Consider the following 121,896-nt stretch of genomic DNA (forward strand, 5'->3'; position numbering starts at 1 on the left):
ACAGATATTTTTCAGCACTGTAAATATGCCAGTCCATTCCTCTGTGGCCTCCATTGTTTCAGAATGGATTCATTTGTATAATTTCTACCTTTTTATTGAGGTTTTTAAAATTCATTGAATCATTGTTGTCGTACTTTCCTTAAATTTTTAAACATAGTTTCTTTTACTTACTTAAACATATTTATAATAGCTGCTGTAAAGATTTTGTCTGATAAACCCAACATCTTAGGGACATGCAGAGACAGTTTCTCCTGATTGCAATTTTTTTTCTGAATATGGTCACACTTTCCTGTTACTTTGCCTGTCTTGTAATTTCTTTGGTGAAAACTGGGTATTTTACATAGTATATTTAGCGACGATGTCTTCTAATTTTCCGCTAATGGTGTTGGTTTTTGGTATGTGTGTGTTTGTTTAATAACTTGCACGCACTAAATCTGCTAAGTTTACCACCTCTGCAGGGTGCGTCCATGAAGGCCTCTGCTGTTTTGTTTTTCTTGTGTTTTATTCTTGAGCCTAGCTTTCTGTAGTCATCCTTTGTCTTCTTAGATCAGTGTTCAACCAAAGATTGGCCACAGGTTGGGCTCAAGTACCGTGAGCCAGTAAGACTTCCACTCTCTGCTGATAAATCTGTGAGTGAGCTGGGCAGCACACTCCAATGTACAGGTTTTTTTTTTTTTTTCAAGTCTGCGCAGGCTTCTGTTTTCCATCAAGCCCTTGCATCTCCACCGTACATGTGGGCAGGTTCCACTGGCCAGCATTGTGTGGGTGACGTGGGCTGTTCCTGTCTGTGCAGTGTTTGCAACCTGGGTCAACCCCTGATACGTGGAGAGTTTATCCATCTCCCCATGGCTGCTTCACCTCCCTCAATTTCCTGTTAAATTTCCAGGTAATCACCAGTCCATTGCTCACCAGTTTCAAGCTAGCAGAGCTGCTGGCCCTCCCTGTCCGCTTGCTTCTGAGGTCACTGTTTAAACTGACACCTCTCCAAATACAAAGAGGCCACTCTGGCAATGAGAAAACGCTGCTCATTTTTCCAGTCTGCCCTGGTTGAACCATCAAACAACAGAGCTTCTGGGGATGCGAACAGCTTCAGTCGTTTTCGTGGACAAACATTTCTCAGTTTGTGGCATGTTTTCGGTCAATTTCTGGAGGGCTGAAATGGTTGTTTGTGACAGTTTTGACCAAGCTTTATAGTTGCTTTTTGGAGAACTGGTTTATCCAACTCTTTACGTACTCATGCTGGAAGTTACCCTCTGAGCAGGAGATTTTTACTGTGTCTTTCCCAAGCCTGGAGAAGTGATGTACAAGGAAGGTAAGAGCTCTGGGCTGAAAGCTTTTCAGTCTGAACTCTGCCTCTTAACCAGCTCTTGCCCTTTGCCATTTCCTTAGCAGGAAAGCATGGGGGTGGATGGGTGATTGCCACCATTTTCCCCATTTTGAAAACGTTAAGTCTCTAATAGAATTCAGCTCATAAATGTGCACAGTGGACCTAAAAATATTACTTGATTTCACCCTTTCCCTGATCCTGATGTCATTTTTATGTCAAACTTTGTCTCCAAGGAAGGTTATGTGTGTGTGTTTCATCTAAGAAGAGGCAAGTCCTTTGACTCCGGTAGAAAAAGGAGGTAATTGATTTCTTTTTCTCCCTTCTCTTTCCTTCCATTCCCTCCTCTCTTCTGTCCCCCCGCCCTGCCTTCCCCCCACCCTGTCTCTCTCCTCGTTTCTTCCATTCTATCACTGTGAGCCCTGACATAGTCCCACGCTCTGGGCTAAGTGCTGCCTACATGAGTTATCCCCTCTGCTCCCCACGACACCCTCATCAGGTCGGTCCTGCATCAACGACATATGATACATGAGGAAACTGAAGATGGGAGAAGCTTCCCGGTTTGCTCAAAGCCAGAGTTAGTTTGTGTCTCCCACTCTATTCCCTTCCCCTCTGGGACGCCAACTCCAGAAGTAAACTGGGTGTGAGGCGGCCGTGCGACGGTGTCTCTGGGAGACATGGTTGGGAGTCGGGGGTGGGGTGTAGGCTGCTCCTCCCGCTGAGGGCGAGGCTTCCTGCGCAGGGGCAGCGTGGGAGCTGGATCTGGCCCTGGACTTTGGATGGAGACAGCCGGGAAGGGCCCTTTGGGCAGGAGAACAAAGTTAGCACAGCACTGATGCTGGAGTGCAAACGAGGGGCTCTTAAAGGCCTGTCGTCAGTGAGTCAGGAGCAAACTCACAGGTGCCGAGGGCTTTGAGGCCAGCCTAAAGATTTTGGATTTCATTCAGAAAACACAGAAAGCGTGTTCATGGAAGGTTTTTTTGTGCAGAGAGGGGACAGGTCTAGACCGTGCTTTGCATTTGTCATCATCTGGCCGTCCTGTGTAGGGAGCATTGGGTGCAGGAGAGAATAAAAGTATACAGTCAAGGGCTTCCCTGGTGGCGCAGTGGTTGAGAGTCCGCCTGCCAATGCAGGGGACACGGGTTCGTGCCCCGGTCCGGGAAGAACCCACATGCCGCGGAGCGGCTGGGCCCGTGAGCCGTGGCCGCTGAGCCTGCACGTCCGGAGCCTGTGCTCCGCAACGGGAGAGGCCACAGCGGTGAGAGGCCCGCTTACCGCAAAAAAAAAAAAAAAAGTATACAGTCCAGGTCATTGTGCAGAAAGAGGCGAGGAAACCTGAGCCCAGGTGACAAACTGCGAAAGGAGACAGGGGCAGGCCAAAGGCGTCACCAAGGAGATTCCATGGGACTTAGGAGGACTTACAACCTCTTGAATCGGTAGCAAAATCCTACTACAAATCTCATCTTTTACTGCCGTCTAGTGAGCTGTTTTATACCCTCTGTATTGTTTTTCCTGAAATAATGTTAAGCAGTTGTAGTCTTGATTCTTTTTTCTTTCTCAATGGGTCAAGAGACAACTGTAGCTTTAAAAAAATAGGTCATTTACATTTTCTCTGGGAGGCAAGACAGATGCGGTCCTTCTGCACGGTGCCCGAGAGAGTCAACATTGAAAGGTCTGTTTGTTTTTTTGGCTTCCACCTGTTGGAAATTCTGTCATCGTAGCCGCTCATAATAAGGAAGAAGGGCCAACAGGAAATTCCTGCACTGGGACAGGGAATGTTTCCACGGTTCCCCTGGGGGACCACACACGAGCAACTGGCCTCCCATTATAGTTGAGAGCAGCACATTAGCAAGAAAACACAGAGACGCGGCGGGGTGGGGGGGGGGGGGGGGGGCGGGGGTGAAGAGGAGAGCGCATCTCCCTGAAGCGTGCCCTGCAAACCCACGGACTGCTCTACGTGCGCCCCCCGCCGGGGCGGGTGGGCAGCAGCTCCCTCACAAAGAATAAGTGGAGTTTGCTGAGAAAAACAGCCCCTTGGAAGCAGCGATTCCTTAGATGAGTCTCAGCCTTTCCAACCCTCAGTTACTCCACCTGTAAAATAATACAACGAACAGTGGCAAAGAATCAGTAAGAGCCAACGCATTTGGCATTTTTTATGTACCAGCTACTATTCTAAACCCTTTAAAGACACACTCTTATTTAGATCCTTAGAGCAACCCTGTGATCCAGGAACTGTCACTGCCTACATGCTAGCAATGGAGGAAAGTTCAGGAACTCGTCAAGGACACAGCAGACAGGTTGGAGCACCGAGGTCCAAACCCAGGTCTCTGGCTCTAGACGTGTACTTCACCGCTAATATCTTAAGACCTCGTGGGACCCAGAGGGGCAAACAAGCATCAGTACGTGGAATGGCTTTAGGACTCGAAAGGCAACCTCAACCCGCAATGTAACAGTATTAATACTACCTTTTAACAACAACGACAGCAGTGGTAGGTACCTCTGCTGCCCCTGATCTCTCTGCCCTCGGGGATGGGTAGGCTTCACATCAGATGAGCTACACGAGGCCTTGCAATCCTCGGATGCTCATAATAAAGGTCCTCCCTTCCCCTCAGGGACGGGGGGAAGGGCAGGCCATCTGTGCAGCTGGCTCTGCTACCTGGAAGGGCAGCCCTCACATGTGTATCACGGGACAGCACAAGACTCAGAGATGGACACAGCCATCTTTGACCTTGGGGCTGACGCAAGCAGGCATACCCCAGAGCAGGGACAGAGAAACCTAGTGCGTGGCGCAGGGGTGCGAGAAGGAGGGCGAGTGAGGCCTGACAGACTTCTGAACCTCTGGTGGGGACGGCTCTGGTGCATCCCTGCCGCTGGGGTATGGGGCGGGGCGGGGCGAGGGGAGGCTGTGAGCCTGTGGTACCCGGGCTTCATGGAGAGGCACGTCCACAGCACATAGCAATTTATAACAGCATATCGCGTGTTTCCATCCCTCCTGGAACGGGGCTTGGTGTGGAGGGGAGGGGAGCAGAACCGGGGAGAGAAAGGAGATGCTAATCTATAAACCAGCAAGGGAACCGTGGGTTCACCAAAAAGGGGCTGAGAGTTCTTTGGGAGCCGGCGTCTGGGGAAGGATTCCCTGAGAAGCGGGCATTTCAGTGGGGCCTGGATGGATGAGTAGGATTTCGTGCGCAGGCAGAGAAGAATGGGAAAGCGCATTCCAGGCAAAGCAAGAGCCCCGGGCAGCTGGTGTGTGGCCGCCAGAGCGTGGCTGCATGTGTGTGTTTGGGGGAGAAGCTGTGAGTCTGGAAAGTTAGCTCGTGTCCAGAGAGTGTGCGTGGAGGGCCCTGTGTGCCAGGCTCAGGGTCATCCTTCAGCCTGACTGCCTCGGGAGGCCTTTGAAGATTTATTTAATGCTTTATTAATTGGATGCTTTTTATCACACAAGACCTCATGGCCGCGGTAGAATGTACAGAAGAGGCAGAAACGTACAAGGGACAAAACCCCAGAGATAGCAGCTGGAGGGGGCCTGGGTGTTGCAGGTGTTCAGGGCGACTCACCTAGTCTGTAACTTTTCCTGGCGGCTAAGGCCGGGGACTGATGTCCACCTTTAGAGAAATGCCTGGAAACATCCTGGAATGGGGGCAAGAGGCCTCAGGGACTCCGGAACAGAGGGGCCCAGGAAGCCCGACCAGTCAGGCAGGCTGTCACCAGCAGCCCCGCCCTCGACACCCAGGCTCCCCCGCAGGGCAGTCAGAGGTCGCCGCCGGCCCGGTCCCCACGCGGCGGGCGCGCGCAGATCCCGGAGGGCGCCCCGGAGGCGGCGGCTCCCGGCGCCGCTTCCGCTGGGGGCCGGTTCATCGGCGCGGGGCCTCGCGGAGCGGCGGGAGGGCGGGCGGTGCCTGACAGCTGTGGGCCGGCGGCGCACGGTGGCTGCGGAGTCGAGGCGGCTGGTGCAAGGTGGGTCCGGAGGAGGGAGGGAGTGGGAGGGAGGGAGTGGGAGGTGCGGGTGGGCGCCCCCGCTTCCCTGCCGGGCAGCCGGCCTGGGTGGCGCTTCCTGCTCTCTGGCCCGCCGCGGGGGCCAGCGAGTGTGTGCAGCACATGGAGTTCCGAGGTGTGCGCCCCAGGGAGCAGCTGGACTCCCCACCCCTGTCCCCAGGCCCCGCCTGGCCCTGGCCCCCCATGACGCTCTGAACCCTGTGCAGACTAGAGGAGGGCCAGAAGCCCCCGGTCTGAGATCGGAAGGGACCTCAGGGACCCTGTCGCCACACCCAGCCTCTTCATTTCACAGAAGAAGAAACCGAGGTTCAGAGTGGTGAAGTGACTTGTCCAGGATGGCAGGTCTGGAAGCCAGAAGTCCTCACCTGGAGGTCAGCGCTGCTGGGAGCCCTTGTGACGGGGCCAGGACAGCAGGCTGTGGCCCTGAGTAGAAACAAAGCGCTGGGAGAGACGGAGTCAGAAAGACAAAGAGACAGAAAGAGAACCTCCCAGAGCAAAGGAGGGTCAGGAAATGGGGCGGCACTTCCTCCCTGGCCCCGCTTGAGCTGTGGTCTGGCTGCGTGACTCAGCCAGCCTTGCTGACTCTGGCCTAGGTGTGTGTGTGCATGTGTGTGTACGTGCATGGGAAAGCCCTCTGACTACATACGTCTGTCCACATACACACAGTGACCTTGCTGGGAGTCTGCCCTGGGTTTGGTATCTGGAGAGGATACCAAGGACCCCAGATGACTTAGTTCTGAGTGGCTGCAGACAGCAGGCAAGGCCTGGAGGGCGGGGGTCCCCGGAAGGGGGAGCCGATCACAGTCCAGGAGAAGAGCCTGACTCCTGAGGCGGTGAGTTCCCTGTGTCTCTGGAAGAAACCAGCATGTACCAAAGAATCCTTTTATCAAGGCCGTGGGCCTAGGAACATGACACTTGCTAGGGCAGCATACTCCGTATAGAATTGGAATTATTTAACTTGAGGGTCCAGGGTTCGTGTCCTTTTTTGGGTGACATTACCATGCACGGGCATGTTGGGTAGTGTTTGCCCATCAGAGCTGCTCTGTGCACAGTTTTGGGGGATAGGTGAGAGGCTGGTGTCTGCCCTCTGAGGTCCCCTCGCCTCTCAGTACTGACTGGAAAGGGTGATGAACAACGTGAGTCTAGGGTGAGTTTGCAGGAGGGGGTGGTCACCTCTGCAAGGAATGGGTCAGTGGCCCTCTGGAGGTGGCGCTTCGGCTGGGCCTTGAGGAGAAGGCTGGGTCAGGGCATTGGGGGGCAGGGACGTCTCAGCAGAGGCGGGGAGGTGGCGGTGTCTGGGGACCAGGGAAAACGCAGTGGACAGTGTGGTGCAGAACGTTGGTTGGGACAAGGTCGGGGAAGGCCTGGTGTGTCAGGCCAGGGAACTTGCACTTCTTATTCGGCCTGGGCATTTTTGGATGGGTTCTGAGAAGGGCAGTGAGGTCACTGGGGTTCAGAAGAACTTATCATTTGGCAGTGATATTTGGGAAGCAAAGGATGCTGTGGGAGGAGAACCCGGGAAGGAGAGGCGGTGAGCAGGGCTGCAGGGCGTGCAGAGAAGGGCTGCTGCTAAAAGGGGCCAGGGTAGGAGGAGAAACCGTCTGTTATAGGCCAGCACCCGTGGTAGGGCCTTTCTACCCAGGATCCCCTTTAGTCCTCCCAACATCCTTACGAAGAGATTGTTACTACTGTCTCCACTCTGTAAAGGAGGAAACTGAGACTCAGAGAGGTCAACAGCTTGTCCAAGGTCACACAGCACTTGAGTGGTGGGGCAGGGACTGAACCAGAGAAAGCTGGAATAGATCCAATCTGGCAGCTAAATAAAGGTTAGAGGCCTGAGCAGAGGAAGAGACCATGGTGATGGAGACTGGGGTTCCAGTGCTGCACAGGGGAGCCCAGGTTTGGAGCAGGGTCGGGTTTGGTGGTGATTGGAGACGTGTGAGCCTGTGATGGTCCCAAGCTCCGGGATCGGGGCTGCAGTAGCTATGGCTCTGCGCCCCTGCCTTGAGGCTCCCTGTCATGGGTTTGCTGAGCCCACAGGCAGCTGGGGGGTGGCCGGGCTGAGGGAGTCTGGTGAGGGATCCCCCAGGGATCTGGTAAGTCAGTCGCTGAGTTCACGCCCACACGGAACATGCGTGCGTGCTGTGCCCGTGCTCAGGGCCCTCAGGCATTTGCCATTACTCCTTGGGCGAGAATTCGTTCAGGTTGTCACACTGTCCCAGGCCTTGGTTCCTTCCTGTGTTTCACCCATGAAAAGGGCTGGACAGACCCTGAAGATGTGTTTGCAGAATATTGTGGAATTCCACAAGTGCCTTTTCAGGATCCTAAGAACAGGGCCAGGCCTCTTACAGTGTCAGAGCATCTGGGTGACCTAGGGCCAAGTGTGCTCAGTTTTACAGATGGGGAAACTGAGGCTTCAGAAATCACGGTCCTTCACCAGTGGTGAGTGAGTGGCAGAGAGGGTGCCGACCCCTGAGCTCCTGGCCCTCTCCACTGCCATGCGGGCGGCAGCCTCCAGCCTCTCCCTTTATAAAATCGCCCCGGGGGGTTGTTTTCACAGACAGACCCCCGCATCGGATGGACCCTTTCCAACTGTTATTCTCTTTTTCCCCATTAAACAATACACACTCATACCCATACACAAAATGGAAAATGATTTCCATTCACCCGCCTGGTGGTCAAGTCATGTTTGACGTCTCAGAGGGTTTCCATTTCTCTAAGGGAAATGTGGTGAGACCTACCTAGTCTAGTCAGTGAGCCAGAAAGCATCCCATCCCCGTGTGCAGAGCCAGGGGAGTCCCCACTAAAGTCGGCCTGTAAATAAGGTGGCACCCATAGGGAAGCAGCGGACAGAACAGGCGGGAGACCGGGAGACAAAGGGAAGAGAAAAGGAGGAAAGGAAAACTGAGCAAGTTTCCGGCACAGGGCAGAGCTACCTTTGGGGACACACCCTCTGGGGACCTGGTTGTCCGATGCTCAGACAGTGTGGAGCAGGGAGGTAACCAGGGGGACCTAAAAAAAGACAAGAGCTACTCAGCCTGACCATCCAACCTGCAACCCGTTCACGTTCACGTTTGAGGGTGAAAGGCAGAGTGTTGGCAGTGATGCCGGGACAACGGGCAGAAGCTAGGCTGTCCTGGACGAATTGTCGTCCCGATGGCAGCCAGCACACATCGAGCGCCAGACGCGGATCTGCTTGTTAAAGCCTCACGAGAACCCGGTGGCGTAGGCGCTGCCATCGTTCCCGCTTTATAGGAAGAGTACATGCGGAACAGAGAGGCAGAGCACCGTGCCCAGGGTCACACAGCCAGTAACCGGCAGAGGCAGGACTTGCAGCAGGCTGCCCCCGAGCCGGGGCCCGCACCTCACTGGCCCTGGAGGCTCGGACGCACCAACAGCTTCGGCACAGACAAGACTCCCTGTCCCTTTCCACGACTCAGCTCGTGACCTTTTGGTTCTTGTCATCCCTTCCCCGCTGTTCTCAAAGGCCGATTTAGCCTGACTTCATCTGTGGTTGAGCCCGAGGTGATGGGGAGGAAGCGCCCTGCAGGTTCTGTCCTCTGTGGCCTCTGCACCTGCTTCAGGCTGGTCTCTCCCTTCCTTCTTGCCTTGTAACCACTCTGCCCGTTCAGACAAGGTCACGGGGACAGATGGACTGGGTCAGACACGGGAAGACCCTCTTTTTTTTTTTTTTTTTTTACATCTTTATTGGAGTATAATTGCTTTGTGATGGTGTGTTAGTTTCTGCTCCATAACAAAGCGAATTAGCCATACATATACACATGTTCCCATATCTGGGAAGACCCTCTTGAAGGCCAGTGTGGGGAGTGGGTTGTCTGCCTGAGGGGACTCTCAGGGGCCACCGTCTGGGGGACTAAGTGACATTCAGGGGCCTCTCCCAGCTTGAGGAATATGAGCTTTTCTTTTGCGACAGATTCTTCCCTTTGTCAGTTTGTTTTGGCTCCCAGCCCTGGTTTCTCAGAACGTCAGCGGGTCAGCGGTACTTTCTCCCCTGCCCGTTTGTTGACACATCCTGGTCGGGCAGCAGAGCCTGACTCTGGTGACACTCCAGCAGTTCTGGAAGACGCAGGGAGGAGGGAGCAGACAGGTGTCCCAGGAGGCTCAGATTCCAAGGGCCTCCGAACCCACTGAGCCTGTGCTGAAGGCCCCTTATCTGCATAGTAGAGCAGCCCTGTGGCTGGCTGGCTTGGCCCGGCCCTCTGCTCCCGGGACCCCTGGGTCTGTGCAGCTCCCTGTCCTGCTGGGCCGAGAGGAAAGGTGAGAAGGGCAAGACATAGTGCACACGCTGTGGGTGTGCCGATACCTGCTGCATCCAGGATCCAGCGGTGTGGACGCCCGCCTACCAGACCTGCATTGGCATCTCTGGCCAGGCAGCTTCCTGAACTCCCTTTTTAACTCAGGGGAATAGGAGGCTGGCTCCAATGGCTGAATTACCAGGGCGGACAAGAGGAAAGTCTCTTATTACGGGCGATTGGCTTATTCTCACTTTATGTACTTTCGAGGTCACTCTGTGTTGAGCTCGGGGATTCGGTGAATGGGTGGAGCTTTGCCACGTTGAAGCTGGGTAAACACAAACCCTTGCCCGCTGGTTTGGAAGGTTACATTGGTGCTGAGGTGGGGGAATGAGACCAGCTTCCTGCAGCGCTACCCTGATCCAACACAGAATGTCAGGAACCCCCTTCCCACCTGTGCCTTGAGGCTGGATGCACAGAAATGCACCAGGCATGGCTAAGAGCTTGGCTCCAGTGGACTCACTGGTCCTTACTACAGCCTTGCAAGATAAGTGACTGTTAGTAGTATTCTCCCCATGTTATGGATGAGAAAACCAAGGCTGTGAGAGCTGGAGTAACTTGCTTGAGGTCATACGGCTCCTAAGAGGCTGAGCTGGGATTTGAACCCAGACAACCTGGCCCCAGGGTCACGGGCTCAACCCAGCCTGCCCCTCGGGATGCTGAGCGCCGGGAACAGTTCTGACTCGAACCAGCCATGTGTCCTCGGGATTCACTTTTGGGCCGGCAGGGGCTGGGTCACCACACCAGCTCTTGTTCTTGATTGTGATCAGTTGTGCTTTTCTGTCCCCTCTTTGTGTCTTGCTGTCGCCTGATCCTGCGTCTGCCCAGGGCAAGATACTTTATTTCTGGGGTGTGGTTGTCCTGCTACAAACGTGGCCGAGTGTGTTTCCTAGTTCTCCAGCAGGCATTCTTTCTAGCATTTTTATCTTCTGCGCTGTGTCTCTGTGGCACATTTCTTTTTTTGTTGGGGGGAGGGGTTCAGCAAGGCATTTAATTAATTAATTAATGAACTTTTAATATTTTAATTTTATTGGAGTAAGTTGATTTACAATGTTGTGTTAGTTTCAGGTGTACAGCAAAGTGATTCAGTTATACATATATATATATATTTATATATGTATATTCATTCTTTTTTAGATTCTTTTCTCATATAGGTTATCACAGAATATTGAGTAGAGTTCCCTGTGCTATGCACTAGGCTCTTATATATAGCAGTGTGTATATGTTAATCCCAAGCTCCTGATTCATCCATCCCACCATGTTTCCCCTTTGGTAACCATAAGTTTGTTTTCGATATCTGTAATTCTGTTTCTGTTTTGTAAATAAGTTCATTTCTATCTCTATTTTTTAACTAGATTCCACATATGAGTGATATCATACGATATCTGTCTCTGTCTGACTTACTTCACGTTGTATGATGATCTCTAGGTCCAGCCATGTTGCTGCAAATGGCGTTATTTCATCCTTTTCTGTGGCTGAGTAGCATTCCACTGTATATATATATCACATCTTCTTTATCCGTTCATCTGTCGGTGGACATTTAGGTTGCTTCTGTATCTTGCCTATTGTGAATAGTGCTGCTATGAATATGGGGGTGCACGTATCTTTTCAGATTATGGTTTTCTCCAGATATACGCCCAGCTGTCTGGCAATTTTCTTGTTGCTTGTCATTACCATCTCCGTGAACTATACTAGCCCCTGCTGTGTTGCCCTGTACTCAGATTTTGGGGGTTCATCTTTGCTCGGGGCTCGGGCTTCTGGCTTCAGTAGATGTGGTGTAATTCTGGGGGTGAAGGCAGCTGGAGAAGCAGCAAGGCCCCCAACAGACTCCCACAGGGACCCCTGCAAATAAGAGAACGTATTGAGTGCCTGCCATGTGCCAGGCACTTTTTCTCATCTAGGACTTAGCATCCCCATTTTACAGATGAGAAAACCGAGGCTCAGAGAGGTAAATAGGTCGTCTGAGTTCACACACCTAGCTCTGGTATAGACATCTCCCTCGGGGACACCCCACCGCTGGCTGCCTGCAGAGAGCTGCCCTGGTGAGTGGAGGGCTCTGTTTGATACCAGAGCTCTGTTAACACACCTGTAAGATCCCCTGACTCCACACCAGCTGAGCTGCCCCAGGCACAGGCCAGTCAGTAATACAGGGGTGGGGAGGACCCGTTAAAAAGTCTGCTCTGGAACTTCTTTTTAAGGAATGCAATTTTAATACATTGAACCACAGCTCAAATCAGAAACAAAGACACAGAAAGGAACTGCTAAGGGAAATGAATGTTAATGAAAAAAAAAAAAAGACTAGGCCTCCATTATGTAATCACACATTGCAAACTAAAAATATTTTTTTAAACGCACAAGCCCTATTTACTGGAATTAGAGATAGAATCAAAAGCTCTAATTTGTACTGAATAGTGATCATGTTACTCCACACACCACATCTGAATCTCCTGACACTGGAGGGACTAAATCAATGCGGTTTTATTGAATGTTAATGCATCCCCCCCCCCAATAAAAACCCTCCAGAACAAAAGCAAAATGGTTGAGCACCTACTGTGTGCAGTGCATTGTACTGGGAGAAAGAACAAAGGCCACAGTACTTCTTCCGACAGCATAGGAGACCCCTGCCGAGGGAGCAGGACAGACTGTACGTTCTCTAGAAGGACACGGGCTTTGGAGAGGCTTAACTAGTTAGACGAGAACAGAGCAGGGCCTGCCAGGATGGTGGAATTCAGCGAATGGGAGTGGTGGGGTCCTGGAAGAATGTTCCATGGGGGCTCTTCAGTCCATCTTAGTAGACAGCGTCTGAGGACCAGTCTGCATGGAAATTAGACCGATGAAGTTCCGCCCAGGCCGTAAGATGTGCCTTGACCCTCCCCGTATTTCTAAGGGTCACCTCCTCCTGGCTGGCCTCCACTGACTCAGTTTACCATCTAAAAGCTGTGAGGACCCAGGATGCGGCCCTGGACCCTCCGAACCTTCCTGTTTCCTGTGTGAGGTTGTCGTATAGAATCAAGCAGAGCTGGCCCTGCCTGGTGCACGAGGGTCTGCTCGGGAGGGGGGAATCTCTAGAACCTGCATGGGTGTGGGTGTGTGTTACATGGACCACGCTCCGTTAGGAAGGAGATGGTGATCGGAACCCCACGGAAGGTGCTGTGGGGCTGAGGGGGAAGCAGGTAGGCCCACCCTCAGAGACTGACTCCCTTCGTACACACTTATCCACCAGGAAAGCCAAACAAAACGGACGGCAAGGAGAAGCCAGGTGATACCCTTCTAACAATAGGCCGCTGTTGATTTCTTTCCTGTCTGCTGCCTTGTCAGCCCTGGTTGGTTATAGGGCCAAAGGCAGCTTCTCACAGTTGGCCCCGTCCGAGGTCTGGTCACAATGGTTGGTGGAGACCTCTCTGCCCCTGCCTGCCCGGGGCTGTGGTGTGCCCCTCACCGGGCAGGGGTGCCACGCTCCGTCTGCGGCTGGCGGAGTCTCTGGGCTGGGCTGTCCAGAGTCACTTTAGAAAGAGATGCTAACTAGCACAGTGGTGGTCCTGGCTGCCCATCCCGCTATCACCCAGGGGACACGTGTGCCCACCCCACTGCCAACGGCACTTAGCTTGACCTCCAGGCCAACCGAGCGTGTGTTTTCTCTCCTGGGACTAAGACACAAGCTGAGTGCCCAGCTCCCGTCCTCTGGCCCTGCCCCATCTGCTCGGGTCCTGATGCGGCCCTCCTAGGATGCAGTTCTAGAACTCGGTGCCGGGGGCCAGAGCCGGCAGGTGGCTGAGCAGCTGTGCTTGGTGGCAGGCTCGGGTCGGGAGGAGCTTTTCCGCGTGCCGCTTGTGGGCCCCGGCTGCCTCGCTGATGAACTAGCTGTCCTTCCCATCTCGTAGGCCGGTCACGACAGTGGGATGAAGCGGTGACGAGGTGAAAGTGCTTTGAAGTGGGGCTGCTCATATTTTTTGCAGCCCAGTGGTTTCCATCCATTCATCAAGTTGGGCTTAATTAACCGTTTGCTTCGTAGGTCATCTAACAGGTCCACGTGGTGTCGGCTCAGGCCTGGGTACCTTTTAACAGGGTGGCCGCACGGTCCAGTTAGGGGACTGAGGCTTCGCCGGCGACCTATGTTCCGGAACTCTCTGGCCCGCCGAAGCAAGACCCTCAGCTGGCAGTGGGAAGAGTCGGGCTGCCTGGGACCTCAGGGAGCCTGGACTCTGCTTCCATCCAGAGCAGCCTGCAGACACCCACAAATCTAGTGAGAACCTGAAGGCTGGTCGTCTTCAGGAAGCCGTCCACAGTGGGTCCTGCTGTTCAGAGCTTCTGCCCTCCCTTTGCAAATGTTTGCCCAGGCGTGGGGGGAGTGGATGTAACCACGGATAGGAAAGGATGGAGGAATTTGCCCAGGCGTGGGGAGAGTGGATGTGTGTGGTCAGACACCCGTGGGCTTCAGTTGGTGTTGATACAGTCAGTTCTCATTCCCAGAGAGCCTCCCATGTACGGAGCCCTGAGCTGAGAGATGGGGCCAATGTCACCATCCTTCACTTAGAAGTGAGGAACTGAGAAGCTAAGCAACTCGCTCAAGGTCACACAGCCGGTCAGCGTAGAATCAATCCAAGCACGGGCGCTGGGACAGCAGAGCCCCCGCTCTTAAGAGGGTCAGCCATGCGGCACTGGTGATGGTCCTTCATGCGGATGGAGCTCTTTGCCGTGTACACAGCCGTCCGCGCTCTGCTTTTCCATCTTTACGGCAGTGAGGTGAGCATTATGCTGGGGACTATATACCTGACGGTGCATAGTAAATGAAATTACGACTGAGGAAACAGTTGGGAAGTTGTACAATGCTCTACAAATATGGAATAATTGTTGACTCCAATTTACAGGTGAGGAAAATAAAGTCAGAGAGGTTCACTGGCTTGCCTGGGGACACATAGGTGACAAAGGGCAGAGTAGGGATGCCAGCCCGGGTCCTAGGACCTCCTAACTGGTGCTATTTGTTTCCTTGACATCATCAGGGAGACTGGTTCTGAGTTTATCTGTCCCTTCTCCGTCCCCGTCTCCCCTTCCTGCCCGCCACCACCAAATTGGCACCATATGAAAACTAGGCAGAGAATCTAAAGGAGACTAAGCTCGCTTTCCTTAGCTGGCTTCCTTGTCCTAAATGAAAAGGGGAGTGAAGTTAGGGGTGGAGCTGGGGAGGGTATCTGTCAGCAGGGGGCGGGGCCGGGGTGCAGGAGCTGCACGGAGGGGCCCTCTGTGTGCTGCTACCTCCTAGTTGGCGGAAGAGCCCTGGGACGGGGTGGGCAGGACAGGCCATTTTGCCCCCTGGATGGGCCAGCACGTATTTTGTGATCTCATGAAACTGTGAACACAAATTTATTTTAAAATTGTGAGTTAAGCTGGAATCCAGGGTCTATCCCTGGGGCTTGTGTGTTCACATGTAGTATTTATAAAATAAAGAAATCATAAATATTTTGTCTGAAAGATCTTAGGCTTGCTACTGAAAAGATGAAAAGAAAACTTCTGAAGCATCAGCTCTGCAGTGCAGCCTTTTACGACGTGGAAAACTGCTAGAGTTCTACCTCACACTTGAAGCAGAGGGAGGGATTCCTTCTTGCCAACAACATCTTATTTACTTGCTTGTTTATTAATTTTTGAAAAGATAAGAAATGAACATTTATTTCACACCTTCTAAATGCAGAATCTATGTTCTGAGCATTTATATGTGGTGGCTCATTTATTCCTCACAAAGACCTTGCTTATGTTTTTTGTTTGTTTGTTTGCGGTACGCAGGCCTCTCAGTGTTGTGCCCTCTCCCGTTGCGGAGCACAGGCTCCGGACGCGCAGGCTCAGCGGCCATGGCTCACAGGCCCAGCCGCTCCGCGGCATGTGGGATCTTCCCGGACCGGGGCACGAACCCGTGTCCCCCGTGTTGGCAGGCGGACTCTCAACCACTGCACCACCAGGGAAGCCCAACTTATGTATTTTTAAAATGAGGCTATCAAGATTCTGAGAGATTAACGTGATTCAAACTTCCCAGATAGTAAGAAATGACAGCAAGATGCGAGATAAATATGTCTGACTCCCAATTGATGTTATTTCCTCAACAACAGACTGAGAAAATCTATTTTCATTTTCTTTGTTTTTCATTCCTTCTTTAATCTCAGATCTTCCATCTAGAATCTTTCCTCCCATCTGAAATACCCCTTTAAAAAATGTCATTTAATGAGGGTCTGTTTGTGACAAACTAGACTTTTATTTACTGGAGAATGTCTTCATTTCTCTTATTCTTAGAGGACATACTCTTTAAGGCTAGAATTCTCAGATGACAGTTATTTTGGCTTAGCGGGTGGAAGGTAATCTACGTTGTAACCATTGAAAGGGAACGCTTTCTCCTTGGCTGCTTTTAAGAATATGTTAGCCTCTATCTTTCATGTCTCTTAAGCTCCCATATTTTTCTGAGTCTTTGTCTTTTTGGGCTGCATTTGGTTAATTTATTTTGACGTAGCTTCTAGTTCACTGCTTCTTTCTCAAGCTGTATCTACTATGCTATTAAGTCTGTCCGCAGTTTGTGATTTCAGTTATTTAATTTTTATTTCTAAAAATTCTCTTGGGTCCATTTTTCTTGAAATCTTCTTGATTATTTCTCATGTTTTTTTTTTTTGTTGTTGTTGTTCCCTGTTCATATTTACTAGCTTGTCTTTAATTACATTGTAGTCATTATTATAGTCAGAACCTGAATATCCCATTATCTGAAGACATGCCTGGCCAGTGAGTTCCTTCCTTTCTTGCCAGCTCATCAGTGCTTTCAGAAATATTGTTTTTTTATCATTTATACAAGATTTTCAGTGGGAGGTTCAGTCTAAGTACTTAGCCTGCCGTAATGCGGGAAATAGAAGTCCAGCATATTTATTTAGTATTGACAAAATTAGGAGAGGGAAAAGCAATCCAATGGAGGTCAGCCCTCTGGACCTAGAAGCCCACCCTGTACCTAGAGGCTTCTGGGAGCGCCCCGAACAGCTCGTGAGATACCTCATTGAGGAGCAGTCATGGCGTGGCTCACCCAGCGGAGACTTGTTCTGTCCAGCACCCACCCACCGAGGACGTGATGCCAGAAGGAGCATTGACCAAACAGGAGGAGGAGATTTTCAGGAGTCATTTTATCTCTGAGAGTTTCCAGGATGGCTGTAGAGAGGACCACTGAGTCCAAGGCAGCCTCACCTCTCCTTCGCCTTTGCCGCATCGAAGCCCTCCACCCTCTTGATCCCGCTTCTGAATAACTTAGCATCCCTTCACCTGTCCCTACTCACCTGCCTCCGCCCTGGTCAGGACACACCAGCGTTCGTCTGGACTGTGATATTCCCCTAACGGGTCTCAGTGTGTCCACGCCCCCTCCTCTCCCTCCTAAATCCATTCCCACAAGGAGCCCAAGTCGCCTTTTAAAAATGCACGTCAGATCCTGTCTCTTGCAGCCTTTGGGTGTAGCTTCAGTGATTTCTCACGGCTGTGTGGGTGGAGTCCCAGGTCAGCATTAAAGTCAGAGATCTCATCCCAGAGAACAAAGCTTAATCCTGCCACTTCCCTGATACCAGAGGAAGGTGGGCCTGCATCTCCCTTAGGGGCCAGGAAAACATTTCCAGGGTCCCTCCCACGAAGCCCGTCTCCTGTCTCAGTGGCCAGCGGGGGATCAGAAACCCACGCCCACCACCCTCTGGCAAGGGCCCGCACTTGCTTTGACTGGAGGGGGCCCTGAGCTGAGCAGGTCGCTTATTGCCCTGAGTGATGACCAAAATTGGAATCTTTTTGGAAAGGAGGAAGGGAAAAATGAGTGATATTAGGCAGGCAACCGGGGTCTGCTGCAAAACCTGACCAGACCACAGCTGGTAGCTGATTTCAGAAGTGCCAGGAGGAGAGTTAAGAGGCTTCCAGGGCGTTCTGTGTCCCGAGATCTATAATGAGTTACTTGAAGCCAAACTGAGGACACCTTCCCTCTGTGTGTTCTGCCGGCAGGTCCCGCCCTGACCACAGCTGCCCTTCAGGAGACTGGCCTGGAGCCACGGTCGGGCCACTGGGCTGCTTGTCAAGGGTGGGGCAGTGGCGACTTGCCGCCTTGCCTCGTCAGCCCGGCCTGGGGCTCCACCTGGCACTCGGTGCGGCCACGGAGAGAGCTCCAGGAGGAGCCCCGGTGCAGCAGGACCCCGGAGACCGGGATCCAGAAGGACCCGCAGGAGAGACCAGTCAAGGTGAGCTGTCCCCACCCCTGCCCACCCCGGGCGTGTCGCTGGACACGAGGCTTCTTATGGTGAGAATCAGAGGTTCCTAGAGGCAGGTATGGTGCGAGCAGCCACCTGCAGGGAGGCTGGGCCGAACGAGCAGAGGTTCTGAACGATGCCACAGGAAACAGTATCTCTCGTCTCCTGTAGCCCCTCTTCAAAACCGTTGGTCAGCTTACGAAAGTGGACTCCCAGACCATGTGGCCCTTGTGTTTGCTGCGCGCCGGGTTTGTGGAGGGCTGCAGAAGAGGCTCACTGTCCCTCCAGGGCCTGCCTCTCTGAACAGAAAAAGGAAGTGCGTGAGCAACCAACGTGAGAGCCTTCGCTCAGGGGTGGCAGATGAATGTCACAGACAACAGTGGGCCTCCGCGGTGGGCTAGAAGTTTGAGTTCCAGGCCAGGAGCAGGGGTGACAGCTTCTAGACGTTGTCTGCTAGCCTGACATTCTAGTTTCCCCAGTTCTTTGGCCAAAAGGAAATACAGTAGAACATGGAGTCCAGATGGCAGCACAGTGGGGTTGAGTTACGGGTGACCTATGTAGCGTCCGCTGGGGGCTGAAGTCATGCTTGTTTGGCCCCTGTGATGTGTGTTGTTACGTTCTATGTGTCTGTCTCAAATCTTCAGATTGTCGACTCCTTGAGGGCAGTCACAGAATACTCTACTTCTCTCATATTCTTCACGGGGTCGGCACTCAGTAATTGCGTACTGTTTGATTGTTCGCCGTATACCTATGCGATAAAACGTGATCGGTCAGGGCGTAGAATTTTCATTCACTGGGCAGAGTCGCCATCAGCATCTCCTGAGCACCTCCTGAGGTGGGAGAACATCAGATGCCTTGGCCACTAGCGCTGGCCTGAGTGTATTCATCCCTTAGGGCTGCCCTAATGAGTGCCGCACACCGGGTGATTTAAAACAGCAGAAATGTGTTGTCTCACGGTTCTGGAGGGTGGAAATCCAAAGCCAAGGTGTCGGCAGGGCCCTGCTCCCTCTCCGACCTGCAGGGGAAGTCCTTCCTGCCTTCCTCCTTGTTCTGGCAGTCGGTCGGCAATCTTGAGCGTTTCTCGCGAGGCTTGCAGCCGCGTAATCCACGCCATGCCAGCGTTGTCAAACGGGTCATCCCCGTGTGTCTCTGTCTTCACGTGACTGTCTTCTTCTGAGGACCCCGGTCATCTCGGGCTACCTTCTGAGGTCCTGGGATTTAGGACTTCACGGTGCCTTTCCCTGGATCGCAATTCAACCTGGAACACTAAGCGAGCGATTTTCAGTGACAAGACTAGGACGTACACGGGGCCGGGGTGAATAGTTACCGTGTCCCTTCATGCAGGTGGTAGGAACAGGGAGATGAATCAGTGGGCCGTGTCCTCTGTTCTCTCGGCGTCCTTCAGGGAACGTGGCTGGGCCCAGTGGAGCACACATGACGCTCTGGCCAGTGGAGGGACACCACGCTCCTATTGCTGCACCTTTTTTATAGGACAAGTCAGGGAGAGGCCTCAACAGAAGGGAGCAAACAGACCGTCTGGGTTCCGGTCAGCCTTAACTTTGGAGGAAGGTGGAGAAACCCAAGCTCAGAAGGGGGTGGAGAGCGGCACAGCCTTCTCCTGGGAGAACAGGAGCTCCTGGGCCCAACCAGCTCATTGCCAGGCAACCCAGAGGGTGTTCCAGATGCCAGATTTGAACAACCTGCTGGTCTTCAAACCCAATACAACTTGGACCCCTTGCTGCCAACTTTCTGCCTCCCGGTCGGGACCCCTTAGTGCAGAGGTTGTAAAGCTGAGGCCAACAGGCCATGTGTAGCCTGTAGATGTGTGGTGTTCACAGTGGCTGGTGTTCACATTGTTTTTATATTATTTTTGGAGTAAGTGCTATATTCACATAGCTCAAAAATCAAATCATTATAGAAAGATATCTAGTGACCTCTTATACCAGCCTCCATATGCCCATCCTGCCCCCTCCCCAGTAACCATTTTTATTTGTTTCTTATACACCCTTCTAGACTTTCTTATTGCAAAGAAGAAGCAGTACAAACATACATTCTCCCTCCATCCCATTCTTTCGTACATAATTATAGTATACGCACTCTACACGCTGTTTCACCTCGCTTTTTTCGCTTCATTGACCTTGGCGATCTTTCCCTATCAGTGAACCAAGAGCTTTCTCCTTCTTCTTCACAGATGTGTAGTATTCCGTTACATGTATCGCTATGAACTTCCCTCTAAGAGCTGCTGCATCCCATAGATGCAGCAGTTTTTTGTATGGTTGTGAGTGTTCTGTTGTAGGGATGCACCGTCATTGATTCAACCAATCCTTGCTGATGGACACAAGCTGTTTATAGCTGTCTGGTGTTTATTACAAGTAACGTTGCAGTGAATAAAACTGTATTTCGTCCTGTACCTGAACATGTACAACATTTTAAAATTCGGAAATATCTTTGAATGATCCAAAGGGCTGGAAACACTGGGTTCTAATGACTGTATGTTGACAGCTGGTTGGAGCGAGTGGCAGCTGTCTCTAAGGGTCCCTAACTGGGGACCAGCCTGCCCACATCCAACGTTTTCTCCACCCCCTCTCTGTCTCTTCCACTGAGGCTAAGTGTTGACTTTCACGGAGCACATGAGGGTGCTGCTTTTCTCATAGTAGATTAAGAAGGAAGGGAAATTGCTCTCGTCCTAATGTCTCTTCAAAATAGAAAATGAAAGCCAGGGAGGCTGTCTTTTTCCAGAAGAAAGGGAAGGGCAGACATCTGCGTGGATGTGATTCTGCTTCATTTGCACCTGATGGGTCGGCCCTGTGTGTTATCGTCTGAGCGCTTGAGCACACCCCTGCCTTGCCAGGCCCCGGCCTTCCTCTCATCTCAGAGTAGGAGGGAAGGAGCTCTGCTCACTGGTTGCTTTTGCTCTGCTTGGAGAACTTTAGCTGCTCAGAGACCAGCAGTAAAAACGAACATGACAGTCAAGAGTACTGTTCGATGACATATATCATCTCACCAGAACCCCACAAGGACACGGTATTCCTACTCCTGTTTTATAGACAAGAAAACAGTAACGGAGTGAAGTCGCTCGGCCAAGGTTCATAACTTGTACACGACAGACCTAGGACCTGACCCAAGAATTTCAGGCTCTAGAACCTGTTGTTTTAGCCGATATATTATGCTGCCTCCAAAGTCTTAAAAAAGAGGTGTGGTTCACGGTTACACCTCTCACCTCTGTGACTGTTGTCAGTGGCGGCATGGTGAGGACGGTCACGACAAAGAGAACATCTCTGAAAATGGGTGAGATGGCGACGTGCCCCAAAGAAGGCACATAAGGAGGACACCATTTCGTTCTCCTGACAAAGGCGGTGGCTCATCCTTTGTGGTCTGTCACATTGTGTAGAGAGGAATTGGCTTCGTTGCCCCCGAGGGTCTTTTATACCTTTTATACGCTCCACAAGGAGCGCCTTGTGCGCAGGCCCTGTGCCTGGCGTGAGAGACGAGACGAAAGAGCCACGTCCTGGTCGGAGGGGCCGAGTGAGGACATGTGGACCGAAAGCTGCAGTGCCACCTGGTACACGGACGTGTCAGGCTGGGTCCTGAATTTCTTGACAAAAGAAACAAATTCAGTGTGGAGCAAGGAGGTGGGTGGTTTCCTGTCTTGGGTCCGCCGTTGCCTGATGAAGAAAGGAAGCAGGGCCCGGAAGTGGAGGCTGTGAGTTCAGGTGTTGAGCCACCCTTCTGCCCGCAGCCTTCGGGGAGGCTGTCGGTCCTCCTCTCCGGAGGCCGTGGGCTCCTTGAGATGGCCTCGGCCGGGGTTGAGAGGCGGCCAGAAGGAAGCCTCCTTTCCCCTCGCTGTCCCCCAGCTCAGCTTTTCTCCTTCCTGGTCATCTGTTGAGCAGCTGAGCTGGGCTTACCTCCCTGTGAGGCACTGACTCTCTTCCCCAGTGAAGGACCGGCCCGGCCAGCCTGGGGGCGGGGATGGGGCCGGGAGGGCACAGTTCGCAGGCCGCCATCTGGGACTTGTGAAATCACACCCCAGCAGAAGGACCTGCAGGCCGGGGCTTCTTGTCGCTGGGACGCGCCTTCCTTGGTTTTTTATTGTAACTGTCTGTCTTTCATCTCCTGCAGGTTTGCAGCATCTGTCATCTCTGTGGTTATCTTAGAACAACGGGCTGGGGGTTGCTTTCTATTTATTCTTTCTCGAGTGTGACGCTAACCACAAGGGCCTACAGGCAGGGGGAGGGGGAGGGATCCAGTGCCTCTTCAAACCCTGTGGTCCTCCATGCAGCTGGGGCTGGTGGTGAAACTGACAAGACCGAGCTGGTAGATGTGCCCCAGTGACCGTGAGGGCGGTGGGGGGGGGATGTGGCCTGTGCTTCTGTGGACGAGCAAAGGGAGTAAGTTGCTTTCTGGGTACAAAGGAGAATTTGGAGTCCAGAGGGAATACAGACAGCAGGCATTTCTAGGGCCACAGTTGTGTGGGCTTCTCCGTGCTGGCAGTCGGGTGGACATTCAAGAGAAGAGTCTTGTGTCCTTCTTGTCCTCAAGGAACTTAGTGACAAGGAGAGGAGATAAATAACAAGGATTTACCGTAGAGCCCAGGGAACTATATTCAATATCTTGGAATGGAAAAGAATCGAAGAAAAAAGAACATAGATATATACATATATACGTGTATATGTATAACTGAATCCCTTTGCTATACACCTGAAACTAACACAATACTGTAAATCAAGTAATACTTCAATTGGAAAAAAACAAAAAGAGGAGCAGGATGTACAGCTGACGTGTGCTCTTGGGCCCGTTTTCTCATTGGAGAAATGAATGAGGTTGACGTTGGTGAGGACCCCTAATGGGGTCGGTGGAGTAGTGCCTCGCTGGGTTCCGTGAGTGGATGAATCACCTGGGGGTCTCCTTATAAAAGGAACATTCTGATGCGGTAGGTCTAGTCCAAGGCTGAAGATCCTGCATGGCCAACAGACTCCCAGGTGCTACTGCTTGTCCCAGGACCACAGTGCTTTGAGTGTTGAAGCCCCGCAGGGCATTCTGGAAGTCTGTGGGGTGGCTTTGAACTGCCATGAGACTAAGAGATGCCCTTGGCATTGACTGGGTGCGGGTTAAGGTTAGGGTTAGGGTTAGGGTACAGGTTAGGGTTTAGGGTTAGGGTACAGGTTAGGGTTTGGGTTAGTGTACGGGTACGGGTTAGGGTACGGGTACGGGTTAGGGTGCAGGTTAGGGTTAGGGTACGGGTTAGGGTTAGATTTAGGGTTAGGGTTAGGGTACGGGTTAGGGTACGAGTTAGGGTTAGGGTACGGTTTAGGGTACAGGTTAGGGTTAGGGTACGGGTTAGGGTTAGGGTTAGGGTATGGGTATGGGTTAGGGTTAGGGTACAGGTTAGGGTTTGGGTTAGGGTACGGGTATGAGTTAGGGTTAGGGTACGGGTTAGGGTGCAGGTTAGGGTTAGGGTACAGGTTAGGATTAGGGTTAGGGTTAGATTTAGCGTTAGGGTACGGGTTAGGGTACGAGTTAGGGTTAGGGTACGGTTTAGGGTACAGGTTAGGGTTAGGGTACGGGTTAGGGTACGGGTACGGGTTAGGGTATGGGTTAGGGTTAGGGTTAGGGTTAGGGGTACTCCTTGTGGTTCCACGTGCAAATCGACCCCATCAGTGAAGAATTGTTACCTGCCCTGCCAAACTCAATCCAACACAAAGAGAAATCAGTTAGTACCTTTGACATAGTACTGTGAAACATTTTCAAAGAAGTTATGCGCAAAGCCCAGTGATTTAGGAGCTGGTTGTTTTGGGACGAGAAGCCTAAATGGAATAACGGCAGAGTCCTGAGGTTATTGTATAATTTCCCCACTCCACGCGTTCTGTCTAGTTTAGAGCATTTCCAAACATACATTTAACTAAAAAGGGTTTCAGTGCAATGTGGAGTTACTGCAAAGGCAAGGAAGCCTTTGTAACAGGAGATTCGAGACTCCGTCTTACAGACACAGACATAGGGCAGCACATTATTAAATTAGCAGGCACCTGAGATGCCACCATCTCAGTGAACTTCTTTATAGAAGCTGTTTTTGAAATAGTTTATAGTCTACTGTATGTATATGTATAATCTAATCTATCTATCTGTATACATATATATAGGGAGTTCAATGATAAGAAACCTCTTGCAAAATTTATACATTACAGTGATTTTCTTTGGGGTTGCCTGTGTGTTTCACTCTGACTCTGATGTTCTCACTAGAGATCTACCAAACAACTTTTTCCAATCCATCTTCCTCTCCCCTCTCCCTAAAGGAAAAGGATAATGTTTCCAAGGCTTTTTTAATGCTAAAGACTGAACAGTGGGATTGACATATATACACTAATATGTATAAGATGGATAACTAATAAGAACCTGCTGTATAAAAAAATAAAAAATAATAATAATAAAAAAAGACTGAATATGTGTGCCTACCCCCCTCCATGGGTGGAGTTTCCAGGTTAGAGACTTGCTCTCCATGATACTTCGTTCCATGTCTCAGCACGCTAAAGTATATTACATCATACTTGTATATAAGGCTTAGCTCAGTCACAAGAATAATTTACTTCTTTGTTTTCTCTATTTCCACACTTGTAATTTAATTTCACAGTGAGGTGATTTCCTTTCCTGTTATCAGATGCAGACAGGTAAACGGGTTTGTTACTTCTCATCCTGACATGTCTTATTCTGTCGTCCTCTGCTCTTTTATTTCCTTGTGGTCCTTATATGGGTGGTTCAGCCTAACCTTGCCCGTCACGAGTAGGTATAAGCCTTGTCTGCCTCATTCTGGGTTCCAGGGCAGTCACGCACGAGTACTTCCTTACTGGAAAAGTTATCATTTTGTTGTAAATGGCATTCCCTCTTCTCCTTCAGATTACAATTAGAGCTCAATGATGCATATGGCTCAACTGATTTATCTAGGAGTTTCATTTCCGGTGGCGAAGGGGGCGTTTCCAAATATTTGTTATAAAAATGGGGTGTAGATTGGAGGGGGCGGGGCACCATGGACGAAATGATCTCAGAGGTCTCTGACCTTCTTTGTGCAACATTGAATAAACAATAGACGACAGGCAGTGTGATTTGTGAGTAAACTGAAAACCATCCTCTCAGTGAAAGCTGGTGTCACCCATGATGTCTGCTTGGATGGGAGGCTGTGAGTCCTCGAGCCTGGGAAACTCTAAGGCCTTGTTCCCCTCCCCGACCCCGCTCATCACACTTTGACCCCACTCGGGACCATGTGAAACTGTCCCCAGATGATTCTAATGTACTGAGAGGTTCTGGCTGTCCCAACTACCAGAACCTATGAATGTGAGCCTATCAGCAAAAGGTTTTTGCAGATGTCATTCAGCTACAGATCTCCGGGTGAGACCATCCCGATGATCCAGATGGGCCCTAAATTCAATGGCAGGTGTCCTTATAAGAGGCACACGGAGAGACCCAGAGAGGACAAGGCCGTGTGAAGACAGAGGCAGAGCCTCTCGTGATGGAACCACAAGCCAAGGGACACCGGGAGGCGCCAGGAGCCAGAAGAAGTAAGGAAAGGACTCTCCCTAGAGCCTTCGGAGGGAGCATGGCCCTGTGGACACCTTGATTTAGGACTTCCGGCTTCTAGAACTATGAGAGAATACATTTCTGTTGTTTTAAGATACCTAGTTGTTTCTTTTTTAACATCTTTATTGGAGTACAATTGCTTTACAATTGTTGGTTTCTGCTTTATAACAAAGTGAATCAGTTATACATATACATATATCCCTATATCTCTTCCCTCTTGCATCTGCCTCCCACCCTCCCTATCCCACCCCTCTAGGTGGTCACAAAGCACCGAGCTGATCTCCCTGTGCCATGCGGCTGCTTCCCACTAGCTATCTATTTTACATTTGGTAGTGTATATATGATACTGAGTTTTTGACCATTTGTTTCGGCAGCCCCAGCAAACGAATGCTCTGCCTATAGGGTGGATAAAATTTGGCGAGATGGGGACTTCCCTGGTGGCACAGTGGTTAAGAATCCTCCTGTCAATGCAGGGGACATGGGTTCAATCCCTGGTCCGGGAAGATCCCATATGCTGAGGAGCAACTAAGCCTATGCGCCACAACTACTGAGCCTGTGCTCTAGAGCCTGCGAGCCACAACTACTCAGCCCGCACGCTACAACTACTGAAGCCCGCATGCCTAGAGCCCATGTTCCACAACAAGAGAAGCCACCGCAATGAGAAGCCCACGCATTGCAACAAAGACCCAACGCAGCCAAAATTAAAGTAAATTAAATAAATAATTTTTTTAAAAAAGGAGCCATTTAAAAAAATTTTGGTGAGATGGAGGGAGTAAAGGAGTTTTCCAGAAATGGAAGCAAAATGAATGAAGTTGAGAAGGCACGGCCAGAGGTAGAATAGAGGCAGAGTGGCTACCACAGAGGGCTGTTCCCAAGACGAGTGGGCACTCCTGTGCAGAGCCCCCCCAGAGCACCCCAGAAGTTGACGCTGCCTTTCCTCTCCATCTCTCCTGGCATATTTCAGGGAATTGGCTTTGCCACACCTCCTTAGAGCACAAAAGGCCCAGGAACCTGGGAAGTGAGTTTGAACTTCCTTCCACAAGCATGGGGGCTACCGAGGGATGCTGAGGAGGGAGCAATGTGGTGATGTTTGAAGGCCTGCCTGCCTGGCCTGAGGTTGCACGTCTCAACACTGGGTCCCTTCTGCTCTCCGCCCCTCCTTGCATTGGGGGTGGGTGGGGGGGGGACCTCTTTCCATGGCGGCTTCGTGAGTTTGAGTGAAGCATTTGTTTCCCAGCCCGGGAGGTCTGGGTGACTTCCCCAACATCAGTGGGTGGATCTGCCGACGTCTTAGAAGTTGATCCCTTCTGCAGACCCCTAGATAAAGCTCCGTCCCTTCTGATGAACCCCAGAGGGACCGTCCTCAGCCCACCGCATTGGAATGAGAGCAGCCGGCTTCCAAGCATGCACAGTGCCAACTGTACTTTGTTAATAACCAGCCAGTTATCTTTTGGAGGCATCTCGTGGGCATTGCGTTGAAACCCAGACCCAAACCCTACTTTCTGCCAACACAAGCAAGGGAAACGTTCTTTACGGAGCCTGGGAAACCAGAGTCCTCCCTGACTCTTTGGCCAGCCCAGCGGGAGCTGACGGGTGAGAGTGTTTGTACTGGAACTCACTAATCACGTGACTGGATCGCGGGTGTGCATTTCCCAGGCATTGTTTTGAATGGCAGACTCAGAAAGGACCAGTAGCACCAGAGCAGAGAGGTCACCCTAAGAATGGTTGCCTTAGGGGTGGAGAAGCGATTAAATGCTGCCTGGCAGGAGCTGTCTAGGGACTACAGTGCCCTGAACTGGGGGTGGGCAAGGGGGCCTGGATGGGATGCAGAGAGAAGCAGAAACAAGGGAGCAGCAACCCATCAGCCGTGTTGGGGATTTAACGTCACCTGGTGTCCCAGATATGAAGGAAGGACACAGGAACACCTTCATTTGATTTTGTGGGGATGAATGTCTTTAAAGAAAGCAGGTCGGGGCTTCCCTGGTGGCACAGTGGTTGAGAGTCCGCCTGCCGATGCAGGGGACGTGGGTTCGTGCCCCGGTCCAGGAGGATCCCACATGCCGCGGAGCGGCTGGGCCCGTGAGCCATGGCCGCTGAGCCTGCGCGTCTGGAGCCTGTGCTCCGCAACGGGAGAGGCCACAACAGTGAGAGGCCCGCGTACCGCAAAAAAAAAAAAAAAAAGAAAGCAGGTCACTTCCTCCATGGACACTCCCCTTTGACACTGTGAGGTCAGTGGCTTCTGTTTTAATGCCAAGGGCAAGGCTGCAGAATGCTGGGTGCCGGTCGGAAGGCAGCTGCTGACCCGAGGTGCAATGTTGGGGTCCCCTGGATAGGATGCTCTGGTAGAGGTCATTCTGGGCATCCTCCCGCTTCCAGGACCCCCTGCCCATTATGGGTTGTGAAAAAGAAGGGCATCTTCAAGTGAGCGTGATGCTGAAGCCAGGGACGGAGGACCACTGCTGCCGCTAAGCCTCCCCGGGCGCTGAGCTGCCCCCTCTCGAGCCTTCCTCTCACTCTGATCCTGAGAGAGGGCACCAGTGAAGATGTTTTCAGTCAAGCAGCAGAGTATTCTGAACGCAGACATACAGGCTGTTTCAAAACCTCCACCTCCGATGTCGTCCTATTGGCAAGAGAACCGGAGGGATTTTCCCGGGGTGGGTGGAGATCACCCACCGATCTGACACTAACTGGCCCCCTGAGCTGTGGGGAGAAACTGGACCCCAGGGAGTCATGCCTCCCGGAGAATCCCTGCTGTGATGGGACGACTAGGCCTGGCTGCCTTCCCACAGGGGGGGACAACCCGGAGAAGGGCGGCCCCAAGACCAGCCACAGGTCCGTTCAGTGGACAGACACGGGGTGCGGCCTCGTGCTCAGCACTCAGGACAGGCTGAGGGTGCTACTGGGAACAGGCCACGCTGCCCTCGGGGAGCTTAGGTCCCGCAGGAGAGAGAGAGGTTAACTGACGCTACACATTGTTACGACGGGCATACACGCTAGAGAGGGGTCGAGGTCCCTGAGAACCTACAACAGTAAACCTAGTCTGAGGGTCTTAAAGGGCATCTGCCCCTTTAAGATCTGCCCTATTTATGGACCCTCCCCATTACAGATGAGGAAACTGGCTCCCAATTCTGTGTCCACCTCGGCCGGGGGAGTTCATGTCTGCCGTGGTCGGGGCCAGTTTGACGGACACTGTCGGGACAGTGTCGAGGTCCAGGAAGTCGTAAAGCCCAGCGGTGGATGGGGGAGTGGCGGGGATGCCTGCAGCCCGGGCTGGCGCGGGGCTCTTCCCACAGGCCCTATTTCTGAGAGGCGGGAGCTCTTCCAAGGGATGGGTGAGTCCCTGTGGAGCTGTTTGTCCCTGAGTTGACATCAGAAATAACGAGCATGCTTGGGAGGCAGCCGAGGCGCGGGTCCGTGCTCAGGTGTCGGCACTGCCTCCAGGCTCCCTCCAGCCTCTCCCTCCCCTCCCCTCCCCTCCCCTCCCCTCCCCTCCCCACGCTGAGCCACTGGGCCAGCGCAGGTCACCACAGCCCCTCGCTGCTCTAGTCTCCTTGTTTCTACGAGGTTTCTGTCTGACTCCGTCCTCCACACTGTCTTCAAACTGTGCTGGTTCTCTTACCCTTGGCTGTATGACCTCAGGCAGGTGACTTGACCTTTCTGAGCCTCGTGTGTAAACGAGGGCGGTCGACATCACACACGGTTGTAAGTGGGATCAGTTAGGACAATGTCCTTGCACCCAGCACAGCGCCTGGCATGTGCGTAAGTTTCTGCAACCCATGGTAAGTCCTTATCACCGACGAAATAAAGAATGACCCCCTTAGCATTCAACTCATCCAAGAAGCTTCTGTGGACTCCTGTTCTGTGCTAGTAGTTGTGCTAGTGCTATGGCTACAGAAAGAGTGAGCCGGGATCCCTGACCTCCAGGAGCTAAACATTTAGTGGGGGGATAGATTTGAATAGAACCCGGCGTAACGCAGTGTGATGAGTGGTGTACTAACAGCAAACACCAAGGGCGGTAGGAGCACAGGATAAGCGACTGAGTCCGTTTGGCCCGGCCTCCCAGGCCCCCGGCCCCAGTCCTACCTTTCTCGACGTGACTGCCCAGGCATAGGCTCCCTGTGCTCATTACCCCAAATCGGCCTCCCCCTGCTGCAGCCTGGTGGACCATTTCATGCTGGCCCCTTTGCCTGGAATCTCCTCCCCTCGTCTCCTCCCTGCCCAATTCTCCCTATCCTGTACAGCCCATGTAGGTACCCCATCCTCTGCAAAGTCTTCACTTCTCACCAGGTCACACATATGTTTATCCTAAGAAGAAAGATCTGAGAATGTAGCAACCAGTAAAGAAGAGAGAAAAAATCACCCATAAACCCAATAAACGGAGATAATCACTAGTAACATTGGGGTATGTTTCCTTCCCATCTTTCTTTTTTCAGTACACACTCACACACACACATGCACACACACTTATTACCTTGCCCCATTCTACCTCATGTTTTAGGTTGTCACATGCACCTGTCTGCATTTGACGGTGAGCTTTCTGCGGGCCCAGCTGACGTGTCACTCACTTTTTATCCCTGTCCCCTAACCCAGCATCTTGCACTAGGGGCCTCTGTAAATGTTCGCCCACGAGAACTGCCGGGTGAATTCATTTGGCCTTGGATGCAGCACGTGATTATTCTGAGGAGGCAGATGTGCTGTCCTGGGCTCTGCTGGTTGGTTAACACTCACGTGCGTTCCTCAAGCACCAGCCATTGCTGGCCCGTCAGGCGCTCTGCTGGGTGGCCGGGAAAGGGGATGAGAATCCGTAACGATTCAGCGGCTGCAACGCGGGTGGGTGATTAAGTGCGGTCTGCATCGCACATCGGGTTGAGTTGAGAGCAGCTCTACCCCTGCTATTCGATGGGGATCCTTTTCTTGCGTTAGAATGACACGGTTGATTCTGGCCAATCCTTTATTCTCTCTGATCAAAAATAGTGTCGGCGCGTCACCCGGGAAGGTGGGAGTGAGATTTTTCTTCTCTGAGATATCAGTTTTGGCTCTAGAATACCTTTGCTCAGATAAAACTCAAGAGACTCTTGACCTGGGATTGGAAGTGGAAATGACAGATGCTTCCCAGAAGCTCGGTTTTGAGGGAGGTGGGTGGCGTCAAGTCAGGAGGAGGCCAGAGGGGAAAGCGGAGCAGAGCAGAGCACGCTGGAGGGTTTCACGGGGACAGAGGCAGCAGAAAATGTTCACAGAACATCAGGACCCCTTCAAGGCGTACGTGGAGACCATGGGCGGCTGGAGGCGTATTGACTACCTTCCTTCTGGGGAATAAAATGTAGGCCCTTCATCGGTAAAAATGGCAACCGAACAGGAAGAACAGATATGAGGGCGACAGACGCACTTGCCTTCTGAGACTTATATGTGAATATGGCAGGATGCTTGTTATTTAGATGTCCTTTTTCTTTCAAGGAGATGTGGCAGAGCAGAGGCTGTTTCTAGAATCAAATACCTCTGAGGGAATTTCATGCCAAGATCGAGGAAAAAGTCTACGAGGTTTTGGCTTCTGATGAAAAGTATTGAAACCCAAGTAAAATGAAAGGGAACCTTAAGCTGACACATTACGGATATGGGTGACGTGAAGGCATCTCAGCCAGAGAGGCTCTTTGGGAGCCAAAGCGTGGAGAGGAGAGCGTGGAAATATTTAGGGCTCAGGCTAAACGCCAGGATGAGACGTGAAATTGAGGGGCCCTGGTGGCTGCAGAAGGGGCGCTCAGGAGCCCGAGGCCCAAAGCCAGGACACTGGCGGTGCTGGAAGGGAGTGTGCTTTGTGAGGAAGTCCAAACTCTAGTTTTCTTTCTCTACTCTGCCTTGCTGTGGGTGGTAAAGGGATTTAGTAGAAAGGACGTAGGTTTGGGGTGCACTGGATTTGACTCTTGCCGTTTGGGGATACGGATACGTTCTTAATATTTTCCTCAGAGTCAGTGTACTCCTGTGTATGACTCCCAAACTGCCCCCGCCTCCTCCAGCTGACCTCCAGCTCTGAAAGCTCTCCTCCAGGCCTCACACCTCCCTGCACTCATGCATTCAGGGGCTGTCCCGGGGGGCTGGGGACGCAGCAGTGGACCAGAGCGACAGAGCCTCGGCTTCCTGGAGCTCGTGTTCCAGATCAGGACCGTGCAGCCGAAGTATATGTGAGCACACGAACTTTCGAATATTCTAGTTGCCACTGACGAAGAAGGAAAGGAAGCAGGCGAAATTAACTGTATTAACATTTTCTTTAACCTAATATACTCCAAGGTTATCATTTCAGCATGTAGTCAACCTAAAACTTTATTAATTAGACATCGCACATTCCTTTTTTGGGAACTAGGTTATTCGTACAGCGCATCTCGTTTTGGACCGGCCACACTTCCAGTGCTGGACAGCCTGGTGTGCCTCGTGGTGACTGTGCCGAGCAGTGTGGCTCTGGGGCTCAGGGGTGACAGTCCGCCATCCCCACCAGCCATGAAAACAGAGGGAAGCGTTTCACTGCAGGCCCCGCTGCTCGCAGGAGGACGCTGCCAGCCGGGAAAGGGGGACCCCTTCCCTGGGTGCTCTGCCCCTCCCCCCAGCTGCTGATTTCATCCAGAGAGAGGAAGATGCCATGCCCCAGGGTGCTGCCCTAGTCTGTGGGTTCAGGTGAGGGAATGACACTGAGCTCTCCTCTCTGTAATAATAATAATAGTAATAATATACCTAGTACTTAATGAGTACTAAGCATAGGCCAGGCCCTGGGCTAAGCACTGTATTTTTTTTTTTTTTTTTTGGGGTACACGGGCCTCTCACTGTTGTGGCCTCTCCCGTTGCGGAGCACTGGCTCCGGACGCGCAGGCTCAGCGGCCATGGCTCACGGGCCCAGCCGCTCCGCAGCATGTGGGATCCTCCCACACCGGGGCACGAACCCGTGTCCCCTGCATCGGCAGGCGGACTCTCAACCGCTGCGCCACCAGGGAAGCCCTATTATCCGTGTTTAACAGAGGAAAGTGGCTCAGAGAAGCTAGGAGCTTGCTGAGGGTCACACATGTTGCAAGTAACAGACCCGGGGCTTGAACCCAGGGCTTCCTAAAGCCAAAGCCTGATGCTCTTAACACAGAGAGAGCGCAGAATGGGATCCCGGATGAACCCAGCTTCTCCGGCCTCCGCTGAAGGCTCTCTTCCTCTGCTCGCAGGCCTTGGAGATGAAGGTTTCCCCACGGGTGACTCAGTGTCCCAAGGAGAGGTAGACGGGAGACGTCCAGCACCCTGGGCCTGGCCCTCCACCAGCTGTTGTCCAGAAGCTGTAACCGCTGGCATGTTCTTATGACAACTAAGACAGCACGAGCTTCGGGTGCTATACAGTCATGTCTGTGTTACAAATACGATGTTGGCTGTTAGGCTTAGATGACAGACATCTTTGTTGACTCTGAAGCGCCGTACGCAGCTTGCTGTCGTTGTTGTGTGGTTATCACCGTTGTTAGGGTTGAGTCTGTGTGGCTGGCTCACTCACCGTAGCCCTGATCACCGCAGCAGTGCCTGTAATGTCAAATGGCAACCAACACGCCTTGAGTTGTCTGCTCCGGTGGGTCCCAGCACCTGGCGGTCTGGTAGTTCGCTCATGCGTGTATCGCAGTCAAATCCGCTGTGCAGGTGACCTAGTTAGCCAGGTGTTCCCAGCATCTGCCAGCTCGCCCTGTGCTGAAATCTTCTTTACCTTCAGCCTGGGGTGGCTAGCAGCATGTCTGGCTCTTCAGAGCAGAGCGGGAGAGACACTTAAAAACCCTCTGACATGCTGGAGCGGCCGGGAAGCCAGCCACCAACGTCTGGAGGAGGAAGGGCCCACAGGCTGTGCTGGGGGTTTTCCAGGCATCCTCGTGGCCTTGCTGAATGGGATGACCTTGAGGAACATCCAGATCCCATCCACTCTCTGAGGCCCACTTTAAATGTCCCCTTCTACCCTGAAGACTTTCTTCCTTGTCAGCCCCTCCCATCCTGTCCCATCTCTAGTGTCCTGTAGTGCTGAAGGCCTGGACCCTCCGTGCCCCTTCTTTCTGTGGCTTCTCCCAGTGACAATCACGAATTGACTTGTGACATCCCTGGTGATCTGGTTGGTAAATTCTGCTTTGCTCCAGAGAGGGTTCCAGGGCCTGTTCCATCGCTGTGAGTGCCCGTGCTGACCCCCCCCCCTTTTTTTTTTAACTTTTCGGCCGTGCCACACAGCATACGGGATTTTAGCTCCCTGACCAGGGATCGAACCCACTCCACCTGCAGTGAAAGCACGAAGTCTCAACCACTGGACCGCCAGGGAGGTTTCCCCACACTGCCCGTCATTAAGTTTTCATCCGGCTTTGTGCGCTGCCTCTCCATCCAGAATACACATCCTTTGAGAACTGTGCTCTTGTGATCTTGGCCTCCAATTAGGATGTCTGCCTGCCTTAGGCTCAGTGACAATGTATTGCTCCATATGGAGGGAGGGCGAGTGCCCCGATCCAAACAGCTTCCTCTGATGCTGATCATTTGCGTAATACCCTTTACTTTTATTTCACTGCAATGACCATGATCTGTGGTATATATTCACTAATTTGGTAAAACCTCTCTCCTGCACTGGAGACCTTTTCGGCTCTGCACTGTATCCCAAGACCCAGTTCAATACCCCTAGAACCTGGCAGGAGCTTGGGGAAGACTATAGTTTAATAATGTGTGGATGAGTCAATCAGCTTGGTCACTGCAGGAGAGGCAAAGGCGGTGGCGGGGAGAGGGGCCGGAGCTGGGGTGCTCAGCGGCTTTTGGAGGGCTTCAGCTGTAAAGAGAAGTGAGGTCAGTTACAGAAGGACTGGTGGAATAACAGAAAACACATTGGCCTTGAAGTCAGGGCCCTGAGGGTCAGGCATTTTCCTGTACTGAAGTTTATTTTCTATGTAACCTTGAGAAAGTCTTGTGAGGGTCGAAGGAGGTATTTATTGTGAAATTGCTTTGTAAACTGTAAAGTGGCCTGGAAGGATATTACTCATCACCCTAAGATCTGGTCCGTGCCTACCTGTCCAAACATATTTCTTATTCATTTGATTTAGCTAGAATAATCCTCTTATTTTAAAAAAAAATATGTTTTTTCCTTTATTGCAAAAATAACACATTGAAATTACAAAAATATTAGAAAATTCAGTGAGGTACCACCTCACACCGGTCAGAATGGCCATCATTAAAAAATCTACAAATAACAAATGCTGGAGAGGGTGTGGGAAAAAGGGAACCTTCCTGCACTGTTGGTGGGAATGTAAATTGGTGGAGCAACTATGGAAAACAGTATGGAGGTTCCTTAAAAAACTAAAAATAGAGTTGCCATGTGATCCAGCAATCCCACTCCTGGGCATATATCTGGAGAAAACTATAATTCGAAAAGATACATGCACCCAAATGTTCATAGCAGCACTATTCACAATAGCCAAGACATGGAAGCAACCTAAATGTCCATCAACAGATGAATGGATAAAGAAGATGTGGTATATATATATACAGCGGAAGACTACTCAGCCATAAAAAAGAATGCCATTTGCAGCAATATGGATGGACCTAGAGATTATCATACTAAGTGAAGTAAGTCAGACAGAGAAAGACAAATACTATATATCACTTATATGTGGAATCTAACATGACACAAATGAACTTACTTACAAATAGAAACAGGCTCACAGGCATAGAAAACAAACTTATGATTACCGAAGGGGAAAGGGAAGGGGAGGGATAAATTAGGAGTTTGGGATTAGCAGATACAAACTACTCTATGTAACCTAGAAACTGTCATACAGTGAAGTAAGTCAGAAAGAGAAAAACAAATATCGTATAATATCGCTTATATGTGGAATCTAGAAAAATGGTACAGATGAACTTATTTGCAGAGCAGAAAGAGAGACACAGATGTAGAGAACAAACTTATGGCTACCAAGGGGGGAAGGGAGGGTGGGATGAATTGGGAGGTTGGGATTGACAAGTATATGCTACTATGAATAAAATAGATAACTAATGAGAACCTACTGTATAGCACAGGGAACTCAACTCAGTGCCTGTGGTGAACTAAATGGGAAGGAAATCCAAAAAAGAGGGGATATATGTATATGTACATAGCTGATTCACTTTACTGTACAGCAGAAACTAACACTGTAAAGCAACCATACTCCAATAAAAATGTTAAAAACAAAATCAAATAGGTAATCAACAAGGTCTTACTGTACAGCACAGGAAACTATATTCAGTATCCTGTGCTAAACCATAATGGAAAAGAATATGAAAAAGAATGTGTGTGTGTGTGTGTGTGTGTGTGAATATGAAAAAGAATGTGTGTGTGTGTGTGTGTGTGTGTGTGTGTGTGTGTGTATATATATATATATATATAAAATGGAATCACTTTGCTATACACCTGAAACTAATACAACATTGTAAGTCAACTACACTTCAATTTAAAAAAAAGAAAATTCAGAAGAAAATCAAACATCTCTTAAGGTTATCATCTAGATCTAACACTATTAACATCTTATATACAGCCTCAATGAGTTTTTTTCGGAATACATGTGACCGAAGTTTGCCAGGTGTCAGCAGCTGGGAGCAGACACGGCGACACTCCTGTGTCCTCCCAGTGCCCTGACTTTGCTGACGGCTCTGCCTGGGAAACCACTAGAAGGAGGAACCTCCCCAGTCTGCTTTCTTCCAGCATCCCGGGGGGCAGAGCTGGCAGCAGTGCCAGTGAGGGTTGTAGAGGGGTGCTCTAGGGATAGGCTTATCTTCCTCCAGCACTTTCTATCATCTGAAAATGCTGACTGGGTTTAGAGATTTACTGTTTGCCTCTCTCCACTGGAATATAAGCTCCACGAGGTCCAGAGCTTGCTGGGTTTGCCTGTTGCTGCCTCTTTGGCACCTAAAACAGTGCCTGCCCAGAGTAAATATTCATTGAATGAATGAATGAATGAGCACCCACATGCTGTACAGAATAAGAAGGATTTGCTTCGGATGAATTGTGCATATTTTGAGCTGAGCAGAGGCCACAGTCACTGGGGACACCCATCTGGTCTGCAGTCGCGGCTGTGGCTGGAGCTTCGGCCGGGTGTGGCAGATCACCCTCGCCCCCTTGGCCATCACCACTGCCTAACACTGTAAGCAGCCATCCTCCAATAAAAATTGTAAAGTCAGTCACTCCAAGCATGCCACAGACCCTGTGACTTAGCACGTGGCCAAGGCATTCTGCCAGGTCCCTCTCCAGGTTCACGGTCTTAGCATCCCCAAACTGCCCCAGGCCAGGAGCCCCATCCTCTCCCTGTCCCAAAGCCTGGTCCTCCCCCAGCATCCTCAGCTGGCTCTCCTCCTGGGGCCATTATGCTCCTCTGACAAATACTCTGCACGTCTTACTTAGGTAGGGATGCCACAATTCTGCATCTCAGTCTTCAAGGCTGAGCTTCAGTGATGCAGATGACATGTGTGGGTTGCATGCACAGAGCTTCACAGCTGAGAGCTGGGGCTTCTGGAGGGGATGTCTAGTTTGCCCTGAGGCCACCCCCTTCTCAGGCACAAGGGTCTGCCCTCACTGGGCTGGGGACAGTCTCCAGACTCCCGTGGCTAAGCAGACAGCCCACTGCTACCCTCGTCCTCACCTCCTCGTCCCCCAAACCTGGAAGAGGATAGGACTGAGTCCGTTTTCTTCTGAGACATTGCAGCCCTATTAGGAGGGGCTTTTTCTGCCAGTTTTCTCTAAATCGTCATAAAATTGCGGCCCCAGTGGAAAGTAAGGCGTTCTCATCTCTGTGTGTTTCCTAGGTGGGATTTGAGTCACCAGTAGCAAAATTGTCCCCCAGATGTGAGGGTTTACCCATCCTCTGAAGAGCCAGGACCTTCATCCACATCCCACAGCCCTCAACACCAGGCCTGTGCTGGTGCCTCTGATGCTGTGTTTAACATTCATGAGGATCGTCTGTGGACGCTTAGACTGGAGAAACCAAGTTCATCAGAGTAGCCATTTCTTCCAAGCTCTCTTGAGCACAGCTTCTTTCTCTCTTTTTTTCCCCAGCTTTGTTAAGGTGTAATTGACATATATAACATTATAGAAGTTTAGGGCGTACAACATAATGGTTTGGTGTATGTTTGTGAATATATGTGAAATGAATCCCACACTTACTTAAGTTAACATCCATCACCTCACATAGTTATAATTTTTTCTTGTGATGAGAACTTTTAAGATCTGTTCTCTTAGCAACTTTTAAATATGCAATAGAGTGTGATTAACTAGTCACGCTGCTGTACATTACATCCTCAGGACTTATTTATCTTATAAGGGGAAGTCTGTACCATTTGACCCCCTGCACCCATCTCCCCACCTCCTACTGTTGGCAACCACCAATCTGTTCTCTATATCCACGAGTTAATGTTTTTTTAGATTCCACATATAAGTGAGATCATACAGTATTTCTTTCTCTGTCTGACTTATTTCACTAAGCACAATGCCCTCAAGGTTTATGTTGTCACAAATGGCAAGAATTCCTTCTTTTTTATGGCTGAATAATATGTGACTAATTTCCCAGCACCATTTATTTAAAAGACTGTCTTTTCTCCATTGAATATTCTTGGCTCCCTTGTTGACTATATATGTGTGGATTTATTTCTGGACCTTCAATTCTGTTCCATTGGTCTATATGTCTGTTTTTTATGCTGGTACCATACTTGTTTGATTACTATAACTTTATAATATAGTTTGAAATCAGGAAGTTTAATGCTTCCAGCTTTGTTCTTATTCCTCAGGATCGCTTTGGCTATGAGGGGTCTTTGTGGTTCCAAACAAATTTTAGGATTTTTTTTTTAAATTTCTGCAAGTAAATGTCATTGGAACCTTGATACGGATTGCATTAAATCTGCAGATGGCTTTGGGTAGCGTGGACGTTTTAACAATACTAATTCTTCTGATCCATGAACATGAGCTATCTTTCCATTTATTTATATCTTCTTAGTATCTTTCATCAGTGTCTTATAGTTTTCAGTGTACAGATGTTTCACCTCCTTGGTTGAATTTATTCCTTAGTTTATTGTTTTTAATGCTATTGTAATTGAGATTGTTTATTTCTTTTTCAGATAATTCACTGTTAGTATATTGAAATGCCGCTGAGTTTTGTATGTTGATTTTGAATCCTACAACTTTGCTGAATTTATTGATTAGATCTAACAGGTTTTTGGTGAAATCTTTAGGATTTTCTATATATAAATTTATGCCATCAGCACACAGACAATTTTATGTCTTCCTTTCTGATTTGCCTGCCTTTTATTTCTTTTTCTTGCATGATTGCTCTGGCTAAGACTTCTAGTACTATGTTGAGTAGGAGTGGTGAGGGTGGGCACCCTTGTCTTGTTCCCGATCTTAGAGGAAATTCTTTCAACCTTTGACCATTGAGTATGATGTTAACTGTGGGCTTGTCACATATGGCTTTCCTTATGCTGAGGTATGTTCCTTCCATACCCAGTTTGTTGAGAGTTTTTGTCATGAATGGATGTTGAATTTTGTCAAGTGCTTTTTTGGCATCTCTTGAGTCAATTGTACGATTTTTATCTTTCGTTCTCTTAAGGTGGTGTATCACACTGATTGATTTGTATACGTTGAACCGTCTTTATAACCCAGGCATGAATCCCACTTGATCATGGTGCACGATCCATTCAATGGGCTGTTGAATTTAGTTTGCTAGTATTTTGTTGAGAATTTTTGCATCTGTGTTCATCAGGGATATGAGGGCACAGTTGCTTAAGTATTAGATGACAGAGGTCTGTCCTTCCCCATTGGGGAAGTTGGTGAAACAAGTGGATATCACTCAAGTTTGTTTAAAGGAGGCCTCTGGAAGAGGAAGCTTGTCACTTTTCCTAGATCTTTTTGCCCTGCAGTTACATGTGGGCAGAAGAGCCTGGAGCCTTTGCTGGCCCCTCTCCACGAGGATCTGGTGCCAGGCACTCGCGTCTCGTAGGAGTCGATTCCCTGTGGAGCATGCCCATCTCTCTGCCCTTCTTCCTCTGCTCTCCGCCCTTCCCCATAGCAATGGTGAGGATGCGTCTGCGTTTGTGTACAATATCACTTTTCACTTTCATACTCAGTGTTCCATCTGACCCCTGTCCCATGGGACAGGTGGGAAACAGTTCTGTGTCCACCCTAATGCCCCTAGCTCTTAGCTCCTTACTCTCAAAGCCCCTGTTTTCCCTTCGATCATGACGTTCCATCTGCTTTGGAGACTTGGCAGGGGAGGATTGGAACTAAGGGGAACTGGGAGCACGTATTTAATAGAAAACACGCAAAACATTATCATTCATGCTGAGTCGAGAGAGCTGACTTAGGTTGGGTTCCCTGGAAGCAGACCCCGAGAGAGGGCTGACCAGGCAAGTGGTTTATTAAGGAGGTGCTCCAGGAAGACCTAGTAAAGGAGTGGAACACAGGACAGGAGAGGGGAGGAAGCCAGAGTGTGATGTGGGGCAGAGTTCCAGCTTCAGCCTGGCCTGACAAAAGTGTAAATCCCAGCTCAGAGTCTTCCCCACTGAAGCAGGGAAGAATGGGCTTCCCTGCTTCTGCACCAGGCAGGTATTGGCCAAGGGCTGTTTAGGGATGACTGGAAAACTTCAGACACTTCCGGCTCTGTCCATGAGACAAAGCAACTCCAGAAGCCCAAGGATGTGCCTTCTAAGAGTCACAGGCGCAGGGAGCTAGAACAAAGGCGGGGACGGTGGAGGGGTTGGGTAGTGCACAAATATTGGAGGGGATGTGGGTGAGGCATCCATAGTGTCGCCTTGGTAACTGCATCCGTAACTGTGTCCAGCTGTACCACTTTGCAGCTTCCTCATCTGTCAAACAGGGATCGTGTTAACTTTACTTGCCCATATCATAGAATGATTGTGAAAACAAAATAAAATGAGAACAGGGGGCCCAGAACCATGTTGACAATAATCAAGACATTTTACAAAGCCAGGTGCCATTATGGAATCATTCTCTTCCAGGCCCAGAGGATATATTAGCTCTTGGTCTTCGCTCGTCTGTCAGACATCAGCACTGACAGTCTTGGGAAAGAGCTTGTTCTGTTGGGAAGAAAGGAGGCACTTTTTTAATGTTGATAAATTTTGCAGCAGTGTCTTTAATATATACCAGCCGCCTTGAAATACATCTGATTAACCACCAGATCTCAAGCTGAGCCTGTGTTTGGCTTTGATGTACTCATCCGCAAGGACATATTGGAAAGCTAATCATGATAGGACTTAGCGCTTATAAAACGCCTTTTATCTTCAAAGTGGTTTACAACCACTAATTATGAGACGAATTGGTGTGAACAGCAGCCGTGTCACGGAGACCTCCAAACCATTATCAAGGCCTTTAACGTATCTTATAATATAGCAAGAGAAGTGTGAATGGTGCCGCTGCATATTAGTTGGAAGAGTTATTTTATAGCGGTAGAGACAGCTGTTCCCTGTCTCCCTTGAGGCCAGACAAGGAAATTGGACCTCATTCGAGGAAAAAGGAGGCAGAACATAGTGGTCGCGTAAGCCACAGCAGGCAGAGTGGTGAGCTGCCCTCCCAAAGGTGCTTCTGGACAGCTGCCCCTCTAAATGGGCTGGTGGGGCATGTGGCCCCACCATATATGTGGGGCCACATGTGTGTCCTAGGATACAATTCAATTCTAACACTAACACAGACCCCACAGGGTAGGGGCTCAGTCCCACAAGACTGTCCCCATTCAGATGCCAGCTGCGAGTCCCAAGTTGTTACCCTGTTGGGCTCCACCCCGCAGACCTGCAAGCCCTGTACTCGCCCAGCCTCAAAACCGAAAAAAGAGCCTGGAGACAGCAACAAGACATCAGTGGTTTATTGAATAGCGGATTTTATATGTCGGAAGCAAAAGGGTCCTGGAGTGACACCCCGCCATGCACGGCAGACAGCAGGCAGGACCTGGCAGCGGTGTTGACTCCCAGGGCAAGAGGAAGGTTACCAGTTATAGAGGGGATTGCCATAGGTTGGCCCATCAGTTGGTTACCAGGAAAACCAGCAGAGGGACACACCCCTCACCACCCCTTTGATCAACTATCATAGTGGAGACGTTCTGATCTAAAGATGAGAACAGTCACTAGCTGGGGCTAGGGGCAAGTACTAGGCATTTATTGATTAGGCTGTATGATTAAGAGGGACGGTCAGTCATGTGAGTAGGTGTGGGTGCAGCAGGGACTGGTCGAGCAGGGGATGTACAGAGAGCAAGAGAGCAGCCACCTTGGGGGGCCTCATCATACACCCCCATAAGTCTGACCGACTAGCTGTAAATTCTGAGTTTCCCACCACCCCTCCTCAGGTTCAAAAACTCTCTAGCGCACGGAACTCAGGAAGGTGCCTTACTTACTATTACCATTTGTTATAAAGGATACAACTGGGGACCAGCCAGAAGGAAGAAATGCCCAAGGCAAGGGAAGATAGAGTATGGCATGGGTGTGGCAACCCCTAGATCTTCCACGGGTTCACCAACCCGGAAGCTCCCCAAGCCCCATCCTTTGGGGCTTCTTATGTAGGCAGAATCGATTAAATCATTGCCCATGGGTGATTAACTCAAGCTCCGGCCTCTCTCTCCTTCCTGGAGGTTGGCGGTGGGGCTGAAATTTCCAACCTACTGTGGAAAAAAATGTCACCATTTCAGTAACCAACAATGTTGAGACCATCAAGCTATCGGCCACTGCAGCCACCCCCAGCCGTGCACCCTGAGGTGATGCAGGATGGCGAAAAACAAGATACTGGCCCTAGATATTTACGATGCATATGAAAGGAATAATTTCAATGAGCCCAGACTCTTGCATCTTCCCAAACATAGAAAAGTCCTAAAATCATTAACTTGAGATGTCTGTTGTTTGTGATTAGCAGTAATCTTTTGATCTTCGACTACAAGTTTTATTTTTCAGCAAAAACTCCTATGTGTCCTGGCTCCTTCCTTTCCTCTTTGGAACAGAGCGATCTGAGAGGCTGCCTTCCCGTGCTAGGGCCCTCAACAGTGTCCTCAAACAAAACATAATTGTGAACTTTTATGCCGTGCATTTTTTTCAGTCGCCACTTCTAATCACACGGTTGGTTCCTCTGGCCACCAGCCCCCATTCCTGAAACCCACCCAGAGTCACTCCTTAGCATGAACTCAGGTGTAGTTGAAAAGGGGCTCATTGTAAATGACAAAGGCCCTTCTTTCATTCAGGAAATTCTGAGGGTTTTAGGAGCTCTGCACCAGGAACAAAGACCAGATAGATATTTTTCCTTGTACCACCAACACGTTCCCTTCTCAGCCCTCACTCTCAGTGGCCAGTTAGGAAGCCAGCACACACTTACTGAGCACCTGCTCTATGCAAAGTACCAGGCTGGGAATTTGTTCGTTTAAATGATCAAATACCAATTTCACACTTACTGAGATTTACTGATAGGACTTCTGCTTTTGCAGAAGAAATGAGACATATCATGTGCACTTGAAAATCTAGCCAACTGGATCAAGCCGGGTGTTCTAATGCATAAAGCATGAAAGAGTAAGTACTCAGAGGGACAGAGGCCAAAGCAGTCCAGACCAGGGAGTCAGGGAAGACTTCTTGGAGGAGGCGGACTCAGAGCTGGGCCCTGAAGGCACATACAAGGCTGAGAGTTGGCGCAGACTGTGGAGTGTTCTTACAGGGAGGGAGGATGAATTGAAAACTGCCCTTCATTGAGTCCTAGAAAACAAACGCAGCCCCAGTATGCCTCTGGTCTTCTCACGTACTCTCAGGGGTGGTAAGTTCGAGTCCCAGCTCTTCTTGATAACCCTGGACAGGTCACGTAACCTCTCGGAGACTGAGATGTTCATTACTAAAAGAGGGAAAAGACAGCCAGTCCTGACAGCTTCACGGGATCACTATGGAAATGGGATGATACAAGTGAAAGTTCTTTTTCAACTGTGAAATATAATTAGCATCATTATGAGTTTATATGTCTTTCATTATTTTATCACCTCCCAAGGAGTCATCTCACTATCAGAATTTCAAACTAAAAAGAATAATACTGAAAATGCCCTAGAAATTATTGTAACAGCTCACACTTACCAACTGCTTTCTGCGTGCCAGGCATCGTTTCCAAGTGTTTTACCTGTTTATACGTTGCCCGGTCCTCACAGGAAGTAGGTACTGTCACCTGCTTTTTTACAGATGGGGCGATTGAGGGTTAGGGCCTGTGTGGATGGCATGTGGGTGGCCCAGAGCCTCTCCTTCCCCCACGTCCTATGTACCAGATGCTTTTGGTGGCCTGCCCTCATCACGGTGGGAGGACTGACCATTTCCTTGTCCTGTGGCCACTTCCAGCTGCTGGCCTCTGTCCCTTTGCCTGGGGGCTTTCTCCAAAGCCATCACCCGTGGCCCACTGGAGCACTGGGGGTTAACACCCTCAGGGGCAGCCTCCCCATGACTGAGGGGTTGACATACAAGTAGCCTGACCCTTTCCCCTGGGGTTGGATCCCTGAGACCTGTGATCTACCCTCGAGTTCCTGGGAGGCCCCAAGCCCCAGCAGCTGCTCACCCATTGTTGGCTGGAGAAGGTGCCTCTCACAGGCTGCTTCCCTTCCTACTCCCTGGACAGTGTTTCCCGCGTCCCTTCCAAACAAGCCACTTTCACCCAAATCCCTGTCTCAGTGTCTTCTAAGACACCACCGATTAGAAGCTGAATTGTGTCCCTGAAAGGTATGTTGAAGCCTTAACCCCCAGGACCTCGGAATGTGACCAGATTTGGAAGTAGGGTGATTATGAATGTAATTAGTCAAGTTGAGATGAGGTCATCGAGTGGGCCCTTAATCCATACGACTGGTGATAAGACAGGAGGAGGATGGGGGCAGACACGGGAAGGGAGAGGCCACGTGATGAAGGAGGCAGAGCTCACAGGAGAGATGCGGCCGAAAGCCAAGGACTCCAGGGTGGCCGCCACCTCCAGACGCTAGGAAGAGGCAGTCAGGATCCTCCCTGGAGTCTCAGGGAGCACAGCCTTCTCTGAGACATCTGGATTTTGGACTCTAGCCCCAGAAGTGTGAGAGACTAAGTTTCTGTTGTTTAAGCCACCCAGCGTTTGGTTCTCTGTTGCAGCGGCCCTAGGAGACTAACACACCTCCTGTCTGAGGCCTTGATTCTTCCTTAACTTGTTCCCTCCCAGGGGTCCGGTAAGACCTGTGAGCATCTCACGTCCTTTGCTGGTTCAGCTCCCTTTCAGATCCTTTGCTCAGCAACCCTTCTGTGTCCTCACAGCTCGACACAACTGGCCCATCCGCCTCTCTTTGACACAGCCAACGCGGAGTTAGTGGTGGACATGTGGGGCACTGCCACGTAGAGAATATTCCTCCATTGGAGCCTGGGTAATTCATGAGATTTGAATGGATCCTGAAGATGCTTTGGGGCTCTTGACTTCCTAACTGTCTGCTGCAGGAGAGATTCAAGGGAGATCAGGGTGACTTTCAAGTTGGTCTCGGGCGTGGTGTGCCGCAAGGTATCAGCCATTCTCCAGCTCCGTGGAGCCCAGAGTGACGGGGAAGGGAGCTTAGGGCCTTCAGAAGGGATATGGGCTTGGTCCGTGAACGTTCTGATTACAGCAGTTACTAAGCTGTGAATTACTTTGGAGGTCTGGGAAACGTTCCTGGAAATAACTGAGGGCTGGATAATTTCCATCTTGTATAAAGACTTTCATGGAACCATTCTGGAGGGAGAGTGGCAGTTTCCCGGTTCTGATAGAGATGGGCAGATAAAAGTGGGCTCTTTTTTCCCTTTATGATGGTGATGGCCTTTGCCCTTTGCCTCTGGAACGCATCACACCCTTTTCCCTTTTATGGGTGTACTGTCTGGCGGCCAAAAAACATCTTGGAGACAGAAAGCTGTGTCCAGCCGGGGCCCAGGACATCACAGGGCTTCATCCAAGTGTGAGGCAGCCAAGCCCATCACAGGGCTTCCATTTTATTTTGAAATGAAAGTAGAAGCACTTCTGTTGTTTTGTCTTCCCTTCTACTTAGAAACCCCACAGATGCTGTGGGCAGATTGCCGGTCAAAGCCAGAGGAGAAGGGAGGCGAACTCATAAAGGGAAATCGTCTGCAGGAGGGACTCTGCCCTGCTCCCTTACTTTCCAAGTTCAGTTAGCTCCCTACACTAAGGGACTGAGCATTTTCACAGGGAAATTACTTAATTTTCAGCCATTTCCAGCTTGCCAGAGTTGACGGTAAGAGGAAGAAACAGGATCCTGGGAATAAACACAGTAGGCAGGCCTAGATTTGCAAGTCCCGGGGAATATGAGAAGGGTCTGGCTGACTTATTCTTTTTTAAAAAAATAGATCTAGTCAACTATTGACATACAATAAACCACACATATTTAAAACGTATAATTTGATGTTTTGATATAGATTTGTATCTACACGTATGTACGTTTGAGTATGTGTGTCTGTCTGTATGTATATGTATATCTCCATGAAACCATCACCACAATTAAGATTTCGAACATATCCACACCCCCAAAAGTTTGCCCTTGCCCATTTGTCATCCCTCCTTTTCACCCTTCCCCACCCTCCCTTATCTCTTTGCTGTCACTATAGGCGAGTCTTCATTGTTTATAGTTTTATATAAGTAGAATCAAATAGGATGCACGCTTTTAGTCCAGCTTCTTTCACTCACAGGATTATTTTGAGATTCATATGGTTTGTTGCTTGGATCAACAGTCCCTTCCTTTCAAAGCTGAATAGCATCCCTTTGTGTGTTTGTACCACAATCTTACCAGTTCACCTGCTGATGAATATTTGGGCTGGTTTTGGCTACTACAAATAAAGCTTCTGTGAACCTTCAGGGACAAGTCTTTGTATGGATGTATGCTTTAATTCTCTTAGGTAAGTAATATTGAGGAGTGTCATGGCTGTATCAGATGGTAGAAGTTTGTCTGACTTTTCTAGGAGACCACAAAGTGTTTTCCGAAGGGATTGTACGTTTGTGTACATTCCCACCAGCGACATATGAGTGTTCCATCCTGTCACCCCACATCCTTGCCAAGACTTGGTCAATCTTTTTCATTTCAGACATTCTAACAAGTGTGTAGTGGCATTTCATTTTGGTTTTAAATTTCATTTCCCTGATGACTAATGATGATGAACATTTTCATGTGGTTATTTGATATCCACATGTCTTATTTGGTGAAGCGCCTGTTCAAATGTTTGTCCATTTAAAAACAACTGAGTTGTTGATTTTCTTTTAAAATTTTTAAAACAGATACAGTGTTGTTCGGGCTATCGATTTCTTCTTGAGTGAGCTTTGATATTTAGTGTGATATTTCAAGGAATTTGTCCATCTCATCTAAATTGTCAAATTTATTGGCATAAAGTAGTTCATAATATTCCCTTATTATCCTTTTAAATGTCTGTAGAATTTGTAATGATGTCATCTTAAATTCCTTATACTATAATGTGTATCTTCTCTCTTTATTGATCTTCTTAAAGGCCTAGCTTTTAGTTTTGTTGATTTTCTCCACTGTTTTTCTCTATGGTTTTCTATTTCATTGATTTCTGTTCTGATTGTTACTATTTCTTCTCCTTACTTTGGGTTTAATTTACTCTTCTTTTTCTAGTTTCTAGAGGTAGAAGATGAGGCCATTGGCCTGAGACCTTTCTTCCTTTCTAATATATTTGTTTAGGGCTATAAATTTTTTCCTGAGCACTGCTTTAGCAATATCCTACAAAATTTGAAATATTGTACTTCTATTTTCATTTAGTTCAAATTATTCTTAAATTCCATTTTCATTTCTCCTTTGAGCCATGGGTTTCTAGAAGTATGTTACATAGTTTCCACATTTGGAGATTTTCCAGAGGTCTTTCTGTTATTGGTTCTAACATAATTCCATTGTGGTCAGAGTACATACTTTGTATGACTAAATCCTTTTAAGTTTATTGGAACTTGTTTTGTGGACCAGAATATGGACTGTCTTGGTAAATGTTCCATGTGCACTTGAAAGCGTGTTCAGGTTTTGTTGGGTGGATTGTTCTATAAATGTCAAGTAGGTCAAAATAGTTGACAGTTTTGTTCAAGTCTTCTGTATCCTTACTGATTTCTGTCTTCTTGTTTTATTAATTATTGATAGAGGGATAATGAAATCTGAATGTGACTGTGGATTTGTCTAGTTCTCCTTGAAGTTCTGTCAGTTTTTGTTTTATGCATTTGCTTTTTGCACCTGTTGTTAGGCGCATATGTGTTTAGATTGTTTTATCCTATTGATGAATCGCCCTCTTTATCATTATGAAATGACTTTATCTCCATTAATATTCTTTGTTCTATAGAATCTACTTTGCCTGATATTAATATGCAGCTTTCCCTTGACTAGTGTTAACATGCTATATATTTTTTCAGTCTTTTACTTTTAACCTATTTGTGTCTTTTTTTTAATATAAATTTATTTATTTATTTATTTACTTTTGGCTGTGTTGGGTCTTCGTTGCTGTGCACAGGCTTTCTCCAGTTGTGGCGAGTGGGGGCTGCTCTTTGTTGTGGTTCACGGGCTTCTCATTGCGGTGGCTTCTCTTGTTGTAGAGCACGGGCTCTAGGTGCGCGGGCTTCAGTAGTTGTGGCTCGCGAGCTCTAGAGTACAGGCTCAATAGTGTGGTGCACGGGCTTAGTTGCTCCTCAGCATGTGGGATCTTCCCAGACCAGGGCTCGAACGCGTGTCCCCTGCATAGGCAAGCGGATTCCTAACCACTGCGCCATCAGGGAAGTCCCCTATTTGGTCTTTATGCTAAAGTACATTTCTTTTAGGCAGCATATAGTTGGGTTGCCTCAGTTTAGGGTGTCTGTCAGGCTCCACCTGGGTTTCCCCTTCCTGTGCCATGAACTGAAAACTCTTTAGGCAATAATGGGGCATATTTCATTTGTTTCCCATCTCTTAGGAACAAGGCTTAGACTAGAGGGAGGCAAGTGTGGGCCCTTTGGGAGCAAAATTTAAAAAGCTAGTCACTCTCAGATACACAGCTTCGAGAGTGGAATCCTCTACTTGAACCTTAAGAAGACATTCTCAAGAGTGGGAGTACAGGGTTAGGACCTGAGACTCAACGCCTCTTAATCTGATACTTTAGGGACCTCCCTCCACTCACCCTAGTCCCAGCCCTGCTGGTCACTATCCTTCATTGCCTGATATCCAGCATCTGGAAAACCATTAAAATAATAATAATAATTTTATATATATATATATATATATATATATATATATATATATAAAATCTGGATTTGGGGTTATTTCAACTGGGAGGGTAAATCTAGTCCCTGTTATTCCATCTTTTCTGGAAACAGAAGTCTGGACTTACTCTTTATGAGATGAAAATCCCATATGAAGAGCTTCCTGACTGAAATACCAATGGTTTCAGGTATCCCTGCAAAGAATCTACGAAAGAGCTGTCTTCCTTCATTCAACAGGGAATCAATGAGCACTGACTTTATAGCACCTTTGGGCTGATACCTGGGGTTAAAATCAAATAAGAGGAGGTGCCTCTCTCCTAGTGCTCATAGCCGACCTCTTTAGAACTGTGAGATTGCCTCTTTCATGCCATGCATCGCCTGTGACGTGGGCCAGGGAAGCTGGGAGCCAGAGAAAGTCAGACCTAGAACGGAGAGATCAGATTTACTAATTCCCAGGCCCAGAATGGCTTTGGGGCTCGCTTAAGCTCACACGGCTGGTCAGTAGTAGTGGATTGCCATGCACTCTATTTTGAGGGCTATAGAGGAGGAACCCAACCCCAAAGACCTTCCTCCACTGCCGGTCACCATGACTGAAATCCACCATTAGAGGGCGAGGAAATGGGAAAATGTATATAGAGACCACGGTGTGGTGTCTGCCTCCAAGTAAACACTCCAGAAATGGAAGCTGATCTATCAGCATCTGTGTTTTTGCCGTTGATTTAGATCGGGAGAAATTCTCTGGCCACCTCCTTTCAAGCTGGAAATGCCTGTTTTCCTTTCCCCCTTCTTCTCTGCTCTCTTTGATGGGCTGGCTGATCTGTTAATGATCAGGGCACATTTCCCCTTGTTCTGAGCTTGTCCTGATGAAGAGAGAAACGGGCACTGGTGAGCGGTCCTCTGCTTCCCTCCCATCCCCTCTCATCCTTTTCCAGCTTCCCTCCATCCCTACCATGCCCACTCCTCTCTCTCATCTTCCACCTTCAGGTTCTGAAACGACTCGAAGAAATTGACAGATCTGGATGGCCACGCCCGACAGGAGAGTGGTCTCCAGACCCCGGGGACCTGGCTGGGGGCACCAGGGGAGCGGGGCCTGCCTGGGCTCCCTGGACGACCTGCCGCGTGAGGGGACCCAGGAGCTGGCACCAGCACAGCTGACCATGCTGAGGAAGGCACAGGAGTTCTTCCAGACCTGTGATGGCGAGGGCAAGGGCTTCATCACCAGGAGGGATATGCAGGTAAGAGGGTCCCGGGTTGCACCTGCCCACCTGGAATGCCACCTGGAATGCATGGGTCTCCCTTTCTTGGGCTGGGGCCTGCCCCACGGGAGGTGACATCTTTATTTTTTTATTTTTTTATAAATTTATTTATTTTTGGCTGTGTTAGGTCTTCGTTTCTGTGTGAGGGCTTTCTCCAGTTGCGGAGAGCGGGGGACACTCTTCATCGCGTTGCGTGGGCCTCTCACTGTCACAGCCTCTCCCGTTGCGGAGCACAGGCTCCAGACACACAGGCTCAGTAGTTGTGGCTCACGGGCTTAGTTGCTCTGCGGCATGTGGGATCTTCCCAGACCAGGGCTCGAACCCGTGTCCCCTGCATTGGCAGGCAGATTCTCAACCACTGCGCCACCCAGGAAGCCCCGAGGTGACGTCTTTAACAGAAAAGGTGCCGTCAACTCTGTCCTGGAAGGAGGCATCGGCCTAAACTCTCCTGGGAGCTAGATCTCCTGGGTTCATTCTTTTTCTGGCCTTCACTTGGTGTCAGGCTCGGGGGCTATTTTCTCTGAGTCAGTAACTGCCCAGAATTGTGGAAAATGGTGGCAGCAATATAAGAAACTTAAGTGAGACACGGAGAAGAACCTTCTGGAACAAAGGTGGAAAGGCACTGACTTGTTACTTTACAACACAGCTCTGAGCTGTGCCCAAGCCACTCCCACGAGGTGCCATGACTCTCGGTCAGCTCTGTCACGGTGTCACCGAACCAAACTTGGATCTGTTCGCCCATGCACAGTAAAGCCCATCTACTGACCCCAGATTGTGGTGAAAGAAAGGACAGTGTTTATTGCAGGCGCCAAACAAGGAGTCCGGGGCAGCTAGTGCTCAAAACACCCAAACTCCTTCAGACTTCCCTGGCGGTTCAGTGGTTAAGACTTCACCTTCCAATGCAGGGGGTGCAGGTTTGAGCCCTGGTCAGGGAGCTAAGGTCCCACATGCCTCAGGGCCAAGAAACCAAAACATAAGGCAGAAGCAACATTGTGACGAATTCAGTAAAGACTTCAAAAATGGTCCACAGTAAAAAAAAAAAACAAAAACACCTGAACTCCTCAATGGTTTTCAGCAAATCATTTTTAAAGGCCAGGTGAGAGAGGGGAGTCCCGGGGTATGTGATCAGCTCGTGCACAGTTCTCTGGTTGGTGGTGGTACCAGGGCGGTGTCACAGGGGTTCACACGATCAATCCTTAGGCTCCAGGAGGCCTGGGGGCTATGTGCTCGTGGTCATCAGGTAGTTAATGTCTTCCGTTTGGTGGGGGTTTTAGCATCTGGAAAACAACTCAGGAAATGTGCATCAGATACTATTATCCAGGCCCTCCAGAGAGGAGCTAAAGCAGAGGGTATGGGGAGGCGTCTGTCCCGCGAAGGCCCCGTAAGGTCCTGCTTGGTTACAGCAGCGCTAGCAGCCACAGGCAGTGTGGAAACAGCAGAGCGTGACCTGTTCCCAAACAGCTTTACTTACCTACACTGAAGTGTACATTGTATGTCATTTTCATGTGTCACCAAACATTATTCTCCTTTTGATACTGTTTTCAACCATTTAAAAATGGAAAAGCGATTCTTAGCTCTCTGGCTGTACAGAAACAGGCACTGGGTCCCATTTACAGGGCGGGGTGTGGCTTGCCCACCCCTGGTCTGGTGCCTTCCCAGTGTCTTCCTTAAGTCTCTCATGCTGCAGTCATGATTTCACCCCGAGAATAAAGGAAGCGCGGGCTGCAGTGGAGCTCTGACAGCCTCTCCCCACACCGCCCTCCCATCACTCGTACGTCAGGGGCATTTTGGGGAGGGACACACAGCTGCACAAAGGGGGGGAAGACTCACGATGGGCAGGTTTTCTTTTCTTTTTTTTTTTTTTTGCGGTACGCAGGCCTCTCACTGCTGTGGCCTCTCCTGTTGCGGAGCACAGGCTCCGGACGCGCAGGCTCAGTGGCCATGGCTCACGGGCCCAGCCACTCCGCGGCATGTGGGATCTTCCTGGACCGGGGCATGAACCGGCGTCCCCTGCATCGGCAGGCGGACTCTCAACCACTGCGCCACCAGGGAAGCCCAGGTTTCCTTAAGGCTGGTTTTTCAGAGTACGCTGAAGTTGGGCCATGAAATGCAGACCCTCGTTCGTATCCGTCCCGCCTCCACTCGCTGTGTGAGCCTCGTGGCCCGAAGGCTTGTGACCTGGATGGAGCACCGCAGGCCTTTCTCCCACCAGCCCACGGGGTGGAATATTCTGGCTTCTCCCAGACTCTCCCCCGTCCAGTAGGTGCTTCAGGATTTGAGGGGAAAGACCTGGGAACAGTGGTACCTTAGCCCACAAGAGAGCCTGGGCCTCTCTGGTTTTCAGCAACTGACACCTGGTAAATTTCTGCCACTGATACTCATCCCCAAAGCCTCACCCCACCTAGAAGTCCAGCCTAGGTGTGTTTTGAGAAAACCTTGACAACCCCAGCCTGGGAATTCATAGTTGTCCTTCACAGGCCTGTGGCCATGGTGCTTGTAGGAGTGGTTTTAATGGCATGTTTCATTTGTGCTTCTCCTTCTAGAAAGAAAGAAAAGGGAATTCTCTTTTATTGAGGGTCAACCGTGGGTCACATGCACAGTGCAGCTCAGCACTCTCACTGAATATACCCCCATTAACCTGCGCCGAAGCCCTCTCTTTAATGAAGGCCGGGAGAGGCACGGTGAGTTTAAACCGTTAAGTGTCAATTGTTGAAGAAATCATTTGCGTTGGGCCCGGCATGAAGTCAGAAGCACCAGATCCCAGAGACGCCACAGCAGCCTTGCTCCCTCTGGCCTCACCCCTGGTCCAGACAGCAGGAGGAGGGCGGGGCCCCCCACCAGCCAGTCTGCTGGGTCCGTGGCATTCAGCTCTGCCGGCTGCGGTTTCCTGAACTTTCTGCGTGCCTGTGGACGGCGAAGCATTTGAAAAGTTCAGCTCTTCTAGCTGAGAGAATGATATCACGAGAGAAAAAAACGCGTCATCGAAGGGCTGCCTCTCTGCCGCTTTCACGGTCACGTCTGGAGGAGGATGGGCTGGAAGGAGATTTGGGAAGAAAGTCACCCTCTTGTTGTCCACCCTGGGTTCCCTGTGAGGTCCACGCGCCCTTGGTTCTCCTGGCAGGACTGAGGACATCTGCCTGCTGCTGTCACCCCTGCACGTACCGCGGCAGCTGGTGGCTGGCCCCTGGGTCCTGGTCACCACCCCCTTTCTCACCCTCGGCTTCCAGCACGGCCTCTCGGGACCTGGAGAAGAGCTCACAGCACGCACGCACACCCAGATCCGATGCCGGGAAAGGCCTGTTAAGGCGGAGAGTGGCTGGGCCGGGGTGGGGAGCCTGGGCAGGAGGGGCGGCGGGCGAGGGGCGCTGGTACAGAACCGCACACGGTTGCCATCCTTTGAGGGAGGGGGAGGGGCAAGGCTGCTCCCCTCGAGCCCCCATTCTTCTTTCTCCTGAGTAACGGAAGAACTCCACCTGCAGGGGTTGAGACAGGCTCCCAGCCATCCGAGAGGTGGGGAAACCCAGGCATCTGAGAGGTGATCGGAGAGCAGCAGCCGTGAGCAAACAGACACCCTGACAGAGCAGGACCACAGACGGAAAGGAGCAGGTCCCCCGGCCGAGGCCAGGATGCAAGCCGCCCGGAGCTCGGGTTGCGCACGAGCAGGTCCTGCTACGGGACGTTGGATGGATGATACTGACCTGTGAGCGCAGAGTTTAGGCAGGAGTTGGAGGGTCTTCAGCTCCACCCGTGGGCCCCCAGACCTCACTCCCTCCTCCACAATAAACCCCTCTGTGTGTCCCATGGAGATCATTCCAGGCAGAACTGGGGTGAAGATTGCTTTGCAGGGAGGGGTCCCCTAGAGAACCACAGTCGTGAGCCGGAGGGTCCCTAGTGAGAGACAGAGGGACACGGGAGGACCAGGCTGGAGAGGGCATGAAGGGACCCCTCCAGTTGGGAGAGGGAGATGGGGACAGGTCGGGCAGGAGATCTCTGAAGACACCAGCAGCCTCCTAAACCCTGTTCCTCTGATTTCTTAGAGGAGTGTAATGGTTATTACCAACGCCAAGTACCCACCCTGCAACACTGCCTGGAATTCCTGGATTAGCCAAACTGTGAAGAACCATCTAGGAGTTGGCCAGCCAGCCAAACCTGGCTCGCTCGCTGTTTCTGTGAGTGCCGTGTAATTGGAACGCAGCCGGGCTCTTTCCTTCTCACACCATCCACGGCGGATTCCAAGTTACAGCACGGACTTGGGAAGCTGTGACAAAGGCCTGCAAAGCCTCAAATACGCACGGCCTGGCCCTTACAGGGGCTGCTAGTGGACGCCTGATTTAGGCGAACAAAGAGACTCTTAAGGAATTTTGTGGTGCGTTGCCCTGAGTTTTAATCCTGAATCTGCCACTTACTAGCCGTGTGCATTTGTGTAAGTCTCTTCAGCGCTCTAAGCTGTAGCCCCTCATCTGTGAATTATTTATAACTAACTCCCAGGTTAGAAGAGAATCAGGTGCGTGTACACGCAGCGCACTTAGCCCCGAGCTGGGACCTGGAAATCTCTCCGTAAGCGCTCACTGTGTGTGTGTGTGTGTGTGTGTGTGTGTGTGTGCGCCACTGGGGTGGGGGGACTTATACCCCGAGTCTTAACACAATTCCTAGTCTTAACACAATTCCTAGCTGTGATGTTTCCAAATTGTGGTAAATACACGTCACAGAATTCCCCATCTGAACCATTTTTAAGTGACTATTTCAGTGCTTTTCAATACATTGACATTGTTGTGGAACCCTCACCAGAGCTCTCCTTATTTTGCACAATAGAAGCTCTGTCCCCATTAAACACTGACCATCCCCCAGGACCACCATCCTACTTTCTGTCTCTATGGATATAGCTCCTCTGGGGACCCCGTCTAAGTAGAATCATACAGTATCCGTCCTTTGGTGACTGCCTTATTTCACTTAGCAAAATGTCTTCAAGATTCCACATGGTGGCACATGTCAGAATTTCCTCTCTTTTTAGGGCTGGATAAGATTCCATTTTATCTATTTACCACATGTTGTTTATCCATTCGGCCGTCGATGGGCACTTGGGTTGGTTCACACCCTTGGGTGTGAATCACGTTGCTGTGGAGAGGGACGTACAAATGCCCTTGGAGTCCCTGCTTTCAGTTCTTCGGGGTATGGACCCCAAAGTGGGGTTGCTGGGTCACATGGCAATTCTATTTTTAATATTTTGAGGGATCCCACACTGTTTCCGCAGCGGCTGCACTGTCGTACTGGGAGGTCAAGTGCAAGTCATCTGTCTGCCTCAGAGATCAAGAAGGGGCATTTCTGCTGGAGAGGGTCCCTTCTGTTCGTCTCTAGTTGGTGCTGCTCTTGTTTGTGTCCAGTCTATGTGAGCGAGGGCAGTTTGGCTTCTTAGAGGACATTTGCCCATGTCTAGGGACATTCTTGGTTGGAATGACTGGAGAGGGAGATGCTACGGGCATCTGCTAAGTGATGTCCGGAGATGCTGCTAAGTGTCCTGTAAAGCACGGGACAGCTCCTCCCCCACCTCCCTCTCCAACAAAGAATTCATCCCGAGATGTCCATAGCACGGAGGTTGAGACTCCCGTCTGCACCCAGCCGTCAGCCTGAACCAAGCACATCAAGGCACCAGGCAGAATCAAGGTAGATCCCGCCTCTGGACCTCACAGTCCCATCCTGAAGATGTCTGGTGCTTCTGGGCTCTACCACAGGGAAGAGAGTGGTTGGTGCTGGGAGAAGGGTCTGAACAGGAGGCTTTGGGAGCCTGGAAAGAGGGAGAGATTAATCTGGCTGTAAAGGTGGATCTCCTGGTTTTCTCTTTAATGAGCATTTCCCTTAGATGCATTTGAAGCTGTACAACCCTTGGCTTTAAGCTGCACGAGGCATGTTGCGGGCTGGTGACCAGGAAGGTAGAGGGTCCAGCTGGGCTGTAGCGGGAGACAGCGTTTTCCCCTGGCTCTGGGAGCCTGCGCCCTCAGCATGGCTCCTGCAGGACTGTTTCCTGTTCCACGCCCCAGTTTATAAGACCTCGCCGAGCACCCCTGGGTGGGGGACGGGGGCTGGTCAGGATCTAGAGTGGATGGGGTCTAGACCAGTGCTCCGTGGACAGGAGCTCAGGACCGCCTGCTATCACTCGTAGTCACTCGTTTATTGATTCACTTGTTCAACAAGTATCTAAATACCGCCTGGTTGTCAGCACTGGGCTAGATCCTGGGGCCATGACAGTGAACAAAAGTGAACGGGGTCCCTCTTCCCAGAGCTTCCAGGCCACTGAAGGAGCAGACATTCATCCACTAATCGCATCCATCAGTATGTAAAGTACAAAGGGAGGTACAAAGGGAGGTACATTTGTAAAGTACAAATGTGTTTGGGGGCGCGTCTGGATCGCTGGTCTAGGCCGGGGGCTGCAGAGCCTTCCTGAGGAAGTGATGCAGGAATTCAGAGTTCAGAGGAAGCAGGAATTTAGAGTGAACAGGAAGGCGGTGGAGGGAGGCCACGGTTGGAGGGAGCGTGGAATGGTAAAGAGCCTCTGGTTGGGCCGGGGACAGAGTGAGGAGGGCGAGCCTGCCTTCTCCCCGACTCCCTCCCCACCACCTGCTCTTCCAGGTGGGAGTGGGAGACAGGATCCACCCGTGAAGCAGGATTCTGGAAGGCTGGCACGGGTGGTGCTGGCCGGGCAGACTTTTGGTGGCAGGGGTGGGATAGCAATGAGAGAAAGGAATTAAGGATGCATGGATGCACGGAGAACCCTTAGCTGACAGCGGAAGCCCCGAAGGGGAAACTGCTTCTTTATCCCAGCCTGGCCTCCACTGTGACTTTAGGGAAATCTCAGAGCTTCATGGGCTACCAGCACCATGGAATGAATCGTCGCGTCCCTCTCCACCCGGCTTGGCTCCTTTAGTTAAAAATGTAGACAGCGCTAGGTACCCAGGGGACAAGAGCAGAATAAGTTGGTTTTACAGGGCTCTGCAGGCCCAGAGAAGAAAGATAAATAAGAGGTAATTATGGTTATTAAGACTAAAGGATTTTTCGGGTAGGGCCAGTAAAGAGAGGTTGAGGCATCAGGCATGTGCAGTTTGCAGAGAAGGCTGGAGAAGCCCTCGGTACTACTTTGGCAGGACGTGAAGAGGGAGGATGACTTGGAGAATGTCATACTGCCCTCCCCAGCTTCAGTGACAGCAAGAGGAGGAAGCTGGTTTGAGACAGAGACAAGGAATGGGATTAGAGCATGGGAAGGACTTGGGGTCAGAAGTGTTGCTGGATTCAGGGATGGCGCCTGAGGCGGGGTGTGACCTAGCTTTTCCTGGGTGATGCTAACAAGAGTACGGGTGCCCACGTGTGGGTATTTTGGGCAAGAAGCAAGTTGAGCGTCCCACTGACTCTGCAGTTCCTTTCAGCCCCTTTCTGGGTCCAGCACAGTGTGAGAGACCACATTTTAGAGATCACATTCAGGCAGAGGGTAGGGAGGGGGCAGGATTATCCCAAGGAAAGGACTGGAATCTTGGGTTTTCACCCTGCCTCCAATGTGATGCCTTTAGCGTCAGATGGAGCTAATGAACTTCCTGCTTGCGAACTTGACTCCATCCTTGCCCTGCATCCTCTGCCTTTGGCTTTGACACAGCTGGTTTATGGATTGTTGACAAGACAGAGATTCTGCTGTTTGCTCAGCAGACGCACTTCTGGACTCCCTGCACACACTCTCACTTACCTGCCTTTTTAAAAACCTCATTCCTGTGTAATTCAGTGACTCTAAAGTGCTCCCACATCATCCTGTCTCCCCACGTTGTAATGCATCATCGTCTCTCTTAATGCAAGTACCTGCCAAATTAATCGTTATGGCTTCTCAGCTAGAAGGGTGCCTGAGGGTCAAACTGAGTGTCTCGCAAGTTACGTTATGGGCTTTCACACCTGCCAGCTCTTTTTGACTGTTCAGATGGGCGTGTACCTTCCTTCCTGTGGCCCCGTGGTCCTTGTCTTCAGCTGTCAGTCACTTCCACAGTGGCAATTTTGTGCAGTCGTCCCTCGGGGAGCTGGGAGGATGGGGGAGGGTCAGCTGGGCTGTAATGAACTCCCTTGGGGAGTCTTCATTGGGAGGTTTTGATTATTAGGGTAGAAGAGGGTACTTGCTTCAACGATGCAGATTAACGTTGGCCTGGGGCCGCCGGTGCATCAGGCAGAGGCCAGAGGGAAGCAGCCACAGCTCAGCCACTTTGCTCCTCAGCCATCAGTGTCTGCCCTTCTCTCCCTGCGTGGTCTGGGGCAGCCCAGCACTCAGGTCCAGTGACCTCACACCCCATCTTGGCCAGCTCCCTTTTACAACACAAATACTCTTTTTTTTTCAAGTTTTTTTTTTTTTTTGATGTGGACCTTTTTTAAAGTCTTTATTGAATTTGTTACAATATTGCTTCTCTTTTACGTTTTGGTCTTTTTTGGCCGCGAGGCATGTGGGATCTTAGCTCCCCAACCAGGGATCGAACCCACACCCGCTGCATTGGAAGGCGAAGTCTTAACCACTGAACCGCCCGGGGAAGTCCCACACAAATACTGTCATCCATACCTTAAGGCAGTGGCAGTTCATGTCTTTTCAGGAAGGAGTTCAGAGCCAGCAGGGAGTAGGAGTGGGGGGCAGGCTGCTATGATGGGTGCGTGTCACCCAGTGGCCTTGTCCAGCTCCCCTTCAGAGCTAAAGGACCATAGTGTGTGTCCACAGAAACTGCAGCCCTGGGACATGAGTGGCCTCCATCAGGGAAGGCTTCTGAGAGTGTGACCCACACCTGCACGGCAACAGGGGGACAGAGGGAGGGGCTTGGGCAGAGCAGGTGAAACCAGAGTGAAACCTGGCTGTGCCGTTCACTCACTGAGTGACCGTGGTGGGTCAGCGGCCTTGGTGGGGACCTTCTGCTCCCCCCTTTCTTTCTCTACCTCCCTCATACGTTTTACTGAATGCCTTCCCTGTGCCGGGTACCGTGCAATATTCTTTACATTCATTATCCCATCATCCCACTGGACCGCACCGTGTCGTGCAGGTATTATCCTAAACGGGATTCAGTCCCATGCAGTTAGTTCTGGTCCTTCACGGCCGTGAGCAGTGCCGGTTTTGAAGTCAGACCTGGATTTGATCCCGGCCGCGTCACTTACGGGCATGGACAGGTCATTTAACATCATGCTTCATCTGTAAAAGGGGGATATAATGCCCACTTCAAAGAATTGTCGTGAGAATTAAGTGCAGACATATATGTAATAAATTATATATAAATATAGTAATAAATGTACGCATATTTACTTATCAATCATCCCGCAAGTTGCCTACCACGTGAGTAGGCAACCAAGAGATGGTGGATGTCCCGATGTTCAGAGGAGGAGGAGGGTGGTGAGCCTTCAGAATCTGGCTTCTGGCTTTTGTCGGCGGGGCGGAAGGCGCTGCTCCCCTTGGCAGCCGTCCGTGATGAGCAGTGTTAACCAGCCCGGTCTGGATCGTTTTCAGAGGCTGCATGAGGAGCTGCCCCTCAGCCTGGAGGACCTGGAGGATGTGTTTGATGCCCTGGATGCTGACGGCAATGGCTTTCTGACCCCAGCGGAGTTCACCACTGGATTTAGTAAGTTCTGGTGGACGCTGGGGCCCCAGGGTATGGGTTGGCCTAAAGCCACATAAGGGGCATCCCTGCCCCACCAGCTCCGAGGGTCCATGAAGCACCAGCTTTCCTGCCTCCTGAAGTTTCCAGGCTGCGGGTCACTTGCTCTCTTTTCACGTGTCCACCTCCGCTGCTCACACCACTGCCCCCTCAGTGCCCACCGCGCTGTCACTGCCAGGTCCTCTCCTACTGGAAAGTGGCAAGGAACGAGCGGAGAAGCTCTGGCGGGAAGGTAAGCTTAAGAGGGGGCTGAGACAGGATTTCCAGCCTGTCCGTTTCTGCCGAGATACCAGTGGACAAGAGTGGGAGGCTTGTGCGGCTCGTTTCAACCTGAGTGTGGCTGAGTCCTCCAGGTTGAGGGGCAAGAGCTTTCAGAGGAATTTGTAAAGGGTTGGAATAGACCAGTCGTTCTCAAGGTGACCAGGAGGAAAAACAACTGAGATGCGTGAACAAGATAAAAAAAAAAGAAAAACAGAAACACCATCAGATCCAATACTGATCAGATATTGATTACAACAAGTATGGGTCAGATAAATCACCATACATCTGCCTCCTTCAAGGTGCCAGGTATTTGCTTGGAAGTATCTGATGCCTTTCCTGACCTTCAGGAATTTATAATTGAATTCATACAATTGAATTCATTTACATTCGTGTAAATGTGAAGCACAGTGATGCTGGCGGCCAGGATGACTAGGTGATAACACAGAGCACAGGCAGGCGGACTGCTCGAGTGCGACAGGGGAAAGGCCTTGTTTAGAGAAGAAATCAATGAAGAGACGATTCTAAGCCGGCCTTTCAAAGATTAAGAACCACAAAGGTGCCGTAGTACCCGCCATGCGCTCTGCCCTTCCCAGATTCTAGCATCTCTGGCGGAATCTCATCCAGGTAGCAGAGACATGAAATCCGGAGCACGGCCTCCAAGGATCTTGGCTACAGGGAGTCTGGCCTCCCCTTTTCTCCTCTCAGCTGAACCTCAGTCGATTCCTGGCAACTGAGGAAACAAAGGTCTTCCTGGGCGAGTGTTGCCTAATCCAGATCTTGTGCCCGTGCGTCCCCCAGGTCACTTCTTCTTCAGCCAGAAGAAGCCGAGTGAGGAAGATGGAGCTGAGCACCTGGCCCAGCTCCAGGAAGAGAAGGTGTATCAGACCAGAGGGTGTGAGGACCTGGGTGACATGGACGAAGATGAGGAAGGCCAGTTCCAGATGCTGATGGACAGGCTTGGCGCCCAAAAGGTTTGGCAAGAGTAAGTGGCGACTGTGGTCTGGGGGATGGAGCCCAGCCTAGGGGCAGCCTCCCCATCTGTTCTGTCCAACCTTAATGCCTGCTAAGCCCTCAGCCCAGCCCTGGGTCCCTGCTTCCAGCTGGGCCACCGGCCCCGTGCAGCCTGCCCCTGGCCATGACCTGTCTGCGTCAGGGTCTAGGGCTCTGCCTCTGCTTTTTGCATTATTTTCAGGGAAACGCTCTTATCCCCTGATCTCCCACACGCCTTCCTCACCCCCTGCCGTCCACAATCAGTACAGTCTTTGGCTTGGCCTTGCTCCCTGAGGGCTGCCCGCCCATCAGAGGGCTGTGCAAGGGTTGAAACCCTTGAGGGTTTCGGTGCGTCCCGCCTAAGGCTTCCTGTCACCATCCGCTCACCAGCATCTCCACCTCCGCCGGGTCTCTGGGGCCGCAGTGCGTCCCACGTGCTGTGCTCTCGCCAAAGCCACCTTACACGGAAGCGTCTGCGTGTCAGATCCCTGAGCCGAACCAGCCCTGTTCTGGACACCGAGATGGGAGGTGAACCTGTTTTTACCAGCTGATCACTTGGGTGATCAGTAACTCAGCTGAAAATTTTAGGTGGCTGCCGCTTCAAACCAAACGTCATACCCCCATTTTTTTTTTCTTTTTTGCAAAAAGTGTTTTGTAAGAAAGAGACACATAGATGTAAACCCAGACCTTTGCCATTAATTGAAATGAAGTCAAGTGATGTTGTAGCTAGTGGAAACCAGAGAGTCGCCCGAAAAACATGGAGTAACTTCCGCCCCTTGCCTTTTTGTGTTGGGGTCTCTGGGTCTTGGGTTGGGTGTGTGTTTCATGAGTGAGGGGGGAATGGCCTGATGGTTGGAGCTGATGTGTCTGGAGCTTGGGAAGAAGAAGACCGTGGAGGAGAATGATAAAGGGGAAGCAAGAGAGAGGGGCCTTCACACAGCATGCAGGCCAGGAAAGTATGTGTAGCTCCCGGCGTCTTTTAGGTTGTGGCAGAGTTGAGACAGGCTGGAAGAAGCCTGGGCAAGCCAGAGGGGACACTAGCTCCACTGCCCCAAGGACAAGAGACCGGAGCCCAGTGACCATGCCCACGACCCCGTGAAGGCTCGTCCTGGAGGAGGGGGCAGGAGAGGGCAGTGTGGGCGAGCCAAGGGACTGTCATGAAAGACAGGCATCTCTCTGCCCACCCATCACTTCTGGACCGCCACCCTCCTGCAGGGCTCTCAAATCAGAGTTCACCAGAGGTTTCTCTGAGGACGTCAGACAAAGGCCCACGCAGGGCCGAGCCAACACGAGAGCTCCTGGAGAAGAGAAGGCTTTGGGGAAGGTTCCAAGAGTGGTCGATAAAAACCCACAAACAGGAGATGGTGCCCGGCCACTGTCATCCTCCTTGAAGTTAAACAAGAAGGAAGTGGGCTTTTGCTGCAGCGTGAGGGAAAACGGTCCAGACTGTAGGACCCCAGATGAGGAAACAGAGGAGGCTGGAAAACTTCAGAGGTCTTTAAAGATCTCAGCGACCACGATGGTTTGCGTACTGTTCTGGAAGCGGGGAGATGGATGGACTGACCACCCGGAACCCTTTCTCACCCTGCACCCCTGTATCCTTCCAAGAGAGCGGCCTTGGCTTTGTCCAGAAGCGGTGGACAGAGCGCCTGGGCTCCCGGCTCTTCCCGGTGCTTCCACTGGCTGAGTGATTTGGTAGCTAATCGGCCTTGGCCTAATTTTCATCCAGCGTTGAGAGACTTATCCCTTCTCCAGAAATCTGGTGGGAGGTGATGTGGCCATGACTAGGAGGTCCAGGTAGCTTTGGAAGAGCGTCAGGTAGGTCTGCAAATCTCGCTGGAGGCTCTCACCCTAATGGTTCTCTGCCAGGCTGCAGCAGGAACCCAGGGGATGGGAGCAGACAGACCTCGGCCAGCAAGGTGCATCTTGATTTCATAATGCATTTACCTTGTGAGGGGCAACCTGCCACAGTGATGGGAAGTCATCGTGGTATCTCCCAGAGACCCTTTATCTCGGAACCCTTTGTGCAATCCCCATTGCATCTACAGCCCAGTAGAGCGACAGCCACAGCGTGTTCTGTATGGGGGAAAATGGAACTTATTTTGGGAAACAGGAGGCTCCTTACCTCCCCTTCTCTCGTTTTCTAGATCTCTCATGTCATCCAGATCAGTGCTAGGTTTTCAGCAAATAATAAATACTTGTTGGGTGGATGGATGGAGGGATAGATTGTTGGTTGGATGGATGGGAGGATGGATGGGAGGATGGATGGATGGGAGGATGGTTGGGAGGGTGGATGGGAGGATGGATGGGTGGGTGGATGGATGGAGGGATGGATGGATGGATGGATGGATGGATGGATGGATGGTCTAGATGAGGTGGTGGATGTTTGGGTGGAATGGAGCAAGGGAAGGAAAGAGGGAAGGAGGGATGAGTGGATAGATGATCAGGTAACTGACCAGAAGCAGGTTCATTTCTCGGTGGGCCTCTTCTCTGCTGGGCGCAGAGAGTAACACTACACCCCAGACACATACTAACATGGCACTATCGAGTATCACTTTTGAGTAAAATTTCTCAGATGTAGTGCTTGTTACACAGCACAAGGGATTTTATTCTTTATCCTGAGGGTCCCTAGTTGTAGCTGCCTTCAGATCACAGTGGTTTTAGAATTTAATGAGTGAGATCAGATCCCCCTCTGGCTGGCTGTCTGATCACTGGCTGTAGACTGTTGAGTTTCTCCAGAGGCAGAGCAGGTCCATGGGTGTGCCGCCTCCCGCCCCCACCCCCATCACCGTGACCGTGGCCCGTGCTGTCTCCTCTGCTGAGCGCCAGCGTGCCTGTTGGGGAGGGAGCGGTTCTAGGCACGCCACTCTGTGTCTGTGCCTCTCTGCCAGGCTCCGTCCTCCCGACTCTCCACCCGTCTCTCCGGGTGTGCACACACATCTCTCAGGCTTGCTCCTTCCCTTGCTTTCTCCTGTCACGCCCGCTGCCTCCGGGCCCCAGTGGGCTGCTGCATCTTCCCTTCCACTCCCTGCGGTGACAACTGCTTCCTGCCATCCGTCAGATGCCACGTCCTTCGCTCTCAGCTGTGAGGCCCATCCCTCCTGGGGCGACAGGCTCGCTGCTCCAGCTCCACAGCGCCTGTCCTCACACGCGCGGGGCTCCTGTCCTCCCGCTGCCTCCTGGCGTTCGGAGATGCTCCTGGCCCGCGGCGCTGTGTGCTCAGCACCACCAGCTCATCGCGGGAGACAGAAAGCAGAGCTGTTGAGTGTGGCCATTAAGAGGCCGGCATGACTCCTGGCTTCATCACTTCCCAGCGGAGTGATCTGAGACCGCTCGCCTCACCCCTCTTCATCCGTCCCCTCCCCCCGTAAACGGGGGTGTTAGCAGCGCCTGCCTCACTGGAAGGTCAAATGAGCAGACGTGCATAAGGCAGCCAGCATGCGGCAAGCGCTCAATAAATGTCAGCCCCTGCTGTCACTGTACTGACGGTGATAATGATGCTCTAGCCATCGGTGTCACACCTGGGACCTCCGTGTGTCCCACGAAGCCTCATGTCCACGCTCCCACCCTAATGCTCCTTTTTCTCTCACAGTGAAAATGACGTCAAGCAACTCTGGCTGCAGCTGAAGAAGGACGAGCCTCACTTACTGTCCAACTTTGAGGATTTCCTGACCAGAATCTTCTCACAGCTCCTAGAAGCCCACGAGGAGAAGAATGAGCTGGAGTGCGCCCTGAAAAGGTGGGTACCAGTGTCAGCCGCCCTCTGTACGGACGCGTGCAACCCAGACACACCTCTTCTGTCTTCTGTTCGGTGACGCCACCTTATGACCACCCTCCAGAGCGGGGGGGGCCTGTGGCTGTCCCCGGGTATCTATTTCTAAGCCCTCGCTCACAGGTATTAGGCCCTCACCACGTGCTAGGCGCGATCCTAAATTCCTACACAACCCATTGGGATATTTATCATTATCCACAATTTACCAATGGGGAAGTCGAGGCACTGAAAGGGTAAGGAACACACCCCCAGAACACAGTGTGGAAGCGGCAGAGCCAGCACTCAGAGCAAGATGGTCTGGTGTCCGAGACCCATTAGAAACCACCGTGTCTGCCTCGGGGCGGTAAGGCCCCGGCCTACGGGACCTACCCCCATCTCTGGACCAGCCCCCGGCCCTCCTGCCGTCTCACTCCCGACACGGTCTTAAGTTTCTCCTGCTGCCCTCCTGGCCCCGGGCTCTCTCCAGATATTTAGTGCTTTCTAGAACTCCTCCTGTACTGGAGGACGCCGGCCCAGGCAACGTGCTTGGGGCCTGAAGAAGCTGCTCGGGAGCCGAGCCCGAGTTGGCCAGGCCCCGGGCGCCGCAGGTGCGGGCTCGCCGGGTGGGTGTCCCTTGGCCTGCGGGAACGAGTCCAGTGGGGCGCTGTGCTTGTCCACACTCGTCGACGAACGTCACCGCGAGGAGCTCGATGTTGTGACCCACGGCGTAACTCAGGACAGCTTACCGTCCTGAAGCCTCAGCCAGAACGCGGGCTGGGTGGGCGGCGAGCTGGGAAGCACCCTGGGGAGGTCCTCCCGGGGCCCTTGTCCCACCCGGAGATTTGCTCGTGTTCCATAGGAATCCTCAGCGGTTCCAACAGAGACCACAAGAAAGCACACAAGCCCCTAATTTAGAGAGAGATCACCACGCGTGCGGACCGCTGTCCACGCACCGCCCTGAGCTCCCTTTCATCTCATGCCTCCCCCCATCAACTCTAAAGTAACTTGCTGAGGCCCACTGGCTATACACAGGTCTGGAAGAGGACCTTTCGGACCCTGAAATATGAGCAATCGTGGCCGTGTGGTGCTGGAGGGAACACGGTCGGGCTAGAGGAGTGTTCAGAGCATTCTGGGGTGAGGCTCCCAGGGCTGGGAGAGAGAGGGGTTGAGGGTATACGCTATAGAGCCTTTAGCTGAATAAGCTGTGAGTCAGAGCTGAGTCCGAATGTTGGTTCTGCTGCCTACTAGCTGTGTGACTTAGGCCAAGTTACTTAACCTCTCTGAGTTGCAGCTTCCTTATGTGTAAGATAGAGACGGTAATACCCGTGTCATAGACCTGTGAGGATTACATGTCAGCATTTAGAACAGTGTGGGCACTTAGTAAGTATTCGATGAACGTTAAAATAATAATATTTATTACTATTTTAAATAAGTATGTCTGTGAGTCTTGGAGGATTTGCCTGGCTGAAGTGGAGAGCTGGAGGTGAAGTATAAGGATCCCTTTATCCTTCCAGACAACACAGTGTAGAGCTTTGCTGTCGAAGTCTAGTCTATGGAATCACCTGGAAGCTTCTCGGGAATGCAGAGCCTCAGGCCTCGCCCCAGGCCTACCGACTCTGCGTTTTAACAAGATGTCCAGGTGCCTCTTGCGTGGATGTGAGAAGCAGGCCCAGGGAATCAGGAGCTCTGGGTCAGAGTCGTGTGTGCTCTCCAACCAGCTAGCTCTGTGACCTTGCTCTGGTCTCTTGGCCTCCCTGAGCCTCGATTTTCTCACGTGTAAAATGAGGCTTATTTTCTGCCCCTCACCACCCCCCTCTCTGGGTCCGGCACTGCTCACCCCAAGGAGCCACAGTGAAAGTCAGGGGCACCCCCAGAGGGGACGGCTCCCTTGTTTCCTAAGGAGACGAGGGCCGGAATGGCTGCAGTGACCCAGCTCGGGGCCCAGGATCTTACCTGCAGGGGGCCCCTCTGCTGGCCTGCACCTCCGCAGGGAGAGACTTACTGCAGAGCCTCTTGGGCCATACATCCATCTGTAAGTGGCCTGCATTCGTGTTTTGGTTCCAATTCAATGATGGTTAAAAAGTTCTTGAGCTGAAAGTCAAGGTCACTCTCAGCTGCATGGTCGAAACTAGCTCAGCCAGGAGTTCCAGTCTTCTGTGCCCATCCTCCGTTCATATGCCTGCCAGCTACCCCTGCCCCAGGTCAGCTGATGGAGTCCACTCTGGCCGGGGGACTCGGGTGGGCTCGGGGCTCACTGAGCTCTCTGGCAGTCCTTTTCCCAGAGACCTGTAGCGAGCAGAGCACTGCAACAGGAGACAGGAGCAACCTGAGGTCCTGCCCAGGCACCGCCACTGACCAGCTGTGTGACCTCAGGCAATGTGCTTTACCTCTCTGTGCATCTGTTTCCTTACCGGCAACATTCGAGAACGGGATTGGTGGTGTTCAAACTTTCTGATTGTGACTGGTCAGAAGACACGCGCTTGACTTTGCAGCTCCCACACATTTGTGTGTGTGAATAACTGAGACAAAAGTTTCATGAAACGTGTTCACTCTCGTGACATGTGATGGGCTCTGAGGTTTTCTCTTAGAGTCTCTTGTGTTCTCTTCTCTTCTGTTAAAGAAAGAAAAAGGTTGCTCACATCTTGTTTCCAGGTTCCTCCTGGACCAGGGGATCCCTGAAGGTCCTTGCAGCGTAGAAGTCAAAGAAAAAACTGAAACCCCGACGGGATCCAGAACAGTTAGATGGGAGGTTTTACAAATGGCTCAGCACGAGGCTGAGGGATTCTGGGACATCTAGGAGGCGAGTTTGGGGGTTTGGGCTTGTTTGCAGGAGGGGCACACTCTGGCTGGTGAAGGGAGAGAAGGGAAGGTCTGGGGCATCGTTTGACTCGGGCAGCCGTCTGGGGAGCCCTGACTGTCAACGCACCTCCCGGGCTCCGCCACGAGCCGGCTGTTCAGTCCAGGGGCTAACATGTCACTCCATCTGGGAAATGAGCGCTCGTCCCAGAGAGGGCGACGAGACTTGACTGCTGTGCACAGCTGAGGGCCGGGCACCGGGCTACAGTCGCGTGTGACTAGTAGCTGCCGTGTAACGGGCACTTACTCTGTGCCAGGCTGAGCTGAGCCAACGGAGCACAGAGTCCCCGTCTTTGAGGAGTTTACGATCACACCAGTGAGGCAGAGCCGTAAAAATTCTGCCGCACAGCCGACCAGGAAATCCCCGTGCTGTTGAAACACCTGACAGCGTGGCCATTGGCAGCAGTGGCCTCAGCTGCCTCCCCCTTTTCCTAACCACACACCTCGTTTCTCTGTCTCACGGGGCCCAGAGACTTGCGACCGACCTGGGGGGAGTCCTGGTCCCAGGTCCCCAGCCTAGCCATGTCCCTCAGGGTTACAGTTTCACTGCAGTGAGTGAGAAAGGCCCCCCTGCGGCATCCTCCAGGGTCACCTCCAGCCTCTAGGAGGGAGGATGCAGCGGGGGCAGTGCTTGGGCTTGACATCTTGAAGCTGATGTCCGGAGGCGCAGGCTCTAGGGCAGCGTCAGAAGCAACTCCAGGCCTTTCCTCCCGGCCGTGTATTTTATTTTCTGACCCTGCATGTCTGGAGCAGAGGAAAGAGGCAAGCCTGGGGGCCTTCAACCTGCCCCCCTCTTGCCTTTGGGACAGAAGTTGAGAAAACCTCAGATCTGAGTTAGACTCTGGGTTCAGTGTTTGACACTGGCGCGTGTCCACCGAGAAGCAGCCACGGCCTGGCGGGGTGAGGTGGGGGCCAGGTGGAATGCAGGGCCCTGGGCTGGTGCCCAGCTCGTCTGCGGCACCTCCAGAGTGACTGCATTCCCTCCACTTCCCTCGGAGGAGGAGAGGGTCAGATTGCAACCGAGCCGCTTTTCTCTGTGTGCACCACGCAGGGGCTTGGCGAACCTTACATTTTACCGTGGGAGACGTGGTTTGACGTGAGGAGGAACTTCTGGCCGTCAGAGCTACGAATTCCTTTGCCACTGAAAGCACCCTGCCCAATTATGTTGATCTGGAAAAAAAAAACTTGAGCTCTCCAGATGTAGAACGATGCTGCCTGGAGGCAGCGGGAACTTCAGACCTTTCGCCAGTAGGGGATGCTGGGGCCCTACTCCAGGAGGGCCTCGTTGCCTTGGTCCGGGGCGAGGGCTCTGAGTCTGCGCGTATAAAATATCCTGGGGGATTCTGACTTTGGACCCGAGTTGGAATCTGCCAGAGGAGTTGCCCTGGTTGAGTTCCTTACCAAGATCTAACGTGGAGGATGGGGGTAAGAATGGATTAGGCTGTGTCTGGGGAGCTCTTTGAAGAAAAGTGCTCTCGAGATCAAAGGCAGCCGTCTCTCAGTCTTCTGCAGCTCAGTAGCCTGTTCTGCATCCTCGGTGGACCCCCCTTGGCCTTGACAAGTTTTGCGAAGATCCCCACACCCTCACGGGCATCAGTCCCTCCTCTGCACAGTCTGTCCTCGTCCAAATGATTCAGGCCTCGGGCCGTTTCTCGGGAGCGTGGGGGGTGGGGCTCTGGGAGGGCTTCGCCTGCAGCCCCCACCCGGCCACTATCCTGCTGCTTTCTGTCTAGACCAGTTTTCCTCGGCTCTGCAAGGGTGTCCAGACCAGGAGGGAATGTGTCTCACAACCTGACAGGCAGCCCAGCCGTGATCCCGGCACCTGACACAGCCTGGGAACTGGTGTTCTGTGATGTGTGTGTGTGTGGGCAGGGAGGTCATCATTTCCTTGGCCTTGCTTCCAGGTAGGGCAGCAATTAAAGCATCGTACACATGGCAGGTGGCCCTTATGTACCACTTGCGAGCCTTAGCTGTGTGGTTCTTGAATGTTAGCTTGTTTCAGAATGACCAGGGACTCTTGATTAGAGAGTAAATTCCCAGGTCCCTCCTCCAGGGGGTCTAAATCAGTGTGTTTTGGGGGCAGGGGACCCAGCAATGTGCATCTTAGCACACGTTCCCCAGGGGTTCTGATGCAGGCAGACCCCAGACCCCGCTGAGAAATGCCGCTCTAGCCTGTTTCTCCAGAAGGTACCAGCCTGCAAAAGGCGCGTCCAGGAGCCCTTCCAGTCTCTAATTCCACTCCTGTTCTCAGCGTGGAGGGACGTTCTTGGGGAGGGCTCCAGGCCATAAGGCCACAGCTTAGTCACGCACGTGTCCTTTTATTGGTATATTATTATCGGAGGCAGAAGCGCATTGTTAACTTGGCCCCGAGAGCGGATGGAAAGGGGAGGTCGATTCGCGCGCTGTGTGCGCCGCGGGCGTGATCTGTAAACCTGACTGATGAGAAATGGTTTGCTTTATCGGATGGACTAAAGCTGCAAAGCTGGTTTATACAAGGCAGCAGAATCTAATTAGGGAGAAACCATCCATCTTGAAGATCCAATTGGCGATTATACAGCCTTTGCAGAATTTTCTACAAACTCTTATGTTTGCCTTTCATTCACCTCTACCCTAATCGTGTGGGGCAGTGTGCATGTGAGACAGAGAGGGACAGACAGAGACAGAGACAGAGAGGCATTAGAGAGACCGAGAGAGACTGATTTCACTGAGAGAGACTGATTTCAGGGGAACAAGGGAACCCTAACTGGGTTTTTCTAGTAAGAGCCTCCCTTTGCAGCCGGAGACCGCAGTTGCGTGGAGAAGGCGGCAGGGGGCAGTGGTGAGTCTGAGGCCCTCACGACTGTTCTCATCCCCACGGCAAAGCTGGCGGAGGCTGAACTTGCTTCCATTTTCTTCTCCGGCAAATAGCAGACTCGCTGAGATGTTTCTGGCCCAGGGTCTTCACTCCGTGATCAGAACGTGAGGGGCGGGGGCGGGGGGGGAGACCCGGGAAAGGGGGCAACCTCCAGACATTCGGCCCCATTCCTCACCCCAGGGCGTGCTCACTCCACAATTGACAGACCCCAGGTGGAATTTAGATGCTGACAATCCTATGCAGAGGTTTGGAGTTGTCAGGGTTTTTTTTTTCTTTTCTCGTCTTTCCTTCTTTTTCTTTTTTTAAAATTTTTATTGGAGTATAGCTGATTTACATGTTGTGTTAGTTTCAGGTGTACAGCAAAGTGAATCAGTTGTACATAGACATAGATCCCCTCTTTTTTAGATCCTTTTCCCATATAGGTCATTACGCAGTATTGAGTAGAGCTCCCTGTGCTATCCAGTAGGTCCTTATTAGTTATCCATTTTATAGATCGTAGTGGGTATATGTCAATCCCAATTTATCCCCCACCCCTTTCTCCCCTGGAAACCAGATGTTTTCTACATCTGTGACTCTATTTCTGTTTCGTAAATAAGTTCTTTTGTATCTTTTTTTTTTTAGATTCCACAAATAATATCGTATGATATTTGTCTTAAAACTGAGGGTGGTGGGAAGGCAGTGCGGTGCTGTAGATGCACATGGGGTGGGAGTCGAGGCCTGCATCCTTCCCCCGCTCGGGCCCAGGGAACCAGGTGACCACACACTGGCCGCTTGCACTGCCCCGATCCTCACTTCCTTCACATGGGATACAGGACACTTGTCTGTGACGGGAGGGGAACTCTTCCTCTCTCTGCATCTGCCTTCCCCCAGGCTTTGCAAACCAGAGTCCTGTGGTTCAGACCACTGTCGGTCCACACGGAAACACATGAGATCGGAGCGACTGCTCTCCAAGGCCAGTGGCCGTTTCTGAAGCTCTGCTTTGAGTTCAAGCTTCTGAAATTTATCTGAACTGTGGAAGAATGCCATTTGTTCTGTTCAAGGTTAAGACTATCCTTTCATTTAGGGAAGGAAGATGCTACTTTTCTTCCTTGAATGATTTCAGCACACCCTGCCTAGAGCCTAGAGGCGGGACCAGGTGACTTGCTGAGACCCTTTTGTTCCTAAGTGAAGGCAAAGGAGAGAGGGAACAGCAAAAAAATATGTTGACCAAGTAATATTCTATAGCAGAAAGGCTCGGCCTGTGTGCCATTAGCTGGAACCCCGGTGGAACTGAGTATTAATGCTCTGTTGTAGCCTGGTACCTTGAGTCTCTGTGTGCAGTGCCCTTTGTGAAGCTTAATTAATTTCCACAGTACCTGTGGGAGGCTGGCAGGGAAAGTTCTTGCTCGCTGCAAATTCTCTCTGAAGGCCTCTTTGAACCTAAGCCTTGTATTGACATGAGCATCACTATTCCCAGCCCATTTTGCTTCCCACGTGTCCCATCCTTAGATCTCCAGTACCCCCGATACCATGCACGTGCACACTACACACCCACACACAGAGTCATCCTTCTGAGAGGGGGCATCCACCACAGTCAGACTTCCTGGGTGGCATTGCATCCTCGAGGTCAGACCTGGGCCTCTCACCCTGGCTTCCAGTAGGTTCCCTCCTTTTCAAATCCATCACTACCCTTGCAGCATCCTCAGTATATAATTGTTCTCCTTCCCCCCACTGTTGAAAATCTCCCTTTTCTGGACTCAGCCTTCCTTAACTTTTCCCCTGATAGCTCTACACCTGCCCCACTGCCGGAGCAGGTCGCTTTCTCCACTTAACTCGCCAAGGCTGTTTGGTCACAGAATTGTGTCGGCTGGAGCTCAGGAAGGCACCACGGGGGGGGTTGGCACCGTGGGGCGCTGTGTGGCCCCTTCTGTCACCTGGAGCTCAGGAAGGCACCATGGGGGGGGGTTGGCACCGTGGGGCGGTGTGTGGCCCCTTCTGTCGGCTGAAGCTCAGGAAGGCACCACGGGGGGGTTGGCACCGTGGGGCGCTGTGTGGCCCCTTCTGTCACCTGGAGCTCAGGAAGGCACCACGGGGGGGGTTGGCACCGTGGGGCGCTGTGTGGCCCCTTCTGTCGGCTGGAGCTCAGGAAGGCACCACGGGGGGGTTGGCACTGTGGGGCGGTGTGTGGCCCCTTCTGCCTGCTCCTTTCCTCCACGCCACTGACGCATAGACTTGGAGTTCGTAAATGCTGAATTCCTGGTGGGCAGAGACCGTTCGGTAAGTCTAAATTATGTTGCCCAGAATGTTGTTTTACGAAGTAGTCAATCAGTACTTGTTAATGCTGGTGGTGACGTCATGGGCCTGCTGGACACTTCCACATGCATGATCTTACTGAGTCCACATGATTTCTTTCTTTTCAAAATATTTTTATTGGCGTCTAGTTGATTTACAATGTTGTGTTAGTTTCAGGTGTACAGCAAAGTGAATCAGTTATACCTATACATAGATCCACTCTTTTCTTAGATTCTTTCCCCATATAGGCCATTACAGAGTATTGAGTAGAGCTCCCTGTGCTATGCAGTAGGTCCTTATTCGTTACCTATTTTATATATGTGGTGTGTATATGTCAATCCCAGTCTCCCAATTTATCCCTCCCTGCCTTACCCCCTGGTAACCATAAGTTTGTTGTCTCCATCTGTAACTCTATTTCTGTTTTGTAGATAAGTTCATGGGTACCCATTTTTTACACATGACTTCTTTCTAATACAGGTATTACCATCTGGTTTTCCAGATACAGAAAACCTCAAGCTCATTGAGGTAATGTGACTCGTCCAAGGCCAGAAAGCTTATAAATGTCAAAAGCAGGATTTGAACCGAGAACTTCTCACTCTGGCCCTAATGAACTCTGAGCCCACTGTAGGTGTCAGCAGGGGGTTAAGACCTACACGACCCTGGACTACACAAGAGAGGCTCCGCAGCTATCATAGTGAGACAGAAGGGAGAGGATAAATAATTAGTGCTCGTGACTCTTACTCACTCTCCCTGGCTCCTTCACACATATGTCCCCCGTCCCCCTGAGAACTCTCATCTCTCTCCCTCCCTTCTCTTATCTATCTCTTCTCTGTCTCCTCCTCCCTGTGTTGTTCAAAATAACTAGGCATAGATATCATAGAATGAAATCATTAGACACTGCCCTGGGGGAAGGGAGTGTTTTCAGAGTGGTTAATAGAAGACAGGTTGCATATTTATGCCCACATGTAATTAATTGATAGCTCAGAGAGCTCTAGTACACACTGTTCTTCTTGTGTTCAACATGTTTACCAATGGCATGAATTAAGGGAGATATGGAAGAATATTGTGTAGTAATAAAAAAAAAAGGTCCATCCATAGAGAAGATACAACAAATATAAACCTGTATGTGCCAAACAACATAGCAAAACACGAAAAGCAGAAACTTAGAAAAACAAAGAAAATTTGATAAAAACAAGACTTTAAAAGCGTTTTAAAAGTTTAAAAGACTTCAACAAACTTATCTCAAATTTGACATATCACTCAAGCAAAAAGCACATCAGAGCTTCCCTGGTGGCGCAGTGGTTGAGAGTCCGCCTGCCGATGCAGGGGACACGGGTCCGTGCCCCAGACCGGGAGGATCCCACGTGCCGCGGAGCGGCTGGGCCCGTGAGCCATGGCCGCTGAGCCTGCGCATCCGGAGCCTGTGCTCTGCAACGGGAGAGGCCGCAACAGTGAGAGGCCTGTGTACCGCAAAACAAACAAACAAACAAAAAAAGCACATCAAATATACAAAGTGTTTGAAACCATCAACCAGCAAGCTTGATTTAAGAGATGAATGGGGAGTTGTGTGCCTTGCAGTAGAATACACATTCTTGTTATAGAACTTATGTAAAAATTGACAATATGGGGATACAAAGGAAAGGCTAATAGATTCCAAAAAGTAATCCCTTACCAATAAAGTTTCTTACTATAATACAGTAAAACTAGAAACCAACAGTTTATATATTTTTTAAAATGCTCTTCCTTTTTTTCTTTTTAAAAATATATTTATTTATTTATTTGGCTTCACAGGATCTTCGTCATGGCACACGGGAGCTTTAGTTGTGGCATGTGGACTCCTTAGTTGCAGCATGGGGGCTCTTTAGTTGCAGCATGTGGGATCTAGTTCCCTGACAAGGGATCAAACCCAGGCCCCCTGCACTGGGAGCTCGGAGTCTTAACCACTGGACCACCAGAGTAGTCCCTAAAATGCTCTTCTAAGTAAATCTCAGATAAATTAAATAATCAAAACGAACATTATAGGTTATTTAGATTACATTATGATTGAAAACTTAAAGTATCAACAGAATTTGGAAGGTCATTGAATACACTGGGCCACCAGTTGGGATCCATTAAGATAGTGACAGTTGAGAAAGATGGACTGAATCTAACAGGCATAAAATCTAACAGAATTACATTTGAGATCTTGCCCAAATCCAAAACACCAATGGCCAAAGCACAAGGTGGGAGAGATATGATTCAGTCACACCATCTTTTTCTTTGTTTTTTAAATTAATTTATTTATTTATTTTTGGCTGCTTTGGGTCTTCGTTGCTGTGCACGGGCTTTCTCTAGTTGTAACAAGTGGGCTTCTCGTTGTGGTGGCTTGTCTTTGCTGTGGAGCACAAGCTCTAGGTGCATGGGCTTCAGTAGTTGTGGCACACGGGCTCAGTAGTTGTGGCTCATGGGCTTGGTTGCTCCGTGGCATATGGGATCTTCCGGGACCAGGGCTTGAACCCACGTCCTCTGCATTAGCAGGCGGATTCTTAACCGCTGTGCCACCAGGGAAGTCCCTCAGTCGCACCATCTTTAAAACAAAAACCATCACTCTGCCATCAAGTTTCGAGGTTTTAGTCGACAAATGGGTTCAGCGTTCATCAACTATGTGATGTGACTGCCCAGAAAAGTGAATGTGCTCTTAGGCTGCATGAATAGGTAGGCAGCAGCTAGAGCAAGAGAGATCTAATCTGCACCGACCAGCCCTCATACACTGGGCATTCAGTTTGCGACTCTATGGCTTGAGAAAGCTCAATTAGAGCCCGTTCAGAGAAGAGTAAAGGGGATGGTGAAGGGACTTCCAAAAGAAAACTTCCATGTGAGACATGGCTGGAGGAAGTGGAGAGGCATGACCGCAACCCAAGGCTACTCCTTGACGTCTTAATGCTGTTTTAAAATATATGAAGGGTTGTTACACAGAGGCAGGATAAGGTCATAGAAAGACACATGTCTATGAGCCAGAATAGTCCATAGATGAAAGAGCTGCTTAGAGATCCAGCATTCCCTCTCCCTGGAGGTGTTCTAACCCAGTCTGGGTAAATACTTGCTGGAGATATTGTGGCGAGGATTTTAACACTGGAAAAATAGGTGGTTGGATCAGACAAGCCTTCCAACCCCGAAATTCTCCAGTTCCCCTGGAATCTGGTATTTCCTGCCATGTGGTCCACCCATGGACTTCTGAGTCTGGTATCCAAAGTCTTAAATTTATTTCTTACAGATTTTCAGCATTAACATTTTGAGCACAGGCCCTGTGGGTGACATCAATGTCTGAGTGTTCGTAACCTAGTGAAGACAGCATAAACCGAAAAGAAAGAATAGTTCAGGACTTTGAAATGTTCAAATAAAGACATACGGTGTCCTCCGAGGTCAGAGAAGGGCGTCAGTGCGTTGGAACGGACTCATGGAGAAGACTTCAAGTCTGTGTTTGTGTGCGTCAGGCAATCTGAGTGGTTTTAGAAATAGTGGCAACAAAGGGGTGTATAATAAGCAAACATAATCCGTCACCTCTTTTCTCTGATGGCAGAACGTGGTAAGCCCGGCTGGAGCACCGTAAGCCATACGCCCAGATCTTTTTTTTTTTTTTGCGGTACACGGGCCTCTCACTCTTGTGGCCTCTCCCGTTGCGGAGCACAGGCTCCGGACGCGCAGGCTCAGCAGCCATGGCTCACGGGCCCAGCCGCTCCGCGGCATGTGGGACCTTCTCGGATCGGGGGACGAACCCGCGTCCCCTGCATCGGCAGGCGGACTCGCAACCACTGCGCCACCAGGGAAGCCCTGCCCAGGTGTTTTGAGAGTGTCTCTAGCCATTGTTTCTCCCAGAAAAATAATTTCTCTGCAGACCCTGCTCACACACAGCCTTCATCTGGAATGGATCTCGCTCCGACAGGAGGTTTGATTGACTAAGCTTCCTGTTCTTCATCTTGCTGATTGCTTCTCACCCTTTCCAAACCTAGCAACCCTTTTATTCTTCAAACAAAGACCCTCCTCCCCTTGGGGAGTGTTAGCCCTTGCCCCCCGCAGCCCATGATAATAATTACGATAATAAATAATCCCTTACATCCATTTAGGACTTTGCAGTTCAAATACCTTGCACACCTGCTCTCTCGTTTGGTCATCGAGATGATGCTGGGAGGAACCGGGGGTACAGGTGCTACTTTGGGATCGGAGGAGGTCTTCTGCCCTCTGAGCTGGTTTGGTGATGGGAGTGGTGTGCACAGCGCCTTAATGATCTCATCGCCGGGGCTCGGGTGTCCGGCCCTGGGTCAGGGCTCATCCTCTGAAGACATTCAGGCCTCGGCAGCCTCCCGGGATGCTGGCCGGTTTTGTTCAAGAGCGTCTGCAAAGAAGGAGCTCCATGTCTGATCCAGTGTGGGCGCAGGATCGCGGATGCCCGCCTGCATCCCAGGACTTCTTTGTGGTGGGCGCATCCTTCGTGTTGAGGGCTGGGAGCAGATGCCATTCAGAGGCTGCATCTCTCTTCCCCCCATTTGTTTGTTTGTAGCAATTTGCAAAATTACTTCACGACTAACAGACTGACATGTGAGCACGAGAAGCATAGAGTTTATTAATTTAATCCAATAAAACTTCAAGTTAATATAACACATTTAATGACAGTGTGGAATTAATGCTCTGCATGGTTATTAGGCCTAAACGGTACACAGCTTATACGCCTGACTGTAACTAGTATTGCTTTAGCAGCGTCAAATCCATTTTTAAGTTCTTCTCATATCACTTTATTAGTTCCCTGGTGCTTATAGTTGGAATCACTGTCTCTAAGGTTTTCCTGGATACCGTTTACCACGTAGCACTGGAATTTCTTCCAGCACAGGAAGATCACTCCAGGCACCAGGGGAAGACCATCTCTGTTTCTGAAATTTCCTTTCCACTGTATCATTTCTGTCCCTGAGGTGTCCCTATGCAACAGCAGGAGCCTCGGCTCCTTATTTCTTGCCAAGGTTTTCTTGTAATTGTCATGGGCTAGCTAAGAACCAAAGTAACAATCCAAACATTTGTCATTTACCAAGAAGAGAGTTCTCACGCTTCACCAGAAAGACGTTTGTTACTCCTGGGACGGGAAGCCCAGTGACGAACACAGAGCCTTGGCTTGGAGGAGTCTGGGAGAGCTGTGTCCTCTTGCGGAGCACACCCTGGGCCAGTGCCGTACTCACCCAGAGTCGGGTTTGTGGTCTTGGGGATACAACCAAGAAAGGGAACTCAGACAGGTGAGTGACCTTGACCGTGCAGACCCACACCGGTTCCCTCGTCTGGGTCAGTTGTGTGGTTTCTGTGGAACTGGAAGGATGCCAGTCAAAATGGCGGCCTGTGCATGTGGTGCACAGATAGCGAGTGAGGAAGGGGCAGCCTATGGGCTGTGGTGCAGCCTCGGGCGGCGGGGGAGGCCTGGCGCTGGACTGGAGTCCCAGGGGGACTTGGGGATACAGGGAGGTGGGACTTTGAATGACGGAAGGCTCAGGGGAATGAATGCTTTCCTATCCTTGATGTTTTCTTCCGAAATCTCTCTGGTACCTCTCAGAACCGAGAACCAGGGCTGTTTGTTCAATTATAAAAGCCTCCTTCGTGGAATAAAGAACAAGGGAGTGCCAGCATTTGAGTTTAGAATGCCAGGTGCCCTGGAGAGCTGGAGACAGCTCCAGCCCTGGAGAGCTATGACGTAAGCCTGCTTGCTGGAGCCTAGAGTATGGCAGGTTCAGAACAGCCCTGGAGAGCTATGACGTAAGCCTGCTTGCTGGAGCCTAGAGTATGGCAGGTTCAGAACAGCCCTGGAGAGCTATGACGTAAGCCTGCTTGCTGGAGCCTAGAGTATGGCAGGTTCAGAACAGCCCTGGAGAGCTATGACGTAAGCCTGCTTGCTGGAGCCTAGAGTATGGCAGGTTCAGAACAGCCCTGGAGAGCTATGACGTAAGCCTGCTTGCTGGAGCCTAGAGTATGGCAGGTTCAGAACAGCCCTGGAGAGCTATGACGTAAGCCTGCTTGCTGGAGCCTAGAGTATGGCAGGTTCAGAACAGCCCTGGAGAGCTATGACGTAAGCCTGCTTGCTGGAGCCTAGAGTATGGCAGGTTCAGAACAGCCCTGGAGAGCTATGACGTAAGCCTGCTTGCTGGAGCCTAGAGTATGGCAGGTTCAGAACAGCCCTGGAGAGCTATGACGTAAGCCTGCTTGCTGGAGCCTAGAGTATGGCAGGTTCAGAACAGCCCTGGAGAGCTATGACGTAAGCCTGCTTGCTGGAGCCTAGAGTATGGCAGGTTCAGAACAGCCCTGGAGAGCTATGACGTAAGCCTGCTTGCTGGAGCCTAGAGTATGGCAGGTTCAGAACAGCCCTGGAGAGCTATGACGTAAGCCTGCTTGCTGGAGCCTAGAGTATGGCAGGTTCAGAACAGCCCTGGAGAGCTATGACGTAAGCCTGCTTGCTGGAGCCCAGAGTATGGCAGGTTCAGAACAGCCCTGGAGAGCTATGACGTAAGCCTGCTTGCTGGAGCCTAGAGTATGGCAGGTTCAGAACAGCCCTGGAGAGCTATGACGTAAGCCTGCTTGCTGGAGCCTAGAGTATGGCAGGTTCAGAACAGCCCTGGAGAGCTATGACGTAAGCCTGCTTGCTGGAGCCTAGAGTATTGCAGGTTCAGAACAGCCCTGGAGAGCTATGACGTAAGCCTGCTTGCTGGAGCCTAGAGTATTGCAGGTTCAAAACAGCCCTGGAGAGCTATGACGTAAGCCTGCTTGCTGGAGCCTAGAGTATTGCAGGTTCAAAACAGCCCTGGAGAGCTATGACGTAAGCCTGCTTGCTGGAGCCTAGAGTTTCCTTAACAGGACAGAGGGCAGGGAGCGAGGGGCAGAGAGGGCCTTCCATGCCCGGTCAGAGAAGAGGTGTAGAGGTGCAACCCCCTGGGAATGTCACATGTGATCGTCTCCAGTCTTGGTTCGAATGCTAATACCTGGTCCTTTCCGTTTGAACTTGGGGGAGTACTTGAAGGAGGATCTATCACTGGGAGAGAAAGAGGAGCCGTCCCGGGGTGACCCACAAACCTTGTCCCCAGAGCCGCATCTGTCCTCATCTCCATGTAGGAGCAGAGAGGCCAGCTACGTACTTCCTGTCCTGCGGGGCTCGTCGGAGTAGGAGGGGACGCTGAGAACCCAGCGTGTCACTGTTGCCATCAGCATTTACCCAGCCTCACCCTTCCCATGGCCCTGTGCCCAGACGGGTGAGCCCTTGGACAGGTGTGGCCCCCTTCCTTTCTAGGGGTGTCGTGATGGTGGCGGTGGTCGCCACCATGGAACCTTTTGAGATCCTATGAGAAATGAGGGTCATGCAAAGTTCAGCACATAGTTTCCAGGAGAGTACAGTTCAGGTGGTGCTGATGGAACCAGGTAGAGAGAAAGCGCCCAAAGTGGGAAACAGATACACCAAGAAACCAGAAAAGAAGCCCACACCGCACACCTTTATGCTGTCAACAAGCGTATAGGGGTCAGTGGGCAATAGGACGGTGAGTGTCACAGAGGCTGGGTGGATTGGTGCTGAGATAAAGCAGGGGACAGGAAGGTGGAGCCGGGGATGCCTGGGAGGGACAGCTGGGAGACAGGAGGATGAGAGGGTCCTGCTGGGCCCCAGTGGTCAGCTGATCCCGGGGAGCTGACCCTGCAGCCTTGGCTGACCCGACCGCCATGGTCGCCCACGCCACCCAGAGCTCCACTGGGGGATAAAGGCATCTCATTGCACTCTCTTTTTGTCACCTGTGCAGGAAAAGTGCTGCCTATGATGAAGAGATCCAGCACCTCTACGAGGAGATGGAACGGCAAATCAAAAGCGAGGAAGAGCAGTTTCTCCTGAAGGCAAGAGTCCGTTCCCGGGGCTTGGCTCTGCGGGCCAGGCTGCAGTACCACCTGCTCTGAGCATGCCCTCTCCCCAGCCCCGGATCTCAGATTGCAGTGCCCCATGGCACTGTTGATTTCCTGTTTCCCTGCTTTGTTTATTTCTTTCAAGGCCGTTGTCACCTTCAAATATGGCATATAATTTCCCGGGTTATTTTTATTGATTGTGGTCTGTCTCGTCCTACTAAGATGTAAGCCCCAAAGAGCAGGGATCTTTACCTTTTATGTGCTAATGTACCCTCAGCACTTCCACCGTGCTTGGAGCACAGCAGGCAGGCGTTCAACAAGTAGCTGTTGAATCAGTGAGTGAATGAACGAGGAATCAATGCAGAGAAGGATGCAGGGGCTTTACCAGCTGAAGCAGCCTGAAGCCTGGCTTGACGCTGGCTGTTCCCGAGACCTCCACGGCAAGCCTGCACGAACGCGGCAGCCCGTGCCACTCCACGCCCAGCAGCTCCCCTAAGGGGACCCTCGTTAGAGCCGATGCTTCCCATCCTTTCCCCTTGGAAACCTAGAAACTTTAATTCCCAAGACAACTCAAGCGCCACTCTTCTCGAATTCCACGGGGGAAAATGTAAAACTCACATTCCTGCTCTCAGTCAGGCACTCAGCCTTCCACCAAGCCCCGCCCTTTGTCTTGGGAGCTCAGAGCTGGTGAAATCCCTTCCTGTTCCAGGCTAAGCAGGATCCTTTCGGGGAACATATTCGTCAGACGGAGCTACAGGAAACTCCCTCTCATCCATTTTCGGATTATCCACTTGTCGGGTTCTCAGCGGAAAAGTCTTGGATTTGAAAGGTGGCCTCCTGTCTTAGTTCGGGCCATTACAAAAATATCATGACCTGGATGGCTCATAAGCAACAAACATCCATCTCTCACGGCTTTGGAGGCCGGAAGTCCAAGGTCAGGTGCTAGCGTGGTCGGGCTCGGGTAACAGCCCTGTCCCGGGTCGCAGGCGCCAACTTCTCTGTGTCCTCACGTGGGCGAGCTGGCTCTCTGGGGTATCGGACAAGGGCACTAATCCCACTCTGGTGGGCTCTGCCCTCATGACCTAATCGCCTCCCGAAGAGCCCACCTCCTTGGGGTTAAGTTTCAACGTATGAATTTTGAACATAGAGACCCTGCCACCGGCTTGCAGAGCCGCTGTCAGATCGCTCCCCTGCTCCTTAAGGCAGGTGGGTCCAAACCAGCGTTTCACTTCATGCTGCCCATTATCCACACCACGGCCCCGTTTCTTATCAGAGATGCCCTTCCAGCTGAGAGGGCGTCAGAATGCTTTCCAGAAAAAGCCGGTTGTGTTCTCCACCCAGAGCCCTCTGGAGGCTGGGCAGTATTTCCAGACCTCCCTCTCGCCTTCATTTTTACAGCGCTAATGCATCCTGGCTGACCCCGCCCTCCCCCGACTTCCAGCCTTCGTGAAGGCGAACAGAACAGGCAGAGAGAACACGCATCTCCTCACCGAGCAGACCCTACGGGGGTGGGGGGGCTTCCGGGAGCCTCAGCCTTACCCGCCCCCCCCCCCGCATCCCCTGCAATAGTAGACCTGCTCCCTTTACCCCAGTGGCTTTGTGCACAGAGGGGCCGAGTTCTGAGGGGGGGAGCGGCATTCGGCCCCCTCCCCCCCACCATGACTACAAGTCAAAGGTCATAGCTAAGGAAAGATGCTGCTTCCAGAAGCAATAGGTGGGTCAGCGCCTGGGGACTGGGAACGGAAAGAGGTCGGGGCGGGGGTGGAAATTCCAGGGCAAATCTGCCCCAGCTGGGGGGTCTGACCCCGCTGCCGCACCCCAGCCCCCAGCCCGGCTTCTCCCTTCTCAAGGCCTCTGAGCCCCAAACGCCTTTTAGGCTCAGCGCTGCGATGTATGCGTTTGCGTACGCGTGGGAGCCGTGAACACGTGTTCGGCCGTGCTGTGAAGCCTTCGGGCACGCAGGCGAGGCGTGGCCTGGCCGCCGTGTGAGGTTGGTGGTCCGCAGTTCATGACAGCGTGAGAGGCTGCACCCTCTGGCCAGGGCTTGGCGCTCGGCACCTCACTGGCCGTGACCCCCTCAGCACTCTGTGCCCGGCAGGGCCGCTAAGACACTCCGTCTGGTCTTTGTGGGGCTGCCGGCATCAGCTGGGGGTCCTGGAGTTGCTCGCCCCACCCCCAGCCAGTGGGGTGGACAAGATTCCCTGCAGCAAACGTTGGGAGCAGAGGCTGCCTGGTCATACCCTGCCTCCACCGTCAGGTGTGGCCGACACGAGGACGGTCACGGGCTCCCCCCGAGCCCCGCTGACCTGTCCAAAATGGGCAGAGAGGGCTTCCCTGGTGGCGCAGTGGTTGAGAGTCCGCCTGCCGATGCAGGGGACACGGGTTCGTGCCCCGGTCCGGGAAGATCCCACGTGCCGCGGAGCGGCTGGGCCCGTGAGCCATGGCCGCTGAGCCTGCGCGTCTGGAGCCTGTGCTCCGCAACGGGAGAGGCCATGGCAGTGAGAGGCCCGCGTACCGCAAACAAACAAACAAAAAAAAGTGGGCTGAGGAACGAGATGGCGTCCCCAGATGAGGGTCTGAGGAAGAGCCCTGGGCTTTGACGGGGGCTGCTGTCCCCTCACCTTGCTGCTTCCAGACAGGGCTGCCCCCAGGGCTGCGTCTCACCACTGTCCTCCTTGGGGAGGTGTCGTTCCACGGCACGGAAAGCCCGTGGGGCTCCTGTGGTGAGTTACATGGAGGCTGTGACGCTTTCTCCTCTTCCTACCTGGCCTGCGCCGCGGCCATGCCTCGGACAAGCAGAGAGCATGTTTCCCAAGAAACGGCGACATGGAAGGAAAAAGCAGGGAGGCTGGGCAAGGCAAGGGCTGGACCCCAAGTCTCCCGCTGCCCACTCAGGGCCCTTACACCAGATCAGGCTCTGGTGAGTGTCAGGCGTCCTGCCAGCTACACACTTTCCTCTTTGTCCCACGACCAGGCCCCTTCCCGCTTGCATCACTGGGGTCTCCGCATCCCTGAGTGGGGAAGGCCGGTTCTAGGGCAGGAGGGAGGGGCTGTGGAGCTCACGGGAGAGACCCCCCCCGGGGCTTGGGAGCCCTCCGTCCCAGCGGGGACACAGCGAGGGCGTAGACCCGCCTGAAGGAGGAAGAAGTGGGGCCCCTGTGTTTTCAGAGGGAGGGCAGTTTAAAGGATTGAATGACTGTGCCCAACATGGACAGAATATCCCAGCCGGAAGGACATTCCATCTTCCAGTGGACAGACAGGAGCCTGAGGCCTGAGATTCCCCTCAGCCCCTGTTCTGTTCCCCGTTCGGTACCCGCCCACTAACTGACGCTGCCTCTCTTGTGAGAGGCGGTCATCCGACATGTCATACGTGGTGGGAGCTGGCGTCGTGCACACTCTCCATCCGCCAGGGCAGGCGGGTGACCAAAGGCCTGGGATGTTGTGGGAAGACCCCAAAGGATGGGCGGGCCCCTCCCTGCTGTTGAGCAGGTTCAAGGTGGGGGGGAAAAAGTCTCCCTCCCGGTGCATCTGGGCCTCACGTGTCCTTCTTCCTGGCTTGGCAGGACACGGAGAGGTTCCAGGCGTGCAGTCAGGAGCTGGAACGGAAGCTGTTCTCCAAGGAGCAGGAACTGGAGCGGCTCATCCAGAAGCAGAAGCGGGTATGTCCGTGTCCTCAGAGCACCTGCCCTGCACTCCATCCCCTCCTCTGGCGCTTGCCCACTTTCCCTGCCATTCACTTAAGGACTTTTTTTTCTTAAATCTGAGAAGAACCATTTAGTTGTACAAAAGAGAGCATCTGAAATCACAGGTGATCCCAAGGTAAAGCCTTTACTCTCCAATGCCTGGTGTTTAACTTGGAAAAAATTGCCAAGAATTCTCCCAAGTACCCTCCGCAGGCGTCATGGTATCATTATGCCCAGGAGCCGCCAGAATGCCAAATCGTTACTTTGTCTCCTGCATCCTGTATGAGAGATAAGGGGGATGCTGCGGTACGGGGGTCACAGACACTGATATCTGGGGGGAGGCTGCAGACTGCGATGTCTTCCTGCCGGGAGGGCCAGGGATGCCTCCAGCTGTCTTCCTGTGTGCCCGTACGAGGCGCGTCAGCCTCCTTTGGGACGGTTCCCGTCACCCCGCAGGGTGGATGCAGACACCAGATGCGCCCCTGAGTCCCCAGAGACAGGCTGGGTGGTGTCCCAGGGTCCACCCACTGTGGCTGGGAGTGCGTGGCTCAGGACCCCAGGGAGACGGGTTACCTAGGCAAACCTCGCGCCCGCAGCCTCGTCTCCAAAGCAAGGGGCTCGTAGGAGAGAGAGGCCCGGATGCCGCTTGGCCTCCTGTTTTGTTTTGTCTGGTGCTGGAAGGCATCCAGCCCTGGACAGACGCAGAGACGTTGGTTCCATTTGAATAGAAAGGGATATTTTTAGCAGCACATTAAAATACACTTGAAGACACCCCCATGCTAAGGCTGGAGACGGTTCCACTCCTCTGAGTACCCAACCTGTAGATTTTGGTTTCTCTCCTGCAGCAAGACGCTCTCGCTGCCAGCTGCCTCCCCCCCCCCCCCGCCCTGCAAAGTGTACCTGGCTTCTCCTCCTCTCTTTCCTCTTCACTATTATGCATTAAGTTCCTACCAATTAGATTTATCCCTCCAATGAATGATTGCCACTCGACTTAATTATTGCATGCTTGCCTGATTACTCAGGGGCCTCTTGAGAGTCACACACAATTCCTTGTTGTTGCTTCCTTCTTCGCTTACTGGCCACATTCATTAAACTGAATTTATCCTTCCTGCCTCCAGAAGTGTGTGCGTGTGCATTAAGGGGCAGGACAAAGCTGACTGAGGCTTGAGGGCAGTGAGGGGCAGTAGCATGGGTTCCCACCCACCAGGTGGAGGAAGCAGGGTGCGGCTGGGAAAGGCCAGCCTGATGGGGGGGCGGAGCTCGCTCATCGCTCCCCTCTGCACAACGCCCCCGTTCCTTTCCAGCTGGAAGGCCAGTGCACCGCCCTGCACAATGACAAGCACGAAACCAAGGCTGAGAACACCAAGCTGAAACTCACCAACCAGGAGCTGGCCGGGGAGTTGGAGCGGACATCTTGGGAGCTGCAGGATGCCCAGCAGCAGCTGGAAAGCCTCCAGCAAGAGGCCCGAAAACTCCACCAGGAGAAGGAGATGTGAGTGTCACCCTTGTGCCCTCCAGATCCGTCCCCTGCTGTGAGCGCGTTAGCCCGCCCCCCAGACCCTTCTCCTCGCTCATAACATGGGGATGGGGCTCCTTGGTCCCTGGGACCTCTTCTAACCTTCTAGGATTCTGAGACTGTGAAGCAGACCAGTTCTGTGCCGAGCACTCCCTAGGATTGATGAGAAACGTACAGCCTCATTCTCAGACAATGCATTATGTGATTAGAAAGACGTTATCCAGCCAACAAATAGGGGGCAGTCGGGGAAAATCCTGAGTGAGTGGAACGACCAGACATTGACTGTCATGGTTCGGAGACCTGGGAGAACAGGGTGGGCCAGGAAGACTTCCGAGGTCAGCATGTAGTTCGACAGGGCGTGTGACAGTGCCCTGGACGCTTCACCCCAGCTCTGCCCATTTTTTTCCTTCCTCTTTTTCCTTCCTTTTTCAGCCGTCCTCTGTGTGGGCCCTGTGTGGGCAGCCCCACATCTCTGGGGACTGGTTTGCTGATAAACTAGGTGTCCAGCCACTGGGTTCAGCTTGCTGGATGGAGGTGCCCCTGGGAACAGTCCAAGGCTGGGTCTGCACCTGACCCAGAGAAGTCAGTGAGGAATCGGTCTCAGGAGTGTTAGGCTTTGAGAACAAGGGCTCTCTGAGGCCCCGGAATCTCACTTGCTTATCTGTTCACCCACGTACCAGTGCATTCACTGGCGGGTTCACATCAGCAACATTTGTTGAAAGCTACTCAGTGCTTTCAACACTGTCTTGGGCACTCAGCGTACCTCACTTACGTCGAAAATCTGACATTATCTCATTTGACCTTCTCAGCACCCTGATGTGCCAGGTACCATTGTTATCAACTCTAATTTATGGATGAGGAAACTGGGGTTCAGAGGTGTTAAGTACCTGTCCTGAGATGCTAAGTGCTGGACACACGCTGCTGACTCCCCACAGTGACAAATGAGTCAGCCGGGAAACTGTGCCCAGGACTAGGACTGGCCACCCTTCACTCACTCGTTTGTTCGAGGACTCATGTAGTCATTCTGCAGAACCTGGGTGCCTGGTCCTGGGTGAGGCAAGGTATAAAGTCTGATTTCAAAGAAAGGGCAGTCTTACCAATGCTTGACGTTTTACCTGTGTTGACTCTCTGTTCAAAAGCCCTGACTCTGTCTGACGGCTGGCCAATCGTCGGTGCATCAAGCTAAATCAAATTGTTCTGCTGGGGCTGCCCTGGTGGCGCAGTGATTGGGAGTCCGCCTGCCGATGCAGGGGACGCGGGTTCGTGCCCCAGTCCTGGAGGATCCCACGTGCCGCGGAGCGGCTGGGCCCGTGAGCCATGGCCGCTGAGCCTGCGCGTCCAGAGCCTGTGCTCCACAACGGGAGAGGCCACAACAGTGAGAGGCCCGCGTACCGCAAAAAAAAAAAAAAAATTGTTCTGCTGTCTGCCTCACGTGTGATGTCCTGTACTGTTTGGGAATGATCTAGAGTGAGAGGGAGGGGATGTGTTTGGATTTGGAGTTTTACCCTAGGAAGACGTCTCCAGTTGAAAAAGATATGTCTTCCCAAGCAGCTGACTTAAAGTAACATCAACCCCTCCATTCAAGGCTTGGATGCCGGGTGGGAGGACAGTATATTTCATTGTAAACAAGCAAAATCGGTCCCTCCCCGTTGAGATCAGGTCAACCAGTGCTTAACTTTATAAACAGAATTAAGGAGTCAGGCTCTTAAAATTCAATCAAGTCCTGAAAGCGACAAACATCTGAAAGGCACAGGCATGAGAACCGCAAATGGAGCCGGCGTAACGAATCACAGCGTGAGGATTAAAATCTTTCTGAAGTCTTATCTTAATTAAGCAAGCCAGACACACAATCTCTGGAGGCTGGGAATTGAAAAAGAGGGAAGGAGGGTTAGGAGGGAGAGATAAATGAGTCCAGAACCTTCGCGACTTTGTTTCAATAAGAAGCTTGCAGCAGCTGTGCAGCTGGGGAACCTGCTGGAGCCCGGGAGAGCGTGTGTCATCCAGAGCGGCCCGGAGAGAAGGGCAGGGAGAGGCTTAGCTTGTCCTCCATAGAGCAGGATCCCAGACCAGCAGAGCCGACAGGACCTTTGTGCTGGAAGCCACCTCTTCATTTCACAAATGGAAAACAAGCTCAGAGAGGGGTAGTGAGCAACCCGCAGCCACCCAGCTAGTTAGTGTCAGAAAACAAGGTCAGAGCCTCGTCCTCCTGATACCCTGTGCTTCCCCGATGATGTCCAGCTGCCGGATGCTGCTGGGAGGGGGGAGAGTGGGCCTCTAGATCAACAGACCCCGCCATGTATCATCTGGAGTTCTGAATGGGCAAAATGAATTTTCCTGTTCTCTGAAGATGCCCAAGGAAGGAGAACTAGAATTTAAAATCAGATAAAGAAGGAGCAGTGGAGCAGGGGAGATAATATAAAGATGAAGGTCGGCTGGAAGGCAACACCCTATTTTGTTAATTAACTTGTATCTGGGGGAGAGGTGGTTTATGACAAGGCACAAAATGTGGCAGAAAGAGGTTTGCCCCCCACCCCTGACTCCCAGCCTCCCGTCACCCAGAGGGCACCAGTCCTGGCTCCTTCCAGAGTGTTCTGTACATGTGTGCGCGCACACACACACACACACACACGCACACACAGACACATACCCACGCACACACACAGACCCCCCCCACAAACACACACACACACAGACACACTCACACAGAGACACACACACAGACACAGATACACAAACACACACACACACAGACACACTCACACAGAGACACACACACAGACACAGATACACAGACACACACACAGACACACACAGAGACACACACACTCAGACACACACGCACACACACAGAGACAGAGACACACACAGGCACAGACACACACAGACACACAGAGACACACACTCACACACACACACACTCTTTACAAAGCGACAGCACACACAGTTCTACATTCGCCTGCATTTTCCACTGACGGATCCTTTGGAGAACGCTCCATATTCCTTTCTTTCTCATAAAAACCCAGCCAACAGCCCTTCGCTCCAGCAGCCAGAAACCTCTCACCAGTTACCACCGCAAAATGGCAAGTTCTGTGCCCTTCGCTTCACCTGTTAGCCAGACATAAACTTGTAGAACGTCTAGGTTAGAAGGACTTTCAAGGTCATTTTAGTCAAATATCCAAGTGTCTTTTTTTTTGCAGAAATGCTTTTCTATTTGTTAACACAAAAAATCTATCTGAATAGATAGATTTGTGCATGTTTAGACAGATGTGTAGCTACTAGACAAACAGACGTAGGTTTGCACCGATGCATACCACGTATGTGTGTGTAGTCGTGTGTGTGTGCACGGTGCCAAGGTCCCTGGTGCCTTGTAAGCAGGGCCAGAGGAGGCTTGGACTGAGGTCCTCTTGGTTGTGGAGGAACTGGCCACTCGGTCAGACACTGTGAGGACCCATTAGGTTAGGTCTCCGGTGTGAGTGTCTGTCCTCAGCGGGGAAAGCCCTCTGCTTTCGGCTGCCCCAGGAAGAAGCAGGACCCGGGATGGGGGTGGCGGAGCCCCAAAGCCCGACGCAGGTAACCTGAGCTCCCAGGGCGCCAGGCTGCGACCAGACAGCTGTGCTCACCTGGTGCCCTTCCGAGCAGAGCCCCAGACGGCGTTTAGGGACCCAGGTTGGATAATAGGGAAGACATTGTTTTCCCTCCAGTTGACATTAAATATAATTGGTAATAAAATGTTGGGAGTTTGCAGCTCTGCAGGAGCCAGAGAAGTTCTGTTACTGAATAAGCACTGTCTGAGGTGAACTTGAGACAGTCTGTTACTGTCGCGAAGTGACTTTATAATTCTGCTATAAAGGGGGAACCCCCACAGATACCGCTCAAGGAATAAGGCGATTGCGAGTCCTGTGGCCCCAGCAAGCTCGTGGTGACGTGGGTGGGCTTTGCCAGGGGACCGTCCTTACGCAGCTCAGCCCGCGCACAGTCAAGGCAGTCCTGACGGCCCGTGGCAGTGACGCATTTACTAGGCTGTGGCTTGGAAATACGGGACCCTTTGCCGTAAGTTTGGGGGAGATTTAAAATCTCTGAACTGTGGTGCAGAGCACAGAGGGAAGGATGGAAGCAGAACTGTGCAGTTAAGCAAGGTTTATTTTCCAACATCACCCCATTCTGCTTTTTTTTTTTTTTTTTTTCGGTACGCGGGCCTCTCACTGCTGTGGCCTCTCCCGTTGCGGAGCACAGGCTCCGGACGCGCAGGCTCAGCGGCCATGGCTCACGGGCCCAGCTGCTCCGCGTCACGTGGGATCCTCCCGGACCGGGGCATGAACCCGTGTCCCCTGCATCGGCAGGCGGACTCCCAACCACTCCGCCACCGGGGAAGCCCTGCTTTCTTCTTTTCCTTTCTTCTCTGAGTGGTGCTGGCTTCCTCCTAAACGCCCCTCCCCCTCCAGCTCTCTTCCTCCCTCCATCCCTGCCATCTGCCCTCCCCGCCCCTCCGTTAGCCCTCTCTCTTTTTTCTCTTCCCACTGCTGTTTGTTGACTGCACCTCCAAGCCAGCCACCGTGTCGAGGATACAGATGTAAACAAGGCACACACAGCCCCCTGCCTCGCAGCCTGCGTTGCCCTCCAGCCACGCTGTGTACGTCTCAGCTTCTCTCTCCCCTTCCTCAAAACTCCTATGGTGGACACGCTCACACTGTGATGTAAATGACGGATTATGATTGATACATTAAATCTCTGCTTTGTAGCTAGAGATAAGAAATTTTAGTCAAAGAAATGAATGTGCAACAGTGGAAATTCCACATCTCCGGGAACAGATTGGAGACTGTTGGGGGAAAGTGGGGAAGGAAAGATAGGTCTTCAATAGCTCCTGCATACAAACTAAACCAGCATGGGGGGGGGACGGGGGGAGGGAGAAACACCAGCTCTGCTCTCACCCTCCGAGGCTGGGCTGGAGAAGAGTATTGATTCTGATTCCCTGACCTCTGGTGGGGGCGGGGCAGGACCACTGGGAGCCTGAGAAAACAGTGCAGTTATCATCAAGCTGTATCCTTGGGACAGGGAGTCGGGGGTCTAGATTAGGACCCTGGCTCAGTCCTGGGTTGCCAGGGAGAGTTATCAAACCTACTTGACTATCTGTGTCTATGAAACAGGGATCGGGCTTCCCTGGTGGCGCAGTGGTTGAGAGTCCGCCTGCCAATGCAGGCAACACAGGTTCGTGCCCCGGTCCAGGAAGATCCCACGTGACGCGGAGTGGCTGGGCCCGTGAGCCATGGCCGCTGAGCCTGCGCGTCCGGAGCCTGTGCTCCGCAACGGGAGAGGCCGCGACAGTGAGAGGCCCACGTACCGCAAAAAAAAACCCCAAAAAACAGGGATCATTTCACCTTCCGAATAGAGTGTCTGAGATGACTTGGTGAGACCTGGCTATAAGGCCTGCACGAGGCCGTGCTCTCCAGAGGAAGGCCAGCCCAGGCACCACCTTCCGGGTCCAACTTCATCACTGCCTCGTGCCCTGGGAGCACCCCCTCCCGCCACATGTCACTCATCACTGCCATCTTGCATCCCCTGCAGGGAAGTGTACCGCGTCACGGAGAGTCTGCAGCGGGAGAAGTCAGGGCTCCTGAAACAGCTGGATTTCCTAAGGTGCGTCCGCATCGCAGAGCCTTGGGTGGGAAGGGGCACCCCCAGAGTCTCCCCTGCCTGCTGAGGGAGCACCCACATTTCCCTGGTCCCCAACATACTGTTGGACAACTGAGCACCACCTCTCCATTATGTTTGGTCCATTTACACAGGTGCCCAGCCCCCTCTCCAGTTTGTACCTCTGCAGGCGGGCGCTGCCTCCTCCCGCTTGGTACCTGGCACGGTACTTGCTCAGGTAGGAGGAGAACTGAGTTTATGGAGCGTCTAGTCCATGCCAGAGGTAGTATCTCCTTCATCTTCAACAAAACCTGGGAAGTAGGGCAGCTGTTAATACAGGGGTTAGCCATCAAGGAAGCAGATATCAGAGCGATGGAGTAATTTACCAGAGTGACCCGGACGCTCGCGGCCAGAGCCGGAACTGAGTCCCCAGCTGGCTGGCGCTCTTTACTCTGCCGTGTTCTGTTCATGTTTGTTAAATGAGTAAGTGAGTCACAAACAGAGCAGCAAGAAGGGCGTTCGGAGTGTCCTCAGCCTGTTACACTACCTGTAGATTCAAAGCTCATTGGTTTGGTTTGGATTATCCCCCCCAAACAACAACCAAACGCAAACAGGTGTGGGGAGAATGGAATGTCCAATTTTGCCTCTGAGCTTTCTAAGTTACTATACTTGCTGCCTGTCAAACACCTCTTGGGGAATAGTGATGAAATTTGGGTCCTGATTTTTAAAATGCAGGTGGGTTTGAATTGGGTACCTTTTGAAGGTTTTTAGGTTGTTTTTTTTTTTAATTTGAAAGCAAGGTAAGATCACTGCATCTGGCATCTTTGATGCCACCAAATAGAAAAGTTCTTCAAACTGAATGCATTTCAGATTTGTTTCCCTCAAGATGTGATTCCAAAGGCCAGGGAGATGGAAGTGGTTCTTAGGGGCCAAGTTTTAATCCCTGTGAGAGAAGGTGTGGATTCTCAGGAAGGCTTTAGTGAAGGCAGAGAATAAGATGTACAAGAACGAGTTTGGTTGGTTTTTTTCCCTTTTTTCTATTGTACTTAGAAAAAAATACAGAGGCAGATTCAGTGTGAAGGCGCAGGGGAGGATGACGAGGCAGCACTCTGCCAACACTTGGGGGTCTTTTTCATGGAGACCAGCGTCTGTGCAGAATCCCAGCCTGAACCTTGCTGTGCTGTCGCCTGGTCCCCGAGCCAGCCGGGGAGAGCCCGGATGTGGCGGGAGAGCCCACGGCAGACTCTTCCTCCACAGTGAGATCTCCGGGTAGAGACAGAGAGCCGGGGGAAATGGGCATCAGGGAGAGACAGAGAGAGCTGGGAGCAGGTGGGGTGGGAGGACAGCGGGAATTGTTTGGGGGGGGGGATCGGGACCGTGGCCGGGGTGTGACCCAGTGGCGAGGGGCTGCCGTCCTAAGGGAAATGGGGGCACATGGAAGCAGTTTCAGGGCGCTTGGTAGGAACGTGCACTTTGGAGCTGGATCTGGTTCCAGACTCAGCCCAGCCCCTCATCACCTGTGCAACCTTGAGCAGTTGTCAACAACCTGGACATGCCTGTGTCGCAGGCTTCCTGGGAGAATTGGGTGACTGGTGCGCGGCCGTCGCTACAGAGCAGTGCCACGAAGGACAGAGGACACATGTGCAGAGCAGAACGTTCCCTTGCCTATCGGAGCCTCTGCATGGAGATGCTCCAGGAGGCAATAGACGAAGGCGTGGCTCCCCCACTTCCCAAGGAGTTGTTTCCATTTACACTCGGCCGCCTCCCTTTCCCAGCCTCGCGTTCTCAACCCTCCACCAGGCTTTTTCTCCCCCTGTTCCACCGAACGTGGAACCAATGACCTCCACGTTGCTTAAAATATGGGCCAGTTCTCAGGGCCCCATCCTTGTCCCAGCACATCACTCTTAGCCCAGCGTTTCTAGGGCTCCTTTTAAAACTTGAGTCAGGTCAGGACACTCCTCGGCCAAAGCCCGCCCCGCATGGCTTTATATCTCATTGGGATAAATTCAGAGTTCTGACAGTGGCCCACAGGCAGGGGATGGCAGGTCCCCACCTCCCCCATCTTTCCTCCGACCTCGCTCTGAGCATCCGCTCCCTCGTTTCCGTTCCAGTGGATGCACACCACGTGTCTCCCAACCCCAGTCCCTGCCCTTGCCGTTCCCTCTGCCTGTGACGCTCTCCCCCATCCCTGCTGGGCTCTCTCCTCCGCACCCGTTAAGCCTCTGCTCAGATGCCACCTCCTCAGTGAGGCCTTCCCTGACCACCCTCCATCTCTGGCCCTCTTTATGCCACTTCTCCCCCACTTTATTTTTCTCAATAGCAATGAAATACAAATGCCCTGGGGGCAGGAACTTTTTCTTCCATTCCTTGGTGTAGCCCTGACGGCTGGAGCAGCGCCCGGCACACCGTGTGGGCTCGGGGAGACACGTGTGGCCTGCAACCACACATGCACTCATGAATGAAAGGTTCAGAGGAGGGGGGCACAGCAAGTTCAAGGCGGAGCTGGAACACTGGTCAGCTCTGTGGAAGGCTCCCTTAGTGATCAGATGGACCAATGCAGGATCCTGAAGGGCCCTGGGAGTCACAAGGCCATTCTATGTATCCCCCTGCCTCTGACCTGACTTATACACAATTACCCTTAGCCACAATCACTAAGGAAAGCGGTTCCGCGCCCTCCCCGGGCCTTCCATGCCCGGCCTTCCTCTGTACCCATCTGACCGTCAAGACAATGCTATTGGATCTGTTGACTGCAAGCCCATGTTTGAATAGATTCCCCTTTTCCATCCACAGGGAAAGGAACAAGCATCTTCGGGATGAACGGGACATATGTTTTCAGGTAATGGGCCAGTGCCCCCTCCCCTGGGGGAAGACGAAGACTGGGGTCCAGTGGCAGCCAGACCTGCGCTGGGACTGGCCCAAGAAGATCCTGAAGCTTGGAATCTGGTCACTCCTTTGTGTGGGCAGGACGGTGGCATAAGATTTTTTGAAAATAGTAAAAATTCAGGTTGACCTATAGGGTCATAGTGTGTTAATTTCCCGTGAAGTGACACACTTTCCTCTTGGCATCACGAGACCAGGATACTTGGGAGGGTCCCACATTTCTTGGATGTAGAAATGATTGTACCATCCATGAGACGGTGCAGTTGAAATGGCACCATGACTTTTAAACCAAAATGCTCAGTTTTTTTCTTCATTAACATGTTGATCGCTTGATGAAAATTTTTCATTTTTACACACTGTCGTAGAAAGAATTAAAAGTGTATATTTCGGGCTTCCCTGGTGGCGCAGTGGTTGAGAGTCCGCCTGCCGATGCAGGGGACCCGGGTTCGTGCCCCGGTCCGGGAAGATCCCACATGCCGCGGAGCGGCTGGGCCCGTGAGCCATGGCCGCTGAGCCTGTGCGTCCGGAGCCTGTGCTCCGCAGCGGGAGAGGCCACAACAGTGAGAGGCCCGCGTACAGCAAAAAAAAAAAAAAAAAAAAAAAAGTATATTTCACCATTTACATAGTTGATTTTATGTACAATTTTTTTACCCTATGGGGACCGATGCTTCTCTGACCCTGAGTGCCACAGTTACACACTTTCCCAAATAGCACGAAAATCCTGTATTTATTTAAAGAATTTCACTTCCGGCTGCGTTAAACAGAATCTAGGATTTCTCATTCCCCTAACATCCTCCCCTTTAGACCGTAGCTGTGGAAGCCGTGAAGGGAAGAAAAAGGCGGGCAGGATGGATTGATGTGACATTCTGATTTTCAGGATTATCACACAGTGAATTTCACGTGTGTCCTCGGGCAAATCATTAGCCTCCTTGGGCCATGACCCCCATTATCACATGAGGAAAGAGAATCTCTATCCTTTTTTCCATACTGTAGGGATTTTTGTGCGTGTGAAAAACTCTTGGAAAGGAAGGTCTTGCGCTGGACTCTCAGCTGTTCAGTGCCCTAAATGTGGTCAGTACACGGCAGCTAGCTTGCCCCGGATTGGGTACAACCTAGTTTAGAAGTGCAGATCCTTTAGGGACCTTGTACATCACAATGTCTTTTCTGCCACTGGCTGTCAGCAACACGTCTCTGCCGCCCACCTATGTGTACTATCAGAGCAAGGCTTAAGCCTACACATGTTTGTTGGATGGTGGTAATGGTTATAATTGTTTAAGAAGTAACACCGAATTTATTTTAAAACTTCCTAACAAATGTCACCTTAATCCCTTGACCTGGCTTCCCTTCACCTGCCAAACTCATTCTGCTTTGAGAAGGGAATGGAATTAAGGGAATAAGAACCCTTGTGGGGAATGGAAGAAAGAGGGATAAAATCATGTTCATGCCGAATCACAATTAAAGATTAATTTGGGATCACAGCCATACCTGCGGGGGCCCTGGGGCACTGCAGCCCCTCCTTCTTTCAGGAAGGATCCCTAGGAACCACGGGGCTGGCTGGTTAATGAGAGATTCTTCCTGTGATCTAACCCCCCCTTATCTGCAAGACATCTGTCAGGGGAGCCCTGGCGAGGCAGGTGTAAGCCCCCCACTCCACCCAGTCTCTCCATTGCAGATACGTGAGCAATTTACCTACAGCCAGCCTACTTCCACAAAAGATCTGAAATACCCTGTCCTAGCTTCGTAGCTGTGGGCAAGGCTCTGGGTTCATTGATCCTCCTATCTGGGGGTTTGGAAATAAAGAGGGATTGAAACCCCACTGAAGAAGGTGTGTGATTTAAAGATGCACAGGGTTTTTTCTGCCCATACATGTTTTTCCTGTGCATCCCACATTTAGCTTGTCCTCTTGCAAATTAGCACTACTCCTGGGAGGGGTAACCTGGCAGACCCCAGGCTCGAAACTTTGATTAGCTTATTAGATGGGAGATGGAGGAATTATGGTGAGAGATGACAGCAGAAGGGAAGAGTGGGTGAAGGCTAGCTCGCAGGGAGCCCAGGCCATCGCTTGCTTCCTTTAGAGTTTTATCTGAAGCCTGTACTATGCGGTGGGGGAATTGAGCCCTTTTCTGCTCCAACGTTGGGACAAATCAGTAGGCGTGGATCTGAGGGCATTTTGTGTTTCTACAGAAAGACAAGGCAGCCAAGGCAAACACAGCTGCTTCCAAGGCAAGCCAGAAGCAGCGATCTGGCTCTGTGATCGGCAAATACGTGGATGGCGGAGGGGTGCTCAGAAGGTAAGGCGTCCCTGCTGTGCACATTCATCACCTGTTCCTTGGTCTTGCCAGGTTGCGAGCAGGCTCTGAGCCCAAGCTGAGTGCAGATTGGCCCTGGCGGGAAGCCTGGGGTCAGCCACTATCGCTCCCCTTGAGTCTTGGAGGACGCGTGCCTTCCTGTTCTGACATCTAGGTGCAGGGCAAGCACTTAGGACAGGCCGTTCCTGCCAGGGGGTGCTGAAGAGGGGCTGCAGATCAGGGGAGGGACAGAGGGGTCAGAGAGAGGGAGGGAGTGGGTGCTGGGCGGGCTCTGCTGTCTGTTGAGCAGAATAGATGCTCTTGGTTTTCCAGGGACAGGACTGCGTGGGTCTGAAGGGTAATTAGAGTGTAGTATGGAATCTCCGATCGTTGAAGTCCTTTACAGATGAGAAGGGGGCCTGTACTTGACAAGACTCCTTTCAATAATTCATATTTAATTAACTCAGGGATAACATGCTTGGTTGTTGTTGGACAGCACACGATTGCATTTAAGTCCCCAGAGGGGTGGCCTGTTGCTCCCCGAAGGAGGCACGCCAGCCTCCCTCCCCTCCCCCTGCCCTGTCTTCTCTGGGGCACGTGCTTCTTCCCATGGATGTGGCCACAGAGAGCTGGAGGCTGCCAGATCCCCACGTATCAAACCCGGGGCGAAGTGTGTGAACCCGCTCATCCGGGAGACCTGGGGACAGCAAGCATGAAATAGACATGCCAAGCGGAGGTGCCCTGGGGATGTCAATCCGCTGACGGCTCCAGACCTTGAACCTGACCATCGTGAACTCCTCTTCTAAATCGCTGAACCAGGAGACACAACATGGGAGCCAGATCCCTGCATCAACAGTTCACCTGTTGGTTCCTCGGAACGGAATATGTGCTTCCAACAAGCAGAGACCGATTGCCTACTCTGTACCTGACATTCTCTGAGTTCTGGGAAGTCTCCAAAGATCAATTAGACACGAGGCCTGCCCTTAATATCCATTACTGAGTGCCTGCCCTGTGCAAGACTCAGTGCCGTGTGCTGGGGATACGGAGTGAACAAAATAGACCCCGTCTCTGCTTTCATGGAGCTTATAATTGAGTGGAGGACACAGACAATAATTGATGAGTAATCGATAAATTGCAAACCCCGAATTCCCATGCAGACTTTGTCAGAGGTGACTGCTGTCTGCCGCTGGTGCATAGCATTTGGTGGCAAAACTAAAAAGGAGCTTAGTCATGCTAAGCTGAAGGTATTCTGGAATGTAATAGTGCTTGAGAATTTCCCAAGTAAGATGCTTTTGCCAAGAAACGCTTCATTTAGGGTCATTTCTGTGTCCATTTCTTTTCTAGTTGCAAGGCCTTTGAAAAGCCATGCTCTGCATCTGTGCGCGTGCATACATGCTCACAACACGTGTTCACACATGTGCACTCGTGTGTGTGAGCAGAGTGAAAGCAGATGGGAACACTAATTGTGTGCCGACGTGGCTAGGCACTTAGTAGGCTCGTCAGAATGTAGAAGAAATTTGTTAGAAAGATGGCAGTCAGTTTCCGTAAAAAGCTGATTTTATAAATAAGTGTAAGAGTCCTTGAATTGCTAGAGATCCTTTATTTTATATCAGGGCATCCAAGCTAAGTCAGCACTTCTGTGAGCAAGCGCTATACCTTAACCTATCTTAGAAGTGTCCGGAGTTCAGAACAGTGATACACGCATTTTTTTCTCTTTTTTTCTGTTTTTGGTCCTTAGGGGCCAGAAATGCTAGGAGCGGGGGTGGGGGCGGGAGTTGGGGCAAAGTGAAGGGGCTTTCCCTGTGCTGCATATTCTGTGCCCGTCGCCCACTTCCGCCTCACCACCGCATCCTGCTCGATTTTCTAGTTCTCGAGTGTGTGTGTGTGTGTGTGTGTGTGTGTGTGTGTGTGTGTGTGTGTGTGTGTGTTTCGATTCTGGACTCAAGTTCCTCCCCGTAAAACGGTCCTCAGCTTGACTTGTTCATAAAGGCCTGAGAGGGGGCTGCACCAGGAGGGCCCGTGGGGCCTCTGCTCACAAACCTTGGGGACGCAGCCCGTGCCCTGGACCCACGTCTGGTGCCCGAGTGCTGCACACCCCCCCGCTGCTTCTCCTTGTTCTGTTGCTCAGGTGTTTCTGGAAGCAAATGTGCACTCAGGCCTCTGAGGCCACTCACTCCTGATCCTAAGAAGAAAGGAAGGAGAAGCGGGTGGAGGGCTTCCTTCCCACCCTGAGCTGGTGGTGGACGCTGGCCGTGCCGGGGTCCCTCCCAGAGCAGTGGTCCCCCTCGCCTGCATCCCCGAGGGCTGCTTCCCTAACGGGTCTGGCTTCTGCACTGGCTTACTGGGGAGGTGGGCAGGGCGGGAGGGTGAGGAAACAGGCCTGGAGAGTTGGGGACACACAGCTGGTAAGGGCTGGCATGGGACCAGGGCAGAGGCCACCGCCCTTTAACCCAGGAGGCTTTGTTTCCACATCTGTTGTGCTTCTTTCTTCACCCTTTGCTTCTCCTTTGTGGCGCCTCCCACAGTCTGGGACAGCGCAGTGAGTGTGTCATGACTGCCCTGGCCCTGCTAAGCTAAGCGCTCCACGAGAGCGGGGCTGTGCACCTGTTGCTGACTGTCGTTAGCTTAATACCTGGGAGCCGGCATCACCTTCACCACCTTCACCTTCACCACCTTCACCTTCGCCTTCATCACCTTCACCTTCACCACCTTCACCTTCATCATCACCTTCACCTTCATCACCTTCATCACCTTCACCTTCACCTTCACCACCTTCACCTTCATCACCTTCACCTTCACCACCTTCACCTTCATCATCACCTTCACCTTCATCACCTTCATCACCTTCACCTTCACCACCTTCACCTTCATCATCATCTCTTTCACCTTCATCACCTTCATCACCTTCACCTTCACCACCTTCACCTTCATCATCACCTTCATCACCTTCGCCTTCATCACCTTCACCTTCACCACCTTCACCTTCATCATCACCTTCGCCTTCATCACCTTCATCACCTTCACCTTCACCACCTTCACCTTCATCATCACCTTCGCCTTCATCTCACCCTCATCATAAGGACATTGAATGAATGAGCTGAACAATGCTGGGTCTGGTTTTCCCTTTCTTGGTTCCTCTCTGCCCCCAAAAAGTGTGCTCCTCAGCTCTCTGTCACAGACCCCCAGCTTCCATTCTGATACATTTTACAATATTCTCCCCACTCTTCATTCTTCTCCAAAACAGCCAGTCAGAGGAGGAGGAAGATGTGTTTGGCATCCTGCGGAGGAGAAGCTCCCTGGGCCTGAGTGAGCACCCCCTTACAGAAGAGGGGCTGGGGACCGGGGGTCTGCTCCCCCGGCCGCTCCGCAGAATCATCTCCATTGAAGAGGACCCGCTGCCCCAGCTGCTGGGGGGCGGCTCTGAGCAGCCACTGGGCCAATGCCCGGAAGAAGGGGAGGCCTCCGACCAGGGGGCGGAGGGACAAATCGGGCCGTCCCGACCTCTGGAACTCATGCCTGCGTCTCCCCGAGGGCAGCCCGTCGGAAAAGAGACCCCGTCTAAGGTAAGGGTGCATCCCTCACTGGCTTGTAGGTCACCCTGTGCCTTGTCCCTCGAGTGTGAGCCCAAGAGCCCCAAGGCCACTCAGGAAGCCAGACTCAGCAGGCCCGGTGACACAGCAAGTTTGTGTCCCTCGGGTACCACCCTTCTCTGCTCTGCCGAGCGTCCTGATGGAGACTTGGGGGTCTGGGGACACTCTCCTAACAACTTCTGTTGTTGGCCCCTATGTGTTCTTTTCTGATTCAGATTCTGCATTTATAGAGTAGGACCGAGCCTCTGCTGGGCAATTAGCGTCAGCTATCCCACGCTTTAAAAATGGTGCCTCTTCTGGTCCGTTCTGTAACCGCCCCCTGCAGGCCAGTCCCTGCGGGGGAAGTCTGCGCACCATCGCTTTTCTCTCGGTTCCCGGCAGTGTGATCGGTTCCCGGCAGTGTGACGCTGCACTCCCACCCTCCACCCCCGCGCCCCCCACCAGCTCTCCCCGCTGTGTTCTCCAGGAGAAGGGGGCCGCGCGGACCGTCCTCCTCTGGATCACAGGTGATACTCCTTACCTTGTTTGTGACCCAGGCCTTGGAACTGGCCCCTCAGCCCTCCCCCAGCCCGCCGCCGGACCCTCTAGAACAGTTCCCTCACCCTGCGGCGGCCTTCAGAGCTGCGCGGTCCGAGTGAGGCGTTGGCGTGCGTGCCACTGAGCCCTCTCCAGCCCCTGCACGGGGACTTCTTGGCCTCGGTTATCATTCTTGGGCCTGGATTAAGATTCATGCCTACAAACCACTCCTCTGAAGGGCCCTTGGTGGGTGGGGCAGCCCCCCTACACCCCCTTCTACATCCCCCAAAGTGGACAGACTACACTTGCTGGCAGTGGGCACAAATGGGGCTTTAAATACCCCACGATAGCCCCCCAAATGTGAAAGAAGTGTTAAGAGGGCCACGAGAGATGGGGTGAAGGAAGAGGCTGAGCGTCCGTGTCTGCCGTGGCACCTGATCCTTGCGGTTGTTGGATGACGGGCATCACAGATCTGTTCTCCCCTTAGGCGGGTGGGGAAGTAGAGCCCAGAGCGAGGAGGCCCACCCAGCCCGCAGTGAGGGGAGCCCAGCCTTCGCACCCACCGCTCTGCAGCCCCACCGGCTGCACCGGGATGCGGTGCTGTTTAGCTGGGACAGAAGCTGCAGCAGAGAGGAAGTGTGCTGGAAGCCAGTCACACAGCGGCCTCCACAGAGGGCCCCTTGCAAGGCCGCTGAGCCATCAATTGGTACCAGCTTTCGGGAAACTAGTTTGATAATAGGAATCAAGAACGTTAAAAGTCCACCTCCTTTGAACCAGCCCTCCTACTTCTAGCAACCTTTCCTAAGGAAATAACCAAAATCAGACAAAAATTTAATCCAAGAATGTAAGTGCATAAGAGCCAATAACTGAAAAAACAACAGTAGGGACATAAATTAGACTATATTAATTTAATAGAATATTATAGTGCTATTAAAAATCACAGTTTTGGAAAACTTCAGTGACTCAGAAATATTTATATATAATTCAATAACATAGGAACAAATAGAAAATTATACATAAATTTATATTATATATAATAATATAAATAAAGTATACATAGTATCTCAAATTTCTCTCAAAAAAACATATATTGATTCATCTATATAAAAAAAAACCTGGAAGAAATGTATCCAAATAGGAATAGTGACCATTTCAGGGTTGGGGGGTAAATTATGAATAGTCATTAATTTCCTCTCTGCTAAGTTTCCTAATTTTAGAAATTAGTATGTATTACTTTCATATTTTAAAGCTTTAAAAAAATAAAAACAGTGGTGGGAAGGAGAATGAGAACAGATCCCCTGAATTGCCAGTGGAGGGAGCCTTTCTCCAGCCCCTCCCCACAATGTTGTTGTCTCACTGTCGTTCGCGGGCAGGTGGATTGTCCCCCAGGTTAAGGGCGAGAACTGGAATAGCTTCGCTGCTCCTGTGAGGTGGGTCCTTCCCCAAACTGAACCATCACCGGGTTGATCATATCCTGTCTGCGGAATAAGTGTCCTGCCGCAGGCGGGGGCCAGGGTGAGGGGAGCACAGAGAAGGTCAGCCACTGCGTCTGCAGCCAAGACCATCTCCTTCCACCGGCCCCGGGCCTGGGGTGGGCCAGTGGCTGCACTGAGCTTCGGTCTCAAACAAAGGACAAACTGAGCACGAGCCTGGCAGAGAGCGATGCTTGTGCATCGCAGCAATAAAGAAACTGGGGCCGGGCAGCGTTTCTGAGTGTGGGTTTCTCTCCTTTTTTTTTTTTTTTTTAAGTTGGGTTTAAGTTTCTGTAATTGACCTTGAATTCCCTCCTAAGTACAGCATGGAATTGATTTCTCCCCAAAAGGCTGTTAATGGCTTTTCTCTGAAATTCAAGTACTGCTAATATCTGCTGCTACTCCGCTATAGTATTTGCTCGGTGAGAGGAGCTAATTCCCCCCAAATCCACTTCCAAATAGATTCTAAAAAGCCTCCTCATCTGGCCTGGCAGTGCTGGGGGAGCACGCGGCTCTCTGGACTTAATGACCCTTCGGAGGAAGGGCCCTGTGCCGGTCCTCACTCTGCCTCTCACTCCCCCAGCATCCTGGAGCAAGTCCACTTCCCGCTGGGCTGTACACGCCAGAGTAACAGGCAGGCCAGTTCCCAGTCTGTCCCGCTGCCGGGTGGAGAAGGACTTCCATGACTGTGTTCTGGAACGTTCTTCCCGTAGCCTGGCATCTTGGGATTTCCCAAGCTACTGAGTGGAGACTGTCTTGCCTTATTTCCAGGGCAGACAGGGACCCTAGATGGAAGGTGAGCTGGGACAGAAGGGCAGCATGCAGGGAGGCGAGCGTGTCCTCCATCCGGTCCCGGCTTTCAGGGACGGGGCCGAAACGAGAGGCCCGACCCCAGCCTGGGATGCCTCTGCCCCCGAGTTATAGATAAGCCTTCTATATCTTCTATATCTCCCCTTCCCCTTCAAACACTCCACCTTGTCCTCCCCACCCAGCCCCTGCAGAGAATCTCTGCTTCCTCCTTAAGCCCCAGCCCAGAGCCCCCCCGCACCCCGAGCCCCTTGATTCCTGGTCCATGCTCTGGGCACTCGGGACATCGTGCCCTGACTATGTGTACACGTGGCTGCCTTCCCTGCACCACATGCCCGGCCCAGCGCAGGGCCTGCGGCGCAGCACGTGGGCAGCAGTGGTGGTGGAATGAAAGTCTCTCTTCCCGCTGCTGAAGCTGGAAGGAGCCTTGGTGCGCTGAGCCCAGAGCTTCCTGCATCCAAGGCCCGAGCAGCGTCCCCGGTGCTGGTGCGGGTCCCTCCCTGGACACCGCAGGGACAGGTCAGGGGCAGGGCTGGCAGGCGGCCGTCCCAGCATTTGACCCTGCTGTCTGTCTTCCACAGGAGGAAGGCTCTGTGTCCACCCCAGACCGGCTCTTCAAGGTCGTGTTTGTGGGCAATTCCTCCGTGGGGAAGACGTCCTTCCTGAGCCGGTTCTGCGACGGCAAGTTCTCCCCGGGTTCAGCAGCCACCATGGGTGAGTTCTCGGCCCTGGGCTGGGCTCCAGCCCACCTCTGGGAAGGGGCGGCTGTGAGAAGGGTACCCAGGGAGGGACTTGGAGCCCCGTAGGAGGGGCTGAGGGCTGGGCTGGTAGGCGAGGCCCCCCTCTGCCTGGTGCTCCACGGCTATGGGACCACGAGCGGTTCCTATGCCCAAGATGAGGGGCTCTGAAGTTGGCAGAGACGGACTTCCGGCCCTTTGTCCCCTCTCTGAGCCTGTCTGTCTTCAGTCATCCCTTCCCCACTTTCTCTCTGTGTGCGTGTGTGTGTGGTGTGTGTGTGTGCGTGTGCGTGCATGCACACTTGTATAGACGGGCAGGACGGAGGACAGAGCTCTGGGGGCTTCTTTTACCCATCAAATTTCCTCGTCTTGCATCCCGGGCCTGCTGGGTAACAGCTGGAGTCCACTGTAGACACTCGTTAGGCTCAGCTACTAATAGCTGATCAGGGCTTCATGCGCCTCCATTATTATCTCGGGTAATTCTGTATTGAGACAGGAGCCTCTGCCCCTTCACCCAGAGGTGCTCCTTGCCTTGGAGTGTGTGGGAAGACGCAAGGGCATATTGACCTTTTAGTTTCTCCCCAGGTGAATCACTCGAGCAAAAAAAAATGAATCCTTTGGGTGCCTCCTATGTGCCATTTAACCACGCTAAGTCAGCTGTGTTAAAAATACAGTGCGGGCTTCCCTGGTGGCGCAGTGGCTGGGAGTCCGCCTGCCGATGCAGGGGACGCGGGTTCGTGCCCCGGTCCGGGAAGATCCCACATGCCGTGGAGCGGCTGGGCCCGTGAGCCATGGCTGCTGAGCCTGCGCGTCCAGAGCCTGTGCTCCGCAACGGGAGAGGCCACCACAGTGAGAGGCCCGCGTACTGCAAAAAAAAAAAAAAACCAAACAAACTAACAAAAATACATTGACATGATCTGAATATTTACCGTGGGTTTTGATATTTATCATTTCCATCTGTCTCCCCAACAACCCTGAAAGGCAAGCACTTCTATCAGCCCAATGGACAGACCAAGATGCTGAGGCCCAGAGACGGGTCCTCATTCCCACCAGCTGGCCGTGCTGATACTGGTCCCCCCGCAACCCCATGCACCTCTGCTGTCCCGGCCCACCGCCTCCCTAACAATATTGCGCTGTGCGTGCTCAGAGCCCAGCTTCTGCCACGGGAGGCGGGCAGAGGCTAGCACGGGCAGGGGAGGCCGCTAAGGTCCAATGGGGCATCGGAGGTCCCGGGCCTTCATCTCAGCTCTGCCACCGACCGGCTGTGTGACCTCGGGAGGAGGTGTTTCCTTTTCGGCTTCAGTCTTTCCTCACCTGAAAAAAATGAGAGATTTGAACCGGGCCAGCCAAGACTGCTTCCAAGCCCAGGGCTCTGTCCAGACCACCTCTGACCCCTGGAGGTCTCACAAGCTGGCCCTCCAAGACAATCCGAGACAAACTCTCCTGCCCCAGAGCCTGCCTGGGGCGAGTCTGGTCTCTTCCTCCAGGATAACCTGAACGGGCCGTTCCTTCCAACTTTCTTCCTGCAGATGGGTCTCTTCCCACGACTGTAGGCGCCCTGTTCTTACTGCTGAGCCTCTGCAGTTTCCAAATCCGGAGCCCCCTCCTGCCCCACCCCGCGCCCCATTCCACCCAGAGACTGGGTGCGTCCCACGGTGAAGAATCGGGACTCTGATGGGAAGACGGCTCAGAAGAGCCTGGCCTCGTGCGGCTGGAAGGGATGGCTAGGAGTGACCCCCACGTGCCGAGTGTGGTGACACAGGAAACAGCGGCTGCAGAGCTGGACTGGCCCTCCCTGGAGCGTTCCATGGGGAGGCCCCAGAACCTGAGGTCACAGCTCGGGCGTAGGCTGTGGGGGCAGGGGAGGGATGCTGCACTCCCAGGGCGGCCCTCCGGCAGTGCACCTGGTGCCTCTCCTGTTGGTAAAATCAGGGAATCGGGGTCTGCTTACACCTCCAACTGATGCCCCCGAGATGGAAAGCTCTGAAAAAGAGAAAATCAGACTAATTCGCACTCCCCAGGAGGCCAATTATGGAAACACCTACAATTTAGGAAGGGGAAAAATATCAAAGTCTCCAAATCTGGGACGCCCTTCATAGAGCTGTGCAAAACGAGCCAGAGTAGCAGCTGGAATTAGCCTCCCCGGCACACGTGTCAGGGCGCTGATGTCACACCAGCCGCCTGGAAGATGCTCCCTTTAAAGACACAGATGAGCCACCGAGTCCTGGGCTCCCGGGGCTCAAGCAGGCCAACCCCTGTGGAGCACAGCAGCCCTGGACCCTCAGCACAGCACCAACAGGGGCGCGGTGGTGCCCTAAAGCTCTCCTCCATCACCGAAGGGACTTCCCGATCACCCAGCCCCTCAGGAGCACGTGACCCGTCCTCGACCTCCGGCTTGTGCGTGAAGTGGCTTCCATGATGCAGCAGTCTGTCTTGGGGCGCCCCTGCCTTCCCCACCTTAGCACCAGCGGATCCCTTGTAAAGCAGGTGGGTGGGCCCTGCGGGTGTCCTGGAGACGTCAAATGTTCTTGCAGAACATTGGAGCTCATTTTGTCAATGAGAAGACTGACTGTTAGAGGCTAAGGCTCTAGGACCCAGGACTCTGAGTCCAGAGCTCTTCCCGAGGCCCTGCCTTGGTTCATGGCCCTGCTTTAAACCAGGGCCCAGGGCCCAAGGTGTTTCTTCTGCCCTCTCCTGGGCACCAGTCCGTTGCCATCCCTCTCCTCGACTCCGCAGAGAAATCCCGAGAGCTTCCCCTCCGGGACAGCTCACTGGCACTCCCCGCTCCCAAGCCCTCTTGCTTGGAATAACCTGTCCTGTCCAGAAAGGACACCCTTCCTGGGGTCCATCACCCACAGCTCTGACCCACACACAGCACACTCCACGGTGACGGGGCCCCCGAGGTCCAGTCCTCATTCAGGAACCACTGAGGTTGCAAGTCGGGGGTCACCTCCACGTGTTTGCCAAACGCTACAGCTGGACGTAAAACCATGGACACTCGACTCCCCTCCAGCACCCCCGTCACACCTCAGTTTACAGATGGGGAAAGCGAAGCCTCCCAGATGGGGGGCAGTCACGTCGTCCAGGTCACACAGCTGGTCAGAGGCAGGACTGAGGCAGGAACATGAGGTCTGGGCTCCCGGACCGTTGGAACGGGTGCGGCGGGGGGGGGGGTGTCGAAATCCCTCTGGTCCCTCGTCACTCTGTGCAGCCTGCTGGACGCTGACTCCCCATGTCCTCCCAAACCCCACGCATCCCTTGGGCTTGTTGGTCTATTTCCCGGCCTGCGGGTCTGAGGCTGCAGGGAGGGGTACCTCGTGGACCAGCGGACACTCGCCAAGCTCCCCGTCCACCAGCAGAGCGATTACCAGTGAGGTCGAGGGACCCAGCCGTCCCTCCACCACCTGCCTTTCCATCAGAGAGAGGGCTCATCCTCGGGGGCTTCAGATCAGGCCCCGAAGGTGTGATGACTGAGGCTGGCTTTCCCCTGGGTTGTTATCAGGCTGTGGGCAGCCCCCCGGCCTCCCAGAGCACAGATGGGGGAAGCCCTACCGCTTTAGCTAAGAAAACACCCTTGGGTTTGGTTTCCATCTGTTCTGACGGGAGCATTTAGCCTTGGACTTTCTAGGTGAAACGGAGCTGCCAGGGACCCCGTGCCCAGGGTACTGCTATGAAAAGAGGAATGAGCCTCAGAACTGGGTTTGCAGCTCACTGAGGCTGCTGGCCCGCTTGGGCGAGGCTGGGCTCCTGCTTCTTTATCCTTCTATGGTTTAGGAGGAGAAGGGGGGTGCACGTGTGTGCACGTGTGAGGATGGGTATGTGTGTGTGTGCGTGTGTGTGCAGATAGCAACCCGCACACGGATGTCCCAGGGGAGCGCGGTGAAGAGGGAGAGGTGGCACATGGAAACCGGGGATGCCAAGCAACCTACCAATGGGACACGTCCCTCTTTTCCTCACCCAGACACGCGCATCCTCTCTCCGACTCTTCTGTGAGCCCAGGGCCTCTGCAGTCCTGCTAACATTCTAGGAGCGGATGACCCTCCCATCTCTCCTCCCCTGCCCGGCCCCTCACACACTTGCCTTTGCCTGGAGACCGTGGCAGGGATGCCCTTTTCCATCAACTGCCTCTTGGTTGTCTGTCTGTCAGTCTGTCTGTCTCTGTCTGGCCAGGCTGCTGTTGCTGTCCCTACCTGAGCCCTCCAGAGTAAGGACCCCAGAGGCTGGGCCTTTTAGAGGTTGGGAGGGGATGCCCTCTGGTTCCAAGATCTGATGCCTTAAGGGGGAAAAACGTTTTAAACCTGGTTGAGCATCTGTGAACATTCTCACAGGGTGTAGGAGGGAGGAATGTTTGTTATCAAAGCACCTGCATTTAGGTCCTCTGTCTGAGGGCTGCTGTGGGACCTGCCTGCCCTGCATCCTCTCTCTGGGACCCATGACTCCAGGTAGGGTCACAGCCTCAGAGGGAGGATTGCAAGTGGCTTGTTGGCTGGGATTAGGAGCTCTGATTCCATCTCTAAGGGGGCTTTGCCTCTGATTCCCGCCCCCACCGCTTTCCTTCTCTTCTGTCCCTCCCTCCACCTGCCAAGCCCTCCCCTCCCGCCCTCCTCCCCCACCTACCTTTGCATCACCACAGTGGGAGTCTAGAAGTGCGATCCATCCCCCAGGGATACTCGGATTGTACTATGGGAACTTTGAAAAGCATTTTAGGGAGAAAGAAGAAAAGGGAGGGAGGGAGGAAGGAATCTGAGGACAGTCTTTCCGTCGCTTCGTCTTCCCAAGGAGGGAGTAAATGATAATTCTTTGCGTTGGTAGATTGCTTTTCCATATGTGATCTCATTCGATCCCTAAAGAGGGTCTGGATTACACTGCAGGGAGCAGCCTGCGGTTCAGAGAGGTTCCGTGGCTGGATCAAGGTCCCACAGCCGGTCACTGGCAGAGACAAGACCAGAAGCCAGGTCCCCGGCCTCCCGGTCCAATGCTCTGTCCCGGCGCACACCACCTGTCAGGCGCTGCAGGGCGAGGGCCGCGCCCTCAGGCTGATGGGATTCCAGGCTGGGGCGTGGGTTCCGGACTTGGACATGATGCTGGGCTCCCCCCACAGGCATCGACTACCGCATGAAGACCGTGCGTGTGGACGACTCGCGGGTGGCCCTGCAGCTGTGGGACACGGCGGGGCAGGAGAGGTGAGGATCCCCACCCCCACCCCGGGTAACCCCGCCTCTCCTCTCCCCGCGGGGCGGGCTGTGGCAGCAGAGGAGGCCGCACACCTGACCCGGCCCTTTGCGCAGGTATCGCTGCATCACCCAGCAGTTCTTCCGCAAGGCCGACGGCGTCGTGGTCATGTACGATCTCACAGCCAGGCGGTCCTTCCTGGCCGTGCGGCCGTGGCTGAGCAGCGTGGAGGTGAGCTGGGGGCCTACGGGCGGCCCCTCTTCCTGGGCCTGCTGCCCGCTCCGGACACCTGACTCACACCCCACCTTCTCCGGGAAAAAACCGGTTCAGGCGTCCATGCGTCAGTCCACCCAAGTGCCCGGCACCAGGCTGGTTACTGGGGACCCAAAGGTGAACACGAGAGGTGCGGTCCCTGCCCTCATGGGGGGAGGGGGCTGGGGGAAGGACACAGGACAAATACCAATTAAACCAATAATGGTGTCATTAAGATTGTGAAAAGCGGGGTAGGATTAGGGGACGGAGTGTCAAGGATGGGTGGGTTCCCAAGGCATTTAAACTGAGTCACCACCGCCTCTCCTGCATTTTTCTAACTTCAGGGGGTCCCGCCGTGACCAGCCCAGGACCGTTGTGCTCACGGTTTGGGGGCCTGGGTCACAGCCCTTCGCACGAGGGGAGGCTGATCTGCAATGTGTGGGACCCAGGCCCCCCCCAGAGTCACCTCAGGCCGGGCCCTCGAGACACGGGGCTCTTCCTTGAATTCTGGATTCTCTGTAAGACTCCGCTGTCTCGCTGTTATCCCTGCAACATGCTGCTTTGTAAGCGCTTTCTACTTCCCGACCACCTGCACGTCCTCCTCTGCCACTGAATGCAGATGTCTCAAGGCCAAGGGCAGTGTGCCAAGCCACTTATTATTTTTCACAGGCCCCCTCCCGCCCGATTCTTTCACAGACAGTCAAATGGTCCCAGCTCCTTCCATCAGCAGGACCCGTGCTTTGTTCGTTTATTTGTTCTAAACACTGCCAGGCATTGTTCTGGGGTCTGGGCATTCCAGCACCAGATAAAAGAGACAGTGTTCCTCTCCCCATGGAGCTTATGTTCAACCCTCTGCTCAAGCCCGTAGGCCTTGGCCAGCCCCTTACCTACGCATCAGTCAGGCTGCCACACTGCTATCCGGGACGCAGCTGCCAGCCCGGGCCCCTGCTGCCCTCTGCACATCTTTGTCATCGTGACCGGTGTTTGGGTCCCCCAGTGCTGGGCAAATGTTGGACGCGTGCGTGGATGCCGTGTCGCCGTGCAGGCGGGATACGGGGGCTGTTCATTTCATTTGTTTCAACCCTCAGATTTATGCTTCCTCGCACCAAAATCTGTTTCTCTTGAAGTTTGGATTGGATGGGCCGCTCCTTTCTCTCCTGTTAATCTACATCCTTGTCGTTACCAAGAAAAATGAGGAGCAGGAATGGAAGCCAGATGCAGGAGTTTCTCAGAAATGTGCTCGATACAAGTTATTTTTCAAAATTATTGCGTCTAAAACACAATAGAGAAAATGGACGTTTTGAAATGTAGTGAATGGCTCTATACCGAGCTAAGCGTGGAGACAGATGGTGGGGTGATCCGGAAGTGAACCCTCTTTAAACTTTGTAATTTATGACATGATTTTTTTTTTTTTTTTGCGGTACGCGGGCCTCTCACTGTTGTGGCCTCTCCCGTTGCGGTGCACAGGCTCCGGAAGCGCAGGCTCAGCGGCCATGGCTCACGGGCCCAGCTGCTCTACGGCATGTGGGATCTTCCCGCACCGGGGCACGAACCCGCATCCCCTGCATCGGCAGGCGGACTCCCAACCACTGCGCCACCAGGGAAGCCCTATGACATGAGTTTTGATAGCACCAGCAGATTCCTCTTCCTCGCGGAAGTTAAGCACCAGGAGAGACTTCAGGGATGACCTAACCCGGTGGTTTTGAAACTTTCCTCCTTGGAGCCCTGGAACCAGGCTGACCTTTCCCACAGCCAGAGACAGGCAGGGAAGGGTGGTGGTCACAGGTCTGGGCCTTCTCCCCCCCCTCAGAACCCCTCTATGACTTTCAGTTTTGCTTATTGGAAGTTCAGCCACAATTTTGTTAGACAAGAGGGTTTCCCTCTGAAAATGACTGACATAATACAGCCATCTCATTCCAGATGAAGAAATTTAGGCCATGACCTGGTCAAGGTCTCCTGTTCTTTTCCCAGCCACAGACATTTAATCGTTCCCCGTATCTAAATTTTGATAAATGCACAGTGGGGCTTCCACGTGCACTGAGCCCGAGGACGCAGGACCTGCAGATTCCGGGCTGGGCTGGCCGTGCCACGCCATTTTATATAAGGGGCTTGAGCGTCCGTGGATTTTGCTACCCGCGGGGGTCCTGGAACCAATCCCTTGCAGATAGGGAGGGACAACCGTATACTAGAGCTGGGAAGAGGCAATGCACATAGTCTGGGATTAGCAGGGATGGATGGAGAGAAACTTACAGAACTACACCTTCTGCCATTCATTAGTAGGGGGCTGTAGTTTCTAAGGCCCCTGTTTTGCAGAGAGCCCGGGATCTAGCCAGGAAGTGGAACGTCTGGTTGAATTGGAAGGAGGTGGTGGAGGTGAAGAAATGTCAGAGGGCCATCGTTGCAGCTTGAAGCATGAGCTCGGCCATTCTGCAGAACGCTGGGCTGAGCACTGCGTGGCTGGCCTGTTCCTGCCCGGGGTAGGGCTGGGAGGCGTCTCCGGCACGCACCCCGCCAGAGCCACTCCCCAGTGGAAGCTGAGCTGAGATGGCAGATCCACCTGTGGTTAACCCAGAATTATCCCCATGTGGATGGGGCTCCTCTGTACACGTTGTAGTTTGCGTTTTCCTGCTTTAAAATTTTAGCAGAAGGTACCGGTAAATTTTAAATGATGATTCCAAACTTAGATGGACATCAGGATCACTTGTGAAGCTTTCGAACAAAACAGACACCAGGGCCCAAAGAGAACGATTCAGGTCCCGGAAATGCAGAACACAAAAAACCCCAAAACAGCAAAAGTCCCCCAGGTGGTTTTGTTTCTCAGCCACCACGGATTCCAGCCTAAACGAGTGCTTCTCAAACTCTAATATGCACGAAGCCTCTCCTGGAGACCTGGTTAAAATACAGACCCTGGGTCAGCAGGTGTGGGCTGGGGCCTGAGATGCTGCATTTCTAACAAGTTCTAACAAGCAGCGCTGCTGGTCCAGGGACCACACTTTGAGAAGCAAGATTCTAAATCCTTTTCAAAGATGTTTGTAATTGGCGGGGCGCGACCCACGTGCCCAGCCCGCGCCACGCGCTCTGGAGGACTCAGTGTGATGCACCGGTGCAGCGGCCCCAGGGTTCTGCGAGCGGGTGCTGGAGGCTGTGTCAGGTGGGGTTGTGTGTTGAGGATATGGACCCGTGGCGTCATAAATGCAGTTGTTCTCAAGATTCTTGAAAAGCTAAGTCGTTCCGCCTTGGCAACCAGCCATCAGAGACATCAGGTGATAGATTAAAACTTCACACCTAATTGGATCGGAGGGGAACTGAGAATAATCGGCCCTTGATGTTTGTGGCGCACCTTGAATTTCCGTAGCACCCCCAGCGCTTCGCCAGCCCCTTGCCAGGAGAAGGGAGGGTGGAGGGGGAGCTTTAATAACAGACTTTGGGTTCAGAAGCCTTATTATTAAGTGAATGGTGGCCAGCTGTTCCCAGCGCCCTTTCCCCCATCAACCTGAAAAGCCATACCCAAGGAAAGGGCTGACATTGCCACGGATTATACACGGCAAAGACTGACTCCCAGATTGCGAAGGGCAGGAACAGCGGCTGGGGAGGCGTGGAGTTCCCTGCAAAGGATATTCTCATCGTCCCAGCCCAGCCACCACCTGGCCGTGAAACGTGGGCCAGTCACTCCACGAAGGGGTGGACCAGAGGGTCTGGAAGGTTTCTCCTGGCCCCCGCGCTCTATAGGGCCTGGCACCTGACTCTCTGGGGGGCCGGGATGGAGCAGGTGTGTGTGTGGATGGGAGAACCCTGCCAGCCCAGAGGGAACCGAATGCCTTGGGCACAAGAGAAGGGGCGACTGCTCTGCCTTATGAGGTGTCCTGCCCCACAGCCCCTCCTCTCCCACCTCAGCACCTTTACCTGGCCCGCAGGTCTCCTGCAGGAAAGACCCAAGCGGGGCCCACACACGCTCTGTGCTGATTCTCCCGCCGTTTAGCTTTCCTGTGCACGTCCAGGGAATCGAAGCAGTTAGACCTTCCTACCGACTCAGCACCCCCCACTCTCCTGACCACCGCATCTCGGCTGCGTGGTGCTGGTTTAACCAGTCCAATCTAGAGGAGAAACTAAGGGCCCCATGTTGAGACCGTGAGGCACCCTGGACATCTGAAGACTTTGGGGCCTGTGTTAGGTAGAGAAGATAGGATATGGTACAAGCCCGATGGGCTGGTATTCCTCCCGAATCCAGATGTTTGGTCCGCACTGTCTGCAGTCCTGGCGTGTTAACTTCTCGTCTGGATCCTTCTGTCATCCCCAGGAGCACTGTCCTGTTAGGCCTGTACATCAAGGAAGCGGCATCTGACCCAAGTCATCAACCAGCAGGACCAGTGCCTCTGAGCCAGAAAAAAACCATGGAGATTAATCTCACGTAGCCTCTTGTTTTATAGCTCTGCAGCTTTCCTCTCCCTTCCTGGATGGCTGACTGGCTCTCACTCTGTGATCTTTGCCACCGGTGACAACGTACAGCACACAGCAAAAAACAGCGGTTTGATTTTCCTTTTCCCCATGTTCCGAGCTGAGCTCAAAGTGCTGGCGGTTGAGAACGAACTACGCAAATAAACCTTGTTTTGACTCATCGTCCGGGGGGGGCGGATAAATATGGAAACCCCCAATATATAATTTTGCAGTCATTTTCTTCTGAGCATAAATGCATGCTTTAATGTGCTGAGAAATTTTTTTGTTCTGCCTCTGGAGAAATAGCAGCACTAAGTGCTTTTTCTTGCCTCCTAACAAATAGATATTAACACACACGCACACACGCGCACACATGCACACGCGCACACACACACACGCACACACACACACGCACACGCACACACAGCAACCAACCAAATGCAACAGCTGCACGTCCTGAGCTGAAAGCCAGCCCTTGCTCTGAGTTGACAGCTTCTGTAAGCGAAAGTCAGAGACGGGGAATCTTTTGAATTTCAGCAAGTCTGTCTTCCACGAAGTTCAAGTTCAGAGAAACGTAACTGAAGTGGTGGAAGGTGGAGAGACTTGCTTGTGTGTCAGACCAGCTCTGGAGCCCACCTCACAGCTCAGGGAAGAGGGAGGGAAGAGAGGAGGGATCCGGGCGGGTCCCACAGAGAGACGTGGCAGAGCCAGACAGAGCCTGGGCCTCCTGCACAGAGCCTGTGCCCAGCCCGGGAGCTGCCCTCAGACCTGTCCCTCTGACCTGGTGTGCCCATGGGACTTTAGCAACATCTATAAAAATGTCTACAGGGCTTCCCTGGTGGCGCAGTGGTTGAGAGTCCACCTGCCGATGCAGGGGACGCGGGTTCGTGCCCCGGTCCGGGAAGATCCCACATGCCGCGGAGCGGCTGGGCCCGTGAGCCATGGCCGCTGAGCCTGCGCGTCCGGAGCCTGTGCTCCACGACGGGAGAGGCCACAACAGTGAGAGGCCCGCATACTGCAAAAAAAAAAATGTCTACAGACATTGGGTGGCCTTAGACTTAGTCACCAAAGGAGGTGCCCTTTGGACTTTTAAAAGTAAGTGTGGCTTCATCTGGTGGATAATTATGAGCCCCTTTGTCCAAGCAGCGGACAGGCCAACACCCTCGTTAAGTAGGTGAATGATGTAAAGTGTAGGCAAAAAGCTCACGTCTCGAGGTTCAAGTCAGAGAGGACCATGAAGCCCCCAGCCCAGCCCCAGTGCCTCCTGTGTCGAAGGGCGACCTGGGGCCGGGGTGAGGGTGCCTGGCTGCCTGCAACGGGTAGCACACGCCCTGGCCTTATGTGTGTTCTCACTTATTTTTGCCACGTCTTTGGAGATAGGCCTGATTCTCCTACATCAGCACAGGCCAGGGCCCTGGGAGGGGAAACGAGGGGTCCAGAGAGTCTGTATAAGAGGGGAACACTGCAAAGGGCAGAAAACCACCGCTCCAGCTGGGACCTGGGCTTTTTTTTCCTGCTTCTTCTAAGCTCTTTTATTTTTATTTTCTTAGCCAGGAAGCACTTTAGGAAGGAAGACTGCCTCTCCTTTTCCAAGAGGCAGCCCGGCTGCTCATGGTGCGGGGCCCAGATGCTGGGCTGACTGTTCCTACCTCATCCTATTTGGTCGTTCAGGACCTGGCATCCCCTTTACAAGGGAGGAACAAGCCATCGCCCGTAACAAGTAATACCAGGTTCCAGGCTAGAATCCCACCCTGGGATTTCAAGTCTGATGCTCTTATTTTCAGAGCATTTCCATGTCAAGAAATCCCACCAGCCTTAGTCATTCCTCACACATCAATCTACAAATATCTCGCGCGCGCGTGTGCTGCAAATAGCAAGTCTTCTGGCCCACATTCCTGATTCTTCCCCTTTTCTTCCTTTTCTGTGAAAAACTCTTCACGCAAGTTTCTGCGGCACAGCACAGGTGGGGAGCAGGGTATTCCCAGTACCCGCAGTCCGGTTAAGAGGGAGCCTTATGGTCCACGCACGTAGCCATCAGTGGGTTTCTTACTTGCAGATAACTGGAATGTGGCCAAGTCTACCCAACACATCCACCACCATGTGCGTAAGTCAGTCTACTGCTGAGGGGCACTGTAAGATCTTGGGCCTCTGAGTCATCGTCACGAATGTTCATTACCATCTCAACACGAATATGTGGAAATACTGCCTTTAGAGAGTTCCGGTTAATGAGACACTAAATAGCAGAGAGGTCATTGGAAATAGTAGTTCAGAGCGAAGGATTAGAGAAAGGTGGCCCCGTGCACTAAAGGGTGGGTGCTCAGAGCGCTGACTTCGCTGGGTGCTCCTGGATTCTCTGAGCTTTAACGTTCTCATTTAATACGTGAGAGGCTTTTCACTACTGAACTACAATAAAAATGAATGTGTAGGGCTTCCCTGGTGGCGCAGTGGTTGAGAGTCCGCCTGCCGATGCAGGGGACGCGGGTTCGTGCCCCAGTCCGGGAAGATCCCACATGCCGCGGAGCGACTGGGCCCGTGAGCCATGGCCGCTGAGCCTGCGCGTCTGGAGACTGTGCTCCGCAACGGGAGAGGCCACGGCAGTGAGAGGCCCGCGTACCGCAAAAAAATAAAATAAAAAAAAATGAATGTGTAGATTGAGGAACCACGGACGCTTCATTTCGAATGTGATGCTATTTAAACCCAAAACAGGGGACCTGTCAGATGGACCATGGACATTTATTTGATGGGGTCTAGGGTAAAGTAGACGAACTGTTGGCGAAAGTAGCCACCGGCAGGCTTCTGGTGTCCCACGGCCTTCTCTACTTAGTGAAACAGAGCTGCAGTGAATAACTATTTATTACCAAATTATGATTAAAAGCCCCTAATTAAATATCTCACAAAGCAAAAATAACCTGCGTAAATGTGAACAATACCATATTGACTCACTCAGTAGCTATGCGTCCTGGGCCCTTGGGGTGCAAAGACCCTGGGGTGCAGGGACCCTGGTGTGTAGGGACCCTGGGATGTAGGGACCCTGGGATGTAGGGACCCTGGTGTGTAGGGACCCTGGGATATAGGGACTCTGGGGTGTAGGGACCCTGGGATGCACGGACCCTGGGGTGCAGGGACCTTGGGGTGCAAAGACCCTAGGGTTCAGGGGCCCTGGGTGCAGACACCCTGGGGTGCAGGCCCCTGGCTGATATGACACAGGACAGCCCCTGGAGGAGTAAGTAGGGTTGAGCCCTGGAATAAACCTGTCCTTCTGGCCCATGAAGTGCGACTGCTGTGGCTCCCGTTCTTGCAGATCAGGGCTCCTTCAGAGCCAGGGCACCCAGGACAGGGGTCCCCATGGGGTGACCTCCAGGGAGGCACATGACAGTCACGGATCACGTGCTGTGGACCCAAGACCGTGACTCGGATGTGGACCCAGCCCTCGGGGAGCTACGTGCCCAGTTCAAGGCCGCCAGAGGTACACTGCTGACCGTGCAGCCCCTGGGCCTCCTCAAAAGCCCCTTGAGCAACTCCTTGTTCACTCTGGTCACATCGATCAAGTCTGATCACCTGGGGACGCCCTCGGGGGCTCCGTACGGACGCCTATTGTACCAGCTGTGCCCTAGCCTGCTCCCAGTGCCAGGTCACGGGGAGCGGGGCAAAGGGGGGGTCCCTGCACTGAGAGGGCTGGGAGGCACCCAGCGGCAGCCTTGAGCACCTTGCAGAAGCCCGGCAAACTGGGGCTCTGGGAGATGGTGGTCCCCTCTGTGCTTTGGGGTGACTGCTACCACCAGCCTTCGTGGCAGGCAGTGGGTTCGCAAGCTAGCTTGTGTCTTTGCAGCCATGTTTCCACCTGCCCTTCCCGGTTCTCCTTAAGGATGCTTCTCTCAGTTGGGGGATTATCTGTTCCGCAGGAAGCTGTGGGAGACCGCATTCCCGTTCTTCTGCTGGGCAACAAAGTTGACAACGAGAAGGAGCGGGAAGTGCCGCGGGGCCTGGGAGAGCAGCTGGCCAAGGTGAGGGGCGCGCATCCCCGTCTCTCTGGACAGGGAGGGACCCCGAGGGGAGTCGGGCATGCACCCCAGAGGAGAGCAGCTGGCCAAGGTGAGGGGCGCGCATCCCCGTCTCTCTGGACAGGGAGGGACCCCGAGGGGAGTCAGGCATGCACCCCAGAGCCGGAGTGGGAACCTTCTCTGGGAGCCCCCTGTGAAGTCAGCAGGCGGGCTGGGTGGTGTCCTGGCATCGTGGGGCTGGTCCAGCTGCCGCACGTGGAAGTTTCCGCAGAGAACTTGACTCAGGTGTGGGGAATTTCCCAGATTCTCTTCCTTGGAACTCAGAACTATGAATCCTCAGATAGTAGGAGGTTACTTATTTCAGTCCCCCAGCTGATCCTTGAATCCCATCATCTGTGTTTCCCTACTTGGTTGCCTTCAGGGATGAAACACTCACTGCCTGTCGGGCAGCGTGCTCTTCCTTGGGCAGCTCTGTTAGAGCATCCATCCTTCCTACCGAGACTGAGCGTCCAAGCTGCAAACTCCAGATAAATTCAGGGCGGGCACTGCAAAGCCAGCCATTAAAATGAGCATCGACCCTCTTGCCCAAGCAGGGAACTGTCGCGGCGTGATGGCAATCAGGCAGCAACAAAAGCCATGCTCGCTCCTTGCTTCCCCTACTGCTTCAGAGTGGTTTTTGGGGAACTGTGTGTCTGGGGAGATAGGGCTTCCCAGCCCCAGGATTCCATAATTCTCCATGTGCTTTGCTCCAGACAGGGACTCAGGACCTCAGAGGCTAGGAAAGCAGGCACAGGTGGTGAAACTCAAGGGAGAAAGGAAGAAGAGAGTCCCACAGCTGCATGTCCATGGGCTGCATCCACAATTCCCAGTCCAAGGAGCTCTGAGCACAGAGGTTTTTGCATTGCGTTTGGCAGAAAAATCCTGACCGGAACCGATGTGAGGCTATTTATGGGTTTTGTTTACCTCACTTTGAATAAATATTCAAATATTTCACTGAAGAATTATTAATATATTTGATTATAGCCTTCTATCCCAGATCCACAGAGGCTATTATATAATATGTATTATAGACAAGTATTCACTTTCTAAAACTCAAAAATTCTGGATTCCAAAATGCATCTGGATCCAAGGTTTTTGATTAAGGAAGTGCAGACCTGTGTTTTTAGTTTGTCATCCCATTTTCTTTTCTTTTCTTTCTTTCTTTCTTTTTCTGTCTTTCTGTCTTTCTCTCTTTCTCTCTTCCTTTCTAGTGGAAAAAAACCCTGTGGCTCCGAGAAGTTAAGTGATTTATTCAAATTCTCACCCGGCCCCAGGGGTGGGGTCAGGACTCGAAGCTGGAAGGCAAATCACATCTCCCAGTTCTAGGTCCTGCGTGCTGCCCGCACCCACACAGAGCCTTAAACCTTCCACAGATGGAAGGGGAGTCAGGGCCCAACCGAGGCGTGCAGGGACCAGACCAGGTGAAGGCAGAGGATGGAGCTGGGCCAGCGTTCGCGGGGCCTCCTGATCTGCAACCACAGAAGTGTCTGCACTCGGCTACCCGTCCCCCCAGGGCGTCAGCCTCCAGGGCTCATGCCAGATGCCATTAGCATTGTCATTAAGGAAGCAGGAAACCTATTAATGGGAGTGACAAGTGGAATAAGATGGGCCTTGGCCACGACACCCCCACCTCCACTCTCACAGTCCAGCTTCTGCCTAGCAAAGTGTTGGACAATTGTCCTGTGGAGCCAGTGCGGATGGCGCGGGCAGCGGCGTATTAATTAACTGGTGTATGAATTAACTGTGCCCGTGTCCTGGGGAAAGCAGGCTGCTGGGAGCCCCACTGTAACCCAAACAGGCCCACCCGCCATTCGTACCCTCCTGAGCCTCAGTTTCCCTGCCTGTAAAGTGGGACGGATGTTGCCCACCCTGGCCTCTGTGTCTCGGCCTGCATCACAGGCTGGTGTGAAAAGAAAGGAGCCCGTACATCCCGGACAGCAATTCCAGAAAGTGTAAAACACGAAGGCAGCAGTGTAGGTCCTATTGTTTTATAGTTGTTACGGCTCCCCTGAGAGATAGTTCCAGAGCCTGCATCAGTCAGGGAGCAGGAGGGACAGAAATCAACCTGGTACAGAGTGGGGAGGGGACGACACAAGGAAGTGAGGGTGTGGTAAGTGCAGAGGGGCATTCTCCCATGCCCCCCATGGCTCCCTCCAGCCCCCCCCCCCATATTCTCCTTCATGCCCTCTGTTCTCTGATTCCAGGAGCACAACCTGATCTTCTACGAATGCAGTGCCTATTCCGGTCACAACACCCAAGAGTCCGTGCTCCATCTGGCCAGGTAAAGGGACACCACTCAGCCGGTCCCTCTGTCCATCTGAGCCATCTGGGTAGAGCGGCTGGAGGCCTAGGCCTTTGTGTGGGACCCCAGGGGTGAGGGACAGCCCCCCGAAACACAGTGACAAAGAGAAAGCCTCGTTGCCTGTCACCCCGCCCGCCCCCCAACTGCAGTCTTCTGAGCCGTAAAGCCTGCCTTCTTCCCAGCGATCCTCTATTGAAATGCAAATCCTCCTGGGAAGGGTCAGATCAGAGGCCCCTGGATGCTGGCTACTATTTTAGCAGGGATTAGTTGGCAGCCAGCTGGGTTATACCGTGGGCTCCTGGGGGAGGGGGAGGGGAACCCAAGGAGAGGGGCTGCGGTGGGGGACACAGAGGCACCCGAGAGGACAGCACTCAAAAGATCGGCCCCACTCTGCCTACACTGAGGGTAAAGAAACAGAACCACACAAGCCCCATCTCAATCCTTGGGCAATTCACTCGTTCATCCATCTAGGCATCCATCCACCCCTCCCTCCATCTATCCATCCCTCCCTCCATCCCTCCCCCCATCCATCTGTCCACCCCTCCCTCCATCCACCCCTCCATCCATCTATCCATCCCTCCCTCCATCCATCTGTCCATCCATCCAGCCGGCAAATACTGACTAGCGCTCATTTTACGCTCAGCCTTCACCTTGGAGCATCTAAAAAATATTTTTATTTGAGTAACTAAGAGCTCAGGACAACTTCTTCAATGCACTGGAGAGGCGCTGGGGTTATGGAAGACGTAGGGAGCTATGGGGAAAATTCTAGGGTTTTCTCTGCCACTGATTCCCGGGGCAAGTCACCCTGCCTTTCTGAGCTTTGCCCCCAGCATAGGAACATCCATCGTATTTTCCCACTCAAGGGTATTGCCCACTCAAGGGTTGTGAAAATCAGAAGACATGCTTCAGGTGAAAGCTCTTGGAAGGTATAAAGCAGGGATAAGATACTTAATGCTATTTTTAATCCTTCACCTCTTATAGTTAATCTGGAGCTGTGCTCATGCGGGAAGCCCCACCATAAAGTTAATAACCAATAAATATAATTTCTGAGCCTCTGCTGTGTGCTGGGTACTGTGATAGGCTGCAGAGACAAAAGATACAGTCTCTGCCATCAGCCTCACCCTCTGCTGAGGGAGCCAGCACAGAAGCAGGGCATTACACCCAGTGATGGGGCTATAATGGAGAAAGGATCCACATGCTATCAGAGCATCAGGGGAGACTTCCTGGAGGAGGTGTTATGAAGGACGCATATTGACTACACTCTGGCTTTACAAATTATAGTCGTGCACCTGTGCTCGCCGGGGGAGACTTGGAGGACTCTCTGATGCTCTGGGGAGGGTGGGTCCCTCCTCATGACCCTGTAACCTGAGGTGCCTAGCAGCTTCTCTGCTGCTGACACTCTACCTTCCCCTCTCCCAGGATCCTCAAGGAACAAGAAGACACAGTGAGGGAGGACACCATCCAGATTGACCGCCCCGCCAAGAAGAAAGCCTGCTGCGGCTGATACAGGTCCCCTGGGACTCCCACCCAGGCCTGAGGCCACAGGGCCTACCTGCCTCCTGCACAGATGCCCTCACCAGGGCCCACCCAGACCTTTATCCTTCTCAGCGATGTCCCCCACCCCAAAGGAAGGAAAACACATCCCGTCAGGAAAGCTGCTCTTGCAGCCTCTTGGGGTCTTTCTCCCCCTTCTCTGTCTAGACCCAGTTGCCTATTCCTTTCTTGTTTCTCCCCCCAGCTTGGTTTCCTGGGGAGACAACAGATGGGCTTTTCCAGAGAAGCCACCACGTGCCTTTCCCACCTCCCTTCTCGCCCCCCTGCCCTTAGGAGCCTCGGCACTGAGGTTGCCATGGCAACTAAGCAAGGCAGACTTGCTGCTTCCTGTAGGCCAAAGCCACAGCACTGGGGCAGCCGGTCTGGCCTCGGAGCCTGTTCTCTGGATGGCAGTGGGATACCCTTGGCAGGTGCTTCGTGGACGTCGAGATGCCCGCGGGTGTTGAGAAGAGCGCACTGGGGCACCTGCATCCTGTCCCAGCCTCTCCCCGCGCTGGTCCTGCTCCTTCCCAAGCTCCCGGGCCCCTCCTCTCTCAGCAGCCACCACGCCTCCAGTGTTTGTCCCCTGGGTTCTCTGGAGCCGCGCCTTCCAAGA

The 121,896-nt window shown here is 52.4% G+C and overlaps 1 protein-coding gene across 1 annotated transcript; it reads left to right on the forward strand.

Annotated features, from left to right (window-relative positions):
* Nucleotides 1–49,673: 49,673 nt before the first annotated feature.
* On the forward strand, nt 49,674–121,251 carry CRACR2A (calcium release activated channel regulator 2A). Its single transcript, XM_060165682.1, has 17 exons — nt 49,674–49,889; nt 59,413–59,524; nt 60,620–60,803; nt 64,404–64,550; nt 80,334–80,424; nt 83,994–84,089; nt 85,418–85,605; nt 91,192–91,263; nt 94,048–94,093; nt 96,322–96,428; nt 99,670–99,988; nt 103,392–103,524; nt 108,649–108,730; nt 108,836–108,950; nt 117,308–117,409; nt 119,650–119,726; nt 121,167–121,251. Exons 1-17 carry the CDS (start codon nt 49,674–49,676, stop codon nt 121,249–121,251), a joined length of 2,172 nt encoding a protein of 723 aa, XP_060021665.1.
* Nucleotides 121,252–121,896: the final 645 nt, after the last annotated feature.

Source organism: Lagenorhynchus albirostris, chromosome 11 (genome assembly GCF_949774975.1).
Source record: "Lagenorhynchus albirostris chromosome 11, mLagAlb1.1, whole genome shotgun sequence".
Classification (NCBI taxonomy): Eukaryota; Metazoa; Chordata; class Mammalia; order Artiodactyla; family Delphinidae; genus Lagenorhynchus; species Lagenorhynchus albirostris.

Bases quoted from the DNA above. Each gene is read 5' to 3' on its own strand.
- CRACR2A (XM_060165682.1), top strand. From the start codon at position 49,674: ATGGCCACGCCCGACAGGAGAGTGGTCTCCAGACCCCGGGGACCTGGC. The intron at 49,890-59,412 runs GTAAGAGGGTCC...GATCGTTTTCAG, and splicing joins TCACCAGGAGGGATATGCAG to AGGCTGCATGAGGAGCTGCC. The intron at 60,804-64,403 runs GTAAGTGGCGAC...TTTCTCTCACAG, and splicing joins GCCCAAAAGGTTTGGCAAGA to TGAAAATGACGTCAAGCAAC.